Genomic DNA, 121,910 nt, shown 5'->3' with positions numbered 1-121,910 from the left:
AAAGATATCTACCAAGAAATAAAGTGACGCTTTATTTTTATGTCTACCTAGTACCTAAACCACAGACACAGTTCACAACATGTATGGAGAAGAGAGATAAAATTATGCATGAGAGAACTTGAGACCTACCATAATTTCAACCAAAGGCCCTGATCCAAGTAATCTTGGTCCTGATCGACCTGATCAAGAACAGCTTATCAGCCCTCTGTTGCCATCTATTGTATTTTCCTGTGAAGAAATGACAAAGCTAGCGACGGTCACATCAATGGTTTCCTTGGGTCGGGACGGGTGCAACCACAGGGTGCAACATTGCAGCAAAGATCACAGTGCGGGTATAACATGTAGTTAGATCATGCCATTGGATGTGGGCATATAGATGTCAATGATTGGAGGCTGGAGCTATTCATTTTAATGATTCGGAGCGACATACATATATGAAACGTTTTCGGCAACCGTTCAAATGCCGCTAAATGCATGTCCCTGAGCAAGTTCGTACTATTTTTGCATGATCCGGGCTACATGTGCGCGGCATACAAGGATCGGTCGATGTATTCTGCGTTGCTATAGTTAGCATGTTATGGCGTTATGCATTTGTGCTTTGTCCTGCATAATTATCGGTATTACCATCGGTTGGGTTAATTTGTTTCTTTATCAGCAGCGGCGTGTTATATTTCAAGCAGCATGTGAAACAAGGCAGCACAACACACGACGTATATTTATGTTTAAAATCGTATAATTCCATGCGACAACTCGTATCATATTAGGAATGCGTGCCTATCAATCAACCAACCATTTCATCGTCGTCATTTACAGTGCAACTGAGTCAGGATTTAATTAGAATCACGGTGAGCGTATCGCATTCATGACGATGGACAACTAACTAAGAATTATCGCCTGGCACTTATCCCGCTTTACGCTATAATAGCGGCCACTCGTCACCCCAGTCAGCTCGGGTCCGGCTGCTCACCCTACCGGCTACAGTGGTCTACCGGCGGCAGTCGGTCGGCCAGTGTTGGAAGTCCAGCGGGTCAGCGGCCGGATACAGTCGACCCCCGCTCTGCGCCACCCTGATCAGCTCCCTCTGCTGCTCCACGGGCAGGTGGAGACATATGAGCCGCCGCAGCTCCGCCGGCGTGCTAGCTACGCCGCTACGCCGCAGCACGGTCAGCACGTCCCCCATTGTTGGAGCGCGGCGCGGTCCGGCCCGTTGTCGGAGCCAGGAGAGGAGCAGCGTCTCGAACTGTGCCACTGCTCGCTCCGCCTGTCTGAGAGCCTCAGTGGTCACACGCAGACCCACGGCGTTACGACGAAACCAGCGCCGCGTTCCAGGCGACCTGGGAGCGCCGGGTCGTGCTCCTTTGGTGTGGGAAGCTGGCTGTCGACGACGCTTTGCAGCCACCGCCGCGGCCGCTGAACGGCGCTGATCGCGGGCGAAGTTGGGAAACATCCGAGCGAAGACCTCTTGTCTGGTCGGACGGCGACCCCTCGCAGGTGAGTTGAGGATTTGAGTCATTGATCGCGTCACAGGCCGGCTCGGGGTCGAGTCGGCCCCCTCGTGACACGAGTCCAACTCGTCTGAGTCATCGATGAGTCCGCTGGTGTGTCGCGGTGGTCGGCGGATCTCGCTGTCAAAAGTCACCGTCAGCCGCCGAGGGCGTGTGAATCTCGGAGAGGGTACAGCCGGCAGTCGGGTATACCTCGATCCGGTGAGCTGTGCTGGTCTGCCAGGATTAGATCGGATGGATCTTACCGATCCTGACCTGGTTGATCTGCCAGACTTTGATCCAGTTGATCTCGTGGGTCCTCTTCTTTTCGATGGCCGGCTTCCGGGAGATCGCGCGGAAGTTGAGGCGGAACGTGTTACGGGAGACATATGTACTGCCTCACGATCAGTGTGCTGTGGATTTCAAAATACGAATTATGTCGATAAAAGTTTCTAGCATTCCTTATCAGCTTGTGGTTGGAATTTGCTTGTGAATCCTGCTATATTTGAGGAAGACTTGTCACCATCGACTAATAGCGATTGTATGCTGGTCAACTGTCTCATATGAAAGGGATATGACTGCGAATCGTAATGAAGTCTTGAATGGAAACAGCTTTCGTACGGTTCAAAAATTTGAAGATATACTGCTGTATTTGTGTGAAAAATACCGCTATATTAGGGTTGGCAATTGGGAAAAAGAGTTTTGTAATGCTGCTCAAAAGAAATTAGATCGTTTATTTCTGTCGTCTCACTAAGCTAAGCACCAACTAAGCACATGGCTTAGCATCAACCTCAGCATAGGCAACGCGGCGTGCTTTTTGTTTCCGTTGCTATGACAACATCGAGACAAATTTGTAAGTAGTCCATCTTCTTTTCAGAAAGGAATAAAAGAATGTCAAGCTTCTTCATAGAGTACAAGAAAACATGTAGAAGAAAACACAATGTTGAAATTGAATTGAATACCAATGATATAGATAGATAGTTAGTGCTTAGACATGACCTGACCGGCTTTGACCTGGCCTTGACCTGAGGCCAACACTCATGGTAGCCCTTTACAAATAAAATGTATAACATTAAACATGGCATTAATACGGGCTAAACACGACCAAAGCAATGGTGTCAATATAGGCACCTGGCACAAGATGTGTAAGATGACCTTATCGTTGCCCCATGCCTAATAATAAACCAAGAAAAGCTTCCACTGTTAAATATTTCAGTACGGTAAATATATCGTTGCCTTTCTGTGCGAATATTTAACTGCCTTGATTGACAGGACCGTTTATTTCTTGTTATACGAAATGAAGCGAGCATTCCGCCAGCTTGCCTATTTCTTTTTCCTTTTGTCTCGGTCCTTCCCTATTCCATATAAGGTCAAAATACACCGTTCACTGCGATGAAAGCAATTAGACGAAATAAAGTATAAAGCACTCAGGCGTTTCCTATTCCATTTATAGGACAACATTTAGGCGCCGTTCACCGAGTGACGAAGGTAATTCAACGAAATTGATAATAAATCTGAAATTAGATGGTAATTAACTACCCACCCATAAGTTATAACCAAATGATAAAGGGACAGAGTATTACAGGAAACAATAGGAATCACATCCTGTGCAGATTTCGCTTTCCTTTATACTCATTACTCACTCTGCATATGATTGTGTGTCTTCTTGATAACGGGTTTAGCAGTACATCGTACGGGCCAATGCACGTACCGTCTGGAACGCCAGCGTGGTACGATGACACTAACCAGACCCGACCGGCTACAGTGCAGGCCATCACTCGGCGGCTCTCAGTTGACCTCTGGTATAAACAGAGGGACCCACTGCACTGGGGTGACAGAGTTCGTGGTGTCTGCACTGGCAGTTGGATAGAGACTGTGCTGAAGTGAGGAGCTCCAGCACTGTGACGGAGACAGAAGGGAGATCCTTCTTTAGCCCCCGACAGAAGACTGCGTCTGTGTGGTGGTGGTAGTGGTAGTGGCTGCCGCTCGTATCATTTTACTGAGGCCGATGTCGGTGTCTGTTCGACATCCTCTCCTGCTCCTGCTGCTGCTGACGGCTGGAGTCGGAGTGGACCTCTCCTCCCCACCCCTCCAGCCGCTGTCAGAGCTGGAGGTCACCCCCAGCTGCAGCCTGGAGCGGCTGTGTTACACCACCACTGACCTCAAGTCCCGACTGGCGGAGGTGACCGATCGTTTGGACCGACTGCAGCGCAGAATGGACTCCCGGTTAGGAGAGACAGAGCCTATCCCGCCGGACACCGCCACGGTCAGAGACTGCAGTGACCTTCCGGCCGGCTCTGCCAGTGGCGTGCACCTGCTCCGACCTGACCTGGGCCGACCTGTACCCGCCTACTGTGACCTGACCTCGTCCGGCGGAGGGTGGACGCTGCTCCTACGCCGAGCCGACATCCGACCGCGGCGCGACTTTTACCTCGGCTGGCACGAGTACAAGTGGGGTTTCGGGGAGCTGGACGCCGAGTTCTGGTGGGGACTGGAGAACCTGTGGCGGCTCACGTCACTGCTCGACCGGCGCTACGAGCTCAGGGTCGACCTGGAGGACTTTGACGGCGGGAGGCGACACGCGCTGTACCAGGGGTTCCGCATCTCCTCCGAGGAGGACGGGTATCGACTATCGGCGGAGAACTATACCGGAGATGCCGGCGACAGTCTCAGTTATCACGTTGGACAGCGGTTCTCCACAAAGGATAGGGACCACGACAGCCACGGGGTCAAAGAGTGCGCCAACATATTCAAGGGCGGCTGGTGGTATAAGTCGTGTTTTAAATCAAATTTGAACGGGCAGTATCTGTCCGGAGAGACACCCCCGAAGTCGTACGGTGTGGTGTGGGATGAGTGGCTCGGGATCAATTATTCTCTGCAGATGGTCGAAATGAAGATAAGACCGACCAAAAAGTTATGAACTGTTGAAAAATATATCCTTATCAACCTAAATGTGATATCAAGTGCCTATTGTCCCATGCCTCAGATAACTCCGATTTACAAAAAAAGATCTGTGAACTATAGTTTAGTCAAACATGCTCATGTAATTTGGTGCCGAGCTTTTAGTGGCCAAATGTTAAATGTTACCGTGATCAAGGGTCGGTGATTTACAGAGGCGTCACCGACATAAAATTAGATGATATATCCCGCGCACCGACGGGGGTCTGCGCCAACTTCGCACCGACGGGGGGGGGGCGGATGACCGCCCCCCCCCTGAGATCTCGAGAACGAAGCAAGATAGCGACAAGCGGTAAACGGCATCGGATACGCACGGCCAAGATCTACAATTTTTACTAAGGTCATTTTCAGGTCAGATCAAAGATGACGTCACAGGGGTCGAAAAAGTCAAAATGGCGGCGCTAGATATGGAGAGAGTTTTTCTCGAATAACTTTCGAATTAGTCAAGATAGGAACAAACTAAGGGCATCATCGTGATCCTCTCGTCAATCCGCATCGAATGATATATATGTTGACCTCGAAAGGTCAAGGTCAAAGTTTGACCTCAGGTCACGTGACCTCGAGGTCATCATGTATATCATTCGATGCGTCTTGACGAGCTGAACACAATGAGACCATCCACGCGTCTGTATCTTGTTCCTGTACGGAGTTATTGGCCAAAAACCTTTGGTGACCTTTGATGACGTCACATGACCTCACAGCTGCCCAACAGCAAAACAGACCTCAAGGTAGTGAAGGTTGATCGTATATGAAGTCATGTATGGTATATGGGGCCATTCCGACCCGTTTTAGTGGTAAAAACAGGGAGTTGATTTTTCCCCCATTGACTTATAATGGGGAGGTCGCGAAATTGACCTGACCTTAGGTCACCGATATCAAAATTCCGAGATATACAAATTGTAGCTACTAATGACCTAATAATATCCTGCGAATTTCAAAGGCCTCCGACATCTACTGTAGCTCTGGCACGGTGACAAAGTTGCAAAAAAGTGACTTGAGGTTGGGTCATTCAAAGTGACCTGGTGACCTGACCTTGAAAGGTAGGAGGTTCAAACTTGCACACCATGTGTAAAATTGATGAGGTTATAGTCATACCAAATTTCGCGGCGCTACGCGCCGCGATTTTCCCGCTATTCGCGAAAAAACCTCAGGGGGGCGGATATCCGCCCCCCCCCCGTCGGTGCGCGGGATATGCTGGGCCTTGTGTGTGCGCTTGACTTCCACAAAAGACAAAAATTGTGTCTGCCATATGAAACATCTTCGTAGGTAAACGAGTCAACTTAAAGACATGTGCAATGTGTACCTATCTACATTGTATTTTGTCGGTAGCAGAGAGCCATCTTTCATTGCAGCATTTCAGAGTGCTCGTTAGAGAATGTGTTTCGTTCAACCATTTTGGCGCAGCCTTAGAATGACACATAGCTTGCTTGCCATTTTAGAGCGACAGTCACCACTGGTCCTGTATTAACTCCAAATATAACTGGGTTTTGCCATGAAGTCACACATTCACGGAAAGCCGCGTGCTTGTTTGCACCTTTTGATATGCTCTGAATTGTGCAAGTGTATTCACGTCCAAATGTTTTGTAACACTAATGCTCGTTAATGCCTGCTGCTGGCATTATTAGAAGTGGACTGTATTTTTCTTACGAGTACCTACTCAAGGTGCACCTGATTGACGTTACAAGATGCGACTGTGTGTAAAATGTTCCAGGCGAATGCCTTGAATGGATGTGGCCCAGTCAGTGATTTATGGACACGTCCGACACCTCCCCAACGCAAGCTATCGCGATGGCGCTAATAGTGTGTGTGGGCTTGGCTTCAAAGGCACAAATCAGGTTAATATCATTAATTTTAAAAGACGCAGTTTTTAAACTGCTTGTAAACTATGCGTCGTAATGCTTAATTATATCGTATCTCTGGACATTTATGAATTGTAAAATTTCCCAATTTTACCGTGTAAAGCATATGGTTAAAGATTCGATCACTAACGTAAGGTACGTTTCGAGCGAATGGCTGGAACAATCCAAGCAAGGGGCAACCCAGGCAAACCTGCATGGCGTGATTCTCAACTTTTGATTTTCTTTTTCATACAATAACGTTCATGGCCTTCCTTGACCTACCTATTCACCGGCTTTGGCGCGATTTTTTTAGGGTTTCAAGGAAAAGAGGAAATCCTCGGTATCAAGGGTATCCAGGGGATTGCCATGACACGTACGAATTGATAATGTGCTATCGCACTGCTTTCCTTAGCCAAAGATGGTTAGTCAGTCATTGAAATGCACAAGCTCATAGATTTCGTCATGTTTGAAGCACTTTGGCTCAGCCTGCTAAAAATATCGTTTACGGACGCGATGCATTTATAACAAACCATATGATCAATTTAACTACGCTGTATTTCGTCTATGAAAATATGAACCATGCTTCTAATTCTAATTGTGGACGCTTGTCGATAGCTTCATGCTTAAAGCAAATATTTAAAGTCGGATGTAAGACTCATGGCTTGCTTACGACATATATGGATCCATGGCTGAGCTGAATTTTTTGTTCCGAATTAATTCGCCTTGTGCATGCAACGCGATGAGGATCGTGTTTTCGTGCTCTATCGTCCTTTCACCGGTTCGTCGTGCTGCGAGTTTGGTATTGTCTTTGAAATGATGCAGCCTACAGCGGCCTTGACTGAAGCAAGGTATGAGTATGATATCCGTCAACATACATCGAGAACACCCATTCCATGTCCATGTGGCACCCAAAGCACATACGTCATCCAGGCGCGACATATAGACACCGTAAGGGCCAGACATGCACGCTGTCACGCTGTCGCTATAGGGACACGAATTGAAGGTCTCCGACAAAACAACATTATATAAGCACCGTTCTCCAGCCTCAAGGCGACTCAGTCGTTTTTGGTGGTTGATAAATTCCCTGTCGTGACGCTCCTAGTTCCTACTTCCTATCAATATTATTATATGCCGTTTCACATTCCATAATTATAGGAAGATGTCAAATGTGATATATAAATGGTAATTGGTGACCTTTATACCGTAAATCACAAGGCAGGCGACTTTCTTTCCCCATGACAGTTTCGTAAGTTATTTCCCAGCTAAAGCTTGACCAATTCATAAATGAACAAAATTGTACACATAACCAGGGTCAATCGTACACTTTGCCTGGTGAAGAAATGTTAGAAGAATTCATCCCCGTTAAGTACTTAGCGTTATCGCGGTAAGATGCGATAAACATAAGGCAAATATAGTATACCTATCACTGGGAAGTTGGGAAATTTACTGCAACCACTCGAAACACTTTTGTATGGTTCTGTTTATACTTCTGTTCAACAGCGTGATAGAGCTTGAATCCATATGTTAAAGGCGATTAAATCTCATCGTTACAGTGCTGTTGTACTGGGGGGTGGGGAAGTTGATGAGCTGTTGGCACTGGAATCGTCTATTGTTTCCACAACATCATAAATATGGTGACATACATTGAACTAAGCCATTTTAATATGAATAACGCGTTTAAACGATAAACGAGCATCAATAACACTCGGGTGACAACAATCGTGTTGATTTCTTTACCGATACAGGGAAAACTGGAGAGCGAGGAATAAACGACCCAGCACACCCGGAAAGATCATGAAGGCAAATGATGTCTGCTCACAATGGCAATGCTCCCTCAATCTGTGTATTCCCTCGTTAATGAATAAAACTGTGTGGCGGATTAGTGTGATGAGTGACGGGGGTCGGTCGGCCGAGCGCCGGCCCCGGCTCTGTTTCCGCCAATGTTCACGGAAGGCAGTGGGCCGAACGGTGAAGCTATATGGCGAGACCGAGGCTGGAGGGCTTAGTCGCTGCCGGCCGGCGACGGAGGGCAGCATGGCGCCGGGAGGACCGGCCCTCGCGCGACTCGGCGTGCTGACGCTCACTGTCGCCCTCCTGTGCCCCGCTCATGGTGAGAATGGAGCTGTGAGAGGAGGGGAGGGGCGGTGAGAGCCGGAGAGAGGCTGTGAAAGCAGGAGGACCGGTGGTGAGAGCTGTGAGAGGTGTGAGCTCCGCGGTGCGTCCCCGCCGGGATAGTGACGTGCTGTGACGAGCTGAGTGCCGGAATGTGACGTTTTGGTTATGCCTGGTGGTTGACGTTTGGTGATTTCAACCGGTCGTGCTTTCTGATTTATGACGGCCCAGAGCCTTTGCAGTAGATATAAATTATATTTTTTCAGAACGGTTACATTTCCTTGTAAGCAGCAAATGTACAATTTCATCCATCGATAGGTATCTTGGCTCGTTTAGTGAGAGATATATTTTTATCATATATACCTGTTTGGTATAGCATTATAATTGGTCTTATGTAATGTTATTTTTGTTTTACCGATTTATCATTCTCGATTTATCATTCTGTTGTAATAAGACGTCTGGTGTCATGTCATGAAATGTCGTAAAAGGTCATAGACCGTTTTTTTACGACGACTTTTCTTACATGCATAGCTAATCAAACGATGAAAATACTCAGCGTGTGTTTATAACGCCAGCGCGAAATGACTGGATACAACATTATCGTTTCAAGTCAGATTATGGCCTTGGCCATAGATAACACGAATCATGTTATCTATGCCTTGATCAAAATATTTTTTAAATAGTAGAAAATGTAAAAACATGACCTTATTTCCTCGATAATTGCCAAGACTAATGCTGTACAAATATATACTTTATTTGAAAGAATGTAATATTTCGACCACAGGTCTTTTTCAAACAGTTTCAAATTAGAAAAGATACCATTTCCATTTGCCGCATTTCCAACTGCCTTTCAACAAAAATTTATGGTTGAATCGTGCCCACTAGCTCACTCGCACCACTCATGAAATATTTGGCTAGCAAAAATAGCATCACATAGGGCACCTATTTTTCAAAATACATAATTTCAGCCGTACGAGATAAGTAAGTATTAACATACCGACTGACCATAACACAAAACATCCTACAGGCCTTCGCCATTATTTCTCACAATTTCGTCCAAAGTCACCCAGCTGTCTACAAGGCATAACAGATGCAGCATGCCAGCAACTATCATATGCTGTCCAGGCTTTTACACATTTACGTGTCTATCCGTCCAGTATTCACATAACACCGTAACACCAGAATGGAATACAAAGAAAGCAAAGATGGGCATAATTGGCATACTCGCATAACATACCTATAGCGTTCAATGCCATAACATATAGCGTTCGATGCCCATAATCAATAACACATATAGTCCACCCCCCCCCCCCCACACACACACACAAACACTATCTAGCTTTGAACGCGTGAACATACGCAGTACCTAGTGCACAGTAAACATATACAGTACACATTTACACATACATCGGCGTTGTTCCTAGCATTGTTTACCTTACAAAATAGGCCAAGACGATACATTACTGTTGAGTTCCGGACGGTTCTTTCTTATCAGCAGCGATTCAGCTATTTTACGGTCTGGATGGTCTTTAGACTTGTACAATATTTTAATTTTGAGCGGAGCAGACGTCCCATCTACGATACTGTCACCGTGTTTCTCCGTAAAGTGATCACCCAACGGAGTGTCAGGGGTCCTGTTGGTCATGTCGCGCACGTGTTCATTGAACCTGAGGCGCAATGGCCGTTTTGTCTCTCCGATATAAACACCTTCCTTGTCATTTCCCCCGCAGATCCCACACCTGATTTCATATACCACATTTTTCTGAGTGCAATCCCCCGTAAACCCCATTCTACATGCGTGGCATCGTTGACCGCCCGGACATTTAGGCTTGCGAAGTGATGTTTTGACTAGCATATTTTTTAGTTTACCCTTGTTCTTCCAAGCTAGCTTGACATTCAAACCTGACCGTTTTACCTTACTTTTGATTTTACACAGGTTCAATGAACACGTGCGCGACATGACCAACAGGACCCCTGACACTCCGTTGGGTGATCACTTTACGGAGAAACACGGTGACAGTATCGTAGATGGGACGTCTGCTCCGCTCAAAATTAAAATATTGTACAAGTCTAAAGACCATCCAGACCGTAAAATAGCTGAATCGCTGCTGATAAGAAAGAACCGTCCGGAACTCAACAGTAATGTATCGTCTTGGCCTATTTTGTAAGGTAAACAATGCTAGGAACAACGCCGATGTATGTGTAAATGTGTACTGTATATGTTTACTGTGCACTAGGTACTGCGTATGTTCACGCGTTCAAAGCTAGATAGTGTTTGTGTGTGTGTGGGGGGGGGGGGGTGGACTATATGTGTTATTGATTATGGGCATCGAACGCTATATGTTATGGCATTGAACGCTATAGGTATGTTATGCGAGTATGCCAATTATGCCCATCTTTGCTTTCTTTGTATTCCATTCTGGTGTTACGGTGTTATGTGAATACTGGACGGATAGACACGTAAATGTGTAAAAGCCTGGACAGCATATGATAGTTGCTGGCATGCTGCATCTGTTATGCCTTGTAGACAGCTGGGTGACTTTGGACGAAATTGTGAGAAATAATGGCGAAGGCCTGTAGGATGTTTTGTGTTATGGTCAGTCGGTATGTTAATACTTACTTATCTCGTACGGCTGAAATTATGTATTTTGAAAAATAGGTGCCCTATGTGATGCTATTTTTGCTAGCCAAATATTTCATGAGTGGTGCGAGTGAGCTAGTGGGCACGATTCAACCATAAATTTTTGTTGAAAGGCAGTTGGAAATGCGGCAAATGGAAATGGTATCTTTTCTAATTTGAAACTGTTTGAAAAAGACCTGTGGTCGAAATATTACATTCTTTCAAATAAAGTATATATTTGTACAGCATTAGTCTTGGCAATTATCGAGGAAATAAGGTCATGTTTTTACATTTTCTACTATTTATGAACATGTTCCTCGCACAAGCACTAACCTCATTAAAAAATATTTTTTAAGTTAACTCTCAAAATTTGATGTCAATCGAGTACTCTTGACGAAGGAAAAAAAACATCTAGTAAAATTGGGTGTCGAACAGGCCTTACGCTTCTATCAATTCAGAGGATACATTAACGAAATGCATTAAATTACTTTAGATTTTATTCCTGTCCTATAAGTTCACACTTCGGGAAAAATTAGATAGCAATCACACCCAATCGCTGATTCGCTACAGATGACGCTGCTATGCGAGAAAAAAGAGGTTCAACAGGTTTTATATCATTCTTCCTTTGTCACCCGTCTAACTCCCAGCCTGTCAATTCATTGTACCACCAGTATTGACCTGGAAAATGGAGCTACGTTCATCATTACCGTTACTGATTGGGTTTACGATTTCCTGTACCGAGCAGACGGACCCCAGCGATGCCACGCTGGGAAAGATTTCCAGAGGAAAAATGTCTGCTCGTCAATCAGTTTGTGAACGATATTCACAAATGTGACTTCCTCTATGTGCGGTGTGCACGCTACACGGTTTAGGCGGTCAGAACATTTGTTATAGGTATGTTAGAGATCATATCACAAAGTAAGGTGTCAATAATACGGAAATGCTCAGTAGCTTGGTATCTAAACTCTTTTTCATTGTTTTTATTAAGCTAACATTCTTTAGAGCGCATTCAAACACATACACTATACAGGCATTCTTGACGTTTTGTCTGCTCGTCACATCTGTTTCCAATCAGTATACCAAATAATTTTGAAGGCGTGATGGTATGCAAATGCTAGAAGTAGGGTTTATGGTGCCAGCCATTTTATCAGTCCATCTATTTACCTTCATAAAAAATGAAAACTCACTACAGAATGTTTGCAGGCGTTGTCATTGGAATGACATTGGTCGTGTCATTACATAACTGAGGTACTTCCCAACAGCCTAGTAGCGACGGCATCTGACCGCCAAAAGACCCGTGCACCAGTGGTGAGCGTCCCGTTGGAGTTATTTTGGCGCTCACTTTTCGCCGAAGACGGAGACGGTTCGCAGTCAGTTGCAGGACTACACGCCTAATCGGAGGTCAAATTAATGAAACAAAAGTTGGCTTGGTGGGTTTTGTACGATTATGCGGAAATGTCGAACGTACCACTCTAAATTCCATCGTCTATTCAATATTCTCCGCATGCATTGGCACAGGTCAGTTGATAGATGGAGCTGGTGGGTAATAAGCCCTGACTTAAGTGGATTATGATGCTTTTAGTCAAACATGTGCATGACTTAGACGAAAAAAATATATGTAATAAGGCATGCAATTATGTATTATTCACGAATCACAGCAAACATTCATGGGTGACATCCTCGTTAGCAATGCTTTTTAAGACCTCATGCCACGCCTAAAAATAACACAGAAAAGTAAAAAAGCGGATAACGGGAGTGTGCTTCACTCACGCCTGGCTCATATACATACCATGCAATGACTGACATCAAGCAAAATATTTGATGCGGCATAATGACATCATAAAGGGAGTGCGCGAAGCTATCTATAGACACGTGGGAAAGCAGCTACCCTTATATGATGCTCCTCGTAGTTGTGCCATATCAAACGATGCAGTCGATGTCAGACACTCGTGCTGGTCACGTGACGATTACATAACAAGTGGTCCGGCCCGCCATAGCTACTCCACGCTGCCATACCCACGGCAATTGGCCACCAACTGCGGCAGTAGCTCGTCGAACGACTGATCGGCGATCGACTCTTCAGTCTCTGACACTTTGTTTCTCTGTTTCAGGGGCGTACCGTAAGTGTGACGACCCCTGCCCAAAGGGGCAGCAATGCTTCCGTCGACCCGTGCTCAACAGCAGCAATTTCTGGACGATGAAACCCGTCTGCGTCGACATCAAGGACAGCAACAGCACCGTGCTGATGAAGCCTGCCAAGCCGAACAAGACGATGAAGTCAGCTTCTCTCACGATGCCTCCGACGGGTGCCAATGGCCTCCAGGGGCTCCTTCCCCTGCCTCCGGGGCACCCAATCACCCATTTTTCGCCGTTATCTCATCTACTGCAGCCGTTGCCCCAGCTGAGCCAACTGCAGGCGGGTCAGGCTCAGACAGCCCAGTCACAGCCTAGCCAGCCACAGTCCAGCCAGCCAAAGGCGACCCAGACGCAACCACTCTCATCCTCAAGCCAGCCTAAGCCAGACCAGCCACAGCTCAGCCAACCACAGCTGGGCCTATCGCAGCTGAGCCAGCCACAGTTGAGCCAAGGACTGCCGCAGCTGCCACAGGGATTTCCTTTTCTGCCACAGGGAGTGCCGCAGCTGCCAAAAGGAGTACCACAGCTGCCACAAGGAGTGCCACAGCTGAGCTCAGGGGTGCCGTCGCTGCCAAAGGGAGTGCCGCAGCTGTCCAAGGGAGTGCCACAGCTGAGCTCGGCAGCGCCACAGCTGAGCTCGGGAGTGCCACAGCTGAGCTCGGGAGTGCCACAGCTGAGCTCGGGAGTGCCACAGCTGAGCTCGGGAGTGCCACAGCTGAGCTCTACAGCGCCGCAGCTGAGCTCGGGAGTGCCACAGCTGAGTTCAGGAGTACCACCGCTGAGTCCGCAGCTGCTGCAGCAATTCCCATTCTTCCCTTCGTTCCCGCCTCTTCCCCCGCTTCCCCAGCCGGAGGAAAAGGAGGATAAGTCAGCTCCGGCGCCCGCCCCGCCGGCTCCTCAGCTGCCGGACCCGGCACAGTTTTCGTTCCCGCACCTGCTGCAGCTGTCCTCGCGGCTCATTAAGCCGGCTCAGCAGGTGGTGGAAGCGGAGCCGCAGCTGAAGAAGATGTCGCCAGACGTTGAGCTGGTGCCAGAGTCGCTGATGTCAGCGGCGAAAAAAGCGAAGCCGGCTGAACCGGCGGAGAAGCCTGTGCCGGAGCTGACGCAGCCGGAGCTGACAGAGCCGGAGCTGGCCAAGCCTGAGCAGGAGACCAAAGAGGCGGCTTCTGAGTCGGAGCAGCCGGACGCCGGCTCTAGCCCGCCCCTCCTCCCGCCGCCCTTCCTCCCTCACCTCTTCCCCTTCCTGCCTCCGCTGGGGTCGCTGCCTCCTCTGCCTCAGCAGTTCCCTCCGCTGCTGCTGCCGCCGCTGCCTCCGTTGCCTCAGCCGGGGCAGGAGCTGCCGGAGCCGCCGGAGAAGCCGCCGCCCGCCCAGCCGGAGCCGCAGCCGCCGCCGCCGCCGCCGCCCGGCCCGCAGCTGCTGCAGCCCGACCAGCCGCTCATCCCTTCGTTTGCTGAGCTGTTTGGTCTGCAGGCCGAGCCGCCCGCGCCGACCCCGGCCCCGGCGGCTGCCACCGAGCAGCCGACCACGACCACCACCCCGCGGCCACGACTGGTGCTCTCTGCCGGCGCCCAGGTGCACATCCCGACTGCGCGTCCCCCGGCCACCACCCCGGCGCCCACCCCGGCTCCGCCGCCCACCGAGGCGCCCGTGCACGTGGAGCCGCCGCCCAGCTGCGCCGGCATGGAGTGCGGCCCGGGCACGGCGTGTCTTCTGGAGGACGCCGAGCACTGCCCGGACCCGCCGTGTCACCCGGAACCCATCTGCGAGGAGGACCTCTGCAGTCGCGTCAACTGCGGCGAGGGAAAAACCTGCGTGCACCGCGTCAAGGACGGCTCGATCCCCGGCTGTGACAACTTTCCGTTCTGCCGATACAAGACGCACTGTCCGCCGACGGCGCAGCCCAAGTTCGGCTACTGTCCGTCGCCGGACGCGGTCACAGAGGCGACTCAGGGCGGGTTCACGTGTCAGTTCGACAACCAGTGCGAGTCTGACCTGCTGTGCTGTCCCAGCTCCAACAAGGGAGTCAGTAACTGCGTGCAGCCGGCACACTCGGGCCGCTGCAGTGACGCGGCCAACGCGTGTCCGGGCGCCACGTGCGCGGTGATCAACGGCACGCAGACGTGTCTGGACAGTCCCGAGTGCTACCCGGGCGCGTACGTGTGTCAGTTCGGGCTGCAGACCTTCTGCACAGACGCCGCCCAGTGGAAGATCACCGGCCTCAAGTGTCCGCCGGTGCACGTGGATCCACCGTCCCATATGTACGCCACATCTCACAACAACTACGGCTACTCGCACGGCACCGGCACCGGCAACACCAACAGCAACAGCAACTACTACAACAATAACTATTACAACACCAACTCCAACGGCAACTACAACAGTAACTATTACAACAATTACAATAGGAACTACTATAACAACAACAACTACAACCGCAACTACAACGGCTACAACTACAACAACTACAATAACAACTACAATAGCAAATACAACAACTACAACAACTACAACTACAACAATTATAGATCATATGGGAACTACGGCAAGGGTTATGGCAATTATGGCGGCTATAGTAGCTACAACTCGAAACATTATGGTAAATAAACTGACATTTTGTAATGTGTTTTTAGTCAAAATACTTTAGCTGCGAGCTTTATATAGGTCAAATGTAGTTGGCATTTAAGCTCGCACATTCTATTCAAACATACAGTATAACAAACGGTTTTAAGAGAGGGACGGGTTTAACAGCAAGGGTAAGTTGGAGCCATAGTGTTTCGTGAATACTGTCGCATTGGTGCTTACCCCACACGCATTAGGTGTGATTATCATGCAGAGCTGTGAAGCACGATGCGCCAGCAGTGGTCCATGGTGTGTAGGAGCGACGAAAAGCGTATTGCAATAAGTCATTGCCAAGAGACTAAATATACGCTTAACAACGTGAAATGAAGTTTAAACTTGTCTCGCTTTGGTGATATGTTGCGATCAAAAAGGAACATCGCATACAGTTGAGTTTTGCTTGCAGTCTTGTGCCAGCACGAATTATTTATTTATTATTTATTCATTACAAAACAAGCCATTTACCTATCTTACGAGAATCTGGTGTATTTATTATATGCGTTATTGTCACAAATGTGCATACATTTCACACTATTCTATAGCCGTTGCAACAGGCGTCTCACTGTGATAGTCCTCCAAATAAACTAATCTTCTAATGAATCATCTTCAACCCTTCATTCAGTCATCGAAAGTCCCTGAACTGTAAGGAAAAGAAGCATCTGACCAGGAAAGAGCAGCGGAAAGATGATTTCCGGCTATAGTTTGAATATGACTTTACCTGCGCCGGGCCGGTCGTTCTCTGACTGGGGTGACCTCGGGTAACGGATGTGCTGGGTACAAAGGCAGACCGGCATCCGATCAGACACAATACACTGCCAACGGAGTACGACTTAGACCGCACCCGGGTGGAAATCCCACCATCCGCATCCGGGGGTCAGTTGTGGTGTCCTGGTATGAGAGGAAAGGGCGGATTTTGAGCGGAGACACACCGGACAACGAGGGCCGATCGAGGTGCCCGAATTGGCTTGTCGATAGTTGATTGAACGAACTGATGATTACCCCTCCGAATTTCTATCGATCGAAGATGAATAAATAACTATTTATTCATCTATATAATTTTAATTCTAATAATTACATTATCTGTATATATATTATTATATAATTCTAATTCTAATAATTATTTATAATAATATAATAATAATATTAAATTAATTCTAATGATTATAATATTCATCTAATAATATATTATGCTACATTATATAATGTATGTGACAGAGACCGTCCCGGTGGGACTCCACACAGGGGGTCAGCCCACCCTGCCGTTCAAACGGTCACTACTCACTATCCGGTGTCGGTGAAGTCTTATCAAGACCTTCAGTTATCTGGTGGTGGTGACCATCAGCCTAGACTAGGTTAAGACAAAGTAAGCAAGGACGTGAGCGGAGTTGGACTGGTCCCCAGAAAAGCCACAGCGGATGGCACAGCCACTCATAAAGGTCTAATAGTTAATTGTTTGATTTCAATTGATTTGCTTTTGTTATTTATGCGAACGAAAAAGTATATTCCACTCTTAGTTCAGTAATATTAGTAATGAACACGAATCCATGGTCTAACGATCAAACAAGACAAATTTTATCACCTTCTAGCTTAATGACTTTATCCTCGTTGATAAAAAGTTAAAGTGAAACAGTTGTTTATTGATAAGTTCGTAATAAAGAAGTGCTTTGACTTAACTTGTTAAATACGAGGATAAGGTTATTACGGAGCGAGCGAAGCGAGCGTAGTCTTTCCTTAGATTAACGGAAATTTCTGAGTATGAGCGGCCAGCCGGCCGGCCGGCCGTGGTCACGCTTTTGCGAGGCTTATATCTCAGCAACCACTTGACCGATTTACACGCGGTAATTTTTGTAGGGTAGCTTCATTCCTTCTACCAAGTATTGGACTATTCCCGATGCATGTGGGTGACCCCTTATGCACGTGCCACGTGCAAAACGAAGAGGTGTCAGTTTTGTAATTGTTGCAATATCTCGGTAACTACTTGGCCGATTGCGCTGAAAGTTGGCATGTAGGTAGGCACCCACTAGGCACTGCATATACATGTGCCAGAATTGGGGTGCTGCTGCACGTGCGCACGTGCAGGGGTCGTTTCCAGATCTCGGGAACGGCTGGACCGATTGTGCTCAAATTTGGTACACGGTTAGGGACCGTTTAGTAGAGTGCCGTGCACAAGTCAGTTGGGACCCATTTTGCACGTGCGCACGTGCAGGGTGCCGCTTCCAGATCTCGAGAACGGCTGGGCCGATTGTGCCCAAATTTGGCACATCGCTAGAGACCAGTTAGTAGGGTGCCGTGCACAAGTCAGTTGGAGGTACCCCCTCGCAATTTCGCACGTGCAAGGCCCACCCTCTCGCTCGCTCCGTTAGTCGCCCCAAAAGGCGTTACCTATACCTACTGGTTAAAGTAAAATGTTTTAATATGTTCCTCGTACAAGCACTTAGAAACTTGAAAGACACGTTTTAATTGACCCTGGGTCGAGAAGGAAGGTTAGAGCCTCCTGAAGTTTCTTTTCGCGATTGCTCATGACGCATCAGCGAAAGAGAGCTAAACTTGGCATGCTGGCTGATGTCATTATGACATCACTTAGGTCATTCGAGCTAATCGGAATTAGGATATTTCCATCGAGACTCCGACAAAATTGAGTTGTCTTGTCGGGAAAGGCACCAATAAATACAGCATGAGCTGCTGAATCAGATTCATTGACCGAGTTAATTAACCCTCGCCCGTAGGTATAGGGCGAGGGTCGAACGGACCCCCCTCGGTTTTTCGCGAATAACTCGCGTAAAAAGCGGCCGATCGCAACGGAACTTTCAGTATCCTCGCGTTAATCAATTTTACACCTACCCTGATATTTCATGACCCTGACCCTAATGACCTTTGACCTGTGACCTACTTTTCGAGACCATGTTTGGCTGGAATCGCGATTCGGCGTATGTTGGCTCGCATTAGCCGCGCGTTTGCAGTCTTTTCGTGGTTTTCAGCGTTCAAACATGGGATATGATGTTGCTCCCATGCATTAGGGTGGGTGTCAAGGTCACCGCAAGGTCAGGTCAGGCCATTGACCTTTGATGACCTCGGTTCACTTTTTCGAGTTTTACATGTTTCTAGGCCAGCTTTTGGAGCTGAATTCGAATTAAGAAACCATATGAACATTTACGAAGTAGTTTTGGCGCCTTCGTAACATGTTAAGAAGCTGTCAGAAGCGATTGCCACCTATTGCGAATACCCTTACTGGTTGACCTGACCTGACCTGACCCGACCTGGCCTAAATGCATGAATACATCATCTGTGATCAAAACTAGCATGATATTCGTGATCAGCACCCCGAAAAACCCCATGGCAGCCACGCTTTACGACTTTCTAACAGGTTCTGATTTTCCCGACTTTTGGGTCATTGACCTGACCTGGAAGGTCAACCGATGACCTAGGACATTAAAATTGGGTATCATCGGCTTCCTCTCGTCACGGGCAACACGCTCGTCTTTTCCGCGAAGCTCTAGCTCGATCAGGGGCGAAACGGCAAGGGGGGTCCACCCCCCCCCCCTTATACGTTCGCGGCTGGAAAAACGGGCGAGGGTTAATTCCAAAATAATTTGAAATGGAAGCAAATAGTGATAGACACATTAATCACACGTGGTAAGTATCTAAGCCTTACCTATATATAAAGTACCGCACCGAATTGTCCTCTGCTAGCGGCTTCTAGCGCTATTGTGCTAGCGGTTCGTAAGGACACATCAATAAATTCGGGCGCTCGGACCATACAATTTGTCAATGCTTCCACGGAAATCGAAAGGCCAATAGCGCTAGGCAGCGGCTTAGCGGCGTTCCGCGAGACGAGGCCCAGATCTGACCACTACCAGAGCGACATCTAGGTGGAGCTATGCTTAGGTTTTCGCCCATAGATGGCAGCAGTAATAAGCGCCTGAAGGTATACTGTACCGCACTACTCACGGCTGAGTTTTTATAGTTATGCACCCATCTCATAGATGGCAGCAGAGGTAGGCGCCTGGAGGAATGCTGTACCGCAATGCTCTGCTCAAGGCGGATACTTCGTAGTTACGTATCCATCCAAAAGATGGCAGCAGAAGTAAGCGCCTGAAGTTATGCTGTACCGCAATACAGTACCGGCAGCGACCAGTGCCTTGGATTTCCTGTATCGAATCTATACTACGAGTATAACTGTATAACTCGTACAGTATACGAGTATAACTCGTACATAGTATTCACCTATCCGTGCTTCTATCCTCAGGATACTGAAATCCTTCTCCTCCACGCCGCAACCCCCCTCCGGGCTGGACAGGCAACTTTATCTCATGCGGGCTGCTCCCTTAGAGCGGCACCGCTGCTCCTGAGGGAGCGCACCCCGTAGCCGGGTGCAGTGAGTGCCTTGGGGCTGGATGGCCTGTCCTCTGGACGGGCTCAGCCCCGGCGACTCACTAGGGTGCCTGCCCAGACCAATGTCTCCCCCTAATTCCTATCATCCTTCCGGCTCTGCAATGGTCTTGTCGACCGAAAGGGCCTAACCCAACAAAACAAACAAACAAACAAACAAACATAGTATAACTGTAAATTGTAGGTAACGCATGGAACCTGCCTTGCATCATTAAAGTGACCATCCCACCTTAACCTTCCAGGCGGTGGGGGGGGGGCATTTTTGCCCCCCCTTTAGTTTTTTCGATATATCTCGAGAACCGCTGCGCCGATCGTCATCAAACTTTCGGTGCCCTCCCGGGAGTAGCTAGTGCAGTAGTGCACATGGTGACCAAAATTTTTTCCAAAGGCTATGATAGGTTGGCCGCTAATGACGTCAGAGTGACGTCATTTTTGCCATTTTCGACCCTGAAAAAAAGGTTTCGCGGGAAGAGCTGTCAGGCCTACAGCTTTAGAGATACAGAAAAATGTTCCGACATAAAAGGTGTGGAATTAAAAGGGCTACAAAACTGTTAGTTCGGTTTTTCGAATTTTTTGGATTTTAACCCCCAAAAAACAAAAAATAGATTTTTTGAATATAATAGCCGAAAAATCCAAAGAGTTTTTTGAATTTCGAAAAAAACGGAATATATGTGATAGTCCCTACCGCCTTCTATCTACATACCAAATTTGAGATCAATACCTCTTTTTTGGCCAAGTTATAGCGAAAAAACTGTTCAAAATTGATGACGTCAAATTTTCAAACTCAATTTTTAGATATTCTAGACCTTGTAGCCCAAAACAAAGACCTTCATTAGACTTCCCGTGACGAGCTGCATCGAATCGATACCCATTTTACGCAAAAATATCAACTTTGAAATTTGACCTTCTTTGACCTGACCTTGACCTGACCTCCACCAGAAAGTGACCTAAACCATACCTGATGGTCTTATAACCAATACCATTGAGTTGGAAATGAAAAACTGGCCATAAAACATGCATCGCACAACCTTAGTAAAGTTGGGTTCATGTGGTGACCCTTGGTGACCTTTGGTGACCTGACCTGTGACCTGACCTGGTATGACCAGTGACCTCTAATAGCAACATATGCACTAGACAACTGACGCCTTAGCGCTGATTTTCGACAAAATGCGTTTTACTCGGTGTTATAGCGCTTTCCCTAGAAGCCCGTGAACGGTGAAACATTTTATTTTTGACCTGACCTGTGACGTCATCGGTGACCCCGAGGTCAATGAAATTTGGTTTCCTTCGACAAATCTGACAGGGCTATCGAACACCGTTTGAATTTTCCGGATCCGTCCAGTAGTTTCGGAGATACGAGGGGGGCAAAAAAATGCCCCCCCCCCCACAGCGCGGAAGGTGGCTGGGAGGCCCACCGCCTGCCGGGTTAACATGAGTTTTGAGTTGAGATAGCCAAATTGGGATCCCTGGCCTGCTCTTACCTCACAACATCGAGAATTGTATTGTATTGTATTGTATTGTATTACCTTCATGGACAATCCAGAATTGCTTTAATTCGGAGATATTAAATTTCAAACTTGCAGTTTCCAGATTCTAAGGGGCTAATGCATTTGATTGCCCTCCTTAGAATTAGTAACGGCAGCGCAGATCAAACGATTTTTAAATCTTATACTAAAACCATCGGTAAAACGTGGTGGTATATACCGCTTCAAGAAAAGCTAAAAGTAAAGGTCTTTATCTTGAAAAAAACAGTGAATACTTTTGGGTGAAATTCGGTAGACATTCATTTTTGATCCTTCTTAACCACGGGACGCTACTTTTATGCCAATTCATTAACTTTTTGAAGGTGCAAGGGTCCCTTTAAAGCAAACGACGATCATGTATGTATAGGGATATTTAGGTACCACCATTTACCGGCCAAGGGGGTGCCACTCCTGACCGTTTTCTCGCGATTGCTTGTAACACGCTAGCGAAAGAGAGCTGAATAGTGGCATGCCTATCCGACCTTACAGAAATATGACAACCCATGGTAACGGCTGACACAAAGAAGCTACAATGACAATGATTGTGATTCATAATACGCAATTGCGGCATTGCTACCTTAATTGCATTTATACCGGTTTTATATTTATTCAAAAAATGTGATGGATAGTAATACATTTTTAAATTCACAATAATTTTGATATAATTTGGAAGTAGCTGTTGGCGTGAGGCTAACACCTCTAAACGAACAGCATCGAGCCATTAATAATGTATCACACTACCCTCTTCCGCGGTGAGCTGGTGCAAACATCAGGTACCTAAAGTTACCACAAGTCGAGCAGCAACAGCTCCCGAACCGTCTATGGAGTGGTCACTAGGGTCGTGACCAGCACGTTGGCCATTAGCGGCTCAGCCAAAGGCCGGTGTCATCGGCCGTTCTTGTCGCAGGGAAATTTCCTAACGAGAGAGTTCCCAGAAGCCAGCTCACCTGTGCGAAGGACGGATAAGCTGCTGTTGCGATGGTGGTTATACGAAACGGTTGGTACAAACTATGGAGTGTCCCATGGAGACATCATTTATCAGCTTATTTGCCAATGGAAGCGAAGGATAATTTGCGTAACAGCCGCACTTGCCACAGCCAGCTCTGTTTTCAGTATGCATATTCGTGCGTTGCTTATTATGTATTAAGCGGATGAAAATCCTTCAACGCGTTCACATGATTTCATCATTTAGCTGAGAGCATTTTGTAGCTGAGTTTGGTACTTGGTAGAAGAAATGGAGTTTGAAGTAACATATTTGCCCCAAATTTGGCTGAGTACACATTCAATTATTTGGTCCCAACTGCGATTTAAGTACTTAAAGGTTCAAGTATGCACAGCGCCTCTGCCTCTAACTGCAATCTACACATGACACTGCTTGACCTTTTTACACCACAATGTTATCATGAAATGTAGCATAGGGATCGAGAACAGATAGCATTTTGATGTTACTGAGGTCAATGTAATTGCATTTTATAAGGTGAAAGTCAAACAATCGAAGACAATAGCTTAAGCTGGAGGGAAAGGCGGGGAATTCACAAACGACGTAAGCATTTTACATGGCTATGAATTCAAACCCTATGTTTTTGCTCTTTTCTTTACTTCGGGTCCAAATTCCCGGTTCTAGCCAGTTATTTGATTATAGTTTTATTGTGATGCCGGGAAAATCAAAGATGAGAGATTTGTGGTGGTTCATTGTTCACTGTTCATATGCTTATTGTTTTCAACCAGTAGGATATGTGCAATATTTTAGAACACGATGCCGGTGGGATGCCTAAGCCTTAGTGTTTCATGGAGACACAATTTTTTTCCCGCGTGCCCTGAGTGTTGGATGATCAACGGTACCTGGTAAGTGGTATTGCTTTATAGTTATCTTGCATTTGTATTGCGTTCTTATATAATCATACGCATTCAGTCTCAACTGTGGACTTGTCCACTAAAGTACATCACGAACAAGTTAAAACAGCTTGACTAGCATGCATGACAAGGTCATTATCTCGGAGTGATGCCACTAATTCCTGGTGTACAATGGGTTGTCCCACCAAAATGTATTGTAAGGATATCCACAAAACCGTCTAAAAGGTAACGAGAAGACATTTTACTCACTGTGATTTTTCTTTATTCTTTGATATAAATGTTAGTAGACACTTATGATTGATTAACCCGCGCATGACTGGGGTATTTTCCATAACGCGAGTCACTGTGGGGTAACTCTCCAGAGTCCCCCTCCTATCTCCGAAACTTCTGGGCTGATCGTCAAAATTCAAACGGCGACTAATAGGCCTGGAAAAACTGTCGAGCGAAACCTATTTTCATTGACCTCAAGGTCACTGATGACGTCGCAGCTCAGGTCAAAGTAAGAATTATCGGCGTTTTTGCTTGTTCACAATTTAGGCTCTAGCCACCGGCTGACAAGTCCGATCAGGCTCATTTTTGGTTTACGCACTCGTTGATATATGCCTTAGATACCCTGAGGGTACCGAACTTTAACTTTGAATTTTTTTTTCAGGTCAAGGCCAGGTCATCCTAGGTCACGAAAATTGTACATCATGTATCGGTCACGTGACGCATGTTTTATGGTCCATTTTACCCATAGATTTCGAAAATAGTGTCTTCTGTGTAATTTGAGGTCATTTTCAGCTGAATTAACCGGAGGTCAAGTCACTTGTCAGAAAAGGTCAAATTTAGAAAATGAAATTTTTCAACAAAAAAGGTGTCTATCAGATGCAGTTTGAGCCCCGGAACACGATGGTACCATTTAAATTGTTGTACGATGTCAAAAACGTACTGAAAATGGTTTTGAAAAATATATACCTAATTGTAAAATTCTGACAATAATGCTAATAACTTGCCTATTTTTAACCCTCGCATGTGTGCGGCGTTTGCCAGCTTCTAATGTGTAGGGGGGGGGGGGGGTCGGTTGGACCCCCCCCCCTTGCCGTTTGGCCCCTGATCGAGCTAGAGCTTCGCGGAAAAAACGAGCGTGTTGCCCGTGACGAGAGGAAGCCGATGATACCCAATTTTAAGGTCCTAGGTCATTGGTTGACCTTCCAGGTCAGGTCAATGACCCAAAGTCGGGAAAATCGGGACCTGTTAGAAAGTCGTAAAGTGTGGCTGCTAAGGGGTTTTTCGGGGTGCTGATCACGAATATCGTGTTAGTTTTGATCACAGATGATGTCTTGAAGCATTTAGACCAGGTCGGGTCAGGTCAGGTCAGGTCAACCAGTAGGCGTCGTGACGGGTATTCGTAGTACGTGTCAACCGCCTCTGAAGCTTCGTAACATGTTACGAAGTCACCAAAACTACTTCGTAAATGTTCAAATGGTTGCTAAATTCGAATTCAGCTCCAAAAACTAGCCTAGAAACATGTAAAACTCGAAAAAGTGAACCGAGGTCACCCGAGGTCACCAAATGTCAATGACCTGACCTGACCTTCAGGTGACCTTGACACACACGGGAGTAACATCAAATCACATGTTTGAACGTTTGAAACCACGAAAAGCTTGCAAACACGCGGCTAGTGCGAGCCGACATACGCGAAATCGCGATTCCGGCTAAACATGATCTCGGAAAAGAGGTCACAGGTCAAAGGTCATTTAGGTCAGGGTCATGAAATTTTCAGGGTAGGTGTATAATTGATCAATGCGAGGGTACTGAAAGTTTCGTCGCGATCGGCCGCTTTTTACGCGAATTATTCGCGAAAAACCATGGGGGGGTCCATCCGACCCCCCCCCCCCCCCCTACACATGCGAGGGTTAAGATAATGGGCTAAAACGTGCTCGAGTAGTTCATCAGTGTGTGTTCTATCACATATATTACGTTTTTTTGTGAAAAATCAAAAACGTTTTGAAAAAAATCATTTTTTTACAGTTGTAAGAACATATTTTTCAAAATTTTCAAAAAAAATCGAGATAGCAGTTTGATAGCTACGTTTATTTGTAGCTCACTGATGCAAAGAAATTGGATCTAGCTTTAAAACTAAGTTTTTGAAGGCGTTTGCCGTAATTCAATATTTTGCATTATATATGCTGTTGTTGAGCTGGGACGGATTCATATGGTAAAATATTACGTGTTTATGTCTTTTTAAGAATTATATCCAAGGCTGACGAAGGAAGCTGTAACGCTTCCGAAAGCTCCCAATAAAAACTTAAAGCTGGTGTTTGAACAATATTTTACCAAATATTTTGCATCAAAATCGGCCGACATGACGTCACTCTGACGTCATTTCCGGCCAAACTAGGGTAGCTAGAATATTTGAAATTTTAGCGCAAGGTGTCAAATTGATGTCGCTGAGGGTATCACAAGTTTCGTGTTGATCCGTCAAACGGTTAAGAAGATATTGCCGAAAAACGGGAGGGGGGCTCTATAGAGCCCCCCTCCCCCCAATCATGCACGGGTTAAGAAGATAACCAGGTTGCAAAATAATTATGCGTTCGCAATGATTTGATAAGTCATTTATGGGACAGAATGCCGTATTTTTCTTCAATGCAATGCATGGATTAGGACCATAAGACTCACAGTCACATTCATCCTTATTGATATTGCTGATGATCTTTAGAACATCAGCTTGCATTGACTGACGCGGGACGCCACATTTTAATACGCACATGCTCTCGTGAGAACATGCAAATCATACACTTCAATGGAAACGACCACCTGTTTAATACGAACTTATTTTCTTTGATTCCGAGACAGGATAGGTCAATGTAGGAGGGATTCATAACATTTTTACCCGATCAAGGAAGAAACTCTTGATTGACTCCGCTAAGCAGGGAAGGAGCAGAGGCGGAAAGAATGAAACAATACCATCAAATCGTGAGTATACGGTCAGGAAACAAAGCTGCTCTAATAAAAACGCCAGGTGCCGACACTGGCGCTGCGTCCGATGGAAACAATGCACCGCCGGCTTCGATGGCGGTTCGCGGAAGGTCGCGGCCGAACCGCGTCTATATGACGGGCTCGGCGCGACGCTGTTCAGTCGGCTGGCGACGGCACCGCGAGCAGGACCAGTCATGACGTCATCAGTGGCCGCCGCCGGTCGGCTGGCCCTTCTTCTCACAGTGAGCTGCTCACTGCTGCCTGCCCACGGTGAGAGAGTAGTGCTGGTGGAATGTGAGAATCTCTGGGCTGATTTGAAGCAGTTTTCCTACTCAGAGAGTATAGCGAGCGATTTAGTTTACAAATTTCCGAATTTATTATTTTTATTTCATGTCCGTTTTTTCACTTGAGGTGGATTTGATGTGTTCGTATGCTAATGATTTGCCTGAGTCATATTCAATTTTCGCTCACAGAGCCCTACCCATGTCATCAAAGGCATTTCTCCGACTGTAGTTTGGTTTAAAGCACACTCCTCGGTCCCCGCTGGCGCCTGACGTCCTCCCACCGCCCGTCTCAGGCCAGTACCGGGACTGGAACGCAGTGGCCGACTACTCTGCGCCGTCCAGCTACAGCTCAAACTCGGGGTACGACTATTACGACAGCCGCGGGTCGAGCTCGCCGGCCCGCCAGAACAAGCGCGGTTACAACGACTACGGCAGCTGGGACTACGGCTCAGACGGTGAGACTGGTGCCGAGACTCCTAGCTGGTGCTCACGTACTCAACAATCACTCATACCCATTAGTACCGCAAACTGTTGTGCAAAACTTCGATAAAATAATTTATAGTCAAAGGCAAACGGGAATAAGCACAAGCAATGCGAGATGTTGCATTGTTAATCAATTGCATGGCAATAAAAACAAAAACTATTCCCTGAAATTTTTAGCATATAAAGCAAGTCATTAAAAACTGGTCATCTCACACGGAAATTACCTTATTTTGATACTGATAAAAATAGTACGAATGGGTACTTCGAATTTACTTATGTGCTCAAAACAAGAAAATATTCAATGGCAAATATCAGATCTATAAAAAACAGTGTCAGATGGAAATCATGTTTCACAGCTTGAAAGTTACTTGAAATGCAATAAAAAGAAAATATCATAATCGCAGCCTATCAAATTGCAAACTGTCGCACGCTGCTTTTCTAAGAACAAAACGATCTTGAATATAAATAAGGACGTTTGCTATCAATTTATTGCTGGACAGCAGATGCGAATTATCATGCTAACTTTGTTTTGAAATTCCTGAGCATATAAAAACGTTTTCTGTAATATCGAATACAATATACACTCGTAAATAAATTATTATAATATTGATACAGGTTCGAAAGGACCATACCCAGAGCTGGACAGCGGCGGCGGTGGCAGTCGGCAGTGGCGGTGGAAAAACTGACTCAGACGGCGCCAGACTCAAAATTAGGGGAAGGATGCTGGGTGCAGAGTCCGTAACTACGAGCTCTACAAGAGCCGAACAAAAGCGGCCCAGTAGAGAAGTGAAATGCACGCCGCGAAACACCCTGTCGGAAGTCAGAACCAGAGACGGTTACGTCTCCATCATGCAACTTAACGATAAAGACATCGGGATCAGTGCAGTACAACTGAGACAGATATTTGAGATACGTAACGCGTTAACACATTCCATTTTTTAAGTTGACATATGTTTAACTGTCAAAAAAGTTAAAACACGGTTGCGGTTAACACGCTTAGGTCACGCGTCTCGGAAGGGTTTGGAAGTTTTTTTTTTAGAAATTATGTTTTTTAGCATTGTAACGGCAAATGCGTCCTCATCTTTTTCATTTTTGATAAAGAGAACCAAGGAATTTCAAAGCTAACTAAAATCCATGCATGTGATTTTCATGCCTCGTTGAAAAATTGATTAAAATGTCGTATTTATTTTCGCATTTCGTTTGTTTACAATCGGTAGGTAAAGTCTCGCGCTGAAAGGGCTCTCACTGGTGTTCGACAGTGGAAGTTGGTGTCCACGAGGGACGGAGGACCGCAGGCGGGGGCGCACCGGTATCCGAGGGCTTCGGGCGGGAGAGGCGCCCTTTCTGGCAGAGAGAAAGGCAGCGTCGCCGCCGCCCCCGCCCCCGCCCCCACCGCCGCCGGCCGCCGCCCCACCGCCGCCGCTGGTTCCACCACCGCGGGGGTAAGGACCGCACTTAGGGTCACTGGAAACCGTACTGTACCAAAACGGTGGACTGATTAGCGACTGACGACGATAACCATACTCAGTGGACTACTTCCTCTGGAAACGCAGTTAGCTTTTGTGAGGAAACTGGGCATGGTACCTAGCATTTGCATAACTGGGCAGTCAGATAGGAAAATGACAAGTGTTGGATTTTCCGGTCATTAGCGAGCATGACGCACCGATATCAATTAGCATGGTCAATGAAGGAAATGCTTGAACTCGACATCTGAATCGCTTATAAACGAATGATGGAAAAAAGGCCTGTGACCATCAACTGGTGACTCACGAACACAACTCTCCCAGATTGCCAGGCAAATGTAAATGACCCGAGGACAAGTTACCTGTGGTCTGTCTTCCTCGTGTTGATCCTTTTCCTCATTACTGAGAGCACCAAATCGTGCGTACTCGTATATTGAAATAGTTTTATCGGTCACACCCTTAGGCCTTATCTGCGGATAACCAGCCGATACAACAATGCTGACCTTTATAACACCGATTAATTATCCACTACCAGCTATTTGGACAATATAATGCGCATTTTCCCGTCTGGAAAGCATCTTCTTTTATTGAGTTGGCTAACTTTATACGGCTCGCTCATTCCGCATGCAGCATTCCTAATTGATCACATAAATATCATTTAACTGTTCTTTGCTCATGGACTCTTCTTGGCAACTAAGAGCGTTCAGCTGCTGTATTTTGCAACCTAAAAATGCTTCTAATGTTAAGTTATCTTACGTCTCTAGCAAGTGGTGCCATATCATTGGCATCGATGCCTCGTCCTGAGCTAAGAAGTAAGAACGTTGTTTTTGTTGCAGGTGACAGCGACTACAGCTACGACGGCTGGACCACGGAGGAGCCCACCACGCCCCCGACCCGTCCTACGCGGCCCACCACCACCACGCCGACCACGCCGACCACGCCCACAACACCCACCACCCGTCCCACGCGCCCCACCCGCCCGACGCGCCCCACCCGGCCGACCCGGCCCACCCGGCCGTTTGGCCGCCGCGGCGGGCCGGGCCGGCGTGGTCCCCCGGGGGGCCGGCGGGGCGGTCCGTTCCAGCGCGGAGGGCCTGGACCGAACGGCCGCCGCACGCCGCCCCGGGACAGCCAGTTCCAGTACCGGGAGGACGTCCAGAGACGGCGGGACTACCCGCGGCGCGGCGGCAGGCAGGAGAGACCCGTCCACCGCACCGGCCGCCAGTACGTGCTCTAGGAGCGGACGGAGCAGGGCGCTAGAGAGGACATTACTGAACGGGAGGTCGACTGTACTTCCCAACTGGACTGAGCAACACTCAATGAGCTGAGCAACAAGGCTGATGACTGTAACAATACTGTAAAAGATTTATTTGTGTAATAAATAAATAGCACAATAAAACACTAACGTTTCACATAATTGTTTTTGAAGTGTTTGGATACTGAATTGGGAAAGTCGCGAACAGAGCAGAGAACTAGGATACTACATAATAAAGCACTTAATGGACAGAACGATGCAAGTACGACACGGTCAGGTGCACATTTGCTTTCAAAGGCAAAAGTTGATTGGAACAATTTTAAAACGGAGACGGCTCGTTTTGAATTACATTTACACGCATTTTGGTATGATGTTCATGTTTGATTTGAGAGGAATGTACTTCTAAAACGGCTTCCGATTTGAATGTTTCTCATAATCACAAATACGAATTATGTATAGAAGCATGATGTAAATGTGAAAATGGCGTGTGCTCGGCTACTTACAACCCCAGCTATTAAATAAGCCATCAGTCAACCATATTCAAACAACGCATGCAAGGTGATGAAAGACGCACTTTCAACTTTATTGTAGTTGCATTACTCGGTTAAGATAGACGCTATATTTATTATTGCACATTTTTAATTAGACTAGTGGGCACTGCATGTAATGCGCCATACAAAAACGATTCTTGTAAGAATATGCAGTAAGACAATGAACGTTAATTTATGAAATGCAACATTGAAAAGCCATTCGGGAGTCATTACTTGAGGTGAACATTGTTAGATCCGTCTGCTTTTGCCGCACTTTGATCTATTGAAGTCGGTCAGAGACGTTTTACGTCTGTTTGAAGCTACGCTATGAAGCATATGATTTGCAGCCTGGAAGTCTTGCTTTTTTCAGTTGGAGTTGCTGTCAGTAACGGAACAACATGGTTCACTCTGGCTTCGAGCTTGAGAATATGCGCTATTTACCTGGTGTTCGTCTTTCTAAGAGACAGGGAAGGTCAGAGTCTAACCATTTCACAGACAGCTCACTCATCGGTATATAATCTTCCTTGTCGTCGGTTATCCGGGAAATAGAGCCGCAATGTTGTTCGGTTGCTGTTTTATTAGTATATTTCCTTGCAAGCACCCCTGGGAAGTGCGCAGACTGCTGGCACTCCCGGAAACTTAGCTGAATCTATTCAGAGTTCATTGGTGGCGACTCGTTTTGATCGGGAGCTACCGACAAAAAAAAACGGATTACCTTGAATGGCCCTAGACACCGAATTGACGGTTCACGCAAGATTTGAAGTGCACCATTTTGTCAACGACATATGCCAGTAACGTGACGAAAGAGAGAGAGAGAGAGAGAGAGAGAGAGAGAGAGAGGGAGAGAGAGAGAGAGAGAGAGAGAGAGAGAGAGAGAGAGAGAGAGAGAGAGAGAGAGAGAGAGAGAGAGAGAGCAAATATGCATGCTTTAAAAAATCAGATTTTACCACTTCCGGCGCAAATAATTTCCGGAGTTCACCAATTTACAACGGAGAGGCACGGTACTGACCTGACCTCAGGTTGGCCATTAGCGCACTGCGCAGATATCGATGTGCTGGTTCCCCACTGTTAATTGTCCACTCCACTGTCTTCGCTGTGCGGTCGCAGTCGGTGACCTTGACCACTGATCCGGCCCGTGACCCCGCGCCAGGTCGACTGACGGCTGGCCGCAGTGCGCGCAGGGGCAGGCGAGGTACCCAATTCTACCTCAGTACCTCAGCAGCCACCACTCAGTCTCCACACATTACCGTTGTATGTTTTTTCAGTGTATTGTACGCCGCCGGCGGCCCAGCCAGCCGTCCTTGAGGACACAGCCGGGTCACCCAGCGGCTGCTCTTTGCTAGGAGCGCTGCCGCACCCACCCCTGCCATCGCAGCCCTCAGTCCAGCCCGGCACACGGACTACGGGCGCTACACTGCCGCACACCTGACGAACTGGTCCCCGGCTCACATACCCGGACATACACAACACCCAACTCATTCACAATCCCCGACAAACATGACAATCGTAATTCCGAACATCCACACTCCCAACAAACCCGCCACTCCCGCCACTGCCCCTAATTCTCGGAAGTGTTCAGAGACAATGTCGTGTCGCCAGCGCGGCATTCACTCGGACAGTCCGTCAACATAACCCGCTCAATCCCCCAGCGGTTTGCACTACTGATCATACAAACAGCAACCACTGGTCATACAAACAGCAACCACTGGTCATACAAACAGCAACCACTGGTCATACAAACAGCACCTCCCAAGCCGTCGCCAAAACTTCAAACATGCGCAACGTTCCGAGACAGTGGTCATTGGCGGTCACAAAAATATGTACAAAAATAGCAGGCCGGCTATCCGGGGGGGGGGGGGGGACAGTCCTTCCGGAATCTCCTTGAAGTCCAGGCACTAGACCTCTTCCATTTCGGAGCTATTTTCGTGGTGACATATAGTCTGTTTCACCACATCACGACAGCGCAGACCAGTGGCTGAACCAGTGGGGAAGTCAGACCCAGCCGAGACAATACCTCAAACAAATCTACCAGCCACAGTTTAGACGGCACATTTCTCATATACACCTCAGCACGATATGGCATGAAGGAGAGATATGAAATGTATCCCCTCGACATCCATGATGTAGTCAGACGCGGGGAAAATATCGGCACACGTTTTGTATAATCTCAAATTGTAACAAACCGTAAAGAAATGCAATTTTTAGGGTTAAGGGACGGCCGATCTCGGATTTTTCTCTTATAAATCTTACACGTCTTCATGGCTCGGTCTACAATAGCCTCTGTATGGCACAATAAATGTTCTCTGAGGAATGTAGATTGATCCGCAGGCTGCTGATCATAGCATTTACCTATCGTAACATCCGAATCTTTCTCCTATGGAATTACCAGCTATCACCTTTGCATGAATTTCACCATGCAGCACAGTCAACTAGAAGCAATCAAAGAAGATATTTAAAAAAGGAGACAAGTCGAGAGTAAGGTGAGACAAAGACGAAGGCACCGCAAAGAGCACTCCAACCCCACACAAATTACTGCGTCCACCTAATCTATAACCCCAGCGACCCAAGAAAGGCGAACGATTCACGGGACACACTTCAAACAGGCAAACTCCGCAAAAGGCAGGAAATTAAATATAAATGTTTAGGATGCAGGCCGTATAAAACATGAGACAGTCAGCAGCCGTAGGCAGCAGACTCGAGATGGGACGCGAGGCCTCGAAAAATGGTCCACGGGGACAAGCGGCGGACGACGGGGACCAGCGGCGGACCACTGGAGACCGTCTGGCGAAACATCGCGAACTGGTGATTCACGCAGCTACCAAATCGAGTGATTCCACACCCCACAGTGCGGCGCGGTGTCGGAATTTCAGTGGAATGGAACCTCAGCACACCCTCACTGGAGTTCATACTCCAATCAAAGAGTCTGTCCGTTCACTGAAGAAAGTCTTCCCTCTCGTAAGGCGGTCATGTATGTCCGTTCGTCCGCCTCGAGGCCGCACACTGACTCTAGCTCCACAGTCGCGCACACTAGCGCCATCAACGGCCGAAAGTCGGACGACTCTTCCACTCTCAGTGGCAGCACCGACGCCTGTAAGCTCCTTCATCCGCCAACACACTTCTGCCCCCCAATCAGCACCAACCTGAAATCGGCAAAGTTTGATTCTGTTAGTAATTTTTCAGGCAATTGCGAAAAAAGCAAAACGCATTTCAAAACTACCCAAAAACTCGCTCCGCGGCCCCAGGCCAGACATCTCTCACTCTCCAGCGCCCATCCCTCTCCCAGCCCTTACCTTCTCCACTCCCCCAGTACACCCCCTCATGTCCGCTCACCTGAGTGGCACTCAGTCAGCACCAGCCGCCTCAGCGGGCGCCAGCGACACGGCCGGCACCAGGTGGTGATGGTGGTGCTGGTGCGGCGGGTAGAAGCCGGCCAGGCTGACGGCCGCGGCCGCCGGCGGGTACGGCGCCGCCCCGTAGGCCGGGTAGCCGCCGTACTGCTGCGGGTGCGCCGGGTGCGGCGCCGCCGCCAGCTGCAGCTGCTGCATGCTCTGCAGCAGGCTGAACGTGTCCAGCTCGTGCTGGCCGGCCAGCGAGCCGCCCGGGTAGACGAGCGCCGGCTGCGGCCAGTAGGGCAGCTGCTGCAGCGGGTAGCGGCCGGCCGCTGACAGCGCCGCCTCGTAGCCGGCCAGCCGCGGTCCGGCCGGCTCCAGGGGGCGCCAGCGCGGCTCCTGCTGGGCGGCAGCAGCAGCAGCGGCGGCAGCGGCAGCGGCCACCGCCTTCTGCTGCTGGCGCTTCTTGTTTCCGTCTGCAAACTTGACCGCCAGCTGGAGCCCCTGGTTGTTGTCTAGAGTGTGGCCGTTGAGCGCGCGGATCACCTTGTCACAGGTCTCGGGCAGGTCCATCCTGGGGGAGGGGGGATCAACTGTTAGCTAGAATGGAAACCTGCTGCAGTACGCTTGTGACCAGCAGCGTGGATACGCACACTTCCGAGAGGGCCCGCTCTCCCTTTACTTTCCTCAACTTATCAGCCCCTCTACTGACCCCTCTGCCTTTCGTTCCACTGCTTACTCCTTCCTTGAGCTCCACTACTAACGTTTTCCTACATCTCTCCGCTGTCCCTTCTCCCCACCTTCCACCCTCTCTCTCCCTCCCTCTCTCTCTCTCTCCCTCTCTCTCTCTCTCTTTCTCTCTCTCTCTCTCTCTCTCTCTCTCTCTCTCTCTCTCTCTCTCTCTCTCTCTCTCTCTCTCTCTCTCTCTCTCTCTCTCTCTCTCTCTCTCTCTCTCTCTCTCTTTCCCTCTTCCATCCTTTTCTCACCTGGCGAATCCGACGCCCCTGCTGACGCCGTTGTCGTCCCTCAGTATCCGGGTGGAGATGACCGACCCGTGTCGCTGCAGCAGCGCCTCCAGCTCCCGCTCAGTGAAGGAGGCCGGCAGGTTGGTGATGTACAGGTTGGTTGGGTCCTGCTCCTGTTGGCGAGCCATCTGAGCCTGGATGTTCCGGGCGACCAGGTGCTTCACAGCCTTCTGCGCCGCCTCTGCGGTGTCAAAGTCGACGAAACCGTACCCTGCGCAGAGCAGTGGGAAGAGGTGGGTGAGTGATAGTTGAATGGTTGGTTGGCCTATTAATATGTTATGGGTAGCACTGAGATTCCATTACAACACTGGTCTATGTATATGTATAAAAAGCCATATTGTGACGATCTGCGAGCGTACGAAGAGCGGCTCGAGATGTGCCCTGAATAATGCATGTTTACTTTAAGTAGGTCTGTGTTTGTTAATGTAGTTGGAAGCTGTAACATCTGTAGGTTCTCTTTGAAGTAGGGAAAATCAAAACCGTTTCCAGCCTGCCAAGAGATTTGAAGTAAACACTGGCTATTTTTTGCAAATATTACCAATCACATGATCAATGCGTCCAAGCAATAAATTCTGACGTCAAAGTATTCCACCAAATTCGTTTAAACACGCCACTTCAATTACTTTTTCATCCGTCTCGTTTAACATTAATAGCGTCTAACGCTGCCAGACTGCTGTGAAAGAGGTGCCGTGTCCCCGCGTCCAATTCGGGATCGGCGGTGTCCGGCTCGACTCGACGTAATGAGGGTGCTATTTGTGGACCGGCTCGACGCGGCACAGTTTAGATCATGACGCCCCGTCCCACAGGAAATGAGCTCGCCAGAGATAGCAGCCGGCTGGAGCAGCGGTGAATTACTTAGCAGGGTATCCACCGGTGTCAAGACCGGGAGTTCCATGGCAAAGATAAAATGTCGTTGCTCGGGGCATGTGAAAGCAAGAGTCGTCTCTCCTTGTGCGGTGGATTCTCGCCGTTACGTACCGTAGAAAATACAGCTTATTACTCGATATTCATATACCAAATTACCATTAAATTGTTTGAGAAATATGTCATCGTATCAGCACATAAACGATCAGCCCCCCATCCTCCATTTTGTTTGATTTTTGTTTGCAACACCAGAACATGCTGTATTTCCCGCGCCGCGCCCGTGGCAATGTCCCTCCGCTGGCACCCTCTGAGCTCTGATGACCGCCCTTCTCCAGCGTTCCCAACGAGCTGGCAGTAGCTGCCGTCCTCTCGGCCATCAGGGCAGTGCCAATTAGTGCCATGGCGCGGCCGGCGGCGGTCATCCATTGTGGCCGGCGGCGGCGCGCGGGCCGCCGGAGGGGAGGGGCAGGACGTCACCCTTCCCCGCGGCAGGAGCGGGCCGCCGGCCGGGCTAGTTGAGTCAATCAAATCTAATTGAATCACCGCCGGGTAGTGGCGACGTGCTTCTGCGCCGCGGCTGCCACCGACAGGCAGACTGGCGACGGGGAGCATTCATTCTGGCCAGGGTTCATAATGTCCAGGGTACGCTATGTCCAGTGTCAAAATGGCCAGTGCCTTGAATGGGCCAGAGTTCATAATGTCCAGGGATTGCATGGTCCAAATGTGGCCAACTGGCTGCAGATAGGGTATATTCAAAGAGGCCAGGGTTCATAATGTCCAGGGCACGATGTGTCCAGTGTTCAAAATGGCCAGAGCTCATAATGTCCAGGGCACGATGTGTCCAGTATTCGAAATGGCCAGGGTTCATAATGTCCAGGGCACTATGTGTCCAGTGTTCAAAATGGCCAGTGCCTTGAATGGGCCAGAGTTCATAATGTCCAGGGATTACATAGTCACTGAAAGTGACGTCATTATGTAAAAAAACACGGAATCAGCTCAATGCAAAGCAGTGCAGTGCCGAAGGCAATGCCTTAGGAGAGATTACAGGCAATAGTAAATCAAATATTTTTAGGTTAAGTGATTATGTATCTGGCTTCAGGCCGAAGGCCTGAAGCCTGATGCATAACCACTTAACCTAAAAATATTTGATTTACTATTGCTTGCAATCTATTCATGCGAGACACTATTTCCTTATCCCTGGTAGGCAAACATCATTACCTTAGGTTAGGTTAGGTTAGGTTAGGTTAAGGTTAGGTTAGGTTAGGTTTGGTTGACTATGTAATCCCTGGACAGTATGAACTCTGGCCCATTCAAGGCACTGGCCATTTTGAACACTGGACACATCGTGCCCTGGACATTATGAACCCTGGCCATTTCGAACACTGGACACATCGTGCCCTGGACATTATGAACCCTGGCCATTTTGAACACTGGACACATCGTGCCCTGGACATTATGAACCCTGGCCTCTTTGAATTTACCCTATCTGCAGCCAGTTGGCCACTTTTGGACCATGTAATCCCTGGACAATGTGAACACTGGCCAATTCAAGGCACTGGCCAATTCGAGCACTGGACACATTGTGCCCTGGACATTATGAACCCTGGCCTAAATAATACGCACCCACTGGCGACAGAGAGGACCGACGAAAAACGGAGCGACAGGGAACGTCGACAGGGAGAAAACAAGGCGAGAGAGACTGAAAGAGAGACGACAGGGACAAGGACAGATAGACGCGACGTAAGCGTTTATTGGGGATGAGGTAACTGAATAACTATACGATGCAATCAAAGAATAAAACATCAGTTGATTTGTCGAGTAAGGGGACAAGCGGAAAGCCACCACTTTGCGCAGGGAGTCCGCATTTCAAAAAACAAATTTTAAAAATTGTGCCAAAGAGGACTTAACTGTGTATCATTTATTCGTAACGTCTTTCCTGGCCCATGATGGCTTAGCAATATAGCCTTTCAATGTCAAAGCAGGACGAACAACAGGTCTTAACCCTTAGAAACATTAACCCAGAGCAGTTTGTCCCCATACCTGACCCTTATCGCGCAGAAGTTCATGGCCACGACTCCATTGACCCATGTTTGGGCATTTGGTCACAGGCGGTGGCGAAATTTATAAGCGAAACCTACAGCATGCCAAAGTTCATCCCCACGGCAGCCCCAACATATCGCTCGCTCGATGTCCTTACCACTGACATTTGATATGCTATCAAGTTACAAATCTCGCACGCCCAGACCTCCCCCAGACGCACGCCCGGACCAATTGTATGTCCTCGCCAACGACAGTTGCACCAGTCGTCGACTGTCCCAGGAAGCCACGAATCCAGCGTAACCCTTATTAGCCCCGAATCTTATTTCTGCTCCTCTCACTGACCTTTGCACTGTCCGGTGGTTTTGTCCAGGATGGCCTTGGTCGAGTTGACCTGACCCAGGCCGGCGCACATGGTCCGCAGGTGCTCATCGGTGGTCTCCGGGCCCAGTCCGCGGATGTAAAGGTTGGTTTTGCTCAGTTCCACCTCCTTACCGGAGCCGTGGGAGCTGGTATGGGAGCCGCTGCCCGGCGACCGAGCCGGAGAGTAGCCGTTCTGTCAAGGAGAGAAGGGGGTGTCACACAGAGCAGAGAAATGAGGGAATTATCACCACAAACTGCCGTTATTGGTCATTTAAAACATCTAACCACACGATAAGGCAGCAACTGGGGTGTTGGTTACATGTTTTATTAGAATTAGGTCTGATTAAGAAGTGGACTTAGCATAATTGGAACATTAAGTGGAAGAACAGTGTAAATTAGTACCCAATTATTTGATAACACGACATGAGATAGACAATTCGCGTGTCCCATGCAAATAATAAATCATTTAGTGGAGCTCAGCACAACTACTCCATTGTTGGGTGATGAACTTTCCGGCTTATACGGATACAAAGGTACCGTCAAGCCGACATGCTTTGGGCGCCGATAGCTGCGGGGCAGCAGTCGCACAATTTTGTCGCTAGATGTCACTACTTGGTACACCTGAAGGTTATACTGTACCGCATTACACCCCGTACCAAAGGGCGGACAAAAGGAGGCACCGGAAAACTTCTGCAGAGACTGGCGAATCGATACTGTTATAACTTTTACTGGACAACATGGCGATTAGCGATTGAAGTAGTTTCTGCTGCAATTTCGCAGAAACGTTTAATAATTCAAGTTGGCGAGAGCCGGACACGAATATAAATACAGCCCCATCATTCAGAAATTCTTTATGAGGCATTTGAGCATACGACACTCAGCTTAGGCTCTTTCGAAAACATTCCAACTGGTTGAAACACGCTGGTTTTATCAGCTGGATGACGTAAATAGGAGAAAACTTTAGAGATAAGTCTGGAAAATAAGTTTGAAACTATTTCCCACACATTTATAATCTCGAGTGTTTATGATTCACAGTTTCAACTGAGAGTTCACAGCAGTGCGACGCTCCGGCACCGGCTCGCACTTTGAACGAATACCAGCCAGTCTCGGAGGGGAAAACACGCCAAATTGAAGTGTTTGTGCGAGCGCCGCGGTTCAGAGGTCGCGCGCGATGCCGTGCGGCGTGGTATGCATTGCGCCACGCATCGCGGCAAAAAAGGTCGCCGCTGCCGAGCTGCTGCCGGGGTCGGCCGCTCGCCTGTTCAGATGTGTTCAGCTCGTCTGTTCAGTGTTCAGTGAACTGAACAAACCCGAGATGGCGGAAGGGGGCAGTCATCTAAACAGAGTACCGGAATGGGCGAGTGCCCGCTGCCAGGCCACAGAGTTACGCGCTGCAGCAAATGAATGGGTGCGACCACGGGACCAGGCGAGGTCTAGTAGCCTTGTTTTTCATTGCTAAAAGATAGAACTGCGGGGTTTGGTATGTTTTTTTTTAAGCAACGCAATAATGCTGTTTGTACAACTTGTTCGTTTTGCAGCGATGGATACATTTATGTTTGATGAAATGTTTGATGAAAAGAAAAAGTCAAACATTGAAAAGAATAAGCATCGTACCATTGCGCAGCAATCCTTGGGTCCGAGTTGGCAGACTGCCCCATATGTTTGTTCACTGCTTATTTCTCGCTGGCATGGCTATCAGAGGTTGAAGTGAAGACTGGTACAGTCCACAACAGAAGTCAAAGTAATGTAGGTGCGGTTTCAGTCATGGGTAGGTATATTCTGCTTCTGAAGCTTGGGAACGATAAGCCAGACTACAATGAAACTTTGATGTAGCTTACATGCATCGTCACCCTTGCAGCTTTAAATTTATCTATTGACGTCTTCTTTTCGATCACTCATGCATAAAAAAATCGCTAGTCAAAGCCATCCGTTGAGATTGGTAAAACAGCACATTACTTTAGAGGTGGGCTGTGCCTTTATGTTCCGGCATTGTCCGAAGGGTAAGTGGCACTCATTATCTAAATTAAAAAGTACCTAATATGACCAAAATTTTTCCATAACATCGCATGGCTTCATAAAATTGCACATAAATATTGACGGAGATAAATGTTTGCTTATACAATAGGGACATAAAGGAAAGAGAATCGTTATTCAACACGGCCAAAAGTAATGAGTGCCTCCTAATGACCTGCAATTTTCGTAATGACACAGCATTACACAGTGTAAGGCGGTCGCGTTTGAATGTCTGACTCGTCTCCGTTCCAATGTAAGAAAGAGGTCTCGTTCCGCTTGGTGAATCGTGTAAAGCTCACCCTGACCAATATAGTAACAGGATATGACAGCGTGCGCCACCAGCGCACCAATGAAAGTGAGGATGGTGTGCTGATTGTTAGCGCAATGATGCAACAGCAGTGAGTGATATCGACAGGCGACCACTCCATGCCGTGCAGGTGGTGTTTTTTTTTATCCTGAGCTATATGTATATTTTAGGTTGTGTAACATCGTGAGTGTGTATTTTACCCTGCATGTTATGATCCGATTTTATTGACGTGAAGGTCATAATAGCCACTTGTCTTGTGGATGGCTCTTTAATAATCTACTACTACTACTACTACTACTACTACTACTACTACTACTACTACTACTACTACTACCATTGCTACCGTTGTCCTTTGTTCTTCGACAGTGTGATGTCGGTAAAAAGACAGCTTCGTCATTGAATAACAAATATGTGAGCAGAATTTTACGAGAAGTGTGAATAGACAGAACGAAAGAGAAGTAAGGATAGGCGATAGGGACGGGCAGTGGGAAGCCAAAACTTTTTAAGTTTTTGCCAATCGGCGATACTTGAAACAGTTGTGGGTGCTGGAAACCACAACAATTCATAAAGTTGCGAGTTTAGGGTCAAGTTCACTAAAAGCTGCCGTACAAGTGCATAATTTGGCTGATCATGGCTTCAGTTGCAATCGATCTCGGAATCATCGAAACACGAAAATAATATCTGAGCACACTGAAAACTTCACAGGCAGCAAGACACGCACATCACAAGGTCTTCATCGCACATTCGGACACTAATAGGGATCAGAACTTTGGGGCTTCAGGGTTGCCCGTCAGCTGTTATCGCTGCTTCCGCTTCGATCCGTCTATTGTTCACTCAGTGTCTATGTGTGGGGTTGTATCTGAATACGTGTGCATGTATTGTCCGTGTTTGAACGTGGTGTAGAAGTATGTGTGAGAGTCTTCTCCTAGAAAACACTCCTATGTCTATCATTTTATCTGTACTGTACGTCTGTACCTGTACTTATACTGCGTCTGCGTTTGTATCTAAGGCCGTATTTGCATTATGTCTTCGTCTGAATCTGCGTCTCTGTTTGTTTCCCCAGTGTGCGTGCTAACGATGTAACTTTATCCCCGTGCCGTGCAGCACGTCGGTCCGACCATCGCTGCAGGTATGGCCGCCTCACCGGGTCGGACCGCCGCGCACGGCGGGCCGGCGGACCGCCCGGCCTCACCATTAGGTCTGTCGCTGCGTCCCGCCCCCTGTATCTGACACCTGACGCCCAGCACCGCGACACCCGACACCGGTGACACCGTCACCGTCACCGGCTCCGACACCGCCGGCCGCCGGCTGACCGCGAGAACCGAACCGGGGCGCCGCCACACCGAGCCGACTGGTGAGTGGAGGAGCTGGGTGAGGTGACTGGAAAATGGAGTCCGGGCTGGTCCAGAAAACACCAACGTATTCGTTGAATGAATATGATTTACTTTACTGGGTCGTCACTTCAATGGCTTGTCAAATCAACAAATAACACGTCGTGTGTCCAGATAATTTCGTCGTTTTACTTATCATCCCTTGGCATCACGCAACATTAGAAAATAAAAACGGTAATTTGTAGGGTTTATATGCTCGCAATATCCAGCAATGAAATACAAAGACAGTTTCTATGCAAATGCATTTCTTGTTATTTATACCGGCTGAATGAGCGTCAGCTTATGTCAAAAATAGCTTTAAAAGATTTGCCCAAGCTTCCCTGAAAACTTGCTACCTGGGGTTATCGGTCAACTGTGCATCACGCTTGGCACACAGACCACAGCGCATGTGGCGCACGCTCACTGGTACTACCTCATACAGCGCAGACCCATGCTGACCCGCTGATGTTGACCACAGACGGGTGACACACCAGGCCGCGGAGGGGAATGGAACGGGTTGGGGTGGGGGATGATCTCAGGTAGAGCTCGGTACGGCGCGGGGAGACCCCGGGCCGGCAGTGACTAACCGATTGGAAATCGCCCTGTGGGATATGCCGATTGACTCTGGTGGGGAAGTAAGGGGGAAAAGGACTGTGCTGGAGAGAGGAATCGGAGGAATGAGTGTTGATAGGGTGGTGTTGGAAGGGAAGAACCGAGGAAAAGACTGAATTACCCCTGTGCAGGATGAACATGGACCATGATCATATGATGAACCACATACTTCTCAATACTATACAGAGAAGTCTGTGGATGAACCCATCGGCGGCCGCTGTGTGGCTGAAGACGGTCGCGGTCATCAAGTGAGACAGACGTCATCACCAGTATTTACAAGGCGTTTGACGTCACCATCCACCCAGTTCCTATGAAACTACTGCAGTCATTACAGAAAGACGTGGCCACTTGACTTGCAATTTGGCATGTATCGCGTCACTGCAACATCGTCAGTAGAGTTGCCTTTCAGCACACAATCTCTGACAATGGACGGAGATGCCGCAGGCAGTAGCAGTATATAATCAATGTGTCAGTGTCACTGATTATTTTTTCATCAGCGGCGGCCGACTGACGCAATCGGAGGTCAATTGATATCAATCTTGTTTGATCAGTTAAGCAGGTCGGCTCAAGATCATGGACGAGATGCCTCTGGGTGTGAATCGGACCGATGTACGAAAAAGAAGAAAGTCTACTGACGAGCGTGCATGTTAGCATGAAATACGAGTAAGCAAAGGAGAACCGTAGTACGCGCGAGTAAAAATAATTGTTCTAGAAAAAAAAACATGTAAATTGGAGCCTCAGTAGCCTATCCTTGAAATAAATTTATATTTTATTGTGCTTATCTAATTTGTGATGACATATGCTCTTACGAAATAAGCCTCATGCCTTTGTTACCTCACGCAGCTGCAGACATTGGTTGGCAGGCCTTTTAAATATCACAATAGGAGCGACATTATATCGGATTTTCCAGATGGTCCTACTGCATATCAAGCAGCACGCTTAGTATGTGCATAATCACAGAGCTTGACATGAGAGTCGTTGGTTTTGATGCATTCGATAAGCTATGCAATGTGAATGACCACCATGCATGGCGTTCCATGCTGCTAGCCGAAACTCAAACAACCCACAACATCAAAACTCATCAGAATAATTTACTAGAAATAAGAACAACTTCCTGGTCCGTCGCCTATCAAAGCGTGCTTTTGATTATCATTTACCTATAACGACTGTAGAGTTCGGGCAAGCTCAATATGCATGATATACCTTAAGTATCCCCCGATTTAGTCCCAGTTGTTGTTCTGAGTTGGAACAAAAAGTACAATATCATGCGACCTGGACCAGCACCTGGACCCGGACCGGGGCCAGCGGGGCCAGTACCGTACCATACGGGTCCTAGGCACACCACACAGGGACCAGAGGGACCAGACGAGACGGAGACGGACCATCCGGGGCTAAGGCAGACCACGCAGGAAGCAGAGGGACCAGACGGCACAATCAGTTCCGTGTCGGTGGCAGCACAAACAGTTTTTAGTCGGTGAAGCCGTGCCTGGTGGCCCGGTTATCATGCGAGTCCGGCCGGCGCAGGCAGACAGACACAGGCGCAGCCATGGGCACAGGCATATGCACAGAAACAGGAACAAAAACGGACACAATGTCCGGCAGAGATACGGATACAGACTTCAACAAATTCGCACACAGATACGGGCCTGACAATTCAGAAATTATGATCAAAATAACGCACACGCACATCAACGTTCTTAGCTAAACCATCAACGCATTTCTGTTCAGTCATGCACCTTTGTTCATGCTTTGACCAGCAAAGCTCCCACTCAAGCTCCTTTGCTTTGTGTTCTGTGATTTACTCAGCGTCATCTGAGCAAAGAGCTCGACTCTATAAGTCGACACACTGTCGACTCAGCGAAAAACTGTCGTTAGGAGACATTCTTGGAAAAACTCTCCACTGCTGCCTGTGCCCACACAACAACCGGCGACCGGGGCCGCTTTTTCTGTGGCGATCTCTCCGACAAAAACGTTCCGCAGTCGAAGCGCTGCCGCCTGGTGTTTAGAAGTGAGCGATGGGCCACAGTGCCGTGACCTGCCCAACAAACCAGCCGGAAACAGTCCAGCCACCACCCGTCGCCTCGCTGGAGCATGTTGTGACCGGCGTAACCCGTGAAGAGATCCCCGGGCACCATCTAAACGAGCGCCCACTCAAACACCTCAACATGAAGTGGTTCGGCGCGTCATAGCCTAACTATGACGTCACTATCAGCTGTCTGTGACGTCATCCAGCCGTGGGTGTGCGGCGATCAATGAGGGCCAAATTCAGCACCGTCTGCCGACAACAGGAGCAGGCGGAGTTCAGCTCTTACGTCCCTCATTGCATTGGGGATTGTTGCTGGGCTAACTATACATATGTATTACCGGTACAGACAGCAGAACTTGAGACATTTGACTATTTTAGCAAGTATCAAAAATACCTTTCTCTTGTAGTTGAACGCAACAATTTACAGTACGGTTTAGTTCCCTGAAACTGAGTGGAGACTGGAGAAATAAGTAGTTACAGCATTATTTTGGGCCGGAAAGGGACTAGACCTACCGAGTTGAAACGGCCGCTGGTATCCGCTTATCTTTGTCCGGTCAGTTTGCTCGCGAACAGGCAAACCGCTATCGACACCGCTTCCAGGCACTGTCCGGATTGTCTGCGACAAACTGGTGACCCAAACTGGACTGGGGCGAGCTGCCAATAACCGAGCCAGATTGAGCCGGTTATATCCAGTTTAGACTGGACCGAACAGCCGCGTGAAATGACTGTGAAAACTTACATGGGAATAAATTGCTCTGGTAATTCGACAGGCTGTCGTACCTGGAGTAAAACCTTCACCAATCAACATTCCTAACAGTATAAATCACCGAATCTGCATCCATCCTTTCACCGGCTGTGTCCGGATCCACTAATATACACCGGGTGGATCCGGATCCACATTCACCGGGCAGGGATCCGGTACGTGCCGGAGCGGGTCCGACCCGACCCGCCGCTGATCGCCGCGCAGACCAATGACCAGAGGCCATTGACAAGTGACCAGTCCTCAGCAGCAGGAATGTGGCTGCGGCTTTAAACACCGCCCTGAGCCCACTATCGGCGGTCACACACCGCCCAGTAACCGGCTCCAATGTTTACACCCGTGGTGAGTGTGACCCGATCGGACCGCGGCGCGTAAACGGTGACCGTGGCAGTCGTCGAGCCATGGCATCAGATCCTGGGTCTGTTCCAGTCGCACTTCCTAACACCTCTAAACTCCTCCAAGATTGCTTCCCTATTCCAGTGGCAGCTCTAGCCCCTACAAAGCCAAGGAGGGCCCTGCTCCAACCTCATTTATCTCGCTCTTGGATGAGTTTAGAGGTGTTAGGAAGTGCGAATGGAACAGACCCTCTGTCCTCCCTGACTACTTGATCGTCTCGTGGAGCTATCCAGTGCCGGCTTGCCTCCGCCATTTCAGTAACCGACAAACGCCAGAACGTCATGGCTCTCCACCGCGCCTAGGCACGGAGCACCATTCAGAAACCACATTCCCGCTGCAGCAAGACCCATCGCCAGCGGCCTTAGAAACTTTGCGCGGCATTGAAATACCGACCATGATAAACACTACGAACAAAAGGCGAGGTTGGACGAACCGCTTCCATGGTAATTGGTGTTTGATGAGATACTCCAGAGTCATTGAGCGCAGCTGACATTGAGGTACAAAGCTGTTGAGATTCTCCATGTCATTCCTGAGGTGGTAGTCTGCCCTTGAGTCCATAGAAGATGTCCAGTCATCAGTGGAAAACAATGAGATCCCACTCTGGAGAACCCTCACACACGTATAGCCTCAGCACGTACTGCAGCTATTCATATATGCTCTTGAATGCAGGAGTGTCTCGCCTTACAACCTTTCAACTGTATCGTCGTAGCATGCTACCCTCGCTTTGAATGTGTAACCTTGCATTGCCCGACCTTCGCTTCTCGTTCTAAACATGTTCTGCATAGGCATCACGGCCTCATGTTACTACTGTGCAGGGTCTATTGGGTCAGCCATGACTGACCCAGCCCGGTAACCAACCAGCTGAACTCAAACCCTCCTTCCATGACCGATCCATGACCGATATTTGACTGATTTGTTACCTATCTATGACCGACATATGACCGATTCGTGGTTAATCTGCGACAGATGCGTGACCGAACGACCTGAGATCTCGGCCACGCGAGCGGGCCGGTCAGGACGGGTTTCTCTGCATTCTGGGAGACACTGCGCTCGTTGCAGCTGCACCCGAGCGCCGTGCAGATGGACCTGACGTCCGGCCGAGAGCGGGAACGAACGGGCGGTGATCGGTCAGATAGGCGCTGGGTGAGATCGAGAGCACCCCGGGGACGGGGACACGGGATGTCCGGGGAGGGCAGGGTGGTGACAGGGGAAGGGGAGGGAGGACACAGCGGCAGGCGGGGCGGGAGGAAGAAAATCAGACATGCAGACGAGTACTAAGAAGTTGCGTAACTACACATTACAATATCGCGTGAGCCAAATGAAAGGGCGAACACTGCAGACGTTGAAGGTCGAAGGACAGCAGTCGCTACCAAGTTGCGGTGACGTTCCTACAGCTGAGGACTGCACTCGAGGCTGACGACGGTGAGGAAGGCGGGTAGCGCGGTGATCCCAGCGAACTAGAAACGTCACCATTTGCCGTTATCGGACGGCGGGCTGCCGTATCTTGTTGGTAACTGCCGCCTCGCGTGACGGAGCCACGCTCCATCCGTATGCCGTGCCATGCAGCTGATAATACGTCACACAGGTCGTAAAGGAACTCGACAGTTAAGGCCTGGCTACACGATGCGTTTTCTGCGTGCGTTTTTGCAGGTTTGCGTGTTTTGCGTAATATCGTTCTAGGAAAAAAGTTATAAACTATATAATTTTTACTTTGGTTATATACAAAAGCTAATATAACTCTTATGTAACTAAAATTTAAAGTGGAAAACATCACAAAAACGTAATATCCTTCTTTTTTCTAGAACGATATCACGCAAAAACACGCAAACACGCAAAAAACGCACGAAGAAAACGCATAGTGTAGCCAGGCCTTTACGGTCAGAGTTGGTATCTAGAAATTTTTACTAGAATATGTAATGAGCATAGAGCCATTAATTACATATTATGAAATTCATACATTTTACGGCAATGTGAGTTGGCATTCATCTTGAAAAACATGCTCAATTGTTTTCACATCTCTACGCCGAATTTGCAATCGTAGGAAAAATAAAACGAAAATTGCAATTTATTTTCGTAAGTGTTTGCGTTACACAACTTATTTAGTTCAGCGACAAAGTTGAGCGTAAGACATTTATACGAGAGGTCTGCTGAGCCTTGAATCTTCCTCAATCCGTATAGTCCTGACACAGAATCACGACACCTAACTATATAGGCATGTCATGATGACTGTCTGACTTATGAAATATGTACTATACGGATCATTGTGGCATCTATTGCTCACTACTGTAAGTTGCAACGAAATGCGAAATGCTCTGCTCGACCTCCGCAAATCTCATGCATTCACCATCGTGAAACCGTTGCGTCACCAACGGGCGATATGATGAGGTTGTGTTTATTATTGAGTATCAAGGTTAGGCAGAGGGTACTGCATTATCAAACACGCTCGCACGCCCGCGAATAGAAATGAGCACGCACAGTGCCGCCATTGGGATATACATCAGGTAGGCTCCTCGCATTGTAGTGAAAAAATCACGATTATGATACTCGAACATGGCAAAGCCCGGCTTAGTCAATCAACTTACAATGACAGCCTTGTATCACTCCCCATTCCGATGGTGTTGTTTCTACTCAGCCCTTGAGCTATTCACTGCATGATCTCAGAGATGATTCATGCGACATTACCCGGGAACGCACAGGAATTCAGCGAATCAGGGGGTTTTCCCTGCCGCCTCCGATCCGCCATGGTCGGCAGACAGAGAGCGCCGCCAGCTGGAGAAATCAGCACGGCTGTCCTTTCGGAACAGCCCACAGTCCCTTCAACAGCTTACGCAGCCCCTTTAGAGATCGGCAGATTGCATCGCATCAGATAGATGTACCAATTAGCAATCGAAACAGAGAGCGCAGTTTTCACTTCAGCCGCTAGATGTCACTGGCAGCGAGCGCCTGAAGGTATGCTGTGCCGCAGGGCAGGAACACAAGACTGTATCCTGTATCCCGCTGGGAGCGATTTTTTAGCGATGGAAAAACAGATCCAAAAACATAAAATTCGACCAAGTCGTAACCTTTATCTCGATACAGAGGTTATTCCATTTTCTTTCTTTTTTACATCACTAATGCCATAAGGATTGAGGAATGAATTAACACAATACGGTTTACATAAGATAAAGAAAAATCGTACATTACTCACAAAAAATTGTATTTAAAGATCAATTTAATTTCGTTAAAAAAAAAATACATTCACGCAAGCGAAGACGACCAATTTTATTCTGTTCGAGCTCCGACCTGCCTGTTTTCGGGATGCATCTGAGGTCATATGCTCGAAGGCTCCATTGACGATATGAATTTGTGCCTGTATGTAGCGGAAACTACATGGTGGCCCAGAGCAGGCGGCGGAAGATGACCAGAAGCCAATGATTATTAAGCCAATGATTATTGACCGTTACTTTCAGTCCACGTGGAGACGAATGGCAGTGTGACCCTGGTGCTTGAAGCATGTCAGTAACAAAATGAACCTGGATACTGTCTGGATAAAGCTCCGAATAATGTGACGCTTTAGGACCCACGCTGCCAGAGACACAGTAACATCTCGCAGTCTCTAAATAACTGATGAATAAATATAACAAATACAGCTGAAGTCCGAGAAGCTGAAGGCACATTCTTTGTTCTTCAACTTTGCACATTTGTAGGTACTTACAAGCCGAGTATATGTTCGATATGTATTGCGCCCGCCATTGATCTTTGAGCTAAATCGGACATAAAGAAATACAATGAGCAAACTTATTACCTCGATACAGTTGTGTAAAACTTCCAGCTCCAGCTTTCGTAATTGATAGCTTGACTAAGTAACAAGGTCTAACGTGTTTGAACAACTGGTTAAGCGCAGCCAGATGTACCGCTTATAGACAGCTTACCTAATTTTCATCCCCATTAAAAAATAAATTACTTTGTATTTAGTAGCGCGGTATTTCCCTACGCCACACCTTCGTGCAATACCTACGTTGTATCCGCAAACTTCAGAAACCGATCAGTGCACCATTGTCACCTTTTTGCAATTCAAAACACTAACAAGCCACCGGTTCGAGTAGAATAAAAATAATGCGCATAGTGAAGCGATTATATTACATAAACCGTACCACTTGCTGGTTACATAAGCAGGCAAGACCTTCCCGTCGTATACGTCAACAATGATTAAGCACATACACATTGTAGGTAGCGGGAATTCGCGTGAGGTGTGCCGTCTGCTGGCATTGTGCCAACAAAACCACCAAATAACTTACGGATACACCTCACACATAAGAATGTTTCAGTGCCTATGATCATGGAGTTACATAATAATTACATAACATGACTGCTGAAACGGATGCAAATCCAGTTGCACGGCTTGCAGGGATGCCTTCCACCAGTAAATAATCGAAGCGTGACTACATAAGATTGTCAAGCACTGTAGTCTGTAGCAAAAGCCAGCCGAAGTCCAGGGCTATCTGAACACTGGCCATACCATACCGAAGTTCAGTGCTATCATTTTACCAACAGGCATGTTTACGTGAGAGCAAGGGTTAGATAGCAGGATGATATCTCCAGCTCAACATGGGCTTGATGCGCGTTTTACTGTCCTTGCCGGGCAACACATGTCCGATCTCCAATTACCGTAAATATGCGACCAAGCAGGCAGGACATATAGCATGCAGGGGGCTCACATATCCAAGGTACAACTGTTGGAATGTCACGTGGTGCTTGTCTTGATTGACGGTTCTCGCGCGCACAATAGCGCGTCGCCTAGCAACCGGAAGACAACACACGTTTGGCCTCCCTCGGTGATTTGTACAAACCACTCTGACGCCGAGGCGTTTACCAGTAAACAGCTCAAAGGTCAACTGCTCGGGCGAGGACTCTGTCACCGCAAACACCCTCCCCAGCCGTATGCCGGCGGCCCCACCACTACTAAATCGATGACCGATCGCCGATCGGCGCTGTGCCCCAGCTGTAAATGGCCGGGGTATAAATAGACCCGGCCGGTACCGCCAGTGATCTGGAAGCCTGAACCGACCGCGCGGTCCGCCGGTATGTGCTGCTCGGTCGTCACGCTACCAGAGGCACGTGATGTGACGCGTCACGGCACGTGACCCCACGTGACACACTGCATGTGACCGCGGCGGCCCGCCCGACCAGCTCTGAAACGTGCTGCTGCTGCGGCACCTCAGCGCTGCGGTGGCAGTAGTACAGAGGTAAGTATGCACGCAGGAGCAACCAAAGTTTGATCAGCTACGGTTCGCCAACTTGGAATTCAAACATTCATTCTTCGCCCCTTCGGCAGTTTTGGGTGACTGAAGAAGCAATGTTTAATGAAAGGACCAAAACCTTGAAACGCGGCGCTGGACTCGTGCTTCTGGCCAATTTAATGCCGTACGTTCCCACCGTGCACAGTTTATGTAGTGTCGATCTTGCAAGTTTGATTTGGGAAATCATTTCAGGCATCACACTGCCGCCTACTCAGCAGAAACTGGCCGGGTCATCGTCCTAGTCATTCTGTCGATACTGCACCAATCTGCCGAGGAGGGGGGAGGGGGCTGACCAAGCGGCAGTAGCGCAGCCTATGAAAGCTGGTGACGGTGCCACAGGACGACCTCGGGTGACACCGACACATGACTCCATGACACATTGACAGCATGACACCGCTAAACTGTACACAATGAGGTGACCGGTCTATAAGGTCGACAATAGACCGGGAAAAGGCCAAACATTGGCACAACCACCCGCAATTGGCAGCCCTTTTACAAACGACGCCAATGTGTCACCTTCGCACCCAGGTGTGACATCACACCGGTGACGTCATCAGTCTATCGCTGACGTGCGGACGGTCGTTTCTCGGAGCGCCAGTGAACTGAACACACGAGTGGAATGCCTGTAGACCCGAGCGCTGATAGCACAGCTGGGTGAGCTCAAATTGTCTGAACAGCCACAGCGAATTGCATTCTTGTGATCGGAGGCAGCGTTATGGTTTTAACTTTAGGTCTACACGACAAGACTATAAACGCCTATAGAGAAGAAAGAGAGAAAGTTAAAAACGATGCGATCAGACCTTACACATTGTTAAGGATTTAAGGACATCGCATTGAACTGCGGTATTTCATTCAATACAGCTTCTTACACTGATAATGGGACTGTAATGGTGATTAGTTCGGACTACTTTGTCAACAGATAAATGGCAGACCAATGGGCAGATAGCGCTCGATAGCAGAGTATAATTTACGATCACAGCTATTACCATGACGTCAGCATTTCTCATTGAAGTGAGACTGAGGAGCCACTGACACTCAGTAATCCGTACAAATATTCGAAACCGCTGATGAGATCCTATCCCACAACACGAGCAGTATTTACCGGTGTGGCTTGCCAGACTGATCTGGTATAAACTGGACACTCAAGACTGATCTGCACACTCAAGACAACCCACACCGTTGTGTCCACACCGACACGTCGTGTAGCCTCCCAACATACCCAGTCCGTAATTGATCAACGGGCACGACAAGACGCCAGCCTTGCTAGTTGATACACTGGGCGTGCTTTACATAGCGTTACGACTCGCTGGTATTTAAATATTCACCAACCGGTAAGTCTGAGACTGGGCTCTGCCGGCGCCACCAATTTGACACATAGCTGTGATAACATCACACATGTAAACGGTGACAGTTGAGACGATACAGGCACTCGGTTGCCGCAGAGCTGCCGGGAGTGGTGGGGAGTTGAGCGGCGGACTGAGCGAGACAACGAGAGAGGGGAACGGCCGATGGGAAAATGACAAACGAGAGACAAACATGAGCGAAGGAAAGAGAGGTCCATGGAGGAAAGGCTGGCTGGCGGGCGGGGCCCCGGCTGACAGACACTGTGCAGGGCGGAGGCGGGGGCGGCGGCAGCACGCTGCCCCGGTATAATTGCACAGGGACATTCGCGGCGCCTGTCGCATGCTGGGGCGACAGTAACTCGCAGGAAACACGGCGGTGTAGGCGGAAACACGCGGAAACTGAGCCGGTGGTCCCGGTCCAAGTCGGTGGTGCGAGACCGCCTCCACCTGAGTCGGTGGAGGTGGTGGTGGTCCCAGCCCGAGGGCGCAACAGTCATGAGGGTGCAGACTGCATGAAGAAGCCAGACGAGTGAAAGCTTAAATGGAGGAGGGAGGTGTAGGACGATGTACTTTTAAATTGTGCTAGTAGAGGTACATACGTTTTATGTACTAATATTTTGTGCCAAGCTGTGAAGAATGCGAAAAGAGCTTTAAAGGGACCCTCCCACCTTAACATTAGATTTGAGTTGAGATAGCCAAAATGGGGTCCCTGGCTCACAATTACCGGTTTCGGCACTCACAACATCGAGAAATGCCTTAAATCGGAAATATTGAATTTCAAAATTGCAGCATTTTGATTCAGAGGGGCTAATGCTTAGGAATACCCCTCTGAATGTGTGACGTCAGCGCAGATATCTAACGGTTTTTAAATGTTTGACTAAAACGTTTTGTAGCACGCGGTGGTATATGCTATTTGCGCGCAACATCTGCCGCAAACGCCGCACTTCTAAAATAAAGTCGCTAGAAACAGCGGAGATCCCAAAAAAGTAAACAAAGGTAAAAGTCTAATATCTTGAAAACCGGTGAATATTTTTCGGTGAAATTTGGTAGATATTCGTTTTCGCTCTTTCTGAACCGAGCGACATCACTTTCATTCCAATTCATAAACTTTTTTGAAGGTGGGAGGGTCCCTTTAAAGGTAGTGTGCCAGCTTTCCTGGACCGTATGGAGTTAATGGCCCAGATAAGGAGAACCAGATTTTTAGAACTTATCCATACCTTCAAAACTCATGGAAACGTCTTAAATTCTTCAAATTTTGAGTACCCCAGTGCGAAATTCGCCCCGACGGGTTGTCGGTTGTACCCCAACCACATTTCACACCACTATATGAACAATAAATGCACACACTGAAATCGCTATTACCGATAGGCTCATCCAATCAAGTTTCGATAAACCCGTTCATCATCACCTCCTGCGGTTTCGAACACGCCTGTTGGGTGGTGCGGTAGACCGCGCCCAAAGCCAGGGCCCCAGTAACGTGAGGTAGCCGAGTCGGGGCAGCGTGCGCTGACCCAAGCCGGGGCCGCGCGTCCTCCCGGTGTCATGTGATAGATAGCCCGGGGCTGCCCGGGGATGCGGTAGACCGCGCCCAAAGCCGCGGCCCCGGCTTGGGTCAGCGCACGCTGCCCCGACTCGGCTACTTCACGTTACCGGGGCCCTGGCTTTGGGCGCGGTCTACTCATACTTTGTGGTGCGGTGGTGGTGCGTCGGGCCGCGCGCTCTGACTTCGGCCAAGAAAAATGCGTCAGCTGATCATTGTCATTTCTGCCACTTTCATGTGGTGAGATGGGGTCATAACTTTAGAAACGGCTGTTTCATATCAATTATTTTATATAAAATAATATTTCAAACCATAAATTAATGTCCGACAGTCAAATTAAAGAAACAATACCAATACAGGCTTACAGTTTAAATTCGACATTGTGCTGTCTACGATTAGACAGCTGATAACTCATTCCCGTACGTCGTAACTCTATAACACAGGGGAGCAATGCCGCTTGAACCCTATTGGCCGTAGTGTCTAACGGTGGCGGCCATATTGCGCAGACCAAGAAACGGCTGCCGCCTGTGTTGAGGAATAGGGAATTCGGGACCTCGATTTACGTTTGCGGCCGCCGCATCCGTTACGTTCAAGTTACGTAGATACGGAACCCGGCATCTTACGCAGAATTGAGTGGGGAACACGATCGTATCTTCAGAATTCCTCAAATTCACTCGCCTGACCTACATTTGCCCCGGCCGAGGGGGTTGATTGAACTCACCTCGCTAATGCGCCGCTAATTTAACTAGAATTAAGCGGTAAATTGGTCGTTTGCGACAAAGGATAATGCAGAGTGACTGGTAGGAACCCACTGTAAAGGTCCCGGGTCAACCGGTGACCTCTGAGGTCAGGTCAAGTGATCTAAGGCACGGGTTCGGTTTTTGGTAAATAACTTCGCCAAAAATGGCCGTAGAGCCGCGATTTTGGCATCATCGTGTTCAGCTAGCTCAGGCGCATCGAGTGATATACTTTTTGTTCGGGTCAGGTCAACTTAGGGTGTTGACCTCAGGTCAAGGTCAGGTCAGCACCGCCAGGTCACGAAGATGGTCGAAAGAGGTCATGTCGCATATCATTCGATTCGGCAGGTCTTCCTGAGTCCGTTGGTGGCTTTCCCGACTCGCTAGCTCAATTTGGTCGGGAGTTATTGAAGAAAAACTGTGACCCTTGTGACGTCACAAATGACGTCACGCAAGGGCAACAATGCAAATATGAAGCATAGAACCTTGCAAGGAGTGCATGAAATCATGATTTTATATGCTTGAGATAGTTTCAGATCATTCTCGGCGCCAAAATAGCAATTTTCATATTTCCCCATTGACTTATAAGGGCTTAACGTATTAGTTCCTTGTATCTGAGATGTTTTTAGGATTTCATCTTATTCTCCACTCAATTCTGCGTAAGATGCCGGGTTCCGTGGCCACATAGCTTGAACGTAACGGATGCAGCGACCGCAAACGTAAATCGAGGTCCCGAATTCCCTATTCCCCAACACAGGCGGCGGCCGCTTTCTGGTCTGCGCAACATGGCGGCACCGTTGGACACCATCTGGCGGCCGATGCGCATTCCACATTATAGAGTTCAGTGCTCTATAATGACCTTTGCTTATTGTCACATGTGCGCCGCATTCGCGATTGTTGCCGACGCCTGTTTGCAGGTGAGCCCACTACAGTTGTTATACATATCGAAAAACCGATGAACTTTTAGGCGAAAAAAGCACTATTTTAGGCCCATTTTTGATTTTTTTGCGATATTAGGTAAAAACAGAAGCTTCTTATCCTAGGAAAAATAAAATGGGAAATCATTGGAAGGTGGCACACTACCTTTTAACTAATGTGTTGCAGTAATGGAATGCTTATAGCTCCGCAACGGGAAAACAATGCTTGTAATGTTTGTTGAATTTTGATTCTTAACGACTCGTAAGGAAATGTTCCATTCAAGTTCCTCATATCAGTGAAACAATAATATGTCTGAAATTTATCTGTTCCCTGAACACTGAGCACTTACACGGCTCAGCGTCCTCGCATCGGATGGCTAAGCAACAAATCTTACAGAGGATTTATATTGGGCATTTTATAAACAAACTAATCATTTCAAAATAATTCCTAAGCATTACCATCAGATACGGCACCATCCGCGCCTGTTTTCTGCCATGTCCAGAAGGCCGGGACAGTGTCCAGTTTCCGACTCCCCGTAACAGGACCCTGGTCGGCGATATGGGACGCCGGGCGGGGACACGGCTGAGGAGGACCGCCGCTCGGCTCAGCGGGTAGAGGGCTGGGGGGAGGGAGGAGAGGGGATAATGAGACCCGGGGAGGGGGGGGGCTCGGGTGACCGGCTGGGACGGAGCAGACCCCACTGATGGCCGACAGCTGGTGACGCAGACCGGCCGGCCGCCGGCCGTATGGCCAGCGTCCGAGGCGCGACGGTCCACCCCGACCGGCGCGGGCCGGCACGAGCCGACCAAGGACCGGTGTAGGACGGGACAATATGGGACCAGGGCCCCAGAGACTACACGGAATTGTTCGCAAATTGATGGTAATTGGCAAAGAAGGCTGTCGAGAAGACATTTTATGATGGATGAGACGTAAGTGGACGGCATTGGATGTCAAAGGATACGGATAAAGATGAAGAAGACATCATGACCTGTAAAGAGCGCACTGGGTGGGTCCAGAAAAGACAAAATGGGACACATGCGACGGGATAGAATGTTTGAGAAAGGGTGGAACGGGAACAGGATGGAACCGCATGGATCAGCAGCGGCGCTGGTAAGAACAATACGAAAGCGGACAAATGTGACACGGGCCAGCTCCGGCCCGGCCCAGCAGTCGACACATGACACTGCAATACACAGCACGAAATGACGCGACACGGCCGCACGCGACACGGATCTTCTCCGAACGGCACGCGCCACTGGCACACCAGGGGCTCTCGATGACCTCGTCACTGCATAGTCGCGGCTCGGAATGTCCTGCGCATGTGACCGACAAGCCAACACAGCTGCGTTGTGTAAGCGCGTGACTGCGATTTAATTGCGCTGGCTGGATGTCAGACAAGCGTGAAGTGCATTACACTAGGACCGCCCCTAATAATTTTCTTGGTTTCATAATACGCTCACAAAGTTGTTCCCACAAGTTTCCAGCACGCTATAAATTTCGGTACTTGAAGTACGTTAGACTTTTTCCGCCAGTGCAGTGGCACGCCATTTGGACGCGAATGTCATCATTTTGTTAGTTTATTTGGGGCTAAGGACACTTATTCGTTTTATTACGTTATTAAATATGCTCCCAATTTAAACCCATTCCAATACCCTATCTATTTACGTAACAGTAACCGCTGATTTTCAATTTTCATGGCATTTCATGAGACCCTGTCCCCAAGTCCTTTACCCAAACCCGTTCACAACACTTCAGAACCGATACGCCGCCGCCGCTGGGGCGAGACGAGCCTCGGAACAGGGGTCACACGACCTTTGACACTCTACAGACCCGCCCCCACCCCCGCCGTCTCCCCTTGTGTCCCCCTCCTGCCCAATCGCCCACCCCCGCTCCCAGGGGGACCGACGCTGGTTTGTTTGCCCACAGTCCCGACAAGCCGCGGAGAAGGTTCGCAGAAGTGTTTTCAATGGCGTGGCCGGCTCACCGCCTTGGTTCGTCGTCTCGTTTCGGGCGCTGGTTTTTACGCAGCTGGGTGGATAGGGCGGAACGCACACAGTCTCGGGTGTTTGGGCTTTGAGACCGAGAGCTGCTCAGAGTTGACTAATTTCTGAACCATTTGATGGGTGCCGTTTAAATGGCCGCTCGTTAATTTGCTGCTCTGGAATCAATCCATCATTATCATAGAATAAGTGTCCATTCGATACGAAGCTACACTAATTCAGGTGGTAATTCACCAACCAGTTTTGGCATAGCTCTGCAGCTGGTATTTGTTTAGCTTTGAATGTAAACATTAACTTTATGCGTTAGTTATTCTGAAACACAGTGGAAACATACTGCGCGGTTTTGAACACACAGCTAACCCATGCTGGTAGTCGGCAGTCGGCACTAAGCGAGCACTTTGAGTGCAGCGGCTGAGGGAGCTGGGGGAGGGGACGGAAGCGGCGGAGGAAGGGGGAGTGGGGAGTGGGGGAGGCGGATCCGTCGCTCCTCGGATGCAGCCGCACGTGCTGGCTGACTCGTGTTTCCATCAGAAACCACCTCTCAGCCGGACGTCTCCCTCCTCTCCCTATCCTCCCGGTAGAGGACGGCGTCAGAGAGACGAAAGGCTGGCAGAAGGATTTTTGTAGAGCAGCAGTTTTCATGAACAAGCAATATCAGACATGATGTGTCGGATATCGGCGAATGAAAAAGAATATTACTACTTATCCGTCGGGAGAGCAACAGTCTATCGCCTTCATCACTGTTGCTGCTTGCCACATTTTACTACAATGACGAATGCAGTTACCCCCATATGCAGTCTGCCATCCGACGTGCTGGTGCATCGCAGCAAAGTCAGAACTGAATGAATAGACGACCGCCAGTGAGTTGACCAGAAGTTCATGACGTTTGCCATTCGCCCCGGTCTGGTTTCCGACTCCAAAGGCCGTTCCCCGGCCCGCGCAAGTCTTATCTTATCGCAAATCCAGAGATCAGTGCCGAGTGCCGACCGACCAGCCGGCCGGGTCGACCGGTCGGAGGGAGGGAGGGGGAGGAACGAACGGGAGGGAGAGAGAGGGAGGGGACAAGAGTCAACACTCGACAGCGGGGCCGGGTCGGTGGGGGGGGGGGGGTTCATTTGAAAACGATCACCGTATCGGTGAGTCAGTGACCCTGCTGACTCAGAGTCACGGGTCAGCCACCGTCGTCTGACAGATAGGCACCAGTGACCTGTCTGACTCAGTGGGCACTGGGCAGTTACAATAGCAGCAGAAACGCTACGCACGCATATACGCAGTCATGCGCTGGAAACATGGGGTACCGGAATGGGCACAAGCGAGACGGTTATCAACCGCGACAAGCGTCAGATCATCGAAAAAATGCAGCTACCGATCCCCTAATTACCGTGAAAATAAACGTCTTAAATTCTCACATCGCAACTTTGTTTTGTCAAGTCAATATCGATACAAGCCCTAAATTCATGTTCATCAGGAGCATTTAAAAGTCACCATGCAATGGAGAACGGACAAAGATTTTACAGACCCATCCACTAGATTTTACAGAGAATCTTACATGAACAGCTATGGATCCACCCACTGACACGAAAAAGAGCATAACTCGTGAGTTTCGATCACGACCGACGCGCGACACGAATCCCATTACCCTACCCCAACTCAGACAACGCCTTCATGACAAACGACCAAAGGACGCGACAAACAGCTTGTCGCTTTTTAGGCAGCGCTTCCAGTGTTTATGCTAAATTCAGGGACTTGGTGAAGATCTCAGCGGTCGCAGTTTGGGCACAAAAAAATCGCGAAACTCATTCACTATTTTGCTGAGTCAAGTAACAAAGCGATGGTAGCCAGGGTCAACTGGGTGCTTAGCAACTGTCTGGTGGTTGGATCTGACTGTCGATCGACTCACGTCTTGTGTATAGCTGACGGACTTCGTCAGTTATTGATGACATCATTGTTTAGTCACGACAATTCCCATATAGAACGTAATGGCATCTACTCTTAAGTCTTAGGCGAGAAGAGCTGCATAATAGCAGCACGACGTAAGTACTCCATCCCATCGGTTGTCACAGGCCTCAATCAGAATTGAGCGCCTAAAAAAGTCCATTCTTTTGACATATTTCTCGTATTTGTAAAGTTCCACCGACACATACAGGGTGTCCCAAAAGTAAGGTCATAATTTAAAACTTAAATATCTCGAGAAGTAAGAGTCCGAATCACTTCCAATTTTAACACCTGCAAGGTGCATCCATAAAATTATTTTCTTGCATGCTTAAACCATTTTTGATCATAACTACACCGAGCAGTAGGCATAAAATTGAGAAGGTCGAAATTCAACTCTTAGAGAGGGTCGTCATTAAAACAAAGGGTAAAAACCGCCCAGTTTTCGGCCCTAAGCAGACCCTATCAGCTCGCCCTATCTCTGAACTCTGCATAGTTTCGCCTCAACCGGTAAAACGTCAGAAAAAAGGTAAAATGTACGCACAGGGCATGTATACTTAGCCACCTGTGCTTCGAGGTCCTGAGGACGACAGCGGGAATCGGGTGAAAATAAATCAAGAGAGGTAGCCGAGAGTCCTCCCAGTGGTTCTTCCGCTCGTCGCAACGCAGCTGTGCCGACACCATCAACCAGCAGTGGTTTCAGCAGGATGGAGACTATGCTTGCACCGTCCTGAAGATCATGCATTGTCTCCGAGAGTGGATGTGAGATCGCGTAATTTTCAGTCAGGGCAACGCCATTGAATGGCCTCCGCGGTCACCTGACGTTACACCTTCATATTTTTATTATCTGGGTACACAATGGAAAGGTTGTCTTTTAGGACAACCCAACGAGCCGGGAAGAACTAAAGGATGATCCCTCCGAGCAAACATAAGCGGCATCTCACCAGAGAATCGCTCCAGAATAGTGGAGGAAGTAAAACGCAGTCTATTCGTGCACGCGGCCCGAAATGGTAGCCATGTAGAAAAGCAGCAAATGTGAGGCTACGAGCCAATGTATGACTCATATGTATATCAGAATAAAATTTTATAAAATGCTTTTCATATGATGTCCTATTTATTTCTATCTATCGCGTATTTTTGGCGGTGTGGCCAAAACAAATGATGACCTTACTTTTGTATTTCCACTGAAATGTTCGCAAGATTTGGCGTAATTTTCCGTAAGATCAGGAGCCGCAATGGGTTAGCCGTAATCCAAACAAATTTGTCAAATGGCCTGTCAATGTACTGGTTCAATGTCCAGGTGATCGAATAAGACGTAGGATATGTTTGCAAACAAGATACGTCAGCAGATGACAACATCGGAATGTTCCTATCAGGCATATCATGCGATATTGCTGATAACGTGCATGCATGTGGGTTTGTTTGATTTTTAAACGCCCGGAACATCCCATAAAGCATCATGAGGGGATATCAAAAAGTGTTGCAAAGTCCTCAGAAACTTTGTAGGCTTGTTCGTACAAAAGTCTAAATTTGTAACTGTTGTCTGCCTCTAGGTGGGCCAGCATGACCCCGTCCCCAGGTCATCTGAACAGCCCAGCCAAGCCCAGGGTCTATAGCCCAGCCCAGCCTGCAGGGTCCAGGGGGGATGGGGTGGAGGTTTACGACTCTCCGCTGCCTCCCGCAGGTACAGGTGCCGAGACCAGCTGCGACCAACACATGACACGGACGGAGTGGCACCGGTTGCCGACTGACACCGGAGGCCATGGGTCACCACGGTACGCCGCCGGCAGCCGAAAGACGCTTGTAATCCACAAGTTTACCAGTGTAATCTACGAAGGAGAAGCTTGTAATCTGGCATTCCACTAGACATTCGAGAGGCTCGAGCGTTAGCGCAACGTCATCTTCAGATAGCCGCCCCAGCTTCCATGCACAGAGGAATGAGTGAAGTGAACGCTAGCTGGTGTCGCCCACCAGGCTCAGAACCGAGAACTTTCAAAACGTGAAAACACCAAGAGGAGCTCAGATACGCCATCTGGAATAAACAGTCGGGCAGGTCGACACAGCAGAGCTAACTGCTCGCCGGCAGGATTGCAGACATTTTATCAACTCAGCACAAGGACGACCATTGACCGTTCTAGAATTCCACCTATCCGAGGCTATCCATTACCAATTGAAACAAGTAACAGAGACGACCAGCAGATAAAAGGAAGCCGAAAAGCTCACTCGATGAAATCAGACTGCCATCATATTGATCTGATCATCTTACAGCATGGCAAATGGGGGTTATATAACCCAACTGAAAATAAATATCGACTGAACTCAGAGGCAGAATTCCGGAGCAGCCCGGTGGCCGGCCTATCACCGAAGTAATGGTTTAGTCCGTCGTCAGCTGGAAAAGTTCGATGCAGCACTGCCAGATCACTCAACAATAGACATGTGTCAAAACTGAAGATTAACCATACCTAGGTAAGGTAAGCAATAAGCATGCAAGCGGGGCTCGGATCACAAACACCTGCTACTTTGAGTAAGACGGTCATTTTTAAGTTGGATTAGGAATGTCATCGCTATCAATTGAGACAGATCGCCAACCGTTCAAAGCGCCATAAAAAGCTGCATCATGTCGCTGTTGCTCCCTCGGCCTCTTCGCAGTGAACGACTTAAGACATCGCTGATCGCACCAAAGGGATCCGGCTTCACTCCGACCAGTAGACCGCCGGGCTTTCCCGACCGGTTTGAGCAGCTGGCAGAAGGGATCATCGGGCCAAGACAATGAATAATGGTAATGGCGATAACGTTTGGATTTCAGCAGCACTCAGAGTGGGTCATTGGCGCTGAGGCCGGGTATACAGCCGCGCGATATTACGGGACTAACCGGGCGGTTACCAGACATGGTAGGGTTAGGGAGGAATCGGGTGATACCCAAACTTCACCGAAAAGCTCCAGGAGAGGACCACGGCGGACCACGGAAGGGGGGCATGGAGGGACCACAGCGGAGGGACCACGGGGACAGGGTCGTGGACAGGCTGTGTGCGACGTGCAAGGGCTTGTAAACGAAGCTTGGCGTTCATTTGCCGCTGGTGACTCATCGGGGAGCTAAGGAGATATTTCTCGTGAGCAGAAATCCCTCGCACTTTCCTCTCGGCCTAGCCTGCCCTGTCGAGCGTCTGGCCACGCGAGCCATGGCGATGACCTGTGCTTTTCAAACCATAGGACACGGATAACCAATGGCGAGCTCCAGCGTGTGAGGCATTTGCAGCGATCAAAAAAGATACGGATTGTGGGCAACGTCACATTTCATCAACACTGTAGATTTTGATATCGATTGGTGACCTACGGCCTGACTAATTTTGAAACCTCGTCCGCACCATACTTTTTTCCGCATTGTTAGTTATTGACCAAGTAAAACCCAATTGTACGTATGAGTATTTGATTGAGTATATGACGTACACCGTGATTAAACGATCACCGAATGTCTACAATAATGTCTGAGAGGCATGCCTTAAAAAAAAACGTATTGGATGCATACATCACAACAATACGGATCGACTTATAGAAGCGGAACCCGATTCCGATCACGTACGACCCTGACCAGAGGTCATTTCAGCTGATCTCTGAATGTCAAAGTGCAGAGCCTTTGACTTGTCTTTACGGATGGTGTACGGCTGTCGTCGACTCAGGAGACTGTACCACAAAGTAAGATCGCGTTGGTCATGCTCATAATTAGTACCTAATCATGTTCATGATGAATGATCCCTCTTTGATTATCGCAACATCTACGTAGAGCTATGACTTTTTTATACGATGCTGTGGTGTGGCTCATTCATATTGTGAACATGCCTATTCCAAGACCGTCTATCACTAGGGCAATTCGATTTTTGCTCAAATCAAAATCTGGTGCACGACTTTGACCTGACCTTCACTTTAGAACTTCGCGATTTTGACGACTTTTTGACGACCTTTCGAATGGTTATGCCCATTGTGTTGTCTCTCAGACAAAAGTCCGCTTGACCGTCATGAAGAGACGTGTGTGACAGAGAACAGGACTAATCCGGTCCATACAGTCGACCTCCTCGTAAACATCCGTGTGATCCGTGACCGTACGCAGGCTGAACTCGAGAACGGCGACGGGAGGGGACGTCGGGCAGCGTCCCACGCCGGCACCTAAACTCGACACGGACATTCCACGGGGCGGCTCAGTGGCAGTCAATCGTCCGTACTCCCCCTTCCCCTCGGCGGGGCCCGCACACCGCGGCGCGGGGGAGTGGTCACATGATCCCGGCACCCCGATCAGCTGACCGACCCGACCCGGCGGCGCGGCGGGGCGCCGCAGCGCCGCCTCTTACCTGGATCAGGTAGCCGCCGGTGAACGCCGCTGTGTTGGGACGACCCATGGTGCCCTGTCCGGATCGGCCCGCCAGCACCACCACAGGCGACACGCGGACGGCGCCAGAGGAGCGCAGCTCACCACGCATCACCACACCGTCCGCCGCGCGGAGACGCTCTGCGGCGCCGGAGGTACCCCGGCGCCGACCGCCTCTAGTTCGGAGGACTGCCGCCGGCGGCGCCACCGGCGGGCCCACGTGATGCCCGCCAGAGGAGGGGGCGGATGGGGCAGAGCCGGGGTGACAGGGGACCGGGCGCGCCGGGCCAGAGGCGGGCGAGACGTTTGGACGGGAAAGGAGAGGGGGCCGTGCCAGTCAATGACGCGGTCAAGACTCGGATAGCCGATAGGGCAGTCCTCCGGGATGTCCGGTTGAACCTGTCTCTCGGGGTACTCCCCTCCCGACGAGAATCGAGATGGGCTCCCAGCTGCGACCGGCGCAGTTGCTGATTGACTCAGCCTTATGTTCCAATCTGTAAATCTTTTCATCCCACAGTCCCGAAATGGTCTCAACTAGGCGAGAGAACCACGCAAAGCAAAATTATCCGTAAAGATGCGGGTATGCGAAAGTAAAGTGGATACCTTGTTTGAACATGAGATGACCTCGGGTGACCTGAAGTTCAGCAGAGGTCATCTTGACACAGGTTTTGCTGAACAATTAGCGACGGTCCAGGACTAGTGACTGTAAGTCGTTACTTCTGGACTCTGGAGCTGCATCAGGTCTCAGAAAAACAGCATCCGACAGACCTGACTGGATTTCATCCGTCCATTGCAGCAGAAAAGGATAACCAACCACAGAAAAGGAGGACAAGCTATAGATCTGGCCCTGACTGACTACCGAGTTTGTTAGATATTCGCTCTGGGGAGTACCTACCAATGCTATAAGAAGTCGATCTTATAAATCACCGACGTGTATCAGTGTGGTTCCTGAACGGCGGTAAGCGACGTAACTACGGCTTTATTCATCGGGACTTCTTTCTGCTCGACAATCTAACGCAACAGTCTTCCTTATACCTAGTGAAGAATCGGAAACACAACACTTAAAGACGAACCGTCTCTCGCATTGCCTGTTTTTATTTTGTATAAAAGAAAAATATCAAAAATAGTTCTCAAATCAATAACACATTGTCCATAAACACAGTATAGTGCATTGACGTTTATCAGTCACACGATGCGTGGACGATAGATGGCGAACAATGGAACTTTTCCCGGACACGCTGAGATCACCAGAGTCGTTGATCTGAGCAACATCACCTCGCGTCCAGCTGTGGTGTAATGTGTATGTGTAGAGTGTCTATCTGTGGAGTCAGCTGAGAACCCTGTCCGTCCGTCCCGCGCCGCCAGCCGTGGGGACGCGGCGGCGGCGGCGGCGGCGGCGAACACTGGCCCCCGGCTGGACTCGCACATCCCTCCCGTCCTGTGACGGCGTCATCCCTCCCGTCCCGGTGGTCCTGTTATGACGTCTCCTACATCAGCGGGTCAACCCGGTACGAGGTGGCGTGGCCCGGGTTGAGGATCACCTCGGTCTTCTCGGCGGCGTATCCGGCGGCCGGGGCGGCGGCGGCGGCGGGGGCGGCATACAGCAGAGCGGAGCCCGAGTACAGCGAGGGCAGCAGCACACCGCGGCGCTTCCTCAGCAGCGCCGGCGCCACCGGGTCCACGCGGTACGAGGTGGCGTGCCCCGGGTTCAGGATGACCTCCGTCTTCTCGGCGGCGTAGCCAGCGGCGGGGGCGGCGGCGGCGGCGGTGTACAGCAGAGCGCGCCTCTTGCGCATCCCGGGAGCGGCGCCGGGCATCTCAGAAGCGGCGCCGGGCATCATCTCGGGCATCTCGGGAGCGGCGCCGGGCATCATCTCGGGAGCGGCGCCGGGCATCTCGGGAGCTGCTGCCATCTGCTCGGCCTCCATGACGGCGGCCAGGTGGGCGGCCGTGGCGGCCTGCACCTCGGGGGTGGCCTGCACGGGCGCCGGCGGCACGCCAGTGTCCACCGGCGGCTTGCCGGTGTCGATGGGCGCCACGGGCAGCGCGTTGCTCTCCACCTGAACGCCCTCCTCGCCGGCCGTGTACTTGACGGAGATGGTCTGGCCCTCTGGGTTGATGTAGCTGTAGCTGCCGGCCACGTTACCGAACGCGTCGCGCACGGCCGCGTGACTCTGGTTGGGCTCCTCGTGGCCGAAGGTGGCCTGGCCGAGCTCGTCCTGCGTCTGGTAGCGGCGAGAGAAGGAGTACGGAGCCGGCGCCGCCGCCACCGGAGCAGCGGCGTAAGTCAGCGGAGAGGCGGCGTACGGAGCAGCGGCATACGTCAGCGGAGAGGCGGCGTACGGAGCAGCGGCGTACGGAGCAGCGGCGTACGTCAGAGGCGCGGCGGCGTACGGGGAGGCGGCGTACGTCAGCGGCAAGTTGTAGTCGTAGTACGCAGCAGCGGCGGCTGCCACCAGCGCCGAGAGCACCACCAGCCGCATCATCCTGGGGCCGTGCCGAGTCGCCGGGGGACGGGAGGGAGGGAGTGTGCCCCTGCCAGCGGCCCCGGCGCCTATATACCGGTCCCCGACGCCGCGCCCAGCCCGTCCGACCACGCCCTCGACAGCTTCCCCGTGAAAAACAGCGCGGCCGGCAGTCATCGTCAGCTCGGCGGCCGGTTTGCTGAGCTTTTTGTCGGCGCTGAGCAGTCGCTGGTTGGGTGAGGCAGAGCCGCCCGCACAGATACAGACAGTTGTTTGTTCCGGCACAAGGTCGGAGCACGGGGCGGCCCACCGGCATGCAGAGACGAGACCGAACAAACCGCCCGCCTGGCCGGCAGAGCGGCTCGGCGGGCTCCCCCGCGGTCGGCACCGGGGAACACTGGCGGTCGCAGGGGGGGGGGCCACGGGGGCCATGGCCCCCCCTTTGGTGCTGAAAGGTGGGGCCATACTATCTTTTGGCCCCACCTTTCAGATCGAACAAAAGTCCTAGAAAAGCTTTTCGTATGTTTCATTTTCTTTCTTGCGCCATCAAAGGACGTAAATTTCACTCATGAGTGGGCTCAGTTTCGCATTCTGTCAATTTGGCGGTCAGCGTCGCGGGCACCGGTTCACGAGTATGGCCGGATCTTATATGGAATATCAGCGTGGGTTTACTTGAGGCTCTCGTAGGCCCAGCATTCAGCAATGGCTGGCATGAGACCCTCTTCGGCAGTGGCGGTTGGGCCCTGCTAAAGGAGATTGGCTCCAAGACACTAAAGTAAGACCTCATGGGTTGGTGCTGTGCACCTCAGAAGCCCGGTGGTGACGCCGTATGCCGGCTTGGTTTCTTAAGGATTAGCGTGGGACCTCCGGGGCCTGCATAGAGTTTGCATGAGCTAGTATGTAATCTCAGAGGCATGTGTGTAATGTGTACACAGTGGCGGTCGCGGGGGCCGGGGGGGGGGGCATCAGGGCCATGCCCCCAAAGGTCAATAAAGGGGGCCATCATATCATTTGCCCCCCCCCCCCTCAAACAACCAATGGGCCCCCATATAGGTGTATGGGGCCCTGGCAATTATTCGATCGTCACGAGGCTAAAAAAAAACCACGCCCAGCTATTAATATAGCTCCCACACCGGTCTTTGAACGTCCTACACTGACCTCTGAGGGAACTTCAGTGGCGGTCAAGCGCCCACGTTGACCGCTAAGAGCCTACATCAACCTCTGAGGCCCCACATCTGGCCTATGAGGGCCCCTAACCGGCCTCAGGGGTCCCAACCGGCGTCTGAGGGTCTCACACCGGTCTCTGGTGGCTTTATTTCTGTCTCTGGTGTCCCAAGACGAACCTTTAGGTGCCAATAAGGGCCCCGCACTGGCTGCTGAAGACCCGATGCCGGCCTCTAAGGGTCTGCATTGGCCTCTGAGGAGGGCCCATCTTGGCCTTTGAGGGCCCTCTGCTGGCCTCTGGGGTCCAACGACGGCTCATGCCGGTCTTTTAGGGCCCCACGCTGACCTCTGAGGGTCCATGCTGGCCTGTAATGAGTAAGGACCCACATTAGCCTCTGAGAGCCCAACTCGGTCTCTGATGGTCTCAAACTACTGGCCTTTGTAGCTTGCAGACCCTGTACTGGTCTCTGAGGGCCCTAAACTAGCCTCTACATGAAAACATACATGGGTGGGTTTCTGAAGATCAGAGGGCTCACGCAGTCTCCGGCACAGCCTTACGTTGGTCCTGATCGAGATTGCTTTACGTCCTGATGGTCCCACGCTGATTCCTCATATTTCGAGGTCGGGACCCCATGAGCCGCTGTGGGTCCTGGGGCTGGCAGAGACTGATGAAGTCCTTAGGGCTCAGGGCCAGTCTTTTTAGCAGTAGGACTAGGCAGGTTGAGTGAGCCCCAACAGAGCCGTTGCGAAGCCCCGCAGGAGTCGCGCGCGGCCCTCAGATGCCAATTCTGAAAGCTCGGAACCTGTGGGGGTCTCCAGAGGCCGGTGTACCTACTCTCTCCCGCCGCCACACAACTAGGTACCTATATGGGTAAATGTCATAGTCTAAAAATGCTCTCTGGGTTTCACATGCTTGTTCAAAGCAAGAGGTATCTGTACTTTTTAGCAAGATGTATCTGTACTTTTCCGAATTGTTTTATAGTGGTAAGGTCATGAATCCGCGTGCCTGACCTTCCAGTATACCTATGCTACACCGATCCGTCGTCATGGACGGTGCAGCGGCCCGACCGGTGGGCACACCGTGAGACGGTAAATGGAAGTTGGAACTGGTGATTTTGCCTTAAATTGAGCTCAAAGATTTCACGCAAGAATGAGATGGATGAAGCATAAGTAATGCCAACTGTGCGGCGCCTCGTGGACGTAAAAAATTTGCCGATCGCCCCCCCCCCCCCCCCGGTGACGGGTAAATGTTATGTCCCGCGAGTGTGACTTTGGCCCCCCCTTTTGCTAGCGGCTGCGACCGCCAGTGCCGGGGAATGTAACTAATCGTTTTCTGCTTGAGTGGGGCTATATTGATTGATAGATCCTATTGATAATCTTGACAGCAGTTATCAACGCAATTATCCTAGTGTTACTTCAAACCGACACATTAGCACAAACGAGATATATCTAGTTATACTACTGTTACGTTCTTCTGTGACCTGTGGGAGAGGGTAGTTAACTTCGAATATTATTCTGTTGCCGATGTGGACTGTGTAGTAAGTAAGCAGAAGAGCCAAGCATGCCGCACTGAAACCAAGTAGGTAGCGTTGCTTTATGTAGTGTGTACTAAATCTGGTACACATAGATATAACGGGATACTAAAGTCAATACGGTGAAAGCATGATCCAGCCTTTTCGATATATCTCCAAGAATCGCTGCGCCGATCTTCACCAAACTTTCAGTGCCCTCCCAGGCATCAACCTATTGTGACAAAAAAATCCAAAGGCTATGATAGGTTGGCCGTTAATGACGTCAGAATGACGTCATGTTCAGCCGTTTTCGACCCAAAAAAGGTTTCGCGGGAAGAGCTGTCAGGCCTACCTATAGCTTTGAAGATACAGTTAAGTTGTACAATTATCATAAAAGTTGATACAAAAAAGTTGTAGAATTATCAGGGCTACTAAACTGCTTTCCCAAAATTTTGAAATTTTAGAATTTTGACCCCCAAAAATATTTTTGTAATATGTTAGCCAAAAATTCAAAAAGCTTTCCGATTTCCGGAAAAATCAGAATACATGTGATAGCCCCTAGCAATTTCTATTCGCATACCTACAAAGTTTTAGATCGATATCTCTTTTTTTGGTCAAGTTATAGGGAAAAAACTGCTCAAAATTGATGACGTCAAATTTTCAAACTCAATTTTTAGCAATGCTAGACCACGTAGGGCAAAACAAAGACCACCATTAGACTCGCCGTGATGAGCTGCATCGAATCAATAGGTATCCATTTTATGCTAAACTATCAACTTTGAAATTTGACCTTTTTGACCTGACATTGATCTGACCCCCACAAAGAAATGACCTAAACCGTTCCTGATGGTCTTAAAACCTGCACCGTTGATTTAGAAATGAAAAATTGGCCACAAAACATGCATCGCACAGCCCTAGTAAAATTAGGTTCATGTGTTGACCCTTGGTGACCTGACCTGTGACCTGACCTGGTATTATCAGTGACCTCTTATAGTAACATATGTACCAGGCAACTGACGGCCTATCGCTGATTTACAATAAAATGCGTTTTGCTCGATGTTATAACACATTCCCTAGAAGACCCGTGAACGGCAAAACATTTTCTTTGACCTGACCTGTGACGTCATCGGTGACCCCGAGGTCAATGAAATTCGAGTTCTCTTCACAAATTTGATAGGGCTTTGGAACACCCCTTGAATTTTGCGGATCCGTCTAGTAGTTTAAGGTTTCGGAGATACGAGGGGAGGGCAAAAATAGCTCCCCCCCCCCCCACCACCACCACCACCATCACCAGGTCGCGTCAAAACAGACCCCACCAGGACGCCGGTTAACTCCCATTGTTCACTTCCTCTGTCCTTAAGGCCCGGTACCTGTATCCCAGATATCGTATCATCGCATACATCATGCATCCCTTATTATAACCAACTTTAGGATGCATTACCATAGTTTTTTTTTTTAGTAGGTATTTCGAAACTCCAGCCATTCTCAAAAGAATGGCGTACATAATCGTAACATAATCGATGGCAAAGTTAATAACCTAAGCAGGGCTGCGGAGTCCGAGTCGGAGTCAGTCGGAGTCGACAGTTCTGCCCGGAGTCGGGTCGGAGTCGCCCGAAAATCCATATACTCCGCAGCCCTGCACCTAAGGATGTTCCGGGTTGGCCAATGATGGCAGCTGCAGTGTGATCTAAGTGCTCCCAGCTGGCTGATGATAAAATGACGCCGGCTGAGCTCGGTCTTTCTAAGCCGAGATGTCGTCACTGAGACCGCTGGGGCTGCAGCGGGGCACTGCCACGGGACGGACGGGTGACTGGTGGGGGGGGGGGGGGGGCTGTTTGTGGAATGTACGACCGCCAGCGCCGTCCGAGGCTGGCACGGCGTCACGTTACGCCCAGCAGTGTCACGTTACGGCGTCACTGACCAGCGAATGACCGGGGCAGAGGGCTGGCCTCAGCGCCTCCATCCGACCGTCAGAAGGGTCATCGGGATCGGGCCAGTCGACTACAACATGAGTAGAACCGAGTCAATAGAAGCCTCCACCCATTAGGATCGAATCATTCCTAATTGGCTCGTCAGACACTTTCTTCAACTGATCGAATAGGGCCTAGGACCCGGGTCATGGAACTCATGCACTAGGGGCAGCCTGTTCAAAGTGCTCACCAACTGATCAAACGGAACCTTATCCAATACATTCCGGATCCTGGTCGTCACCTATTAATCCCCGGGAGATTTGGGGAATAAAATACCGTGGAACTTTACTTATTGACGTCGATGGTATTAATCATTTACCTACTGGTAATTATCAATCCCTACAGAGTGGTTAGGTCAATTAGATTTTTGAGAATCATGTATCGGAGACCCTGCCATGCCCGAGCTATGTATGACGTTTACGTATCACGGCAATGACAGCGTACCGTAACCCGTCTGACCATCCCCATTAGCAGCGATCTGTCTGACCGCTGACCATACATCTGGCCATCCTTCTGACCGTCCTTAGACGCCTCGTCCAGTCTCTTTGTTTTGTTTGTTTTGTTGGGTTAGGCCCTTTCGGTCCAATGAGACCACTTCAGAGCCGGGAGGATGATAGGATATAGGGGGAGACATTGGTCTGGGCAGGCACCCTAGTGAGTCGCCGGGGCTGAGCCCGTCCAGAGGACAGGCCACCCAGCCCCAAGGCACTCACTGCACCCGGCTACGGGGTGCGCTCCCTCGGGAGCAGCGGTGCCGCTCCAAGGGAGCAGCCCGCATGAGATAAAGTTGCCTGTCCAGCCCGGAGAGGGGTTGCGGCGTGGAGGAGAAGGATTTCAGTATCCTGAGGATAGAAGCACGGAACGGTGTCCAGTCTCTGGCCGTCTCTAACATTTATGCGACGCTCCTAAGCCATATCAATCCTCAGTGTAACCTCGTTCCCCCGCAGGCCTCACCCAGATCCACTGCGGACCCGACTCAGCTGTCCGGCCAGGCCCGCGGCTCTGATTACCCGGGCAGAGGGCGGAGGAGCGCCGGGCAGAGGGGCGGAGGAGAGCCGGGCAGAGGGCGGAGGACGGGGCCGCCGACGGATGAAATACGACGCATCCTGTCGGTGCCGTTTGGAGTCGTCCACTCGAGCCCCCCTCGACGGATCGTCTGACGCTAATGGGGTGGTAAACGCTCCAATAACCGCGGCGGAAACCCAGCCGGGCAGTACGCGTGTGTGCTGAGGTAAACAGACCGATTGCACAGACCCAGACAGACAAAACGTGCGCACAGTGTGTGTGTTTATAAATACTCGGCACAGTATTTGGCAATGAACAGATTAAGTCCAAATCCGCATAAGCGGTCAAAAGAGGCTCGAACGTAATTATTGGCACAGCACCAACGCTGCTACATGGTGCAAACATTGCCACGGAGTTTTTCAAAGATGTGCCGGAAAAAGACGCAATATGCCAATCAGATAAGAACGAGACCATCAACGACAACCGGCCCAACGACTCATCAAACTAACACGCGAGCGCCACAAGGCGCACACATCAACGCATAGCAGACATCTAACAGTGCGGTGTCGGCCTCAGCACACAATTCCAACCGGCATTCTTATCCCGCGCTCAGCAGCCACACAGCAGTCACATTCGTATGGAGACCAGCAAGATGCGTCACGCGAATCACCTCTTCTCGCAACAACCGAACTCAACACTCTGATCACCCAAGTTCTGGCAGCACTGCTAGAGAAGAAAGCACGCGCAGAAGCGTTTCTATATGAAGCGTCATTAGCGCCAGCAGCCAGAGGCATCGGACCGGACCGGCCTGCAGTTCATATTACCTCCGCTAGGGGCGCTAGCAGTCGAGTCGCCTCGTAACGCAGCTGGACCGAATATTTATTTCATTCCAGATGGCACTTTTAGTCAAAACTGACTTATTTCAGCTGGCGCCACTCGCTCATCGGCCCGTACGAGACAGCCACAGGTCCGTAGCATTACCACAAGTACTCTCCAGCGTCAAAATTCTGAGACAGACTCCTGACACCACCAAAGTAGTAGCACTCCACAGAAGAGCCTGCAGACCAGACGACCTATGCCCGAGACGACTCAGCCTCCACAGCGGGCGGATCCGCGGACGGCACAGCACTCTCAAAGCGGCAGCCGAAAGCGCGGACGGTAGACTGCCTCCTCTCCTCCGGTAGATGTTCGGTAGATCAGTCAGGCGATGGAGGAGCAGCGGGCGGAGGATGGACGGCTCTCTCCCCGTCCCATCACCGCCGCTGGCGCCGGCACGAGGCGCAGCACGACGTGGCGTAGAAGCTGGTCTGGCACAGCCGGGCCCGCCGCACCAGACTGCAGTGGCTCAGACTATCCGTGCAGGAGTCTGGAACAGCGGGCAGGCGACAGTCAGGACACTCAAAGTGTCGGTAGTCAGAAAAGTGCAACGGTAGGATATCATTACTTCTTTTCGATGCCCTCTCGGTGCCCGATGGCTATTTGTAAAGAAGAAGACAGCATACATAGTACATAGTACGATAAGCTTTTTGCCATCTGTTACCATTAGTTTTACATGTAATGCCATCTTTAACCAATGTTAATGGCTAGCCAGAGAGACACACTGTTGCAAATGTATTGTAGGAATAAGTAACTACCTAAACAAAACACGACACTCCATCCCTGCCGACCACCACCGTACGACGGCAGCGCCACCTACCTTCCCGCTCCCCACCAGTGCTGTTACCAGAGCCGTCACCGCTCCGCCCTCTCCTCCTCCTCTCCTCCTCTGTCCACCGGAGCCGCTCCCCCGCCGTCTGACTCGGACTCTGTGACAGCCTCGGGTGCTGAGGTGGTGGTGTGAGTCCCTGACTCCTGACTGGATCGCCCCTGAGTCGACCAGTCGGTAGAGTCGGTTGACGCAGAGGATGAGTCGTCAGAGTCATACCCAAAGTCGCCGTCTGAGTCGTCTTCAGAGCCAACCTTTGCGCCAGACGGAGACGTGACTTCGCTCTCCACCGGTCGCTCTATCGTACCCGAGCTCCAGCTATCCTGCAGTGGAGCCGCCGGCTCAGGCAGTTTACCACCATCCTGCCGTCTCAGCCCCGCCACACCTGGCCCGTCCAGCGGCTCTGCGGCGGCCGGGCGGGCCGTCTCGGTCTGGTTAGCCGTCTGAGCCCACAGCTGATGGTCCCACGGACCGGACCTGTCTCCACCAGACAGACCAGTCACGTGACCTCCCAGAGGACCGTCTTCCGACCCGAGCTGCACCTCAGTGTCCGAGCCCTCGACCGTGTGGTACTCGGGCCCCAGCACGGGCGTCAGGCGAGGCTGGGACGGCGGCTCGGCTGCTGAGGACTCAGGTCGGCTGGGCGGCGTCGGCACTGGCTCAGTGGTGAACGCTGCAGGGGACGAAGCACGGAGAGCAGCCCGTCAGGTACGGACGGCGACAGTGGCGCCGCCAGCGGCAGGGAGGTGAACTAGACGTACAGATAACAAGCGAGGCGGACGGACAGACGTGAGAATGGACGGACAGACGGACAGACAAACGGACAACAAATAAGCAACACGCGCACACAAGACACAGAAACATACCGCATAAAAGTTCCAAGCACTTAAAAATGGAAATAATCCTTGCCAGAAAACAAGAAGACGAAACGACATTTCACCATATCGGAAACAAAAAAGCAAAACGGAAACGCCACAGTCATGCCGTATCAGCTGTCACAAAAACTGCATCATGTAGCACTAGCAACAAAACCCAATACAAAGCGCTCGCCGCTCACAGACATAAAACCAAACTCAAAAGCGCTGACGGACGCCAGCCAAGCCAAGCCGGGCGGTGCACCTGTCCCTGGTAGGCAGTGACCGTGTCCGTACTGAGCCCGTTACACCCCCGGTGTCTGTGTGGGGGCTGGGCGTTAGCTGCACACGGCACGGAGACGGGGCACACTGAGAGCTCGCGGCCTCGGGCCGGGACTGACCGTATCTCCGGCTCAGGAGACTGCAGCCATTCCACGCGCATACGAAAACTATCACCTAGGCGGCGGAGAGACCGCGTCACTGCTGGTGGTACACTCGGGAACTAGTGGGGTATTTTGGCAAGTAGAGAGAGGTTCCTCAGAAGTCTCCAACTAGTGAAGCGCACAATTTAACTATCCAATCAGGAGCAGGATAAGAAGTTAATCCTGGAAGCGTTGGGAGAGTTTTTGGAGCAGCTGGTGCATGACTTATGGATTCATAAACAGTAAAGGACCTGCAAAGAATGAGTCTATCATGAGAAAGCAACGGATAATGCAACCCATAAGAGGCCCAAAAAAAGACGATAGAGGATATTTCAGCATTCTATAGCATCCAGCCGTAGCAACAGCATCGCATACTAGACCACCAATTATACTGCCGTGACATTGGGAAGTATGAAGCACCCCACGCCGCCCCGGCCGGTCACCTCCCTCTGGCCACTACTCACCGGCGCCTGGACACTCTGCCTGCTGACAGGGTCGCCGCTCCTCGGGTCTCTCGCCGTCCGGACAGCCGGCCGCCAGTCTGCCGTCGGCGCCGACGCAGGCCACCACCCGTCGCTGCTGACCGGAGCCGCAGGTGACCGAGCACTCGGCCCAGTCAGCAGCGAACCAGCGCGGCGGGCAGCGGCGCTCCGGCCCGCCGGCGCACGGCTGCTGGGCTGCCGGCCGCGGCGAGCCGGCGCAGGAGAGGTCTGCGGTGACGGAGAACTGGCCGGCGGACTGACGGACGCAGAGCACGGTCCGGGTGGCCTCGCCGCCGACACCGCACTCCCGGGAACACTGAGGGACGGAGAGAGGGTGTAAACGCGTCATACACGAGCACGCTGGAACACAAGACAGTTTTGAGTTTACGGTATCGTTGTGATTGTATAGGCGTCTCTAATAAGGCGACACTATAATATTCATCCCGTGCAATAAAGCATGCGACTGACTTGTTTCACTGGAAGCAAACATTACGAATCGTATAAAAGCTTCAACTTACAACATGCAGGCCAGAGCACACCTTTTCCAACCGCACCCCGCCTGAATTCTGATCGAACAGACCATTCTCCCGACTGACCTGGCTCCAGGGTCCGGTGAACCAGATTCCCGCGCAGCCCCTGTCTGTCTTACAGGGCCGCGTATCAGAGGGTCTCTGAGAGAGGTCACAGCGCCCCGGGTCACCGCCGCAGGCCACGCCGCGCGACTGGACGCCCTGGCCGCACTCCACCGAACACTGGGAGGGCGGGAGAAAAGGGTCAAACGCGCTGCCGACAACGCTACGGAGACGGCGAGCGAGAAATGACAGCTAAAAGGTAAAATAGCAAAATGTACAAGTAACGTTAGCTACAAGAGATGACTGAGTAGGCAGGGTAGATAGAAAGAGTACGAAGAGTGAGCTACATCGACATGAGAGGACTTTTCGGCGCATATTTATCGGATACGCATTCTTTCGGATACATCTTCAGCTACAAACGATTAATGTTTTATCTAGCGATTCTACCGAAGTTGCGGTATGAAAATTCACTCATCCTTTCTCTCAGTCTCACCGCCCCTACCTGCTGTGTCCAGTCGGTGACCATCCATCCGGCGGGCGGCGGCGGTCCGCCCTGTCCCGGTCCGCCGGGCTCCTCGGTGGGCGGACAATCGGCCCGGCGGCACGGCGCGGTGTCTCGCGGTCGCTCCGACTCCGGACAGCCGGCCAGCTGGTCGGTGCAGGTCACAGAGCGGGTCCGGGTGCCCCAGCCGCAGCTCACAGAGCACTGAGGGAGGGGGACAGGTCACAGAGGGGGACGGGTCTGTCACTTGCTAATGTCGCACGCACTTTCCAAAGGCGACTGGCGACTGCAGTGCGGGCTTGCCTACATTCACGCACAAAACGCCTGGGTGATATACTGCCCCGCAATACATACGTGTGCCGCGGTTTAGCCTATAACTGTTGATAAGGCATATAGTGGAAACAAGAACGTAGGCTGAAGCTGGATTCGAAATGATTTATTACCAGCAGCCGCATATTTGTTACGTTGGCATTCAGGATGAAATAGCTGCACGCCAATGGTTTGACTCTGAATCCCCTTGATTTACCTCCGGTCTACTCCAAGTCAAACAAGCTCCGTGCCGTGAGGCGAGCCCGCTAACGGACCCGGTCAGAAATATCAGGAAAACATCATTAACCTCCCGACAGGACGCTATCAAAGCATTCCAAATAGTTTCGATAACATCGGCTTCCGTCATCGGAACCATGCACAATGCACTATTTTCAGCATCGCTGCTATTTTTCAACAAGGCGCCAACCAGTCGCGGGGAAATAAAACCAATCAACCCCGAGCTATGTTTGACAGGAATGCTAAAAATGCCTGATTTGTGGCCATAAGGTGGTCATTTCGGGAACACGTCGGGAACATTTCGGGAGCATTTCGAGCCGATTTCGGCACTCACCGCGCTCCATCGTCCGACGTGCCAGCGCAGCTCGGGCCGACAGGGTCCCGGGTTACAGGGCTGCGTCTCCGGCTCGGTGGGCCGGCCCACACATTCGGTCACCTCCACCGGCTGTCCGGCGCGCACACAGAGAAACGTGCGCGTCTGGTGGCCGGCGCCGCACGAGCTGCTGCACGCCGACCACTCGTTGGCCCGCCAGACGGCCGCAGCGCTGCCCGGATAGAGGGATGTCAGTCAGTGACGCTGCTGGGAGACAAGGGTGTCAGTCAGGTGATGCTAACTAACATATGGTCAGACAGATGGTGAGGAACCAAATCAAATGAAAATTTTACGTACAGCTTGGATGATTTCACAAAAGACAAGCATGTTTACAAAACCGTTGGTCTTTAGGAGCATGCTGCAGTCCAATATGGTCTGCTTTTCATCTGGCAAACTTGCAAGAATTGCTGTTCTCTTATACTTTAAGATGCGAAATGGATTTCACATCGCACTAACACCACCATCTATCTCCTATCCCCACCGACCTGACGGGGCAGGGCGCCGTATTACAGAGCACGGGCCGGGTGCGCGGCCGCCGGCGAGGGTTACACTTGCTGTCGGGAGCCAGCTGCTTCTTCTTCCGACGCACGCAGACCACCTCCGGGACTCGAGTACCTGAGGAAGGAACACGAAGGGCGGTTCGAGAGGAGGCATGGGACACCCAGTGCTAGGGAGGGAGGACGGATACTCGTGGCGATGATGTATGTTCGAGAATCAAAAGCAACCGCTATAACAGAGACACAAGTAGGTTTGTTCAAAAAGAAGAAGACATGCATAAGATTCCAGCTTCAAGGAACTCCCCGATTGGACGATATAAATCTCGGTCTGCGCTAAAAACTTTGATTATCACGGCCTCTAGCTTCGTCAATCAGATAATTAGGAATGTTAAAAAGGAACTTTAAAAGGCAGAGCCGAATGCAAACAAAACCTCTCGCAGATCTGTCACAGACACCCACTCTGCCGGGTCTCACCTCCTCCGCAGCTTTTGGAGCACTCGGAGTAGCCGGGTACCACCCACTGGAAGCGGCTGCGGCGCCGGCGCCGGCGGCGACGACGGTGGGTGCCCGGCCCAGCGGCCGGCCGGGCCCGCGCCGGCTCCGAGCCCGGCCGGGGCGCGGGCCGCGCCGGGGCAGTCTGCTGCGGCAGACCCGGCCTGTGCACCCGGCCCCGGCGCCGGCCACCCCGGTGACCCCTCCGGTGACCGATGGCTGCCCCGGGGCCGCGCCGGCGACCCGGCTGGTGGGGCGGTGTCGCCGCCGCATGGAACGGGGACGGCACGGGCCCTGCGGAGCCTGGGGAAGGAGCACACGACGGCCTGATCAGTACGGATTATAGGTACCAATATCTTCGGAAATAAACAGCTCTCATTGGGGAGCCTCAAATGGCCACAATCCTGGCCGGAGGCGAGCTATATGTAGCTTACCAGCAATGATTTAACTCTCTTCAAACAAATCAAGTATCACAAAATAGCTTCATCCGTCCTACACCAGCACCTGGCATCGTCTCTGACCTGGCGCGACCGGCGCTGCTGGGAGCCGCGGCGCGGTGTGTGCCGGCCGGGCCACCCCCGGCGCTGGCACGGCGTTCCTGTGTCCGGTGGGTCGGGGCACGACGCTCGGACGGGCCGGGAGCTGCGGGAGCGCCGGTAGTGCAGGAGGCGGCGCCGGGGGAAGGCTCTGCAGATCGTTTGGCAGTCGCGGTAGCACCGAGCTCAGAGAGGCGTTCCGCTTGATGATGTACTCGTACTTGATACCGCGGTTCATTTGGCGATACAACAGCTGAGGAATAAGAAAAAAATGTCAGCTTAGTTACAGAAGCTTCGGCAGAACATTTGTGTCTAGCACACCACGGACTGGTCAATGTCCATATATAGGGAATGGTGAGCCTATAGCATGCATAGAGAACATATAGCATCACCTTGTCATAAGTCAACACAAGACCTCACCTCACTCCACACAAACGATTCCATAAATGTATCGCAATAAATCGTCAACCCAAACACATCCCTTACCGTGAATCATATTGTCCCGCTCCGAAAACTAAAAGAAAGAACACCGACATGTCTCCACGTCAGTCTCGAACTCACAAATATGTCCACGGGCTCGGTGATCGGTCCGGTGGCGGCCAGCGTCTCCCCCTGGGTGTCCGTCTGCCGCCGGTACATAAACGTCGCGCCGGCGCCCTGGTATTGGCCAGAGTTGTCGATGTTCCAGGCGCCGTTCACGATAAACTCTTTGTTGCCGGCTCGCAGCGCTGTCAAAGAAAGATATGAGGAGCGAGCTGTGACGACGGCGGTACTCGGAATGGAATATCAGACACTTTATCGCAAAGTGGCAAACAGGATGGCAGCTAGAAAAATAGAGTCGGCAAAACAGGAATTCCTCCAAACACGTCATATTGCAACGACACATCACATTAAAATCAGTTGCTCGCCATTTTCACGGAATGCATCGGTAGCTTTGCTCTACGTTCTATTAGGAAAGTTGCATCTGATTATGAGTCATGTGTGCTTCCTTCATCAACAAACCTTATCAGGCCGATGTTTAAAAGGAAGGCTGATCGGACCGGATCGGCGGTCATGTATTCTGAACGGTAGGTTCTGAGGACAGAGAGGACAGATGCTACTCGTGAGGACAGCGAGGACAGATTCTGCTCCTGAAGACAGCCTAATACTCTCCATTATGACATACGTCAATTCCCAATAAGTACCCAGCTGGACACATTACTTCACGGCACAAACCTGAACAGCGGTGAGCGTCTGCCGGTGGCTCGATCCTTCCAAACGTTCCTTATGAACTCACGTCGTTTCGATTCCTGATCCTGTCCTTATACAATTACATACTTTGGGCGCGGTGCTCGGGGAGGGGTGCGCGGCGGCTGCGGGGCCAGTCGGTACCTTAGTACGATGGTCGCGGGGTTCGACGTGGCGGCGGTGACAGCAGTGATCACCAATTGCTGGATGTTCTGTTCTGTTCTATTTCTTTAGTTGAGAGTTGGTACCCCGAATTAAGCACTTCGTGCTTTTGTGCCAATTCTCAGATATTTCTCATGATGGTTTTGTGCATTGAAGTAATAAACGGAGTGATGATGATGATGATGATGACAGCCAGCTGCGAGGAAGGATGAGTGGTCGGCGGCCGGCAGTCTCAGGACGAACACTGACGGTGCCCATGACTTACCCAGGTAGTTTCTGGTGGGCACCACCTCCTCAATACGGATACTGCAGGCGCCGGCCGGGATCTGCAGAACCAGCTGGTAGCCCTCGCGCAGGTGCGGCTCGGTGAATATGCCGGAGACGAGGTGGCAGGTGCTGTTGTCTCCGCCGCACACGCCGCACGCGTCCCGGACTCGAGGCGAGCCCACCACGCCGTCACAGCCAATGTGCTGCGGGAGAGAGAGGAAACTCAGCTTCACAGATCGGCCGGTAGAGGACAGGCAGGTCACACGGCGAAGGCAAGTGGATATGTCAAGTGGATAGGTCAAGACGATCAAGGTGACACGGGTGGGAAAATGATGTGCTGTTCATGCATCAGTCTGATAAGTGATGAGTTTTAGAACCTAAATATTTCAGTCATCATACGTAACCGTACACTTTTCACACATATAACAACACCACTATCGCAAAACGATCGCCGGATACTCGGAACAGCAGGTAAACAAGGAACCTCAGCGAAGCGCCCTTACCGCAATTCATCCATCACATTGTCATCACCACCTGAATCTGATCTGGGCGAACCACCCAACACCACGAGTCGACACCCGGACACACGTTGGGCCATCCCGAACACATGTAGAACGTCTGTTTTCTGTCAGCGAAGTCACTCAGACATCCAGGGGGCAGCGATCGGACGGATGTTTGCAAAACATGGCCGGCCCATCCAAACTTTGCATACGAGTCATTTCCGCCCGCCACGGAGCGCTAGGTCGGGACATAATGAGCCATTGATGGCATCAGTTAACAATGCTGAAATGGCTGCGTCCTTCAATGGGATCGAAAATCATCATATCAATGACATCAAGGCTTGATTAACGACTTTGCAGCAAGTTACTATGGCACTGCTACAGCGCTGAACACAGGTCGTTTTTGACTTCTGGTCGACATTGGCCGGTACACTGGCCTGCGGAAAAGCGGAAAGTCCATCTATATCTATCCATGGTGCCTTAGCAGCCTTGACACGATTGCTTCGTAACGACGATACATTGTCACCTATCCGTCTTGCGAACTCATGATGTAAGCATCTGAACCCGAGCGGTCTGAGCCCGGCCCGTGGCCTGTAGTCCCTAGACACCGGTGGTCTTTGGTCCACGGGCCAGTGATCTGTGGTCTGTAGTTCATGATGAATGATGTGTGGTCTGTGTGTGGTTCGTGACTCGTGATTCCCGGTTCAGTGGTTTGTGGTTTGTGGTCTGCGGTTAGTGGACTGGAAGTTCATTGTTGGTAAGTCTGTGGTCATTTGGTTCGTCGGCTTATTCGTATTTCAGACATTAGTCGTCTGTGAATGAAACGTGGTCTCAGTTTATTGATCAATCTAATATGTCTGTCGAACCAACTCGGTTCGGCGGTGACGCAGACGTGACCAGCCCGTTCGTCATTTCCCGGTCCCATAGAACGTCCCGCTGTAACCGTCTGCCATCAGAGGTCGGCGCGGCCTGGTCTGGTCCTGTAGCCCACGGTCCTGTTGGGTCCTGCGGTCCGCCGGGCCGGTCCTCTCGGGGCTCCATTACAGTTCGGCGCGCCTCTGCGCCATATACGGGCCCGCCGCGCCGCGATAAGATGACGCGATAGAGCGCCGCATCAGCCGCCGCTGCCGTCTAATGATGTATGGAGCGGCTGCCAGTCTGGCGGCGGCGCGGACGGCGGGGGGCGGCGCGGAGACGAGACGGTGGTGAGGAGCCTCACACCGGTGGCAGGGTATTGTCCACCGGCGCCGCCGCAGCTCCGACCGGTGGCTCCAGTATTGTCCAGCCGGCGCCGGTCGGGTCAGGGTCGTGTCAGAAGGGAGTGATAGGAGAGGGCGGCATCGGTTAGGTTGAGCTGACTATAGAGTTGTGTCAGGGATAAAGGATGTGCAACCTGTTCAATGGATATGAGAGGGTTGGGTCAGGTCATGTCAGAGCTGGGATCGAAGAAAGGCTGAGGATGTTGACCTTTGGAGCTCGCGTCACATTCCAGTGAGGTCAGCGTTTTGAATATGCGGTTCCATCTTTACCAAAGATGGGAGAGAAAACACACACCCAGCCGGAGTCGCCGCACACTGAGATATTCAGACATCGATACGAAGAAACGGTTACCTAGACCTGGTGGAAACGGTTGGACCTGGTGAAAACCAGACAGGTCACAGCGGGAGCACTAGTCAGGTGATCTGTGTCTGGCCGCGTCAGGAATTCTCAGACAAAATACCACCAGTGGTGTGACAGGCAGACCGGTCACCACCCAATTTGCACCAGCAGGCAGCACCATTATCGGTGAGTGCTGTGATCATGTTCCGGCGCCATCTCACATGTCGGACCATTTGGAATCGATCACATAAGGAGGCGACATGGGGTGGCCACTGGCTAATTTACATTCCGTGGTTTTCTGTCGTCCGATCGTCATGTCGACAGCGCTGTAAACACGAACGGGCTGTATCCTTACGGAGACAGCGCTGGTCACTGCTCTGCTCAGAGAGGGGTGTGAGTCAGTGTTGGGACCGGAATGGAGATCCGTCAACTGTGTAGTGGCAACAACATTCATGTGCCGACTTCAGAAATGGTGGTGACAAGAAGGGCGGGCGCCTTTGCTGGACACATTGCGCGAAGACGGATAGACGTGGTAAAATCAAATGTAAAAAAGCAAACATGTTTGGTGTACAATATTTCTCGAAAAAGCATTGAAGGTTATAAGTTTCTGACAACAAACATGTTGATACAGGTACACTGCCCAGCGTGAGTACAGCGAATCGATTTATCAGATAAGACACCATAAACGGGTACCCCGTGCTGATTATCTGACTTCGTGATTACCGATCTCCGACAAAGCCCGAGACTCAGACTAACTGGAACAAAGCGGTAACGACTGAACGAACGACTGAACATCGAAAAGCCAGACCTGCGCCCTCAGTCCCCTCATAAGGAGAGGAACAGAAAGTCCCCGCCGCGCCCTACCTCCACCTGACTCACCGGTCCGATCCGTGCCTGGGCATCAGACTGACCTGTTTTACCAGCCCGATCCCCCCGGAGCCGAGCCGGTCGGGGGCTGACGGGTGATGACTCGACACAGTCTAACGAGCTCCGGTCCCCCGATCGCCGGAAATCGGACCAGCAGGGCACGGCAATGTTTATTGAGCGGCGGCCGTGAATCATTGAGACGAAATACCAGACACGAGATGCTAATGTCACGGCAGCTGCATCAAACGTTAGAAAGGTCACGTATCGGATCAGTAAATGTCAGAGCCAATTAATCAATCAAACTGGCTGTAATCACAAACAACGACTAAGATGTTCATCGTTTATGCATTGTTCTACACCTTTACTTGTAAAGTATTGCACACAAAACAATCCACCCGAATCTCTGTCGATACACTGTAAAAAATGCTAACAAACCAGTTAGTTAATTCTTCAAGCAAAATCTAGTATTAAAACACACGTTGTTGCAAAAAACGGGTCAGGTAACACATATGTTTGCAACCTAAACATGGCTCGAATTCAGCAGCTGAGTAACTAGTTCAGTTTTCATCACGCCTCTGGGTGACATTTCCACATCTGTGTCGTCTGTCGGCACGTGTCAACGCCTCTGATTTCCAGAGCACGTGTCCAGAGCGGGCCGCGCGGGCGCGGAGGCCGTTCCAGGCTCCAGCCCTTCGTTAGCACCCGGTGAGTAACCCGATACCGAGCTGCCGGTCAGGTCACCCCTGCCCGGCACAAATGCCAGACTGGGGTAATAGGGGGAGGGAGTAAGGAGTGGCCCCGGGCGCCAGTTGATTACATTGCAGCGTAATTAGAGTCTGGAGAGGGTCTGCCGATCAGGCATTCTTTTCTAAATAATTGAACATAGTTCTCAACGAATTCACAGACATGATCAATTGCGAGTCGGACGCAGAACGGCACAGCTGCAAGACCCGTCTAAAATTGAAGTGATATCGTGTTTTTGCAATCAGCGATTCATCAACGCTTGAAAGTCCCTCTAGGTATTTTTAGCTTGATCGGCAGAGTGGGTATCTCACAGCCAAGGGTGAGATAAGCTGCCGGTGAGCTTCACACTGGAGTAAACGGAAGAACAATTTGCTTTTATTTGCAAACCTAATCGACATGAATTACCTATCCTTGTGAAGGTGTTGCTCACATGCAGATACTCATCACATGGGCGGCATATCGACGGCAGATCGGCCGGCAAGATGTTCATATTTATGGGCCCGTCAGCTCGAAATGAGGCAAAGTGTCCCCACTAATGAACGAAGAACATCAGGATGCTTGTTTGTATTCTCTAGATATGTTTATTTCTCCAACCCTAATCTATAACTCAGCCGGTTAAATTACACTTGCGAATTATTTGAGTCTAATGCAGCTCAAGCTGCTGCAAATGATGCATATAAATCCGTTGGGCTCAGGCAGTCGCATATCAAGCGGAGGATGCGTTTGGGACTAATTTCGCCTGTCGTCCACCAGCGCTGTTATGATGCAGACCTTAGCTGAGCCCTCACCGGGTCAGTTCTCTGCGGATAACGGTCAGAGGTGGGCCACTGACGTGTCACGGCACAGAGAAGCCCGTGACGCACCCGTCACAGGCGTGACGGCGCATCTGAGACCCCGCCAATTCGGCGCCCACCGGTCGAAAATGGCGCCAAGGCGGCCTGTCACAGACCGAAGCTCAATTATCGCGACCTGGAAAAACGCGCGGCGTCTGTAGCAGACAGGGGCAAGCGTTCATGCATCTGTCATTTTCTTTCTGCTGGCCATGTTTGACAAGGTGGATGACAAATACTCTCCCTGGTTTTCTACGGCACTTTATTAACTGCTGTGACCAGGTGGACTCACTAATCCCGTGGTAAGTTTAGCACCCGCCGCGGGCCCCCGGACGTCTCCCGTGTGGCCCGCGCGGGGCAGCAGCTCCGGATTCCTGTCTCGTGACCTCACAGCTGGCCAGCGGGGTGACCGCTCTTCCTTTAGCGGCTCGGCGCCGCGCCGCGGAGGCTGATCGCCGGCCCAGAACGATGGCCATACATCGGGTGTCAGGGGCGCGCTCAGAACAAACAGGCCTTTCAGAGACCCGGCGCCGGCCGTCCGGATGGTGGATGGGTTATCCCACTATCGTCTGTCTTGTATTGACGGGAGGGAGGGAGGTCATGGCACGGTCATGAACAGGCGCTGTGTTCAATCACCAGGTACGAATGTTTAGCGTCTAGCAGTCGTTTATTCGAGCCACACAATGTTTCCATAGTGTGACTGCGGTTTACAAATAACCAGCAACGGTAACTTGTACTATAAACCAACACCCGACTTGTGGTCAGCTTTCGCCGAACATCAAACTTGTCACCACATACCCACAACTCTCAATCTCATTCAGCATCTCCTGCCAGCCAACAAGTCACCGAGGCGGGCGGCCTGTGACATTCATCCCTTCCGAGCCGGCATCCAACCGTGCTTACATGCATGGGGGCGGCGTATCCGCATCCCAGCCCGCGCCGCCGGGTCCCTGCCACGGTTCATGTGTCCGCGAATATATCAGCCATGGTCAGAGGCAGACGCGACACGGCGCGGCGAGGTGCGGCACGGCGTGCTGTCTTAGACGGACAAAAAGGAGAGAGAGAGAGAGAGAGAGAGAGAGAGAGAGAGAGAGAGAGAGAGAGAGAGAGAGAGAGAGAGAGAGAGAGAGAGAGAGAGAGAGAGAGAGAGAGAGAGAGAGAGAGAGAGAGAGAGAGAGAGAGAGAGAGAGAGAGAGAGAGAGAGAGAGAGAGAGAGAGACTAGAGAGAGAGAGAGAGAGAGAGAGAGAGAGAGAGAGAGAGAGAGAGAGAGAGAGAGAGAAAGAGAGAGAGAGAGAAAGAGAGAGGAGTATCCCAGAGGGAGAGAGGAGGAGGATATATTACGGTCAGATTGAGGGAGAGACAAGAAGAGGTGTGATTGATGAAGAGGAGAGAAAGAGAAGCAAAATGGAAAATGGAGAGCATATGTTGAAAGTGTAAGAGCGCATGAGAGGCAGAGCAAGAATGTGTAGAAAGATACTGAGAAAGACAAATTCAGATCCGAGAGCGGTGGGGCTGAGCTGCCGGAGGAGCCTCCCGAGCGGGTCACGAAATGACGCCTCACGGTCTGACTAATCCAAACAAGCGGCGGCCGCTCCGGGATCACTGACGTGGAGCCGGGCTCACGTTACCCACCCACCCCTCCTGAGGTCAGCCGGACTCGGCAACACCGGCCGTCTGCCATCAAGATGATGGTAAGGATGATTTATTGCAGGTCAACTGCATGAGATACTTCTCGTGATTTTCTTCATTTGTAGGCGAAAAGCGAAGAATCTAGGCCTGAATCTAGGTCAGCAAGCATCAGTGAAAACTATTTTGGAATGTATCTTTGAAATAGGTATCCCACCATATGAGCAGACTACATAAAATGTTGTATCCCTCTAGTCTCCACATCTTTCGCCCCGGGTTCTCAGTTCGACTCCAGACAAATTCGCCGACGTCCATCACCAATCAGTCAGTCTAAGATGGCGCAACGATTGATGGCTCACGACATGCCGTCTTTCGGGGGTGGAGAGGCGAATGGGGCACCCGAGACGCCTCGTCACCGTCGCCGCCACCTCATTCGTGATTCATCGACACTCGGCGGCGCCTCCCAAAAAGGTACCGCCCGCCCGGTCACCCCTCCTGGGCCGCGTGGGCGCGCCGGTGCCGAGCTCCACCGCCGGGGTATCGAGGGGGTGCTGACGTGACAGGCACCGGATGGCGGCAAGGCACACAGTGACTAACATCAAACAGACGCGCTGGAAACTGGCCATGAAGATGTTTGGGAAAATAATGCGACAAACCGCGCGTAAGCAATGATGCATGTGTTTCACTGGAATGCTCAAAAGTAGAGAGGCAATAAAACTTTCAGTTCCACTGAGTGTTCACCCACAGCTCGGTTAGCAGGTTATCCCGTTCTCCGTCTCCGGCTGCCGTGCCGCGGGAGGCGTCAGCCCGACAGACGGTGACGGCGTCTCTGCTGATCTTGGCGACCGCTGGTGCGCCGCCACCCCGCCACCAGTCGGCACTCGATCCCCGCCTGACGTGCTCTGTGGCCGCCGAGAGGCCGGCAGACAGACAGACAGACAGACAGACAGACAGACAGACAGACAGACAGACAGACAGACAGACAGACAGACAGACAGACAGAGAGGGAGGCGGGAGACGTGCCGTGGAATCAGTCGCCAGGGCGGCAAGAGACGAATTACAGAATGACGAGACAATGAAAAGTAGAAATGATGACACCAGGCTATGTTTGTTCGCTGCAGGCAAGTCTGCCGCAAGTGAAGACGACAAACAAGATAATAAATACCAAAATAGTGCAACAAAGCGACCAAAGAATGACAATGGGGCACACGAAAAGCAATTGGAATGAGGCAGCGTTGCAATAATCAGTTCTCCATGCGGCGTCACGTAGGTCCTGCCGCAGGAGTCGTGGAAGGGCGTCTGACAGCATAATTAGGTCTCCACGAGCCTCCCATCGACACTGAATCATTATCGGCCGGCTTTGTGACCTTTTCGAACTTTCTGTCCTTTGTCACGTTTGCAGCACCTATCCTAAAGTTAATGGACTCTCAGTCACGGCTACAACTGCAGAAGTCCGCTTCGTAGAAAGCTCCGAAGGTGTGGACAATGCGGCTCGCCGTTCTTTCTGCACAACTCGCGTCCCGCACCGTTATGAAGCGCCGTACGGCCGGTCTCGGTAAATATTGTTGCAGACTTGAGAGCCTTCCAATGTCTGTAAATGATGAACGTGTCAAAACTGCGGAACATTGGCGATACATTGCCACACCACAAGTCATGCCTTCGTGCCGCCAGTCTGACCTAATGATAACAATGACAAAGATGTAGCAGGCATTATCAGCCCGCTACAAACGAATAAATGGCAGCCCTCTACGGGAGAACAGTTGGCGTAATTAAGCTAACTCTTTTGCGGGAAACTGAAATGTGCAAGATTGTAAAGATGATAGCAAAACGACCGGCAGCAGCATGCATGAGCCAACTGCAACGCTACAAGATAGCCGACTGAAACAAAAATAGCAGCAGTAAAAGACTGACAAAACATTTCACGATAAAGTCGTGATGTCGTGCACGAAATCCAACTCCAAATTTTTACATATCAAAATGCCAAGCTGTTATTACCACAAAGACGAGCATGTATTACTCGTCGATTCCTAACCACATCACCTTCTCTCAACAAACACGAGATTAGCATCGGCCAGGTGCAAGACGGAGACGAGCCATCGTCTCACGACTCTAAGATGTCTGGGAAAGCGTAACCCATGATAACATACGTGGCCGTGGCCGCTCGGACGGCGTTGAGCACTGCCGGAGGTCAGAAAGAGAGCAGAGGGAGCCCGGAGTGATAGACGGAGACGCCCGACTGAAGGGGGAGGGGATCCTAATCATCTCAGCTTCAGGTCGCACATCGATTATGTGACAGCTAAGTGTACTGGTGTCCTAATCGGTCTGATGCACGCCAAGCACGTTATACCGAAGGCCTCTCTGCCTGTGGTAGTAGAAGCGCTCGTGAACTCCGTTATCAGATATTGCTTCTCGCTATACGGTACGTGCACCGCTACTCAGATTCATCGTGTGCAGAAACTGCTGAACTTCGGTGCTCGAGTTATTAGCGGCCGTCGTAAATACGACCACATCAGTGACGTTCTGTGCGACTTGGAGTGGTTGAATGCCCCTAACCTTGCTAAGTACCATCGCATCAGTTTGGTGCACAGGGTCACTACGACTGGAAAGCCGGAAGCGATCGCACAAACCATCGGTGACACCCTGCGTCACTCGTACGAGACGCGCAGAGCTGCCGACCACGCGATGCCGAGAATCCGCACGGAAGCCGGTCGCCGGCGGCTCTGTTATAGCGCAGTGCGTGAGTACGACCTCTGCCGTTTGACGTCACCGTGCGAAACTTTCGGCGCCAGCTCAAAAAGCATCTATTGAAAGAACAGTGTGAGGCGCATGGTTAGCTCAGGTCGAGTGGTTGAGTGCTGCTTTTTATGCCTGGTCTTTTACTTGTGTTGTAAATGTTTGACGTGTGCCAATGAAAAACCATGCACCATGGATTTGTCATGAATATATTATCTGTATCTGTATCTGTATCTAACGGATTGCGGAGGAGAACGGGCCCGAAGGGGAAAGAGGCCCGGTGAGATAGGGGCCCGGGGATGCGGACTGGGTTGTTATTGCTGGTCGCCCGCTGCCAGGTCAGCCCGCTGCCGAATTAACCCGGGCCAGAATGGGCCGGCTGTCGTCAGGGAGGTACTAACAGGGGGTCACGCCCGCTCACCGCTCAACGTCAGTCAGCAGCCGTCCAGATTTGTCACCGCGGCCAACTGGTCACCGTATATCACTGAGATGATGCTAACAGCTATAGGTCGCTTCCTCTATCCCATCTCCGGTCACACAATGCACGATATCGTATTGAAAAATGTGCTAAAATATGATGTATGCCTACATAAGCCAAATATGGCAAACCGAAATTGAAAAAAAACACACACAAATGCAACGTCAATCGTAAAGCAAACAAACCGTTATCATAGGATACAATTTGGTTTCCCTTCAAGATAGGTATAACCATCTGAACGTTAAATTGCTGCCTGACCGGCTGCCGCCGCCATTTATAAGCAGCGGTAGATTAATGTACCGTGTCAGATTTTGATGAAATAAAGAGACAGGCAGTCGCAACACATCTCGTAACGTATTTATCAATATACGACGGTGATAATTCGGGAAGGAAAGATAATATTATATTACTGCAGCGCAGTTGCCAAGGGTTAGTGAGAACCTTTCAAACTTTCAACCTTCAAATCGTATATCAGACTAACGTTGAGACAATAAGCGCGACAATTTTCAGCAACACGGCCCATTAGCCAGAAGGTATTGCAGCACAGTGGAACTTCCGTGGACAATAAACAGTGAGCAAGCAACATGGGCCTATATTGCACATCACTTTGCTCAATGACCAAGTTATTTCTATCTAACGAATTTATGTACAACAAAACTCAACATCACAAGAAGAGATAAAGTCTGAACCGAATGTACACTAGTTGAGAGCAATCAGCGTGCGCTGGTGGCCGGCAGAGCCCGTTGTAACAGCTTCCCACCTGTTCCCTCTCAAAGCTTGTTCTCTGCAGCTTACGTAATGCGGTGTGGGCGTACCAGCTTAGAATGACATCAGTCCCCAGCGCGCTATCAGGGCCTACCTCACCCAAGGTGGACACTGAACAGTGCACAATGAATGAACAGCGCACAGGGCAGCATGAACAGAGTGCACAACGAACAGCGCCCGACGTTCATCGGCTCCCTAACCGTCGTCCGCTACGGGGGCCAGTCTCACCTAGCTATTGTATTAACAGACGGGCACAGCCGATTTGCATGCGGGTAGGACGCGACTCGATGGCGTTCGGGCACTTATAGAGGAGCGCAGTCTATTGCTACATGAACTATTGACCGCCGGGGCACTTGGGAGGCCTATCACCATCACTGCCGGTGATTCATCGGCGGTTCTCGGCGTCACATGGAATAAGAATGATGTAGGTATCGCTGCACGGCCACAACAGCCGCCTTATGGCTATCGTGATGACTTTTGTTGAGTATTTCTGCAACATGTCTGCACCGGCAATATGACAGTGCAGACTGTGTTGATGGAAATACGTGCTCCAATATAAAACACTGACGGGATGGCACGTGAAAACTGACAGGTCAGATGAGGGTTGGGTCAGTTGACACGTGGAATCGGGGTGTGGGGTGACACGTGGGGTTGACATATAGGCCAGTGGACGGGACGGGGTGTGAGTTGACACGTAAGCTTGCGACCGTCCCGCGCATTAATTAGGATCCCGCCAGCACGTGGATAGGAGAAAAAGGGCGGCAATTAGGCCTGTAAGGACTAGGTCACGTATAACTAGATTAACTTTTCATAAATGCAGTGCACTGCAGCTAGCCTTCTAATCAAGGATAACAACGGAGCCACTGACGCCGTATACGTCCGGTCAGCCACACAAAATCTCTCCCTCCAACAATAACACACCAGTAGTTCCCTGCTCCACATGCGGTGGTAATCGAGTCTTCATCATTTCCAACCCTCCCCAAACACCACCGCGCGGCTGGCCGATCTTATACTCACTGGTCAGTGAAAGTGTTTATTCCACCTCATTCAACTCTCCACAAATAGCTCAATAGCTCAATTTTTATCACTTCTTTCACTGTACCCCAGGTACGATGACCAGTAATACATATGTAGGTACACACTTGCTGATAATACCATTGATGATGGTAATAATGGTTGTATGTTGATGTATGTTATTTACATCTCTTATTGCATTACGAATGTACGTTGATGTATGCTGTTTGTTTACATCGTTGTGTTACATGTAAGTGTTTTGTATTGACGTCCTACCGTGTGTTATTGTGGTATCAAATATCACCCAATAACCATCGCTGGAACCGGTGAGACCGAGCGGCAACAAGCTTTGCTTAGCTGCGGGGTCTCACTTGGCTCCAGCAAAAGCAAACTGCTAAAATGACCAGATAATGTATGCATATATTATTTTGCATATTACTCAGAAAATTGTATAAATGTTAAATTCTCTGCATGGCTGGGTCTCCCATGATCACTTTAACCTTTTTTATTGGGGATTGTAGTGGGGGGTCAGTCAATGACTTATGAGCACATTGACTACTTTCTATCTTATGATTATACCATGCCTACATCCTCGCTCCCTTCTTGTCTTCTTTTTATTTCTTTTCCATTTCTTAGCTGGGAGTGCCGCGACATTGCTTTTTTTTTTGTTTTTCTCTGGTGTTAACGTAAGGGTACTGTGTGTCGCTGGGTTCGAGGGTGGGGGCACTCCTGGTCACCTATTAATGGGTGGCGGCGTAGAAAAAAAAAAAAAAAAAAATAGCTCCATCTTTCCCACCAGGTATGATCTGATATCGCATACCTACGAGCCGCGGTCTCTCCCCTCGGATCCCGTATCGCTCCTTTTCCGCCAGATACTCCGCTACACACGGTTTAGGTGTAAACAGACCATTACACCGCCACCGGCCGGGACGGGATAATGAAGTGCCGATACCCAGCAGTGTTAGATGTGCCGCAGATGATACAAACCAGCAGCGCCGGAGACTCATGTGTCCGGTGAAAGAAGTGAGTCGGAAAGCGTGACAGTCAGTGGCCCTGATGAAATGGATGGCGAAGCTCTCCGAGCATAGCTCACATAAATGAATGAATGAAGGAATTACGAATGAACGAACGAGCGAACGAACGAACGAACGAACGAACGAACGAACGAACGAACGAACGAACGAACGAATGAGTGAATGGACGTATATAAAACTCGATTTTTAATTAAACTATGACCTGTTAACCCTCTGCACACGCAAATGTGGCCTTATTCCTGTAACATGTCGCTAACTACAACGTCTAGTAAAATTAGCCTATGAATAAGAAAACGGACCAATACCTGAGACACTGAACTCGTTCTTCACCTCCTTCATGTTGACCAGTGTCACCTACCGTCGGTGACACTCACAGGCCACCGGTACTGAATGGAATTAGGTGAGCGGTGGTAACCGACATGTGACGGTTGAGCTAACGGGTGAATGACAGGCGGAGGCGACGGGTAAATGACGGGAGATGACACCCGATACTGCCGCAGACCACCGGTGAATGCCGTGTCAGAGTGACGGCCGCCTCACCTCCACCGGCCCCCCGCGGTGGCCCTCCGACTCTCCCGCGACTGACCGACGGGGGCGGCGGTCCCGGACACACCGGAGAATGGCCCACGGTGGAGATGGAGGTCAGGTCACCACGAGGTCAGGCGCCGGTTACACGGCTGGTCACACAAGACGCACGTCACATGCCTTGTCTGGTATCGTATCGCAGCCGACTCCATCTTCCGGGTTACTTGCAGGAGTTTGTAATATAAATAAAACTAGCGAGTTGCTGGAGAAATGCTATGATTGATTCATCCTGTAATTATTAGCCGGCGGGACGGACTCTCGGCTACCTTCTAAATGCCTGTTACGGTCATGAACGACTCAGGAACAGAACCGGATTCCCCCACAGACCCCTTTATGAAATATGGCACGCCTCAGGCATTAGCCATTTGTTCACAGCCTCATGCCATATTTGTCGGCCATTCATACAACTCAACTGGCAAACTGGCTAATTAAGTTCCAAGTGGAAATGTGCGACACAACATTTTTCAGCCACACGTCATGTTCAACGGATGGAGCCTGCGATCTTTGAACAAACAGCAAATTTGCAGGCGGGCGGGCAAGTCGCACCGAATAAGTTGTCCTCATCATTCTGACTCCTGGTTGAAGTGCGGCAGGGATATAATAAGAATTGTTGTGAGCGTCATCTAGCTAAATTTACCCACACCCTGCCCAAGCACCGCCAGGCCCGTACTGACCGCCATTTGACCTCAGCTGTGACCATCCGGGACCCGTCACCCGATTGTAAAGTTACGGCTGACACCGGCCCTAGCCTGGGCGCGCCGACCGGGCAGACCAGGCCAGGTCGAGCCGACCGCGCCGGGGCGAGGCTGGGCGTCATGGGGACAATGTCGTCCGTCACTGCTGATCCCGGCTCCAGGTCGGCGCCGTCTCTGGCCGCGCTCACTGCCAGCGCCGGCGTGGCCGCCGATTTAGATGACCTGCATTCTCCTGTCCGCCGACGGCTGACATAGGGCTGAAGGGTGACGGCGACGGCGCCGACGGGACGGGCGGCCGGGTGCACCACGACGGTCGGCTAGCCGAGCCACGACGGGCGGATAGCCGCACCACGACGGGCGGATAGCCGCACCACGACGGGCGGATAGCCGCGTCCAAAGGGATGGATAATCGCGTCATAACGAATGCTAGCCACGTCAAGACTACGGACGGCTAAACTTGCGACGACGGACGGGAAGACGCATCATAACGATAGGCTAGACTAGACGAGTCAAAACGAACACCTAGAGGCGTCCGTTGTCCTGGCCAGCCATGCTACAGTACAGCCCCCGGTAAAGGTTTGGCCTAACCACTAACCAGTGTCGACTTATCAACGCCTCCTCTCGCTATCGTCATGCCAGGCACGATTTGACAGATGCCTGCTGTTACTGTCGTGAGTAATTGAATGGCTGCACTTTTTAGGTATAGCTCGCAGTCAGCGGCTACCGATTCAGCACTCTGTATTTCCGAGTCGTGACATCGCATGGTACTTACAGTATCTAATGAGATAAATCAATTTTATCATCAAGTAAACGAGTTTCATGACCAAAACAATGCAGCAATGTCGGACCTTAATCATTAAATCAGGCTCACTGTAGTTTGTGGACAACCACCAATCGACAAACACCATGGTCACTGGTCAGTCCATATAAAAACCTGTCGCATTAATTTCATATCCCCGGATTCTAGCAGCCAGCAGTGCTGCGAGTGGCATGTGATTTTTGTTAATGGTTAAACATGACAGAAGAAGGCTGAATACTAATGATGAGGTGTAGGTGCTTTTCCATCACAGATGATAGCGTGCAATGTCACAGCGGATATTATCAAATGAGATAGAAAACAGAGCCAGCCTTGAGCCTAAATGGCAGCAGAGACAGCAAATACATATAGGGTAAAAACATAACACAAGCGTGAGGTCGGTGTTGGGCAAAATCTGAGCGATGATCATTGATCAGTCATCAGCATTCAGCGCCATAATTTTTGGGGTAAAATGCAGTCACTTCCCTCACCCCGGATGAGCTGTTAGCATGAATGTCGCGATCATCTGGATCATGTTGAAACTAACGTAAACAATTCACCCTCTGCAGACCCTGAGCCGATTGTCAGTCGGCTACTGGACATTTAGTCAGTCAGAGCCTCGCCGACCGCTCAACACGGCATGAATCGATTTTGAGACGGAACTGCCAGTCGCTGCAGACAATAAAAGCTGTTGCAGACAAGCCTTTCGGAGCTGCGCTGGTGACATCCAGGTCCGTTTGTCATCCATAGGACAGCGTGCGGAATACCAATGCAAAGTTCATGACCACCGCACGGATACAGAGGAAAATATTTAGATTGATGCGCTTTGAAGCTACTTCGTGCCAACAGGCATAAGGTAGCTGTCTACAGTCAACAAGATGTTGTATTGAAAACAATTGACGAATTGAAAAACATCATACATAACAAAACTATTAGATTTTATTTTACATAATTAGTGTTTAGGTATTATGTAACCTTTGACCATGAACAGATCCATCCACACCCGCTGGACGAAAGAAACTCACACACCTTGTTTTCAACATAACCACTTTAGGTGATAGCCTACTCCTAAAGAAAGGACCTGCGCTCGTAGTTACTCACCGTGAGCAGCTGCAGCAGCAGCAGGGTTCCAATCACTCCGAACCCCATGTCGGATCAATGGGTGTCTCACGAGTCTTCTCCTCACATGCTGCTCCCCATGAGCGGATCACTGACCAGCCGCCGAGGTCACAGGTCAGGTCAGCGGGTCACAGACGGTAGCCGGGTGTAAGCAGATGACCTCAGAGTGTCAAGAGACCACACGTGGACCAAAAGTCACGAGTGATAAATGTGAGGACGGACCGCGGACGACCGCCAGAAGAGAAGTCTGCTAGTTGGGAGTTCTCGCCGTATTACGAGTTCAAGGCTTGAGCACAGCACCGGCACAGCGCACGAGGATCAGAGCACGCCCAGAGCACGACTGGAACACGACCGGAGCACGTCCCGCGCCGCCCGACGACCGCCGAATCATGGAAACGTCGCGACGACCTGCCTCCGACCCGACGGCTCCCGTGCTGACATCTGTCGGCCGCCGCGCGAACCCGCCTGGTGCTAGTGGCGCCTGAGCATCGCAGTCGCCGGCGGCCGTGCCGACGAGGTTGTGTCCAAATCGGACACGGATGCGCGCCCGTCACCGCGACCTTTGGCGGCGCGTCGGTGACCTTTAGGAGGGCGCCACAGGAGCGGAGGGAGGGGGAAGAGTCACGGACCGGATCAGAGAGATGGAAGATGATAGATGGAACGTGAGACGAGACGCCAATAGCCGGATCTGATATTTTATGGGGCTGTTACATACAGTGACAAAAATGTCCAATTAAATGTTTTTAGGAAACAAAACTGACGATATTGTCATGAAAATCAATTCAGAGGGCAATCTGGCAGTTTCAATACGGATATACCTAAATGATCCCTCCGGAACATACCGAACAAGTTACATTATTATTTATAACAATACCATTGTTCAATATACCATTTGAATAGTCAACTCCATATGGTTTTACAGCGTGAGCTGGTGTGCTATTGTTAGTAAAGTTCTGGCCTACTATCTGACGGAATATAAATGACTCCAAGCTCTATTTCTCTTTTAACAATATCTTCTGTCATATGACGGCCTACCTTATGGTTGAAGGTGAATCACGGCCTATCGTCACACAGCAGCAGCAGCATGCGCGCGCCATTCATGGTCCCTTGGAAAGGCCCCTCTCTGATCGCCATGATGTGTCCGATGCGATATAAAGCTGTAACTGCAGCAAACAGTGCGAATATGGACACGATAGGGACTAGGGCGACCAACAAAGTGGGTGGGCTGATTATCATGTGAACAGAGACACTTCCAAAGAGGGAACGCACGGGAATGAAAGATCTTGACCGGAACACATTCATGACTATTCATGTGCAAATAAAATCCTTTATCGAGACGAGGAATACAAAAAAGATAATCATGTGGTTTGCATTGTCCCCCCCCCCCCCATCTATGTTTCCCTAAAGAAATAGTAAAACAATACATAAGCATTCGGGATTCTTGGTGTGCTTTAGGATACACCGACTACGTAACAGCATACCGATAAAAACCATGACATTGATGGCGTATGCTCACTCATCGCTGCCCTTTCCCGGACCGAAATTGCACTCCATGTAGCACCATCAATCGCAGCTAAGAGTGTCAATGGAGCGTGTCCCTGACACTACCAAATTCGGCGGCTGACCGCTCCCTGCAGACCAGCCGCGGCGGCGGTGGTTGATCTTTGGGACGGTCTCCATCAGTCACGGCGGCACCAGCCCGTCAGACTATGTTCGGCAGTCTGTCAGACTGCCAGTCTGTCATTCAGACTATGTTTGGCAGTCAGCAGCTCAGGTCAGCTCCGTGCAGACAGTTGGGCCATCATGTTCCATTGTTATACTGGCGCCAGAGGAGGGGTTCGGGCACGGCCGACTCACTCTGGCGGAGGGGACAGGGAGGGGTAAAGGCGGCGCATGGATCACTGTTGGTCCGATCACTTGTGCAGCTCGGCTTAGTCGGTGACGTCAGGAACTCAGTTCAAGGGAAGCTGATCCCGAAAGCTGACAATAGACTTCCCTCCTTGGCTACCGCCCACACCGGCCATGACTGTACCCTGAGAGGATCGCCCATGAGCCTCTAATCTGTCCACTCACTTCTCACCTCCAGTCTCACCTTAACTCTCACCCACGCCCTGCGCCTTCTATAACCGGCCAGTAACGAATGAGTGGCGATTGGCCGGGGTCGAGCGGAATGGCGCCCGTCTGACGGGCCAGCGCCGGCCGGAAATGCCGCCAGCAGCGGACGCCGCCGAGCCAAAACTAGCCCAGATATACGGCCGAATTTATGACGCTCTGATAGGACGTCCATGTCCGGCCACCCCGCAACTGTTGGCGTGAATTACAAATAGGAGAATGAGGGGATGTGAAATGTGGAGGCGATTTGATGCCAACTGTAACATGTCGGCAGGAGTACCGACGCATTTGGCTGTGCTGCAAGAACAGAGCCTGTCTGTCTAGGAAATCCGACGACGCTGCGGATGAGATAAGAGGAGGAAGGTGACATTGAGCAAAATTAAATGCTCCTTACAATTGTTAAATGCATGGTTTACCAAAAACGTACGGTGTACGGCTTAGAAAATTGGTGTAATGAACGACATTTGAGATCATTGATCACCTACCAATTGTATGCTGATCATCGCCTCAAAATGGCTTAACCTTCTAGGCGGTGGGGTGGGGGCATTTTTTGCCCCCCCCCCCCCTTTAGTTTTTTCGATATATCTCGAGAACCGCTGCGCCGATCGTCACCAAACTTTCAGTACCCTCCCGGGAGCAGCTAGCGCACATGGTGACCAAAAATTTTCCAAAGGCTATGATAGGTTGGCCGCTAATGACGTCAGAGTGACGTCATTTTTGCCATTTTCGACCCAAAAAAGGTTTCGCGGGAAGAGCTGTCAGGCCTATAGCTTTAGAGATACAGAAAAATGTTTGAGACATAAAAGGTGTGGAATTAAAAGGGCTACAAAACTGTAATTTCGGTTTTTCGAATTTTTTGGATTTTGACCCCCACAAATCAAACAAATAGATTTTTGAATATAATAGCCAAAAAATCCAAAAAGTGTTTTGAATTTCGAAAAAAACCGGAATATATGTGATAGTTCCTACCGCCTTCTATCTACATACCAAATTTGAGATCGATACCTCTTTTTTTGGCCAAGTTATAGCGAAAAAACTGTTCAAAATTGATGACGTCAAATTTTCAAACTCAATTTTTAGCAATTCTAGACCTCGTAGCGCAAAACAAAGACCACCATTAGACTCCCCGTGACGAGCTGCATCGAATCAATACCCATTTTATGCAAAAATATCAACTTTGAAATTTGACCTTTTTTACCTGACCTTGACCTGACCTCCATCATAAAGTGACCTAAACCGTACCTGATGGTCTTATAACCAACACCATTGAGTTGGAAATGAAAAACTGGCCATAAAACATGCATCGCATAACCTTAGTAGGTAAAGTTGGGCTCATGTGGTGACCCTTGGTGACCTTTGGTGACCTGACCTGTGACCTGACCTGGTATGACCAGTGACCTCTAATAGCAACATATGTACTAGACAACTGATGCCTTATCGCTGATTTTCGACAAAATGCGTTTTACTTGGTGTTATAGCGCTTTCCCTAGAAGCCCCGTGACCGGTGAAACATTTTATCTTTGACCTGACCTGTGACGTCATCGGTGACCCCGAGGTCAATGAAATTTGGTTTCCCACAACAAATTTGACAGGGCTATCGGACACTGTTTCAATTTTCCGGATCCGTCCAGTAGTTTCGGAGATACGGGGGGGGGGCAAAAAAGTGCCCCCCCCCCCCCCCCCACCGCGCGGAAGGTGGCTGGTAGGCCCACCGCCTGCCGGGTTAAACATAGTTACCTGCCTGCTGGCTACATCGAAGTAGTAGGGTTCCCACTCTAGTTTACAGATACCGAAGATTTAGGGGATTCGAACTGACCTGAAGTGACCTTACACTGACCTCAGATGGTCGTCTTCCCGTGTCAGGTTACCCACCAGACTCTCAGAATTCACTCCAATATGAGGGACGTTCTCCCGTCGGCGGTCGGAGAGGACCTCACAGCGGGCTCAGAGGACTCAAGAGATTCCGATTACGAAACTCAGCGAGGTCCGGAGACCGACGGCCCAGTGCTGCCACCGTCAGTCCGTTCCCCAACTAAAGCTTCAGCCCTGTGCTCACCAGGTAGAGATGTCGCCACCTCCGACACACCGCCCGATAACCGTCTCTCTGACCCCGCGCGGGGCCAGGGAGCCCGCCTGGGTGGCCGCCGGCTCTCAATGAGGCGCCGAACTGCAGGTGTCCGTCAGCACCGTCCCACCTCGTAACTCGTCATCTGTCAGCGGCGGCCGCGGCGGGCACAGCGGCTGTCGGCCGCCGCCGCCGGCGCCGTCTTTCAGCGCCCGCCACCGTCGACAGACGCGCCATTCAGACGCTGTCAAATATTATATGACCCGCCGCGATGGCAGCTAGTTTATGTGCGGACAGGCGAGGAGAGGCGGTGGCCGTGGAAGGCGCTGCCGGGCGGTCGGGTAGCGCCGATTTAGTCTGTCGGTTGGCGGGGTGAGAGGGGGCTCCAGGTGGGAGCGGGGGAGGGGTGTCGGCTCTGGACGAGACCCAACAACCAACGACGTCACGCGAAATCGTAACAAGCGTGTCATCTAGTGGAGCCCTGCCGGTCAGGCTGAGAAGGAGACTGGCGCGGCGGCACTCAGGCGACTCCGTGGTGACACACCCGAGCCCCAGACACCTCGACCTCGACACCCTGTCCACGGCGGGCGATATATCAAAGTAGCCCGGCCGACAATGTACGGCATCTTTCTTTTTCACCGGCTCTCGTCATTCACCGAGTCAGCAGAGCTGACGGAATTACATAACCACGTTAGGCTGCCCTAAAGGCATCCCCTACTGACGAGCATTCAGCCTGCGGAGTGCTCCCTGCACGAGGAGCATCCAAGCGTCATAGCCGTGTAACGGCATAACGACATCATAACGATAAGGGTCGTAACTGCAAGTGGTCGATCAACGGCATGTAATATCTGGTGCCAGGCTGCCGGTTGCCAAGTGCAGGAGCGGCGTAAGTTCGCGACTGGTCGGCGAGTCGATTTATTGTGTTGGTACGGTGTATACTGTATTTGTAGGCTTCTGACGTTACAGGCGAGCTTACGAAGCTCCCCGGAAATTACCACTTCCCAACAACAACAAAAAAAACAGCCAATTTAAAAAAAAAAATGTGCGCATCCAGGGTATGAAAGCACATCAACTAATCGACGGTACTGCATTATGTCCTGTCGTTGAATTTCGAAAAAATATATAATAATAAATAATTAAGAACAGTAATAACTATTGTGGTGTAAATGACACGGCGAGACACAATGTGTGAAAAATCTATCAGTGATGTGTAATTTGTATGTAGGCAATAGGCATTTACTTCTTATGTCAAAGAGAATCTCACGAATTTCGCACGTTAAGATAAAACCGTGGTTGGCCTTCACTGGCTGCCATGAGCGGTCAACATTGTAGGTATAAATTGCCAGTGCTGTTCAAATCGCATCCCATTTCTTTTGAGGATAATGCATTATGGACTGAATAAACTTTTTCTACCTCCACATGAACCGAACGTCGAGGATTTCACCCGTCAAAAAAAAAATGTTCTCGTCAACTGTATATCATGTTACTTTAATTATAAATGTTGTGCTTGTTCAGCATTTTATTCCATACCATCGTGACACTCTATTGTCTACAGGCGGCCAGCCTCTTTGATGCAAGCAGTCGCGATATATTGTCCAGCAGTAAAAGTACGCATTGCCAACATAACGTTCATCCTGAACTAAAGTCGCATGTTCAATCAATTTGTGACTAGCGACGCAATCCTGAAAACCACTTAGCTGAACAAGGCGCTTTCAAATCTGATCGTTATTGATGCATTTTTCGATCGATTATCGGTCTTCCTGTAAACGCAGACCTGTCAACCGACGTCCTGTCGAATCCGTCAATTTTGCACGTTTCCGATAAGAAGCAGTCCCTGCACCTGCAGCATAATCTCAAACCTATAAGCATCGCACAAAAATCAGGGATAATCCGCCGGAACCAGCAAATGCGAACACGAACCCTTCATCGTCGGCCCATTTGCTGAAATGGTTGCTGAATGTTTCAAATATGGAGCAAGAGGCACGGCTCACATTAGGTCGTGAGTCGTGAAACATTACAAACGCATGTAGTCGTTACGGAAAATGGGCTGCAAAGTTAAGATAACAAAAACTGTCGGCAACAGTTGCCATCAAATGAATTGACTTCGCAGGTGATCGGACAGAGACGGATGTTTCGCCCCTACAAAAGCCACTTAGCATCTCATGTAAGTACAAAGTCTTCGATGAGCCAGAACTCACTACTAATGCGCGTGAAAACCTGTCTTTAGCGGTGATACGCTATCAGCAGGAAAATGGCTGGAATGCTCTAACGAGCACTGATTGGACGGCGAACAAATTGCAAGCCCGCTTACTTCAATGGATTTTGCACATGGTTTGGATTTATGGAGGCCTCTCATCAGATCGCTGTCGTCAATCAAGGAATTCATAGCTACTTCACCTATTGTGGCTATTGTAGTCAGCAGGGGCCACATCTCAAAACCAACAGACATGTCGACAGCAAAAATGAAGCGATTGTTACACTGCCCGTAAGCGTCACGCTCAGCCGATTTCGACGTAGTAATCCATTCCCTTTTAAAAAGGAAAAATGTGAGTAAGCATTCAGCTGCGACAGTCAGTACGCGCATGCCTAATCATTCGATCAACATGACTGCCAATTTAAAGGGACTATCCCACCTTTAACATGGGGTTTGAGTTGAGATAGCCAAGTTTGCGGCGAGGTTCAGAAACCACTATCTATCTAGGTTGCAACCCCCGCGGCCTCTTGGTGTTGAAGAAATTCGTTCCCTTCATTTGAAAATGGGCCTTGTGTAAGGCCATATCTTCAACATGGAGCGACCGTTAGTGTGACGTCACCTCGTTTAGTCATTCTGATTTAACCCTATTCCTGGCGGGCTCCGCCGGGACAAGAAACTGGCGGGGGGGGGGCCGATTCGGCCCCCCCTGAGATCTCGAGAACGAAGCAAGATAGCGACAAGCAGTAAACGGCATCGGATACGCACGGCCAAGATCTACAATTTTTACTAAGGTCATTTTCAGGTCAGGTCAAAGATGACGTCACAGGGGTCGAAAAAGTCAAAATGGCGGCACTAGATATGGAGAGAGTTTTTCTCGAATAACTTTCGAATTAGTCAAGATAGGAACAAACTAAGGGCATCATCGTGATCCTCTCGTCAATCCGCATCGAATGATATATATGTTGACCTCGAAAGGTCAAGGTCAAAGGTTGACCTCAGGTCACGTGACCTCGAGGTCATCATGTATATCATTCGATGCGTCTTGACGAGCTGAACACAATGAGACCATCCACGCGTCTGTATCTTGTTCCTGTACGGAGTTATTGGCCAAAAACCTTTGGTGACCTTTGATGACGTCACATGACCTCACAGCTGCCCAACAGCAAAACAGACCTCAAGGTAGTGAAGGTTGATCGTATATGAAGTCATGTATGGTATATGGGGCCATTCCGACCCGTTTTAGTGGTAAAAACAGGGAGTTGATTTTTCCCCCATTGACTTATAATGGGGAGGTCGCGAAATTGACCTGACCTTAGGTCACCGATATCAAAATTCCGAGATAAACAAATTGCACATACTGGTACCCTAACTAAACCCTGAAGAGAAGAAATTGATCGGTCAAAAACTCTAGCTCTGGCGTGATTGCAAACTTTTCTGAGGTAGCGTCACCAAACCGCTTCTGGTGACCTGACCTGAGGTCAGATCAACTCAAAATTTTCAGACATGTTGCGTAGAAGCCTTTTAGGAAAAGTCAGAAAATTTGAGCTTCCTAGCTCAACGCGTTTGGGAGATATAACCAAAAAACCTCAGGGGGGGGGGGCTCCTGAGGCCCCCCCCCCCGCCAGGAATAGGGTTAAATGGGTTTGTTCGTTGAAAAATTGCTTAAAACTTGGTCTGAACTTTGTTGTGGTGCCTACAGAGTAAAAAGAATCAGCTTTATGACAGTAATGTGGCCTGGGGAAGGAGGTAATTTTGGGCTGTGACGTCACATATTTGAAAGTTTGTGTTTGGAATATGGGAAGCCTAAGATGTTTAATGAAAAATAAATGCCAGAACCGTGTTCCTGGTCATCCAATCTATAAAGTCGGGCACAATTTAACTGGTTTTAACAACATTTTAGAAGGTGGGATAGTCCCTTTAAAATATAGTGCGGCCATGACAAGTGGCGACCATACTGGGAAAACATGCACATGGGTCGTTTGCTTCATAAGTAACAGACTACGGAATTTGGTGCAGTTTACTGTTCAGGCAATTTGGATTCGGCGGTTAACATCTTAGGCAGTGTTATGTAAATTTCAGCCTTTATAGTTACAGTATTCTCTTTTCGATGATGAAAACTCGGCTGGATTTCACCATTTATGTGCACTTACGTACCGTCCCAAGAAACTGCTACGCCGGGAAGTTTGGTGACAGCCGTAATTCCCTCCCAAACCAATCCCCCTGACCTACACCAGCCGTCCTATACCGAGCGACCACGCCCCCTCTCCCGCCGAGGCAGGTCACCGGTCGGTCGGTCGGTCCACCGGCACATGACACCAGTTCACCAGTAACAGGATACCGGCCGGGGCGGCGCCGCGCAGCGCACGGGCCACAATTAGCTCATGTGCGTCCAGATGACCGAAACGCGGTGCGGGTTCACGTGTTTGAGGAAAATCAGGCGCGCTGTAGCCGTGCTGCGATTTATATGTGCCTGGCTGAATGACTGAAGGTAAAGTAGGGAGAATGGGACATGGGACTCTGAGGACAGCCAACACAATCTGTCTGCCGCCAACGTCCTAGCAGTCAAGGTGCTCATTTGGAATTGGGGACAGAATGTACGGTACGAGAACGGTGTTGATTGTTCATTCAACCAGGTACGAGGCCTTCAGATCGGCCGTCATTTCGTGGCGCATGTCTCACCAAACCTTCCGCAAACCAAACGGTTGGACACCCGGAAACGCGCTGCAGACAATGAATATTTGGTGATAATCGAAACTTTGCCACTTTGCCACGGCTCAACAGCCAGTCACATGACCTGGTGTGACCTCTTTGACCCATCCGTGACCTCTCTGACCCGTATGTGACCTCCTTGACCGTTCCATTGTCTTGCAGACGTGTCGCTGACCACACCACGGGGCGCCGGCGGACGACTCCACACATCTGTCACGGCCCTCCAGACGACACTGCGCCACTGTCGACGCCGCGCCATATGTGACGCGGGCGAGCCGAACCCGGCGCGGAGAGGACGCCCAGCGGACGGCAGACCTTGTTGCAGCGGTACCTTTCTCTCGCCCTGTGTCCGGTATGATGGATAGGATAAGGAAGGGCCGGTGTCGCCGACGAAGCCCATACCGAAGGACAGTGCGACAAGCCTGGTGTGGCGAGGCAAACTGCCCGTCAAGCTCACCAGTTGAGACAAATGCCATCGAATTCGAATAAACGGACGCAACAGAGGCCACCGGAAAAGTTAATCGCTTCGCCAATGTCCCTATTTCCGAGCATCATTAACACGCGCACTGCAGGGGGGGGGTTGTTTTCAACCCCCCCCCCCTGTGGTTTTTCGCAAATTGCGAGAAAACGGCGGCGCGTAGCGCCGCCAAATTTTGCATACCTGTTCTCACAACTTTTGCACACCTTGAGTAAAAATTTTGACCCCAGGTGACCTATGGTCAGGTCACCAGGTCAGATCAAGTGACCCTACCTCGAAACGTAAATTTCGAAGTTTGCAATCCCACCAAGCCCACAGTTGTTGAGATATGATCTTGAAACCCACAGGAAATAGTAAAGTCATCACGAGCTACAACTTGTATATCTCGGAATTTTTATATCGATGACCTAAGGTCAGGTCATTTTTGCGACCGGCCCATTATAAGTCAATGGGAGAAATTTCAACTTACTCTGAATGCCATCCTATGACTTCAATACGCTCAGGATCATAGTATTACAGGTCCCTGTTGGTGATTTCACCGAAACATATCACTTATGACCTTTGGAAGGTGATCTCCAGGTCATCTTAGGTCACCTGAGGTCACCAGCGGTTTTTCTTCAATAACTTGAGATTGAGTAGAGATAGATACTCCGTTCGACGTTTATCGTGTTTTTCTCGTCAATGCGGATCGAATGATATGCAACATGACCTATTTCGGTCAGGTCATGACCTTGACCTGAGGTCAAATTTTCAACTTGACCTTTCGAGGTCATATTATATATCATTCGATGCGCCTTGACGAGCTAAGAACGATGGCGTTCGAATCGATCCTCTGTCTTGTGTGCAAGACAAGTTATTCAAGAAAAACTACCGCGAAATTCCTGTTGTGAAAATCGTAACATTTTGTCTTCGGTGACCTCTGGTGACCTCGTTTTTGACCTGACCCAAAAATGATCTTTGTATTTCTTGTCGATCTCATCTTAACCTATCCAACGCCGTTTACCGCTTGTCGCTACGTTGCGCCGTTTTCGAGATCTCAGGGGGGGTTGTTTTCACCCCCCCCCCCCTGCAGTTCGTGTTCGGCTCAGACCCGCTGCAGTGCGCGTGTTAATATTCTGGCGCCCGACCACGTTGGCACAGGTGAACTTAGTCCCTCTGCGTGTTCGGTCTGATGTCCCAGCCGAGCCCGGCCCTGCCCTCCGGCAGACGTTTGGCCGACGACACCAGTGTGTGCTGCCACATTCAGTCTGATTGGTGTCGGGCGGACCCCTCCCCCCCCCCCTCCCCGTCTGTCGCACTGGCCGTGACCTCAAGGAGCCGGCGGCGATTGGCGGAGGCGTGGACGGGGGGACGGGAGAGGGCGACGAGGTGCCAGGTGACGGAAAGACGGCTGGCCGATTAGCAAGAAGGGTAAGGGCACGAAAGCTCAGACGCTTCGCACGATGTAACCAGAGACATGTGGGCACGATCGCCTCCATGTTGGCAGATAAAAATGTCATACAAACGGTGTTCATTTAGGGTTGAGTTGAGACTGAAAAAGCGTTAGAAGTCGATCAGTTCCAGTAGGCATAAAGCCTAATGGAACTGAAGAAAGGACGAAGTTTGGTTTAGTCATACCTACCTATCAAACATACTTTTAAGTTACAATCCCAAACCAGTCGAAGTTCAAACTAGGCCATAACTAAAAGTGTATGTTTTATATGAAAATTGAAACCATTGATGAGAAGGTGCGGGTAGGGATCGAGAAAATAACAGGCTGTGTCTCAAACTGTAAAAGCTTTAGAACTTAGCGACCTGGAGGGGCTCCCATGATTACAGATTGGAGTAAAACACGTTTAGAGTGCTAAGAGCCTCATGAAACAGAAACTGGTTTGTACGACAGGGCCAGAGTGATCTAGATCACGATCGATAACTCTCAGAATGGGTTGCATCACGAGGCTGCGCCACAAGGTACAGAGAACGGTTCAGCGCAGCGCCTGATGCCCAATCACGACCACACTTATGTGTCTGATCACGAACTGAACAACGGGCCGGCCACGAGCAGCGGGTCACGGAGTTGGGAGATCTCATCGGGACGCCACGGTCACGGATGGACATCACGAGCCGTGAGGGAACATCATGGAGCACCACGGAACACCACGGAACACCATCTAATGGCATCGAGCATCTGGAGACACACACCACGAAACATCAGGACATACCACGAGCATAACGGGCACCGCATAGAGAAATACCAACCCCGTCGGAGCTTCAAGAAACATGTTATGAAACCGCGAAATATCAGGAAACTTATACTGACATCACCAAAGATCACGAACAGGTACTAAAGAACAAGAAACAACTGGTAGATCCAGGATCAAAGCCCAAGAAACGTGGGCTATGATCCTGTGAGCAGCTGTTGCGGCGCCTGACGTCTTTTTCCCCACTCCCCTATACCTCAGTTAAAGTTGACTGATTTACCCGTCACATCTCCCCACCCATCAGCCCCTCCCCCTCCCGCGCGTCCATCCCACGTCCCGCCGCGCTAATCCCGCTTCCGGCGGCGGCGGTCGTGTTCAGGAGCTGCTGACGTCGGCTGACTATCAGCTGCCAACAGCCGCTCACGGTCGGCCGCCGCCGGCTGCCAAAGAGTCGGCCGTAAACCGCCGCCCGCGAGCCCGGCCGGCCAAACAGGCGCGGAATTCGCCACCGCGCCGCGCCGGCACCGCCTGATTTGTGTGCGCTGTGGCCGACTCATGGGCCACGAAAACCGTCCGCTGTCCTCGACAGGGACTGGCTGGCGTAAACGACCACCGTGCGTCGCCAAAATAGAGGCGGGCCGACACAAAAGACGCAAACAGAGAAGAGAAGAGGTGTAAAGCGGAGCGGAGTAGGAACAATGGATGAAAGAAACACGGGGAGAGGTGTGTGGGGCTGTTAGAAGAACGGTCGGATGGAGGGACGGGTGTGGGGAAGAGAGAGCGAGAGAGAGAGAGAGAGAGAGAGAGAGAGGGGGGGAGAGAGAGTGTGTCGGTGACTGACCTTGCAGTGGCCGGCGGCGCAGACGTGGTCGGCCCGGTCGGTGCCCCCGTCAGGACTGCAGCGAGTCCCGTCTATGACCCGTCGCCGCAGAGTGACGTAGAACGAGGCGTTCTCGGGGCCGCAGGTCAGCGAGCACGGCCGCTTGGCTGCCGGGTCAGAGTGCGGGTCAGAGGTCAGGTAAGGTCAGAGGTTATGTCACAGATCAGGGCTAAGCTTAGGTCAGAGGTCATGTCAGGGCAAATTAGAAAATTATCCATTAGAAATAGGAAAAAAAAACTTTCATGAGCAAGAACGACCAGTGGTCACAGAAAGGGACGGCGAAAGGCTCAGACTTAAGACTGGTAAATGCCCGTACTGAACAGACACTGCTCTCTATCATGCTCACTTAGGTTCACCGGCACCACCCATCCACGGCGTAGCACCGCCCGGGGCCATTGCCGGTCATGGCCCATACGATTTCCCGGCGACCACGCGACATGGCTTCGGTCGTCGGCTATTCCGACTTTGGCTCGTGCGCTAGCTTCCGCAAGGTCAACAAACACAGACGCTTTACTGTCACTCATGGGTAGGGTCAAAAGTCGGATCAGGTTAGCAACAAGGTCATCTGATCCAGCTCTGACGTCAGAGGTCAGGTCAGGTAAAGGGGTTATTTCACTGGCAGGTGTTGGGTAAACTGTGGATATCAGAGTTAAGGTCAGTAACCGTAGCCATACGTTATGCTTGGTCAGCGGGTAGGTCAGCTTCCACGTCGGATGATGACAGCGCAGGTCGGGTCAGGTAGCATAATTTCCGGTTGCAATCAGCTGCCCGATTGTGACAGCCGTCGATCTATGTGTCACACGAGACACCCGAGAAGTGCGAACCTTAGCTGCAAGTTTGCCGACCAAATCACCCAAACAACAAACATATGAAGGCTCCAATACTTATACCCCGCCGGAAACGATGACAGACTGCCCCAACCGCCCGACAGGTCAGGCCTGTGGTGACATCACCGAAATCAGATCTAGTCTCCCAGCGCTGTGACAAAGGTGGCCGGCGGACTCCGCTAGCCACCACACCGCGCGGCCAGCGTTCCGCCCACCCGGCGCACATGCATATACATAAGCACGCCCTGAGTCGGGAGCGTTTCGGTCGACATACCTGCCAGTCGGTACCTGCCAGCCCACCACGCCGGTTCGCGGCCGTTCCTATATTTGATGCATGGCTGCTGGCTAGCGGCCAGGTACCGCACCCTATAGGAGGTGGGCGCGCACTACATGCATGGGGTCGGGGTCCTCCAACCCAGAGGAGCAGCGAGTCGGGCGGACACCGATCATAATCGGATCTACTATCGATCAAATCTGTTATCTCGCCTAATTGGATCATTTGTTGTCAGAAACCATGTAGATAATGACCTCCATGACAGGTCCAATGTGTTTTATTCAAAGGTCAGGCCATACCATTCATTAATCGAGTCAGCCCGTCGCGCCCTCTCTCCCCCGGTCTGGGGTAGAGGCAGGGGTCTAACCGTGTCACCCGTTCGTTCCGGCGATGTCATGAGATGATATAAACAGCCAATCGGGTGGCACATTACGGAGACGGCCGGCGGCCGATGATCGGTGGGGCGGCAGACGCTGGCACCGCCGCAGACGGACGGGATAACACGACCTCGGAGGTTAAACACGCCAATCGGTGGGGACCGATGCGGGGGCGAGGGAGGGGATGACATCGGGCGCGGGGTGGCGAGGAGGCGGGGTAGGGGTGGGCGTAGGCAGCAGGGCGAGAGGGACGCAGGGTCAAGGGCGGGGATGAGGGTCAGGTAGGAAGCGTCAGAGCAAACTGATCATGAGGAATGCCTTCCAGGTAAGGTGCCAACTGGATTACAAGGTGTGATGCGATGAGAGAGCGATAGAGATCAGCAATTAGAGCTGACGGGGAAAGGACAGCCGGTGTCCTTTTGTGGTTAGGCGTTGAGCGGTTTGACCTGCTGCGATCTGATTGAGACTCACTGCTGTAGTGAGGACGCCAGCGATACAGACGGTCTTTGTAGGGCTTCTCGTTGAAGCTAGCGCACTGCTCTGCCCGAAAGTCACCGGCCTCAGGTGGACAATCCTGAAACAGGTCAGTTTTCACCAGTGAGCACAAATTCGACACAATCTAACTGAACAGCCCCTCAAAATATGGTGGTCACGGTCATATAAGAACATGATCGTCATTCAATGCCCTTAAACATGGGCGCAAAATGACCACCGCAGTCGACGCGCCCGTAAACCCTAATAAACAAACAAATCAATGCCCCTAAACTGTAAGATAAACAACTCATTCAAACAAGATTCACTAATAATGGTCCTCTGCTGTCTGGAAATCGCGGGTGTTGTAGCGAAGGATAGCTCACCTCTTCGTTACACATATGAAATCGTTTATCACTGCCCACACATTGGATGGGCCGCAGCCTCCGTCTTCCGGTCTCCGCCCTTGACGGCGGCTGGTCCCAGCTGAAACGAAAACCAAAATGAACTCAACACCGAAGTTGCTATACTCTTACATGAAGCAGGTCAATTGTTGTGACTGATTAGCGAGAAAAGTCACGTTCACATTCTCCATGTCAAGTAAGTTGCACTTCATCGATCCCATTCATCGTCTTTCATTCATTCCGATTGTCTGTTCCATTTCTGCAAGACGTTCGCTATGCAAGCCATTGATCACGGACAATGGCATTGCAGCTTTATTCTGAGTGTCACAGCTACTTGTCTGCTGTACTGCGCTGGTAACGCCTAAGGCATCACACAGCCAATCATATAAGACGAGGGCAAGCTAGTGTCTGCAGAACGTGCATGTAATGCACCACCGTGTTTTAGCGATCAGCTTTAGGTCACAATACTAGCCTGGCGGTGGCGTTCTCTGCCGACTCATTTCCCAAACAGTGTCCAAATACCGCCACCTTATCATTCTACCCCCCCCCCCCCCCCTCCCAGTACCGCACTAACCTGTCTGTCCCGTTGTCTTTAGCCACCTTCTCCAAGCAGAGTCTGGTCTGTGTGCGCACGCCGCCTCCACAGGAGCGCGAGCAGGCCGACCAGGAGGCCCAGCCGGACCACTGTCCCACCTCCGAGCCGTACCGACGACGGGCCAGACGCTCCTGAACCATGGCGTGCACCTGAACATCAGCCGGGAGGGGGTCAGGCGATGGGTGGTTAGACGCTCAGACGACGGGGGAGGGAAGGTCAAACGATGGCGAGGGGTCAGGCGATGGGGAAGGAAAGGTCAGACGATGGAAAGTCAAATGACGGAGAGGGAAGGGGAGGGAAGAGGAAGTTAGAGGAGAACGGATGACCAGACGACAGGGGAGGGAATCAGGTGACGGAAAAAAGTAAAGGCCGCCGCAGAAGTAAATATGACCTAGGATGGCTATTTCATGTTTATTAGAGTGAAAGCGAATGTGATGTAGGTAACGTTTTTGTTTCATGTCTTTTTTATTCAAAATTACGGAGTCTTGTTTGATATTAACTTCATATCGACGACATACATTGCCAGCCAGACAAACACGAAATCGGCAGTTATTATCCAGGAATTCATTCACTGTTTCTGTGAGCCGAGGAACCCGTCTGGTACAGCCCCGTCTGTTAGTAGCTCGGCTAATTGCGGCCTGTAAAAGTGCGCGTCCGGTATGCACAAGCCCATGACATAACCCCCGAGGTCGAACCCGGGGGACGGGTCAGGAGCTGCCGAGGGGAGGGGGAGGAGGGGGCTGCCAGGAGCCGTTTACGGCTGAGCTCGTCTGCCAGCCGACCAGGCTTTCAAACAGGCCCGCCGGCGGCGCCATGTTTGATTACAAACGCCGCTGTCATCGCTCAATATAACATCTCGCCGATCGCGTCCGGTCTGCCCGTTCAGCCGCCCCTCCCCCTCTCTGCTCATCCCCTCCTCCACCCCCACGGCCGCCCAAATTCCGGCAGGGCCAAGTCGGTCGAGGAGTGCCCCAGTCGCATGCCATTGGAGGTCAATGGGTCCGAATGCGGGGGGGGGGGGTGGGGGGGGGTGGCTGACCGAATTCGCAGACATCATTCCTCGATTCCATCAACAATCAATAGTTTCTTCAAATCATTCGTTACTAAAAGTCCAGCGAAAAGATACTATACATACTTATCAATGAAGAATGAGCATCGGTTTTCAGAGCAGTCGGTATTACGCTAGTTGGGTGTTTTGCCAAAATGACGAGCATGCATTCAATCATCGACAGCTGCGTCTCCATCGTAACCAGGGGTTTTCTAAGATTACCGTACTGAAAAGTGTGTGGTTGGTATAAATTATTCACAATTTCATTCGAATTATGACATTCATTTACATTTCTAGGAAATGTGGCTGACGATGCCCTAGGCTTCATCTAGCTGTTTTCATCTGCAGGTATCTTCTGTATTGCATTTCGGCTAAGCAAAACTAATCCTGTAGGGAAGCGGGAGAGCGAATCCCACCACGAGAATCCAGCGACTGGGAAAAAGGCCCGAGGAACCCCATTCCCATGAGATCAAGGGCAGTTATAGGGTGAATAGGTCAAAAACGCCCCCATTAAGCGCGAAACCTTCTTACACTCGACCCAACCCAGATTACTCAAACCTTTGGGCACCATCAAGTAGCTCATTCTTTTTACTACGCTTTGAGACCAAGAAAAGACACTTGCGTGTGGTATTTAACCCCCCAAAAAGGTTTCCGCATACCTTTACAAAAGGGCGTTTTGCCCCACACCCTGGGTAATACGCCCACACCCATGGGCAAAGCGCCCCCACCCCATCCATCAACAGAACATGATGAACATGGCAGAACTTGACGTCATTCTGACGTCATTTGTGGTCAACCTATCATAGCCTTTGGAATAAAATTTTGTTGCAATGTGTAAAATGGATGCCCGGAGGAGTCCTGAAAGTTTGGTGACGATATCTGCAGTCGTTTAGGATGTATCAGCAAAAAAGGACAGGGAGAGGCCTTTTCGGCCCCGACCTACAGGGCGCTACCCTGCACTCTCACCACCGTGCAAAACGCCCCCCTTTCAGAAAACTGGGGGCGTCTTGCCCCATGCATCGAGTAGGCGTCTTTCCCCATCCACTCCATTTCCGGTCAACAAAATATTGACAAAAAACGCGCCACTAACGCTGCAGCATAATAAATTCAACAGAATGACAATAAAACGCAGTTTTGAGTGATATGCACAATAGCAAGTTTTGTGATATAAAGAGAGCATCAAAATCTTAGGAATCTTCTGTAAAAACAACAAAAACAACACCCAAAACCAACATCAGCACCTACCCACGCTGCTCCTCAAGGCGCAGAACCGGAAATGGAGAACTACGTAAACAAGCAGCCAGTGGCGCACCCAAGGGGGGGGCCTTGGGGCCCGGGCCCCCCCCCCGCTCGGTCATAATTAGGAGGCCCCCTGAGCACCGCTTAGGGTACTTTTACACTTGACTTTCCTGCCTAACCTACTATAATTCTGCACAAGATGCACTATCTGGGCAGAGGCCAGGAGGCCCCCTCTGGTAGGCGACCCTTGATGGGCAGGAGGCCCCTTCTGGATGTGAGGCACCTTCTCACAGGAGGCCCTATCTGGGCAGGAATCAAGAGGCCCCCTCTGGCAGGAGATCCTTCATGGGCAGGAGGCCCCCGAGGCTCCCTCTGCACAGGAGGCCCCCTCTGGTAAGCGACCCTTGATGGGCAGGAGGCCCCGTCTGGCAGGGGACCTTTTATGCACAGGAGGCCCCTTCTGGATTTGAGGCACCTCTCACAAGAGGCCCTATCTGGGCAGGAATCAAGAGGCCCCCTCTGGCAGGACATCATTCATGAGCAGGAGGCCCCCGAGGCTCGCTCTTCACAGGAGGCCCTTTCTGGACAGGAGCAGGAGGCCCCCTCTGGCAGGAAAGCCTTTATAGGCAGGAGGCCCCTCTGGCAGGACACCTTTTCTGCTTAGTAGGCCCCTTCTGCATGGGAGGCTCCCTTCTGCACAGATGGCCCTATCTGGGTGGGAGCCAGGAGGCCCCCTCTGGCAGGAAATCTTATACTGGGCAGGAGGCCCCCTCTGGCAGGAAATCTTATACTGGGCAGGAGGCCCCGAGGTTTCCTCTACTTAGGGGCCCTTTCTGGGCCGGAGTCAGGGGGCCCCTCTGGCCTCTTGCAGGAGACCCTTTCTGGGCAGGAGGCCCTCTCTGGATGGGAGTCTCTCTCTGCATAAGAGGACATATCTTGGCAGCAGTCAGGAGGCCCCCTCTGCACAAAATGTCCTATCTGGGTAGGAGCCAGGAGGCCCCCTCTGGCAGGAGATCCTATATGGGCAGGAGGCCCCGAGACTCCCTCTGCACAGGAGGCCCTTTGTGGGCAGGAGCCAGGAGGCCCCCTCTGGCAGGAGACCCTTTATGGGCAGGAGTCCCCTCTGGCAGAGGACCTTTTATGCTTAGGAGGCCCCTTCTGGATGGGACGCTCCCTTCTGCACAGAGGGCCCTATCTAGGCAGGAGCCAGGAGGCCCCATCTGGCAGGAGCTCCTTTATGGGCAGGAGACCCCGAGGCTTCCTCTGCACAGGGGCCCTTTCTGGGCAGGAGTCAGGAGGCCCCTCTGGCCTCTTGAACGAGACCCTTTATGCCCTCTCCTGATGGAAGGCTCCCTCTGCACAAGAGGCCCCTTCTGGCAGGACTCTCTCTGGATCCCCTCTGGAAGGAGACCGTCTCTGGGAAAGAGGCCATCTCTGGATAGGAGGCCCCTCTTCACAAGAGGTCCTATCCGGGCAGCGCCTCGCCCTGGCAGGGCATTTTTCATAACGCGGCCTGGCAGAGGGGGGGGGGTCGATGCGACCCCCCTCGCGATTGGATCCTATGGCACCTAGAAATACCAAATTTGGTAGGTAGGTGGCCCTCTTAAAATCCTCGTCCCTGTGCAAATTTGGTTGCTCTAGGTCAATATTTAGGGGTTTTTGGGAGGTATAATTGTAAAAAATTTGCTAAAACAGGTCAAAAGTTTTCGCTGATAACTTTTGATCTAATTAACCCGCGCCGGGCAGGTGCTCCGCGACTTCCGCGCCGGGCCGGGGGGGGGGGGTGTCTGAAAACCCCCCTTCTAACTCGGCTCCTGGGTCACGTAGCGACACGCGGTAAGCGGCATTCAAAAGAGCGTCCAAAATAAGTACGAAAACACTTCAGTCATTTTTTGGGTCAGGTCAAAGGTCAGGTTACCAGAGGTCACCAAAGGTAAAATGTTGGCTATTTCAACATTTTGGAAACTGCCAACGGCTAACTCGGGAACCGATAGAGCTACAGCGCCGCGGAAAAGCGCATTCGATAGCTCTTTTGACGCTCTTTCGCCAATATGTCCTCAGATTTGACCTCAGTTCAACGGTTTAGCCTCCAGAGGGCAAAAACTCCAAAAATAGCCGTTTTTTACGAACAGTGTTTTTCGGCAATAACTTCTGACTCAAAAAAGCCACGACATTACTTTTGCCAGAATCGTGTTCCTCTTGTCAAAACGCGTCGAATGAACTATAAGTTGACCTTGAAAAGTCAACTTAAAAATTTGACCTCAGGACCTGACCGGAAAAGGTCATGTTGCATATCAGTCGATCCGCATCGTCGAGCCGAACACATCTAAGGCGTTTTCATCGCTCTATCATGCCTCTATCAGAAGTTATTAGCAAAAAACTGTTAGATACTATTCGTGACCTGAGATGACCTCGGGGACATCTCAGAACGAGGGGTCACACTCCGGGTCACAGGTGCAATTTTCGGGTTCAGTATGTCCATTTTACCCACATCCCGATGTTTGAGAGTGTCTAGAATGGCGTTCGTGCAAAACAGACGCCTTTCAATTTTCTCCCATTGAATTATAATAGAGAGGCCGCAAAATTGACCTGACCTTAGGTCACCGATATCGAAATTCCGAGATACACGTTTAATAGGTTTTTATACACGCTTTTATAGGATACACGAGATACACTGTTACTCTCATCAATCGCTGAAAGTTTCAAGGCAATCGTGCGGTCGGTGTAGCCATGACGAACATTCTAATTTGTTTCTGACCTGACCTTGAGAGACCTGGGTCTGAAATTTTCACAGCATGTGCGGAAAAGATGCACGAACAGGTGTGTTAAAAACGGCGGCGCGGAGCTGCGAAAAGCCGCCGGGGGGGGGGGGGGTGTTCAAACACCCCCCGGCCCGGCGCGGGTTAAGATAGAGCAAAACAAAAGCACCAGTGAACTCAGCACGTCAAGGCGTGTCGAATGATATACTTTTTTGTTTGCTTAAGTGTACTTAAAAGTGTAGGTATTAAAGTGTACTTAAGTGCACAACTTAAGTAAAACTTAAGTCTTAGGAATGGTTGAAATGCTTAATGTTGCATATCATTCGACTCAGCTGTTCAAGAGGAACAGAATGATACCATTTTGAAACCTGTTCTATTATGTGACAAGTTATCGGCACAAACGTCATTTGACCTGAGTTGACCTCATTTGACCTGAACCTTAGATAAGTACACCAAACAAAGAAACACCGAGTGACATTATGTTAAGTACTGTGGTATCAAAGAACAAAAGGGATACAACGAAGCGGACATCTCTATATTTTCCGAATAGGAGTTATTTGAATATTTTCCCATAGGCTTAACATTACGACGTAATGACCCCTAACTGACCTCAGGTCAGTGACATAAAAAACGAACTACATATTATACAGCTCGGTGAACTTAGCACATCCTGAAAGTTTGAAGGAAATCAGTCCAAAACTGTGCGTTGGACAGGTACATAAAAAATTAAATTTGACCATAACCTTGTACCCGTTTTTCTGACATGGTGGCCTGACCCAAGGTCGACCGGACCTGAAATTTGCAGATCACATGAAAAAAGGTTGCCCCATAGGTTGTGCCAAATTTAGCGGCGTTGCGCGCCGCCAATTTTACGCTATCTTTGAAAAACCTTAGGGGGGGGTCGCATCGACCCCCCTGCCAGGGTGAGGGTTAAGCTTTACTAATAACGCTAAGAACGTCACCAAACATACAGAGGCCGTCAAAAAGTAAGCCATTTGGAGGCCCCCTCGATAGAGAAAAGGCCCCCTGGCAAGCGGAACACGGAGGCCCCTTTGAGCCCGGGCCCCCTCCCCTGGAAAATCCTGGGTGCGCCCCTGCAAGCAGCTGACTGTTCTGAAAGACAGGATAAAACGCCCATCCGTCGATAAGATCTACGATTTTTTTAGGGGAGGCGTTTAACCCAGGGGTGCGTTTTCCCCACAGTTACCCTACCTATTTCTTTCCGCATACTTGTGGTATTTGCGGAAGCAGATCTGAGCATCGATCAATTTTCTTATAATACTCAAGCAGAAGACAATAGTTAGCCAAGTTTCCGGTCACAAGAAGACGAATGAAAATATGTCTATTGCAAACATGGATTATGGCTCTAGCTGATGTTATGTTGCATTTGCAGACACTAGACCTGCAACCTATACTTAGCTTGGTCTTCGCAAGAAGCCAACAGTGGATGCATTCTGCAAACAATTGCTATCCAGTGGAGCGATGAAATTCCCGCGATTCCTTGCAAAATGCATTTGTACCAGATGTCCCAATGGTTATAACCAGACCGCAGAAGCTTAAAAGGTATCGTTTACCTATCGCATTTGGTTTCACTGGAATCATTTCCCAACATTTTATTGAAGCATGGCCTTCGCCTCCCATGGGAACTCTTCGACTAGTCCTTCTGAGTGCTGAATGTCATGATGGAGAATATACGCAGTGCTGAATAAGATAGTTTAGTTACCAGTCCCATCGCCACGAGAATAGCCAGACACACTCACCTTTTGCGGATATTTCCGACGTCCGTAGACACATATGAGGAACAGGAAGAGCAGAAATATTAACTGGAATAACCTGCAAACAGAAAAACGACAAGTGAGAGACGTAAAGGCCTTTAAAATATAGGTCGGTAAGTACATCGTTTATCGGTGTTAGATAAATATAGCGTACACCTTAGTCATTATAACAAATTATTGCCTTCGGTTCGTAACCGATCAAAAGTGAAATGAAGTTTCCCAAATGAAAAAAAAAAATGTTAAAAGATCAAAACGTCTTGATTTTCCTACACAACGTGGTTCATGCAAAATGAGTGGATACACAGATCTTGAAAGAACGAGCATTGCAAATACTTCACATCCTGCACTGAGGCTGTAGTGCGATACTCATTTCCCATACCTGCTACATTGCATGATTAAATCGAGACATCCAGGCATTTTAATGGCACGTGCACTGTACCACACTTTTCAAAGTTTAATGCAGTGCTTTAATATTGCCAGCCGTGTGGTTCAAGGGGTGTGGTTAAACGCGTTGAACCACACGGCTGCTGACGTCACTATCAATTATAGTTGTGAGCTTTTTGGCAGGTATGGGAAACACTTTCCAGCCCTAAGGCCGGGAATTCAATAAATGTCACCTCGCTTTTTTAGCGAAAAGCACCTCGGGCCTAACGGCCCTCGGAGTTTTCGCTAAAAAACCTCTGTGACATTTCTTGAATTATCCCGGCCCCGGGCAGGAATATATTAACTCGGTGCGCCGAATCGGAGCCACATGACTCAGAGTGCATGACACATTGTGTAGGAAGGGATAGGCGAACGTGGGGTAACACAATATTGCATAAACAGGGTAGTGAGCCCTGGCCAACCGGCGCCACAACTACTGGAACCATCTGCCGCCACTCTCAATAAACACCGTGATACAAAAAAAAAAACAGCAAACAGACACTGCGATTTCAGGTTTTTATGCATTCATTCATAAGATATTTCCATTGGATTTGCTCTCTAATGAGGAACAACACTCCTGTGACAGGATGACCTCCTGGCTCGCTACTCTGCCCCGGTGGCGGGACACTAAATCTCCCGGCCAACAGCAATGTTTGCTTACGTGCTTGTTTTGAAATGATCACTCAGCACATACGCACGAGTCTGATGGCGACGATCAGTGCCAAGTCTGGTCGGGAGGATGTCTGCGGTCTCTCAATGCACTGCCCATTGTGTTGTAGACCTCAGATTGATGCATGGTGACCGGCCGTGCCCATAGTGACTCATAGCGGTTAGCCACAATATTTATTTTGTGCACCACAAATGGAACGATCGTCAGTCGCCGACTGGGGCACCTTTCAGCCGGTGGTGATGAAGTCACCAGCCTGGGATGCCGCACCAGGTACCCCGCAACAGACACGGAAACTGAAATGATGGGGATCTGCTACCCGACACGTCGCACCGGCCGGCCGGCGTGCGAAGAAGGCAGGCCTAGCTCTACCAGAATGACCACTGACAGCACATCCGACGGGGCATTCAGGACCCCCGTCAGACCATGAACAGTCAGCGCCGTATTCACGGCACGTCTCGCTTACTCTACCGACCCGCGTGGGTAGACAGGATGGCTGTGACGAGCGGCTTGACGCGGAGCCTACTGAGGCTGATGCTGGGCTGAACTGCATCTGCGCAAGCCCTCCCTGACCCGAAAGTCTGACCGCCAGACCCGCCCCCTATTACATACAAGCTGCTCAGAACAGCCTGACGTCGCGCGCCATCCAGCCTGCACCCTGTCCTCCAAGCTGCTAGGTCCTCCCTGAACTGCAGGTCTCCCATAGCACCCTGACCTGCAACCCCCGGCCTGCAGGTCACTCTGCCCGCCCTGACCTGATCTCCGCCTGACCTGCCACGCGGTGAGCGGGGGCGGCCGGCGCCGTCCGTTCGTTGGTTGGTGCCGCCATAAACAGCTGGTCAGAGACCGACAGAGATGGAGCGCAGCCGACTGCGGTGGGACGGGGGCCACCCGCCACACTGACCGGACCATTTAGTCACAGGGATCACTACCCTGACCGGATCATTTAGTCACAGAAACCGCAGTCGACCGGCAGGGGCCACCCGCCACCCTGTGCGGACCATTTAGTCACAGGGACCAATGACGGGCCAGCTTTGGCCTCTGATCACATTAACAAAACTACTAACGTCCCGAACAGACAGCTACTAAGTCGTATTTCCGCCCAATCAATGATTAATGAAGTACAGCCATTTGGCGGCTACCGTACAGTGGCCGGTCCGGTGGCATGTGCTATTTGAATTCACGCAATGAATTCCAAATAGCGTTGGAGTGTTCGGGTTAAGCACTGCTATGTTAAAAATAGACTAAGCGTTCTGACTGTTTCCATTAATTACCTGCCCTTTTAAAAACAATTTTGCACTTAACCACCTGTTCTGCACGTTCAGTAGTCATCCTCAGCGTAGCGCAGGCGCCATTTACCGTCATGTTGAGCAGCTCTGACAAATGTGATCATCACTTCCCAGCGGGCCGGCACTCCACCTCCCCCGCTCGGCGCCGCGCGGCCGGGCCGTTCTATCTCGCGCAGCCGAGCAGCTCTCCTCGTGCCGGGCATTTATCGCCCAGCTGCCGGGCGCGCACAGAGCCATTCACAACGTGCACAGTGCAGGGCGGCGAGCAATTACAGGGGTCGGCGGCGCCAGCTGCGATGACTGCTGCCACTCGGCGGTGGCAGCAGTCATCATCCGTCCGTCACGGAGGCGCGAACCGCCCGTCCGCCGCCGGGACGGGATGGGACGGAAGGGACACCCCTGCTCCTCCCGCGACCGCTGTGAAGCGACAGGACGGGACGAGATGGGACGAGACGGGATGGACGGGGACGCTCTCCCCCCCCCTCCCATGGGGCCGCCTTGACGCATAGCCCCTCCCTCCCCTCCCAACAGCCGCCGCCGCCACCCCCATCAAGCGCTGACGGCTGCAGCGTCAGTAATCTGTGCCATTTGTCCGCGCTCCTGCAGGGTCATTAGCGGCGTCGCGGTGCGGAAATGACACGGTGGCGGCGCCGGTCAGCCCGGAGGCGGTCACAACGCACCGCCCTCCGAGAGGAGAGAGGACACAGTCTCAGAGAGGGGGTGCCGAGATGACAGGCTGGTGACGGGCTCGTCGGGAATACTCAGCAATCAGCATGGTATAAAGATTCTGGGAGATCAAAAAGCCACAAATTCCCCAGACTCCATGCATGATGTTCCGATGTTTCTTGGCAGCCATGCGCACCGTCATGGCACACACACGCCCTGCCAATCAGACCACAGCCAGAGCCAGAGTCACGGGTATCACCCGCTCACACCGCGGTAGCCGAGTGGCGAGGGACGGCCCACCGGCTCGGTGGGAGGCGGGCGCGCCTGTCAGGCATGTGATGAGAGACGGTGAGGGAGTGAACGGGGTGGGAGGAGACCAGTAGCGCCCATGAACTAACGTCCAATTATCCCAACGATCAGCAGTCGAGTCACCAAGCTGGGCTTCCTGGCACAGACAGTGGCAGTACAGAGTAACTCAGAACCAATTACTGATTTCAGCACAGACGGCGGAGACCCGGGCGAATCAGAACGATCATCGACTGTGTGCTAGCTTCTAGGCTAGCCACCAGCTACAGGTTGTGCTAGCTTCCAATCCAGCTTCCAGGTTCCACAGCACTCAGCG

The 121,910-nt window shown here is 50.6% G+C and overlaps 6 protein-coding genes across 7 annotated transcripts; 3 read left to right on the top strand and 3 right to left on the bottom strand.

Moving 5' to 3' along the window:
• The first annotated feature begins 3,395 nt into the window (after positions 1-3,395).
• LOC122363978 (microfibril-associated glycoprotein 4-like) lies at positions 3,396-4,430 on the top strand. The gene has a single exon (XM_043333885.1). The coding sequence runs from the start codon at positions 3,493-3,495 to the stop codon at positions 4,402-4,404; it is 912 nt and encodes a 303-aa protein (XP_043189820.1). The 5' UTR covers positions 3,396-3,492; the 3' UTR covers positions 4,405-4,430.
• A 3,860-nt stretch (positions 4,431-8,290) lies between these two features.
• LOC122363977 (proline-rich protein 36-like) lies at positions 8,291-16,216 on the top strand. The gene is made up of 2 exons (XM_043333884.1): positions 8,291-8,390; positions 13,124-16,216. Exons 1-2 carry the CDS (start codon positions 8,315-8,317, stop codon positions 15,751-15,753), a joined length of 2,706 nt encoding a protein of 901 aa, XP_043189819.1. The 5' UTR covers positions 8,291-8,314; the 3' UTR covers positions 15,754-16,216.
• Positions 16,217-26,547: 10,331 nt separating this feature from the next.
• Positions 26,548-30,118, top strand: LOC122363987 (translation initiation factor IF-2-like). Its single transcript, XM_043333910.1, has 3 exons — positions 26,548-26,762; positions 27,070-27,231; positions 29,559-30,118. Exons 1-3 carry the CDS (start codon positions 26,687-26,689, stop codon positions 29,957-29,959), a joined length of 639 nt encoding a protein of 212 aa, XP_043189845.1. The 5' UTR covers positions 26,548-26,686; the 3' UTR covers positions 29,960-30,118.
• Positions 30,119-33,236: 3,118 nt separating this feature from the next.
• On the bottom strand, positions 33,237-63,887 carry LOC122363981 (RNA-binding motif, single-stranded-interacting protein 2-like). Its single transcript, XM_043333897.1, has 5 exons — positions 63,702-63,887; positions 38,108-38,318; positions 34,823-35,072; positions 33,838-34,410; positions 33,237-33,647 (listed from the first exon to the last, which is right to left on the bottom strand). Exons 1-4 carry the CDS (start codon positions 63,828-63,830, stop codon positions 33,849-33,851), a joined length of 1,152 nt encoding a protein of 383 aa, XP_043189832.1. The 5' UTR covers positions 63,831-63,887; the 3' UTR covers positions 33,237-33,647; positions 33,838-33,848.
• Positions 63,888-64,795: 908 nt separating this feature from the next.
• LOC122363971 (cuticle protein 18.6-like) lies at positions 64,796-66,230 on the bottom strand. 2 transcript variants are annotated; one of them, XM_043333861.1, is made up of 2 exons: positions 65,320-66,230; positions 64,796-65,280 (listed from the first exon to the last, which is right to left on the bottom strand). In XM_043333861.1, the coding sequence occupies exons 1-2, from the start codon at positions 66,202-66,204 to the stop codon at positions 65,206-65,208; spliced, it is 960 nt and encodes a 319-aa protein (XP_043189796.1). In that variant the 5' UTR covers positions 66,205-66,230; the 3' UTR covers positions 64,796-65,205. The 2 variants fall into 2 exon arrangements, with proteins under 2 accessions (XP_043189796.1, XP_043189794.1); XM_043333859.1 differs by having other exon boundaries at positions 64,796-66,230.
• Positions 66,231-72,097: 5,867 nt separating this feature from the next.
• LOC122363974 (ADAMTS-like protein 4) lies at positions 72,098-110,887 on the bottom strand. The gene is made up of 13 exons (XM_043333880.1): positions 110,810-110,887; positions 110,424-110,526; positions 108,436-108,581; positions 80,469-80,673; positions 79,376-79,542; positions 78,800-79,067; positions 77,775-77,904; positions 77,251-77,461; positions 76,371-76,574; positions 75,893-76,048; positions 75,279-75,612; positions 73,530-74,211; positions 72,098-73,199 (listed from the first exon to the last, which is right to left on the bottom strand). Exons 1-12 carry the CDS (start codon positions 110,822-110,824, stop codon positions 73,565-73,567), a joined length of 2,586 nt encoding a protein of 861 aa, XP_043189815.1. The 5' UTR covers positions 110,825-110,887; the 3' UTR covers positions 72,098-73,199; positions 73,530-73,564.
• Between the last annotated feature and the right edge of the window lie 11,023 nt (positions 110,888-121,910).

Source organism: Amphibalanus amphitrite, unplaced genomic scaffold (assembly GCF_019059575.1).
Source record: "Amphibalanus amphitrite isolate SeventyFive unplaced genomic scaffold, NRLGWU_Aamphi_draft 000650F_arrow, whole genome shotgun sequence".
In the NCBI taxonomy this organism is placed as follows: Eukaryota; Metazoa; Arthropoda; class Thecostraca; order Balanomorpha; family Balanidae; genus Amphibalanus; species Amphibalanus amphitrite.
This window is presented reverse-complemented; position numbering and strand designations above follow the sequence as displayed.

Coding starts and splice junctions, on each gene's coding strand:
- LOC122363971 (XM_043333859.1), bottom strand. CDS start 66,204: ATGATGCGGCTGGTGGTGCTCTCGGCGCTGGTGGCAGCCGCCGCTGCT.
- LOC122363974 (XM_043333880.1), bottom strand. Junction 77,905..78,799: donor AGCAGCGCCGGTCGCGCCAG/GTCAGAGACGAT, acceptor TTCCTTCCTCAG/GTACTCGAGTCCCGGAGGTG. Junction 77,462..77,774: donor ACGGCGCCCTGCCCCGTCAG/GTCGGTGGGGAT, acceptor CTATCCGGGCAG/CGCTGCGGCCGTCTGGCGGG.
- LOC122363977 (XM_043333884.1), top strand. CDS start 8,315: ATGGCGCCGGGAGGACCGGCCCTCGCGCGACTCGGCGTGCTGACGCTC. Junction 8,391..13,123: donor CCTCCTGTGCCCCGCTCATG/GTGAGAATGGAG, acceptor TCTCTGTTTCAG/GGGCGTACCGTAAGTGTGAC.
- LOC122363981 (XM_043333897.1), bottom strand. CDS start 63,830: ATGCGTGGTGAGCTGCGCTCCTCTGGCGCCGTCCGCGTGTCGCCTGTG. Junction 35,073..38,107: donor AACCACCGGACAGTGCAAAG/GTCAGTGAGAGG, acceptor TGCTCTGCGCAG/GGTACGGTTTCGTCGACTTT. Junction 34,411..34,822: donor AGGGGCGTCGGATTCGCCAG/GTGAGAAAAGGA, acceptor CCCCTCCCCCAG/GATGGACCTGCCCGAGACCT.
- LOC122363987 (XM_043333910.1), top strand. CDS start 26,687: ATGACGTCATCAGTGGCCGCCGCCGGTCGGCTGGCCCTTCTTCTCACA. Junction 26,763..27,069: donor CTCACTGCTGCCTGCCCACG/GTGAGAGAGTAG, acceptor CGCCCGTCTCAG/GCCAGTACCGGGACTGGAAC. Junction 27,232..29,558: donor CTGGGACTACGGCTCAGACG/GTGAGACTGGTG, acceptor TTTTTGTTGCAG/GTGACAGCGACTACAGCTAC.
- LOC122363978 (XM_043333885.1), top strand. CDS start 3,493: ATGTCGGTGTCTGTTCGACATCCTCTCCTGCTCCTGCTGCTGCTGACG.